General features: G+C 36.1%; 4 protein-coding genes and 10 non-coding genes across 24 annotated transcripts in view; 9 read left to right on the top strand and 5 right to left on the bottom strand.

Annotated features, from left to right (window-relative positions):
• Nucleotides 1-3,157, bottom strand: part of Med17 (mediator complex subunit 17) — a 22,713-nt gene extending 19,556 nt beyond the window's left edge. The window contains exon 1 of the mRNA XM_076846516.1: nt 2,583-3,157. Within this exon, the coding sequence (XP_076702631.1) occupies nt 2,583-2,832 (250 nt within the window). The 5' untranslated portion in view covers nt 2,833-3,157. The remainder of the gene's footprint in view (nt 1-2,582) is intronic.
• A 6,946-nt stretch (nt 3,158-10,103) lies between these two features.
• On the bottom strand, nt 10,104-26,486 carry Bkgd (beta-keto-L-gulonate decarboxylase). 4 transcript variants are annotated; one of them, XM_077108834.1, is made up of 10 exons: nt 26,403-26,486; nt 24,434-24,999; nt 23,487-23,640; nt 21,107-21,205; nt 18,327-18,400; nt 18,043-18,144; nt 16,664-16,840; nt 15,360-15,509; nt 13,023-13,139; nt 10,105-11,568 (listed from the first exon to the last, which is right to left on the bottom strand). In XM_077108834.1, exons 3-10 carry the CDS (start codon nt 23,539-23,541, stop codon nt 11,395-11,397), a joined length of 948 nt encoding a protein of 315 aa, XP_076964949.1. In that variant the 5' UTR covers nt 23,542-23,640; nt 24,434-24,999; nt 26,403-26,486; the 3' UTR covers nt 10,105-11,394. The 4 variants fall into 4 exon arrangements, with proteins under 4 accessions (XP_076702639.1, XP_076964949.1, XP_076702638.1 ...); XM_076846523.1 differs by lacking the exon at nt 24,434-24,999; XM_076846524.2 differs by lacking the exons at nt 23,487-23,640; nt 24,434-24,999 and having other exon boundaries at nt 10,104-11,568; nt 26,403-26,483.
• Nucleotides 23,728-37,082, top strand: Taf1d (TATA-box binding protein associated factor, RNA polymerase I subunit D). 5 transcript variants are annotated; one of them, XM_076846529.1, is made up of 13 exons: nt 26,568-26,654; nt 28,787-28,882; nt 29,817-30,195; nt 30,885-31,060; nt 31,839-31,890; nt 32,279-32,445; nt 33,204-33,250; nt 34,364-34,406; nt 34,635-35,427; nt 35,716-35,763; nt 36,073-36,095; nt 36,390-36,431; nt 36,670-37,082. In XM_076846529.1, the coding sequence occupies exons 2-6, from the start codon at nt 28,815-28,817 to the stop codon at nt 32,423-32,425; spliced, it is 822 nt and encodes a 273-aa protein (XP_076702644.1). In that variant the 5' UTR covers nt 26,568-26,654; nt 28,787-28,814; the 3' UTR covers nt 32,426-32,445; nt 33,204-33,250; nt 34,364-34,406; nt 34,635-35,427; nt 35,716-35,763; nt 36,073-36,095; nt 36,390-36,431; nt 36,670-37,082. The 5 variants fall into 5 exon arrangements, with proteins under 5 accessions (XP_076702643.1, XP_076702644.1, XP_076702642.1 ...); XM_076846527.1 differs by having other exon boundaries at nt 34,635-34,690; nt 35,335-35,763; XM_076846528.1 differs by lacking the exon at nt 26,568-26,654 and adding an exon at nt 23,728-23,757 and having other exon boundaries at nt 34,635-35,763.
• LOC143393279 (small nucleolar RNA SNORA40) lies at nt 32,938-33,064 on the top strand. Its single transcript, XR_013090575.1, has one exon. It is a non-coding gene; the product is annotated as a small nucleolar RNA SNORA40 (small nucleolar RNA).
• LOC143393271 (small nucleolar RNA SNORA18) lies at nt 34,194-34,325 on the top strand. Its single transcript, XR_013090568.1, has one exon. It is a non-coding gene; the product is annotated as a small nucleolar RNA SNORA18 (small nucleolar RNA).
• Nucleotides 34,453-34,524, top strand: LOC143393293 (small nucleolar RNA SNORD5). Its single transcript, XR_013090588.1, has one exon. It is a non-coding gene; the product is annotated as a small nucleolar RNA SNORD5 (small nucleolar RNA).
• LOC143393255 (small nucleolar RNA SNORA8) lies at nt 35,128-35,266 on the top strand. Its single transcript, XR_013090554.1, has one exon. It is a non-coding gene; the product is annotated as a small nucleolar RNA SNORA8 (small nucleolar RNA).
• Nucleotides 35,500-35,630, top strand: LOC143393267 (small nucleolar RNA SNORA1). The gene has a single exon (XR_013090564.1). It is a non-coding gene; the product is annotated as a small nucleolar RNA SNORA1 (small nucleolar RNA).
• Nucleotides 35,873-35,945, top strand: LOC143393254 (small nucleolar RNA Z40). The gene has a single exon (XR_013090553.1). It is a non-coding gene; the product is annotated as a small nucleolar RNA Z40 (small nucleolar RNA).
• Nucleotides 36,147-36,266, top strand: LOC143393270 (small nucleolar RNA SNORA32). The gene has a single exon (XR_013090567.1). It is a non-coding gene; the product is annotated as a small nucleolar RNA SNORA32 (small nucleolar RNA).
• On the top strand, nt 36,466-36,594 carry LOC143393262 (small nucleolar RNA SNORA25). The gene has a single exon (XR_013090560.1). It is a non-coding gene; the product is annotated as a small nucleolar RNA SNORA25 (small nucleolar RNA).
• On the bottom strand, nt 36,710-94,286 carry Cep295 (centrosomal protein 295). Of its 4 annotated transcripts, none has more exons than XM_076846518.1 (30): nt 94,183-94,286; nt 89,487-89,617; nt 88,471-88,671; nt 87,212-87,336; nt 86,403-86,496; nt 80,225-80,320; nt 68,592-68,732; nt 66,178-66,361; nt 65,588-65,755; nt 62,876-63,094; nt 60,201-60,293; nt 59,943-60,046; nt 58,333-58,470; nt 57,830-57,927; nt 54,115-57,562; nt 52,706-52,883; nt 52,425-52,568; nt 46,030-46,182; nt 44,891-44,994; nt 44,274-44,373; nt 43,124-43,372; nt 42,198-42,337; nt 41,101-41,275; nt 39,320-39,972; nt 38,568-38,702; nt 37,578-37,665; nt 37,303-37,467; nt 37,064-37,163; nt 36,881-36,980; nt 36,710-36,800 (listed from the first exon to the last, which is right to left on the bottom strand). In XM_076846518.1, the coding sequence occupies exons 2-30, from the start codon at nt 89,589-89,591 to the stop codon at nt 36,762-36,764; spliced, it is 7,737 nt and encodes a 2,578-aa protein (XP_076702633.1). In that variant the 5' UTR covers nt 89,592-89,617; nt 94,183-94,286; the 3' UTR covers nt 36,710-36,761. The 4 variants fall into 4 exon arrangements, with proteins under 4 accessions (XP_076702633.1, XP_076702632.1, XP_076702634.1 ...); XM_076846517.1 differs by having other exon boundaries at nt 62,873-63,094; XM_076846519.1 differs by lacking the exon at nt 58,333-58,470 and having other exon boundaries at nt 62,873-63,094.
• Nucleotides 44,456-44,525, bottom strand: LOC143393277 (small nucleolar RNA U2-30). The gene has a single exon (XR_013090573.1). It is a non-coding gene; the product is annotated as a small nucleolar RNA U2-30 (small nucleolar RNA).
• Nucleotides 44,699-44,778, bottom strand: LOC143393278 (small nucleolar RNA U2-19). The gene has a single exon (XR_013090574.1). It is a non-coding gene; the product is annotated as a small nucleolar RNA U2-19 (small nucleolar RNA).
• Nucleotides 94,287-144,179: the final 49,893 nt, after the last annotated feature.

The raw sequence follows: 144,179 nt of genomic DNA on the forward strand, positions 1-144,179 counted from the left end.
AAAAGAAATACAGAAGTGTTACATTGGATAGAAGATAGAAAACTCATTTAGAGTTTTAGAGTACTAATAGAAAAAATAAAATTGAAATAAAAAATGTATTTTACTTCAAATTACTTTTGTCAGCCTGCCCATTCCCTACATACTTTCTTGAATCTTTATTAACATTTAAATTAGCAATCCTACTATGACAAAACAAATATGATATTTAATTTCCACAGGTTGTATCTATCATTATAACATTATAGATTTTTAAAATTATGCTAGCCCGCCCCCCACCCCGCCCTTTTTGGTACTAGGGATTGAATCTAGGGGTGCTTTACCACTGAGCTACATCCCCAGTCCTTTTTAGTTTTCACTGTGAGACAGGGTTTTCTTGCAAAGTTGTGAGGCTGGCCTCAAACTTGAGTTCCTTTTGCTTCATCCTCACCAGCTACGGGGATTATAGGCATGTGCCACCATGCCTGGCTCTTATGCAAGGTTTTCAATGATCCTTTCCCTTCAAGCTTTTAATATCTGAATAAGTAATTTAGAGAATTTCCAAAGTACTGAAAAGTATGAACTAAAAAGTGGCCTATTGCAGGGCATGTTGGTGCTCGCTTGTAATCCCAGTGGCTCAGGGAGCTGAGATAGAAGGATGCGAGTTCAAAGCCAGACCCAGCAAAAAGCAAGAGGCTAAGCAACTCCCTGAGACCCTATCTCTAAAATACAAACTAGGGCTGGGGATGTGGCTCAGTGGTCAAGTGTCCTTGAGTTCAATCTCCAGTACACACCGCTCCCCCAAATGGACCGATAATGCCAGAACCAATTTTAGCTACTATTAGTACATGTTCCCTTTAATTAAACGCACACACATACACATATATTTTATTAAATACATACTTGCTATACAGAATTCTAACAAAGAATGAGAGTAAAAAGTGAAAGTATGCCAGGCATGGTAGGCTATTCCTGGAATCCCAGTTACTCCAGAGACTAAGGGAAGTTTGAAATCAGCCTCTGAAACTTAGGGGAGATCCTATACCAAAAGAAAAACAAAAATAAAAACCAAAAAAGATGAGGATGAAGCTCAGTTGTAAAGCCCTCCAAGGTTTAATTTCCAGTACTAAGGGGAGAAAAAATATTTTCCTATTCATTCATATACCTATATAAAGTCTGAAATGACTATAATATTTCTTATTATTATACTTAATCATTACAGCTGATAAATATACATATTCCCGTTTTTCTTACATGCTCCCCTTTTCCCTTTAATATGTTCTAGAGACAACTTCCATGTTAACCCAGATAGAACCACTTCATTCTTTAACATCATGATATTTGGAACTTGAATGCATAATACATTTAACTATTCCTCTTTAACAGATATGTAGATTACTTCCAACAATGCTAGCAGTTGTAAACATCTAGGACACATACTAGATGAATATACAACTTTTTTGTAGGGTTAACTATTTAGGCATGGTATTGGTGGATCAAAAAAATTGCACATTTAAAATTTTGCACATATTAAAATCCCAAAGTGTCTTTATTAATTCACATTTCCAACAATAGGTATTAATAATTTTTAAAAATTTTTGCCAATTTTATGCATCTTAACTATTTTCATTTCTCTCTACTAGTGAGACTGAGTTTACAATGTTTATTAGCATCTGAAGTCTCTCTTCTATGAGCTGACAGTTTATATATCTTTGGCCTAGTTTTCCAGTCATCTTTTTCTTTTCAGTTTGAAGGACTCTTTGAATATCAGGGATTATCAACCAATTATGTAATATGTACTACAAATACTTTTCCCAGACTGCCACTTATATTTTGCTTTATGGCATCTTTTTTAATTTTAAGTTTTATATAGTTATATTTTCCTTTATAAGGTCTATGTTTCCTATCTTAGGTCTCATATTTCCTAAGTTATATGATTTTTTTTTGTTATTTCTTCCAATATTTTGTTTTACTTTCTTCATTTAGGAGAATCCAAAAACACACTGATGTTGCTTCTTTAATTCTCTCCTAAGTAGCCTCCTCCATTCCAGTTAATTTTCCCTATAATTCATTTATTACAAAGCATTCGGAGTAATCTTTAAGAACACAATCTGTCTCCACTTAAAAACCTTCAAAAACTTGCAATTGTCTTTGTGTGTGTGTGTGTGTGGTGTTGGGGATAGAACCCAGGGTCTTGTGCATGCAAGGTACTCTACCAACTGAGCTATATCCCCAGCCTGCAATTGTCTTTCTAACTCACTCTAAGACCACACAGCTAATAAGCCATAAGAGGTACTGAGCTCTTAACCACTAGTGTGACACATTATAGGCGTCTGGTTTTTTTTGTTTGTTTGTTTTTGTTTTTTAAGTGATTATTGGAACACTTCACCAATGACATGGTCTCAACCACTCCCTCTCCGGGGGACCTGCACAAAGGGAGTCCTAAGAGTCCAGAAATGTCTGAAGTGTCCGGTTATAAAAGACGACGATGAGATTACTACTGAGCGAGAGTGACACTTTCAAAGTAGTCCCACGCAGGCAATCTCACCGAGCGCGGGAGAGGCAGAGTGACATCATGCCGGCGGGCACAGAGACCCCAGCCCTACCTTCCTCGTCGTCCTGGTCTGCACTGGACCCCGCGCCCGCCCAATCCTGCGCATCGCCCTCGGCCCCCGCCGCCTCCTCCTCCTCGGAACCAGAACCCTGGCTGAAGTCGATCCTCTGGGCCAGACGCGCCAGATTTTGCGACATGGACAGCGGCTGCAAGTAAGTCTCGGTGCCATCCAGGCCCACCTCCTGGACCTGCTTCTCGCAGGCCGACTCGATGCTGATCCGCACAGCGCGCACCCCTGACATGCTGGCAGCTTCAGTGGGCTGGAAGCCGGCGAATCCGTAACCCTACCGAAGCCAACAGAACCCCAAGGACTAAAACAGCTCTGGCACAGCGCCGTCCCCAGAATGCTTTGCGACGTTTCCGCCCCACAAGTCTCACGGAACGAAACTGGTGAAGCTCCGGAACTCCGGGAGCGTTTCCGGCTAAGGATCAGGTGTGTGAGGCGGAGCTTCCGGGTGTGTAGGAGGCGGAGCTTCCGGGTGTGTAGGGGCGTGCCACTGCTGCGGGAAAGGCGGGTTTTGACTCCCAAAGGCGGAGAGGCTGGTCTTTGGTGCGGGTCTGCAGTTAAGAGTTCTGTGAAAGGGAAGGGTGAACAAAGCTGAGGAAGAACGAACTTTGGCAAGGAAAAGGAAAGGAATAGTTCCCTGAATCTTGGAAATGAGAGTCCCGCTGAGAGTGATGGGATTTGGGGGCTTAAACCTACACTAGAAAAAAAAAAATCTCTGAACAGTTATATTTAAGGGCAGTTTGAGGAAAACAGTTGTGCGTCTCGCCAGTTTAAATTACCGGGTTTCCGTTGTTAAATATTCCGTGACAGCTAATATTTGCAGCAAACAAAATTGTCACTTAACATGTACTTAATATTTCATGCCTGAGTGAAAATATTCAAAACATTAAGAAACTGTTATAATTTCAGTATGAGTCCCCAATAAAGTGCTTCATTAGTGGAAATAATTATTGCATGGGGAAAGATGGATTATTTTACGTTACAGAACTATAATTACAGACTATGTATATCATTGATCGTGAATCTTTGCCAAATTTTGTTCTGATAGATATATCTAGATTTTTGAACTAGTTTCCTAAAATAGGAAAATAAGGTCACCGTGGTGCCATTCCAAGAATATGTGGGTGTGTTCAGAGGCGAGTGAATTTTCGAAAGAGAAGTCTGTTTGGGGTCAAACAAGTGAATCTGTTCACAATCTTGTTTGAGAAGCACTGTGTTTACTCTTCATTGCATACAATTAAAAAATTTTTTAGTTATAGATGGACACAATATCTTTATTTTATTATTTTTTAATTAATTAATTTGTTTATTTATGTGGTGCGTAGGATCGAACCTAATGCCTCACGCTTGCTACCCAAGTGCCCTACCACTGAGCCACAATCCCAGGCCCATTGCACACATTTTTAATTCCTAGTACTTTAGTTTTTATTGGAGGGGGATGATGAAGGAAGAAGGGATTGAACCCAGGAACACTTAACCACTGACCATGTCCCCAACCCTTTTTGAGGCAGGGTCTTGCTAAGTAACTGAGGCTGGCTTTGAACTCAGTCTTCCTCCCAAGTTGCTGGATTAAGGTGTGCCTCATCATGCCCTTGTACCCTTACCACTAATCTACATACCCAGTCTAGTCTTTACCTTAAATATATATATAGTTGTATATGGACACAATACCTTTATTTATTTTGATGTGGTGCTGATGATTGAACTCAGTGCCTCATACTTTCTGCCACTGAGCCACAATCCCAGCCCAAATCTTTACCTTTTAAAGGTACTCATATTTCTGTATTTGGCTGGCTGTCAGTTGGCTGGCTCACATACCTACTTAGGTTAGGCTCCACTTGTTGGTTCTCCTTCAAGTTATAGATCTACAGTAATTTTTATTCTTGTACCAGCTGGTTATTTAGGGCATATTCTTGTGCTGATAGCAATGGTATAAAATAAAAGCCTTGATTGCATTAAGTCTGTACTATCCAAAAATTGCATGGTCACACCCAAAAGTCAAAGGTGAGAGAGGAACTAGTCAAGGACTAGCCATATGGCAAGAGGTGTGGATAAAAGGATAAACAGGGCCAGTAAACTAGCACACTTGGAAAATAATTCAGTTATATTCATACTGTAGAGAAAAGTTACAAATGGATTAAAGATCTAAGTATAAAAAAGTTTCTTAAACAAGATATTTTAAGAAAATATATAAAAAATTAAATACAAAAGAACATATGAAAAAGAATGTCTTTAGAACATATCATAAAAAAGCTTGTCTTTATATGTAAGAGTTAAAAAGAAAGTAACAAACCTCTGTGTATTCACATCAACTTAAGAAATAAAAAATTACTGAAAAAAATTACTGGGCTATGGTTGTAGCTCAGTGGCAAGGCACTCACTTTGCATGCCTGAGGGGTTCAGTATTCAGCACCACATTTTAAAAAAATAGATAAAATTAAAACATTGTGTTTATCTACAACTAAAAAAAAAATTTAAAAATACTGAGATAAAGTAGTTAAAGCTTCTGTACTCATTCTAGTTCACATCTCCTTGCATTCTCCTACAGGTAGCTATGAATTATTATTTTATTTTTTAATTAAAAATTTTTATTTTGAAGTGCTAGAAATTGAATCCAGGACTTGGACACTCTAGGAAAGTGCTCTACCAGTGAGCTACATTCCCAGTCCTGGTGTATTTATTTGAAATCAGTCACCTATTGCTATATAACAAAACACCCCAAGGGGAAGGGAAGAGGGAATGGAAGGAGAAATACTGAAGAATGATTTTGCCAAATTATATTGTTTATTGCATGCATGTGTGAATGTAACAAAAAATCCATTATATACAACTATAATGCATCAATAAAAATATGGGAGAAGAAAACAAAGCATGTCAAAAATCACAGGCTTAAAACACAATCATGACAGGTGGTAGGAGAATTGCAAGTTTGAGGCTAGCCTAGGCAACTAAGCAAGAGCCTGTCTGAAAACAAAATTTTTAGTCATATGCAGTGGTACAGGCCTATTGCAATCCCACCCATTCAAGGAGAGTTCAAAGCCAGCTTCAGTAATTTAGTAAGGCTTCAAGCAACTTAGTGAGATCCTTTTTCAAAATAAAAAATAAAAAGGACTGGGGGGGTTCTGGAGTTGTGACTCAGCAGTAGAGCACTTGCCTTGCTCGCACACTGTGGCACTGGGTTTGATCCTCAGCACCACATACAAATAAATAAGCAAAATAAACGTATTGTGTCCATCTACAACTATATAAAATAAAAAAAAAATTTTTTTAAAGGACTGAGGATGTAGCTCAGTGGTTAAGTGCCCCTGGGTTCAATCCCTGGTGCCAATATATAAATAATTTAAAAAATAAAATTTTTATAGGGGTGTAGCTCTAGGCCAGAGCATTTTCCCTGGCATGTATGAGGCTCTGGGTTCAATCCCTAGTAGTACAAAAACAAAACATTACTGTAATAGTTCATACTCGCTGAAGCATCTGTAGATCCTGGCAGTATAGGATAAGCTCTCATTCTCTCCCTCATGCTGGTCTAGAAGCCCTTAACTATCTAGTGTACTCTCAAGTATCTTCAAGAGAGTACATTTTGCATTTTTTCAGCTTCTAAAAGTATTTATCATGAGATTATTCATTAGAATGAACTAATTCACAATTACTGGAAGTAAAAATTTTTAACATTGGCCATTGGTGTTTCTTCATCTGCCAATTGCCAGTTCATACTTTTTGCTGGTTTTTCCGTGTCTTTCCTTATATTGATTCAGATGTTTTTAATGCATTCTGAATACTAATTAAATTTTGGCACTTTTGAAAATATATTCTCTATGTTCTTTCTTTTTGAGCGAGTTCAACAACAAAAGTTTTACATTTTAATGCTGTCAGGTCAAATTTATCTTTTATAGTTTCTTTGGGAAATATTTTCATATTCAATGTTGTATTAATATCCTGTGTTTTCTTTTAAATCTTTTATTAAAGTGTTAGTATTCATATTTAATTTATCTGGTATTGGGTCCAAACCAATTTTATTTTTCATATGACTGTGCCAGCACCCTTTTAATGCATTTTTCTTTTCCTCATCTCATTGATCTGAATTCAGGGTCACTTTTTTTTTGGTACTGGGGATTGAATCAGGGGCACTTAACCACCAAGACACATCCCCAGTTGTTTGTATTTTATCTTTTGAGACAGGGCCTCGCTAAGTTGTTTAGAGCCTCACTAAGTTGCCAAGACTGACTTTGAACATGGGATCCTCATGCCCTAGTTTCATGAGCCATTGGAATTACAGGCATACACCACCATGCCTGGCTTGAATTCAGTAATTCAGTGTCATTTCTGTGAGACAAAAAAAAAAAATTATGTCTCCATATGGAAAGATTTTTTTTTTTTTTGGTTGGAGTGTCCATCACTACCAAAACCACACCTTACGAGTTTATAGTAAGTTTTGATATTTTTATATCAAATCCTCCCTGATCTTGTCTTCAAAATTAGTTTTGCTTATCTTGGCCCTTTGCTAGCTCATATATTTTAGAATCAACTGATGAGGTTCTATGGAAAACACTAGTGGGATTATACCAGCATTTAATTAAATTTATAGATTTAAGTATTGATACTTCTCTGAGACTGTTATCTTCCCAGATATGAATGTAACTATTTGAGTTTTCTGTAAATTTCCAGTAGCTTTATAATCTTCTTCATAAGAAGTTACCTAATACACAGCTTTTTTTTTTTTTTTTTGCATGCAGTAGGATCTTAACTGCATACATTCAGGTGATCCTGTTTTGTTCACAATGCCTCCTTGCTGTTTCTTGAACATACCAACTCCTCTCTTGCCACTGGGCCTTTGAATCTTCCAGGAAGGATACTTATCAAATAACTTCATAGATCATTCCAATTCTTTCAAGTTTTTGCTAAAATGTCTCTTGAGAGGTTTTTTTTTCCAGATCCTCCAATATGAAAACTTAATAAAGGGTTGGATTCCATTTTTGATGTTTGCTGACAGCTTTTAAACCTTATTCCCTGCCCTCTTTCTCTACTACCCACATTTTGGCAAGCTAAGATAGCCTGAATGTGCCCTTCTTTGACACCTTGTGGGAAATTCAAATGTCATGTAGGAACCATCACACTGGAATTATCCTCAGTCAGCAAAAACCCAAGCCAGTTTCTTTTCCCTTTGTGTCAGGTCAATTTTAGACCTGCTTAGAAGCTTCCCTGCTCTTTTTCTCTGAAAAACTTCATTTTGTGAGGAATAAACCCTTTCAACTTGACATCTAAAACAAATTAGGGTAGGGAGTCCATCCTGTTCAGAGGGCCACAAGTGTCCTCCTTTGTGGCACACGCCTGTAATCCCAGCAGCTCCGGAGGCTGAAGTAGCAGGATCACAGATTTGAAGCCAGCCTTAGCATCTTAGTGAGGCCGTAAGCAACCTAATGAGATCCTGTCTTGAAATTAAAAAATAAGAAGAGATGGGGATGTGGCTCAGTGGTTAAGCGCCCTTGGGTTTAATCCCTGGTACAAAAAAAAAAAAAAAAATCCTTCTTTACAATACACCCCCTTTTAATTTTCTTTGTAGCACTTAATACTACCTGGCATACATTTGTCTGTCTTCCCCGACTAGACAAATCCTCAATGTCTAGTGAAGTGTCTGGCATAATCATTCACTCACTCATTATTCAACAAATATTTATTGGCCAGTGTAATAGGTTTATGTGACCGTGACCAAAATATCCATCAAGAACAACCTAAGATGAAGGAAAGTTTATTTTGGCTCATAGTTTACAAAGGTTTAGTACATAGTCCCACTTCTCTGGACCCAAAGTCCAGAAGGAAATCGTGGCCAAAGGGTGTGGTAGAGGAGCACTGTTCTGTTCAAGGAGACCAGGAATCAGGGAGAGGGAAAGACAAGGCCCCCAAAGAAAGAACCACCCTTGCAGGTCACACAGCCAATGACCCACCTCCTCCAGCCACTCGCCAGCTGACTACATTTACCACTCATTAAGTTCATTCAAACTAGGATGAACTGATTAGGTTATTGCTGTCACAATCCAATCATTCCACTTTCAAACATTCCTGCATTAATAGAGGAGCTTTTGGAGGACATCTCACAACCAAACCATAACAACCAGGCACTGTTAAGGGCACTAGTGCTATAGTAGTAAACAAACATCTTAGGATCATGTAGTTTACATTCCAGAGTACAGAGTAAGTGTTCAATACAAATTTATTAAATAAAATATACTAATCAAAAGTACAAATAAATGCTGGCAAGGATATGGGGAAAATGGAATCCTATGTAACATGGACCTTGGTGGTCAGGTGGGTTTTTTTGTCTCATGAATTTGAAGAATGAAACCCAAAGACACAGGGTGAGAGTAAAGTAATAAGATTTATTAGAGTGATAGAAAGCAGAGCTTCTGAAGAGGGTGGGGTCCCAAGAGAGGGTTGCCAACAGGTGTCTATTGTCTGGGGGTTTTTAATAGGCTTGATCTATACCTAGAGGCGATTGGTGGGATGACAGAAAGAGGCCAATCAGCTCTATTTTGTCGTCTTCAGCAAATCTGGAGAAAAGTGATTTCTGAGTCTTTATTAGCAAAAGGATGGTGGTGAGGATTTGTTGGTTCAAGAGAAAGTGCTTTAGAGAACATTTTGCAGTTGGTCATTGCTAGGGGCTATTAAGGATCTGTGCTTGTGGCTAGGACCAGCTGGGGTAGCAAGCTTCCCAGTCCTTTCTTCCTCCTTTTCTTCTCTTATACACTTTTCCCAGCTATCTGTGGTGTGGGGGAAAGCTATCTTCCTGTCTCACTTATACTGTTGGTGGGAATATAATTACTACAGCCACTATGGAAATCAGTTTGGAGTTTTCTCAAAAAAACTAAATATGGAACTATTATATGATTCAGCTATAACCACTCCTTCATATTTATCCAAAAGGATTGAGGATAGCACACTTTAGACATACATGCATTCCCATGTTTACAGCAGCACAGTTCATAATAGTTAAGTAATGGAGTCAGCCTAGGTATCTGACACCATAAAAATGGTAAGAAAATATGATATTTATACATAATGGAGTTTTATTTATTTAGCCATAAAACAGATAAAATTGTGTCATTTACTAGAAAATGGATGAACCTAGACACCATCATGTTAAATGAAAGACAGATTTCATACCAGTGTCATATGTCATGTTTCTCTCATATGTGGAAGCTAGAAGGAATTAAGGAGGAGAAAAGGGGATCTTGTAAAAATAGAAAGGAGACCTTTAGATCCATTAGGGTAAGGGAACCAGAGAGAAAGAGGGGAGAGGAAAGTGTAGATACTGGAAAATTAAACTGATCAAATTATGGTTATATGCATGTAAAAATATACCACAATACATACAACCCACTATTCTGTATAATTAATATGCAACAGTAAAAAAAAAAAAAGAAGAGTTCATTGGTTTGATTGGGAATGCAAAAGCATGCAATAAAATACAGGTTGAAAACTAAAAAAATAGTATTTTTCAATGGAGGAAAGATTAAAAGGACATTATCAATACAAAATTTTTATTAATTTCTTTATTAATTTCATTGCTTCAAAATAGTGCTTATTTAAAAATAGCCCAAATTTATACTCACATGTTACAGCTAAAACTGAAAATAAACAGTCCAAAATATTATTTGAAGTATGCTTAGTACTAAATTAAAGCACTTACATTTGCACATTATTGGCATTAGCAAGAATGGAGAGTTGATTTTCTAGGTAATGATTATTATAGAAGAATATCAAAGGCAACCAAATAATCAGTAATTGAGTATAATTTTATATTTCATGAAGGACATTAGTCACTTTCAGCAGTAGCCTCATTGAAAATTAAAGTATGCTCACATAAATGTTGTATTTTGATGCTGTTTCTTTTCCTTTCTCTTACTGCAAATAACCAACAAACTGCTTCCACATGGCAATCAGAACAAGGGAAGAATCATGGCTAACCATTCTGTTGCTAACTAATGTTTGTGAAAGGCAAATTGCAAACTTCTGAGTATGGTTTAACTTCATGAAAAAGATGAAGGGCTTACTTTGTTTACTTTGTTCCATGAAAAAAAATTATACTCTGATTTCTGGAATGGATTTTTAAAATTCAATACAAAGATTCAACCATAAGCATTTCCTTCTTTCTTTTTTGGTACCAGGGTTAAACCCAGGAGTGCTTAACCACTGAGCCACATCCCCAGCCCTTTGTATTTTTTATTTTGAGACAGGGTTTTGTTAAGTTGCTCAAAGGCCTCTGTAAGTTGCTGAGGCTGGCTTTGAACTTGCGATCCTCCTACCTCAGCTTCCCAAGTCATTGGGATTACAGACATGTTCTACCATGCCTGGCTTTAACCATCAACATTTCTAAACTGATTTTGCTAATGCCTAGAAATAATCTATTTAGCAGTTTTAAGACTTAATTTGAAAAAATGAACATTATACAAATGTAAATTAATGTTATTAGTAGGAATAATCATGATTCCTAATCATATTTATATTTGAGGTATAAACATATGATAGACTTTGCTTGATATTATAGAATTTTAAAAAATGTGATTGGCTCAATAAATTTATGTGAGCATTAAAAAAAAAAAAAGACCATCTCAAATGTTTCTCTGTTCCCAGTAATCTCTCTCAGATATATACCTGTGAAATAATATAGAATACAGTGTCATTTCAAAGACAAAAAAAAAAAAAAAAAAGAGTTTTAAGTGATGAGATAATTTCTATTGGATTTTATATTAGTAATGAGTTAATTAATTAACTTATTTATTTTTGTTAAGCATAAGATGATTTAATCTCGTCCAACTGAATGGGTCTCTCTTGGTTGATCAATGCGATAGAGAAACTCTGCAGGTAAGAAGTATCCAAGATATTCCACTATATCTGGAGTCGTGTCATAATGATAGTGTCCACCTTCTCCATGATGACTAAAAAAATGAGTGTGTTCCAGTCGCAAATCAAATCCCTAGGGCAACAGAAAAGTTAGTATATACTCAAATTATTTTGATGAGAATTTGTTTAATGAGTGAGGATAAATTTTTTAATTTATATTACAAAGTTTTTATTTACTTATTTATGTATTTATTTTTTTGTAGTGCCAAGGAAACCCAGGACCTCCTGCATGCTGGGCAAGTGCTCTATCACCAAGCTATATACCTAGCTCATGTTTTTTTGTTGTTTTGTTTTTTCTTTCTAATTTTGTGGTAGTGACACTCTACCACTCAGCTACACCCCCAGCCCTTTTTATTTTTTTATTTTGAGACAAGGTCTCATTAAATTGTTGAGTCTCCATCTTGAATTTGTGCTCCTCCTCCCTTTGTTTCTCAAGGTGCTTGGACTGTAGTTTTTTCTGTTTTTGAGATGGAGTCTTGCTGTGTTGCTCAGGCTGACCTTAAACTCATGATCCCCCACCTTAGCCTCCTGAGTTGCTGGAATTATAGGCATGTGCCACAATACCCAGACCTTAGATAGGCATTACATTCACATGATTTCAAATCAAAGCATGCAAAAGGATATATTCAATTAAATGTGTCTTCTTCTCTCTTATCCTCACTGGTTATTTCCTTTCCTTACAGGCAAAAAATGGAAACAGATCCATGTGTATCCTTCCAGAAATATTTACTTTTACTTTTTTCACTCAAATTGTAGCTCTCTGTGCACCTTTCTGCTATTGCTTTTTTCACTTAACAATATAGCTTTGACATAATGTCTATCAGACCATAAGAGCTTCCTTATTCTTTTGTTGCTTTTCAACTGACATTTACATTATTTCCAAATCTTGTGCTATTATAACAATGTTGTTATTAATAACCTTTTAATTAACCATTTTACACAGTATATATTTAAAGATTAAATCCTAGATATGTAATCATATTGGATCAAAATATATGACCAATCAGTATTTTTATAGATACTTGGCTTTGAATCAGTCTATATTAATTTTTTCCAGTGTGTAGTATTAGAACACCAAAGAACATGATAGGAGACCTGAATCTTAGTTGTGATTCTTGCTACTCTATTTAATAGCAAGACTTTAGGTGCTATTAAAACACCTTTGCGAGGCATGGTGGCATACACCTACAATATCAGTGACTTGGGAGGCTGAGACAGGAGGATTGCAAGTTGGAGGCCAGTCTCAACAACTTAGTGATGCCCTAGGCAACTTTGTGAGACCCTGCCTCAAAATAAAAGGGGCTGGGATGTGGCTCAGTGTTTAAGCGCCCCTGGGTTCCATCCCTAGTAAAATCCTGCTCTGGCTAACATAGGGTGGTAAGCCACCTTCGCCCTTAATTTTCAGGATAATTTTAAAGACAACCTGGTTCTTAGATAACAAGAACCCAAAAGGTACATAAGTCTAAAGGAATATTCTAAAATTCAAGCTATTTATAATTGTAATATTAAAGATAGACAAGGACTTACTGGATCTCTGGAAACAAAGACTGGTAGACAAACCAAAGGAGCATTCATCTCATAAAAATGCAGCCATTTATTCACTTCTTCATCAGAGTTCAATGGGCAGGAAGAAAATTCTGCAGGCTACAATAAAAGACCATTAAACAGGTAAACATATTGAATATTATTTAGAATTTAAAAATTAAAAACATGATTAAGTTAAAATTTTTAAGCCTTCTTATAATTCCATTGCTTTTGGCATCAGTTAAATAAAATACTCTAGTTTTCCAAAGGGTAACCAGTTGTACAAACTAAAATTTAGGAATGAATAAAGGTTAAAAAAAGGATGAGAGTTGACCATTGACTATTTTTTTATTATTTGTTCTTTTTAGGTATACATGATAATAGAGTGTATTTTGACACATTATACATGTGGCTTATTTCACTTAGCATTTAGTATCTTTTTTTTTGTTGTTGTTAAAATCAGGGATCAAACCCAGAGACTTGCACATTCTAGACAAGTTAGGTAAGTGTTCTATCTATCATTGAGCCATACCTTCAACCTCCTAGTTTTATTTTTCAGTTTTCCTGAGTATATATTTCCGTGTGTGTGTGTGTGTGTGTGTGTGTGTGTGTGGTGCTGGGTGGGGATTGAGATTGATCCCAACAAGTACTCTATCACTGAGCTATAACCCCAGCTCCACCATCCTAATCTTAAATGCCATAATTATTAAGTAACAAGGGGTGAGGAAAGCAAGATCTAAAATTGTGTAGAAGCATCAAAAAAGAATAAAATACTTTGAAATAAACTTAACCAAGAAGGTAAAAGACTTGTATACTGAAAACTACAAATTTTTGCTGAATTAAAGAAGATTCCAATTAATAGAAGGGCATCCTGTGTTTAGGAATTGGATACTTAAAAGAAATCAATACTAGCCTGGTTCAGTGATACACGTGTATGCCTGTAATATTTCACCTACTGTGGAGCCAGAGGCAGGAATATGGCAAATTCAAAGCCACCCCACACAACATAAGCAAGACTGTTTACAAAAAAAAAAAACAAACCCATTTTTAAAAAACAATCTTGAAAAAAAAATTAGAGATCTCACATTCTTGGTTTCAAAAGTTACTCCAAGTTGCATATGGTGGCACCCACCTGTAGTCTCAGTAACTCTGGAGGCTGGGGCAGGAAGATTGAAAGTTCAAGACCAGCCCCTGCTTTTTAGCAAGGCTGTCTCAAAATAAAGAAGGGTTGGAAGCATGGCTCAGTGACAGAGGGACTTTAGGTTCAATTTCCAGTACTACAAACAAGCAAACTACAAAGCCTCAGTAATCAAAACTGCATTACTGCATAAAGACAGACAGCCAGATCAACGGACTAGAGAGGCCAGAAATAAATCCTTGAATATAGGGTCAAATGATTTAACAAGGATGCCAATAATATTCAATGAGAAAACAACAGTCTTTTCAACAAATGTTGCTGGGAAAACTACATATCCACATGTAAAAGAATGAAGTTGGTGGTGCATGCCTGTAATCCCAGCAGCTTGGGAGGCTGAGACAACAGGATTGTGAATTCAAAGCCAGCCTTAGGAACCTAGCAAGGCCTGAAGCAACTCAGTAAGACCCTGTTTCTAAATAAAATAATTTTTTTTTTAAATGGTGGGGAAATGGCTCAGTGGAAAAGTACCCCTGGTTTCAATCCCTGGTACAAAAAAAAAGAATGAAGTTTGACACTTACCTTATACCAGATATAAAAATTAATTCAAATGGATCAAAGATCTGCATGTAAGAGCTAAAACTTTTAGGAGAAAACAGTGGAAAATTTCATGACATTGGGTTTTGTCATGATTTCTTGGCTATGACACCAAAAGCATAGTCGACAACAGCAAAATAAATAGCTAAGTGTAGTTGTGCATGCCTGTAATCCCAGCAACTAAGGAGGTTGAAATAGCAGTATTCCAAGTTTAAGACCAGCCTAGGCAATTTTGCAAGACTCTGTTTCAAAAAAAATTTTTTTTTTTAAAGATCTGGGATGTCACTCAGTGGTAGAGCATCCCTGAGTTTAAATCCCCAGTACCTCAAAAAGAAGAAAAAAAAAATCTCGATCTTACAAATAAGCACATTGAAAAAAAAGTTCCAATACAGTAATGTGAAAAAAGAACTCTACCTCATCATTATTTAGTATTATGACTTACAGTATTGTCATTTAAACTTTTAAGTAATATACTCACAACAAAAGGATTTGTTTAGGGTGTATTTAAAGGTAGAATTCCCAACATATTTAAAAATTCTGAGATATTAATTTAAGCATGTGCACATGTATATATCCATACATATGAGTATACATACATAGGCCCTTACCATAATGTGAGCCTTTACTTTTCCCTTCTGAACTATAAAAGTACCTCCCATCCCTACAGGCTTGTCTCCATATTGTTTTTCCAGAGTTTGTCTCATACAAGTCACAAAGTTAAGTTGTCCAGTTCTTCGTTTGGCTTTTACCTCAATGACCTATAGAAGATATAAATATACATTATATTGGATAAGCTATAAAATTTTATTTAATTACTAAATATAACATGGTATAACTTAATACCATCAAGCAATATTCTATTTGCTTAGTATATCCAAATGTAAGCTGAGGTGTCTCAATCCCGAGTCTTCATCAACCATATGTATATTACACACACACACACACACACACACACACACACACACACACACATATAGTCCTGTATATACACACATACATTATTATATATAACTTTAATAAATAAATTAATAATAACAATATAAATAAATTCATATTTTCTTGAATTAAGTGCTACACCGAACTGTAGAGACTCTTAACATATATGTCAAGGGGATAAAAGGCTGAGAATTCCCTAGCTTGAAGGGTTTAACCTCTGGTAAATGGGGTAAAGGAAAAATGATTAAATTTTCTCACTTCCTGTAAAATACTGGACTTTGTTTTCTCTATTTTATTAGGTATTTTTACTTAACTACCTCATTTCTCAAAGTAATTGGGGTGTCTATATCTTACAAAATCTGAGAGTCCTCACAAATACCAACACTGAAATAATTTTTTTGTGCATTAATCAAAAGAAAATATGAAGTGAGGGGCTGGGATTGTGGCTCAGTGGTAGTGCGCTTGTCTAGCATGTGTGAGGCACTGGGTTAGATTCTCAGCACCACATATAAATAAATTAATAAATAAAATAAAGGGCTATCGACAATTTAAAAAATATTAGAAAAGAAAATATGAAGTGAGACATTAATTATCCTTATCCTTCTTTCACTCTAATGTTTTGCTACCCCCATTTCTATCTAACACAACATGTTACCAGTCAGGAAAACGCGAATTTCCTATTTAATACCTGTAAGTAGATATTATTTATTTAGCCACAAAGATCATATAAATGACTCACTTCTCAAATTAGTTAGAAAAAAGGTATTGCCTATTAAATATTTATTAACATTGATTTTAGATAAGACTTTTACTCTGCCTATACTATTCTGAATCTTTCATAACTGGGTTAAATAAAGACCTTTGACTGTAGTACCTCTGATTTTCTTAGAAAAACCATATTTAGGGCAATAAAAATTCTAATTTTTAGCTATCTGAGAACATTTAAAGACTGCTGTGTTTTTATAGACAAAATCACCTTGCCAGGTTGGCCCTCACTGGCAAAAAGATTAGCCAGTAATGCACATCCAAAATCATGGTATTTCTGGCTGTATTTCTGTAATAGGCATCCTCCATCTGCAGGGTTAATACGAGCAAAGTAACTTCCATTCACAGGAGGGTTGTGTTCACTTTCTGTTTGAATAACTGGCATAAACTGAAAAAAAAAATTAGTCAATCTTAGTATCTCTGTGCAGAGAGGGTATCTTGAGTCATGTAACAACATATTTTATCTCAGTTTAAGACATTCATTTCAAATTTTAATGAGAATACATGATTAGTCTCCAGAAACACACACACACACACACACACACACAAGAAAGAAACAGATAAAGAAACATACTTCCCTAAAATGTGGGGATATGAAGCATATAATTTTAAATACAAAATACTGGAAAAGATACTTTATAAAATGTCTACAATATTTGTTATATTGTTGATATAAATTGGAATATTCGCTTGAAAATGTTCAACTTAAAATTTTAACCCTTTTTTCTATCTTAAATACTAGAACTTGTATGACTACTAAGAGTCACATCTATTATGGACAGACGAAAGAGGTCATTTAGTCTTGTAGTCAGGATATATGAAGTAACAGTGATATTTTAAGATTACACAAACAAGTATTATATATTATATATTACTGGTAAATATCACCTATACTAAGTAATAATATATTATAATATTAATAGTATTAATAGTGATTAACATTATTCAGCATAAATGACATACACTAGTAACAGCTATTAACTTTGTTAAATAACCATCATACTATTTTAGTAGTTTCCTACTATTTGTAAAGAGGTGACTACATCATGAAATATTCCACTCTTCTAATGCAAAACTGCCTTTATATCAAAAGCAAAGATTTATAGAGAAGCATGGAATCCTACAATATATAATGATAAAAATCTAGGGCTGCGGTTGTAGCTCAGTAGTTGAGTGCTTGCCTTGCGTGCATGAGGCCCAACTGGGTTCAATCCTCAGCACCCATAAATAAATAAATCAAACAAAGATATTGTGTCTGTCTACAACCAAAAAAATGTTTAAAAATATATAATGATAAAAATCTTTTACATTTCAAGGCCTTCAGCAGGATACCTTAGGACTGTGGATTCATCTGAGGTTTAACCTAGTCCCTAAGAGAAAATGAAACTAAAGATTAGTGTTTATTTATAGCTAGATCAATTAGAACATGTGATATTGTCCAAATCCATATCAAGAAGTGCCAATCTGGAGAGATATGATATCTATGACCCACAACACTCAGAAAGTGGGCTTTTTTTGGTAGGGAATTAAATGGAAAAGGACAAACCAAAAGTCAAATCAATAAAATAAAATAATTATATATAAGCTTACCTCAGAATTGAACCCAAGAGTCTGAAATGGGCCTGCCCCTGCTCCAAGAATAAAGGCTCCAGGCAAGTTGATTTCTTTTGCAATTATATTCAGATCATAAACCTAAAAAGAAGAAGAAAATTATTTAAATCTTAACTTATAAAAATTTCCTGGTTTATTTTTTATTACTGAGTCCATTAGTATTTCTATCCCTGCCACATTGATCAACAGGTCTTCTGATAATAAATAGGAATCAACCAAGTTCTACAACCTTCATATGAATATGAAGAGTAAAATACACTTACTTTCTTTTTGTTTACAAGAGGAATTAAGTAAGGCACACCTCCTACTTCTGCAATTCTAGTTTTCCCACAGATGCCTAAAAAACACAAGCCATCTTAAAAATAGGCAAATATAATTTACATATAAAATGATGGAAGTCATCAAATTATTAAGAATAAATAATTTCTTCAGTCTCATAGTTTTGCAAATAGCAGGTTTAGAAGATGTAAGTAGCTAGGACTCCTGTTCTATTTTAAGTACCTGTGTCTCCAATACCATCATGACTAAGTATGGCTTGATAGAAGTGACAGCATAAAGGCAACTGAAAATTGATGATAGGGTGAGGGCTAGAATTGGAGTCAAAGTTTGGATTGGGTGAGGTTTCTCAAATTAGTCTTAAAGCTTTAAAAACTATTTTTTTAGTGGCTATTTGATTTCTTGTCTTTTTATTTTTATTTATGGTTAAAATCTTTTTTAAATTTAAAACATTTTTCTCTGGTAGAATATATGTTCTTTAGGTCCATATTGCAAGATCCTCTTATAAGTTACTTATTCCCAAGATTGTTTATACTCATGATAAGTAATTAAAGATAACTTTAGATGCTAGACATTTTCTACTTAGATTTTTTTTTTTCTTTTCTGGTGCTGAGGATTGAACCCAAGGCCTTATGCCTACTTAGAACACTCTACCAATGAACTACACCCCAGTCTTCCTACATTTTTTAATTATCATCAAAGTACAGGGCTGTGGATTCATCTGAGGTTTAACCTAGTCACTCAGGCAGTGATGGCCAAACTATGAAATATGTAGACACAATTTAGGAGAAGGCACTTTTCTTTTAAGTGAGGGTAGAAAATAAACTACCTTTTGTTTGAGAAAAAGTGGTCTTGACAGTTTCCTGCTCACATATTACATAGTAAAGTAGATATGATTGCTCTATTTCTTCAGCTATGCAGAGGGGTAGATGTAGAATTTTATAGGTCCCTTTTGTAGTTGGGGATATAGGAAATGTTTTTCACGAATAAGCAGAGCTTATGAATAGATAAGACTCTACTCGTAAGTGATAGTGAAGCTGAAGCCTAAAGGAACAATTAGGTGACTCTATTTATAATCCAGGGAAAAGACAAATAATAGCTCAAAATGGTGACTGTAGAGATAGAGAAAAGGAAAATATAGAAAGAAGAAAGGAAATAAGCATCTAGAGTGAAGTAATGAGTTAAATTTTAGATGTGTTGACTTGTCCTTAATATATATAGGAGGATATGTTCTACTGGCAGTAGAAATACTGATCTGTAGATATCTGGGTGGAACAGATTTTGTTGTATCTAGTCAGTAATTAAAACCACAAGTGAGTACACACACAAAAAAAAAAAAAAAAAAAGAAAAAAGAAAAAAAAAAACCTCAAGAGTGAGTACACAAAATAAGATGATAAGAAACAATTCTAGAAAATATCAACACTTAAGAGCCTGCTATAAAGAGAAAGGAGCTAGGAAAAAATAAGGACGGAGGTAGGAACCAAGGAAGAAGAGAAAAAATGTTGAGCAAAAGATGCCAGACACAACAAGAGAAACCAGAGAGAGAGGAGAGATCACTAAAGGGAAAATGTCAGGCAGTGATGGCCAAACTATGAAATATGTTGAGATGAAGTAATACTCATAAACGAACCAAGGCTATCAGTGACCTGAGTCAGACCAATTCACATAGAAAATGTCTAACCATGTTTGAGAAAGATATCTCTCTCTCTCTCTCTCTCTCTCTCTCACACACACACACACACACACACACACACACACACACACTCACTCACCCCTGGCTTCCAGTACTATCATTTCCTGACTCTCATATTATTGATCAGAAGTTTTTTCCAGGTATAGCCTTTGGAAGACACAATTAAGATTAACCATTTTTTTCTTCCCTGTATTCTTTTATGTTTTCTGATTTTTATTTTATTTTAATTAATTAACTAGTAAGGAGAATATACCACTCCTTCCTATAGAAGAAATATGGCTATCCAAAAGTATTGTGAATGATTTCACAGTGCTAAGAGAAATTGCCATTTGGAAACAAACCTGCTGGAGTTTACAGTTCTAGTTAAAGACTGCTTAAGGTGAAAAGACCCAACAAGAACATTCAACTAAAGTCCCCTTATGTTCAGGTATCTGAGGTTGAGATAAATTAAATGGTTTACTCAGGTTAATTAAATTCTTATGTAGTAGAGACAGAACTGGAGTTCAGGAATTCTATGGCAAACTATTTTTTTAACAAAGATATCAATTTCATAGTAAAACAACACTGTATTATCTCCAAATTCCTCATATAGTAGGTTATATTAGGAGAAGGTTAGATTTCTAAAGCATACAGACCTGCATTCAAATCCTGATTATGATTCACACAGAATTTACTCTCTCTCAATCTCAGTTTTCACATCTACTGGATCTAGTACTTGTACCAAACATTAAATAAGCCTTTTAAGATTATTTCTAGTCCTGAATAAATAAATAAAAACAAAAATTAAAGTACGTTTCCCTAACAGTAATTTGAACAAAACTCTCATGTGTTACCAATATTCTAGCCTATTGTATATTATATAACCAAGGAAGTTACAAAAATTACAAAATACAATCTTTTTCCACAAGGTTACAAAATGAAATTTGACCAATACCAAAAAACAAGAGCACAAAAATTACGCATAATTTAGCCTAAAAGCTATGAAAATATCCTTTATTCATAGATAAAAATAACACTGGTTTCACAAAATGATTACAAGTAAAAACCAGAAGCATATTGCAAAAACTGCTTACCTTTTACAGGAAAGGTAAATGGTTCCTTAGTCAAATCAGGGCAATCAACTACAGACACTTGGACATCAGCAAAGTTATCTTTTAGTCCCTTCTGCATAACTAATAAAGAGAAGAAAAGGGGTTATTTAACATTAGGGAAAAATTTGGCCATCATATATCAAATTTTCCTTCAAATTTTCTGCATCACACTCCTAACCTAAACTTGTGTAATAAAAAAAGAGTACAGAAATGGTCTTCTATTTTTATTTTTTCAGGTCCTAGGGATTGAACCCTGGGTCTCAGGCATGCTAAGCACAGGCTCTACCACTGGGCTATACCATCAACCAAGAAATAGTCTTACTTATGAACTTAGACTTTGACATAATCAGAAGTTATAATATAAGACACAAACATAATCTTATCCATGGTGATCATAAACTTCTGAAGATAAAAAGACTACACTCAGGTGAGGACCACCTTTCTTTAAGGGAGATTCCAAAAACTTATTAAAGTGTAAATATTTAAACTCTTTAAAAAGTAGGCAATCACATGCAACACAAGGAAGACTACAGACAAAATGTTGAGAAAAAGAAGCCAGACACAACAAGAATAAAGACTGTATGATTTAATTTTATGTATTTCAAATAGGCAACTGATCCATGGTGATAAAAGTCAAAAAAGTGGTTACCTCTCAGGATAAAGACATTGGGAAGCTCCATGAAGGAGTCTTTTGGGATATGAAAAACATTTTAGATTTTTGATTTGGACAGCAGTTACATGTAAACATTAAATAAGCTATACTTCAAGATAAGTGCACTTTCTTGTAGATATGTCATAGTACAAATGTAAAACAGAATAGGTGTCACAGTTATAAATCCAAAGAGCAATGTACTTTTTTTTTTTTTTTTTTTTTTTTTTTAGTACCAGGGATTGAACTCAGGGACACTCAACCACTGAACAGTGCCCTAGGCCTATTTTGTATTTTATTTAGACAGGGTCTCACTGAGTTGCTTAGCACTTTGCCTTTGGTGAGGCTGGCTTTGTACTCGCAATTCTCTTTTGAGCTGCTGGGATTACAGGTGTGCACCACTGTATTGGGAGCAATGTATTTTTAAGGATCAAAATGAAATACTGCAATTAAGGACTGCTCTGAAATTAAAGCAAGTTTCTAATGTATTTTTCTGCCTCTGTATTTCCTCAAACTGAGAGGAAAAGCTGGAGAGCTGTGCCCCCTGGCCTGGGGGATGCTAAGGAAGCTATGAGTGGAGATTGCCCCCCTGTCCTGGCCTGACACCCCTAACATGTTCTCTGTCTCACAGGATAACTAAATCTACACATGCATATTTTTTTTGCCTTTTGTTACCTCTTTTCTCTCTCTTGTTTTTAATACTGGATGGGGATCAAACCCAGGGGTGCTTTAACTGTTTATATCCCTAACCCTTTTTATTTTCTACTTTGAGACAGGATTTAGCTAAATTGCCAGGGTTGGCCTAAAATTTTAATACTCCTGCCTCAGCTCCCAAACTGCTGGAATTGTAGGCATGTGCCTCAGTGCCTGACCCACCTTTTTTCTTTTAAAAGCATTTCCGGATCCCAACATTGGCAACTTAGTTAGGTCCTAAACATCTTAGTGAAACCCTGTCTCAAAATAAAAATTAAAAAGGGCTGGAGATATGGCTCAGTGATTAAGTGCCCCTGGGTTCAATCCCCAAAACTAAAAAAAAAAAAAAAAAGTTTTGTAAAGATAGAAATTTGAAACCAAGTTTCTTTTATCTCCATTTAAAGCTGACTTTGAATAAAACCTATTTCCTAACAATTTGAATCCAAATATTTGTGCAACACAAGGAGCAGCAGAACCTAGCCTCTAACTAAGGTATTTTGGCCAGGTGTGTGTAATCCTGTTAACTTGGGAAGCTGAGGCAGGAGGATCACAAATTTCAAGATAGCCTCAGAAATTCAGCAAAGCCCCAAGCAACTTAGCAAGACCCTATCTCAAAATAAAAAATAAAACATGACGGGGATGTAGATTAGAGGTAAAATACTCTTTGGTTCAATATCCAGCACCGCCCCCGCACTCAAAAATTGTAACTGGTAAAAAGGTAATAAAGCAAAGTTGTACAACTCTGGACATAATATGTACTTAAATTTTGGGTTACTTTAGTCAATTTCATCATGTGAAGTTGGTGTCATCAAGAATCTACAAATGGTGAGTTTAATTTTGTTAGGGGACATAATTTAAGAGTTTCTCAATAAAAACAGTACAGAATAGATATTGAAATGGCAAATTCTGTATCAGAAGTACCATTTCAACAAGATAAACATTAGTAAGATACATATAAATCTTAGAATCTTTTTTCTCTTAAAATAGTTCTTAAAAATCCAAAGTTAATATTGTTTTTACCTTCAGCAAGTTCCTCTAGCCTTGGCACATGAAAAGAAAACTCAGAATGAGCCATTTTCTTTCTTCTTTAGGTATAAGGTTGTACAATCAAAGCTCCTGTTGGCCAGTTATCACAAGAGTTCACAGTGCAGCAGACTGAACAGTGCCTGCCGTTCTGAAAGTGAACATTAAGAGTTCAGTTATATAATGAGGGCAAAGGGCATTTAGGCTTTTCTGTCCTCACAGAAAGGAAACCACAGTTCTAGCATTTAATATTCCAAGTGAACAATGGGTAAGTGGCTTCTTTTAATACTGTTATTTTGTTTTTTTTTGCAGAGCTGGAGATTGAACTCAGGGCTTCATGCATGCTAGGCAAGAACTCTATGCTAAGACTGTCTATATTTTTAGCCCAATAGTTTTAAATAGTTGGCATTTAAAATAGACTAATAAGAGGAAACACCAATAAAAGAAGATATATATGACTCGTTTTATTGGTCATCTATCTGGGTTGAACATGTAATTTTCTAATGGTTGGTCAAAGGAATATGGATCTTGAAGCAAAAGGCATTTATTAAGAATTGTGAATAATTGTCTAAATGGCTGTAGATAACAGTACTGGAGTCTATATAACTACGTAACATATATATGATATATAGCTAGCATATAAAATACACATATAAATATTTCTATAATGTGTTTCTTACTCTATTTTGACATTTAAGCTAAAAATTAAATTTCTTAGGCTATCATTTTTACAAAAGAAGATTTAAATCACTAGTAGAATGGAAACAGACAATTAGATTCTGAAATTTAAATTTTAGTTTGTTCAAAAATAAACACTTTCTTGGTAAGTAGTTTTCATGTTCAATATTCTGATAACCTAGCTGATTATAATTTGATATTTTAAAATACATGCTTAGTATAATTTACAATAAATAGGTATACATTTACAGAGATTAGTATCTTACCTTACATGTTCAAGTGATGATGTGTGCAAGTAGAGGGAGATAAATAAAATGAAGGCAGAAAAGGAAAAAAAAAAAAAAGACGATGATGACAAAGTGGGTGGAGAATCCTACTCCAGACCAATCACAATAAGGATTAAGGACAAAACTCTTAAGCAAATTTCTATTTCTAAGAGCACTGCTGGAATTGTTTGTTTTATTCTTTTTCTTTTAGAATATTCTTCATTGCCATTTATTAGACAAATGTAAGGCCTGTTCACAAGGCTCTGAAGTTAAGGACAATACATTATTTCACTGGAAAGCTGTACTTCTCCTTTGTACCCTTTGCTACAAACTGACCCCTGTGTATTTTAGTTCTCAATAAACGGTTGGTCGAAAACCATGTCCTGTTAATAGAGCAGGACATGGCAGCACATGCCTGTAATCCCAGCGATTCAGGAAGCTGAGGCAGAAGGATTTTAAGTTTGAGGCCAGCCTTGGCAACTTAGGGAGACCCTATCTCAAAATAAAAAGAAAAAAGGGATGGGGATGTAGCTCCATGAAGAGTAACCTCGGTTCAATCCTCAGTACTGAAAAAAAAAAAAATGTTAATAGATCATCTCATTAACTGGAATGTCTCCGGTTTTAACATGCTTACTTAGCATATGAAAAGTCAGAATCATTTGAATTACTTTTCCAAAAATTTATTTTTAAAAATTTCCAAAGATTCATAGATTTCACAGAAACTAGCTGGTTTTCTAGTTTTGATGATACTTCTAAACATATGCTCTATAAACGTGCTATTGCATATATTTAAGACTTGAAATTTACTTTTTTTTAAAAAAGAGATGGGGGGGGCCTCATACTGGCCTGAAACTTCTGGGCTCCAGTCATCCTCCACCCTCAGTCGTCTGTAAAGCTGGGACAAGCTCCACCACTGTGCCTGAAGACATTTACTTTAGTACTTATCAAATACTAACTTTTACTGTCCTTTAGTTTTTTAATATAATCTGATCTCCCAAGTTAAATATACATAACTGTTGACAAGAAGTTCTAATAATCATACTTAAAATCTTAAACCTATTTTTGAGTTGAATAATCTATGATTATTTCAGAGTAAGATATTTTAATTTTTTCTTATTAAATAGATTGACAGATATTTTATGAAAATAATTACTGTGTAGTCTTCACTGATTTCCTAAATTTTATCACACTCTATCAGGCAATTAGCAGGTACTTATTTATAAACATCAAAATCTGTACAATGAGTAGCATATTCATTTATAATGAGGATAATAAAAGCATTTTATTATTATCATTTTTAGATTTTGGTACCAGAGGTGATTTATCACTGAACCACATCCCCAGCTCTTTTTATTTTTCAATTTATAGACAGGGTCTTACTAAGTTGCTTAGGACCTAAGTTGTTGAGGCTGCGTTGGTCCTGCCTCTGCCTCCCAAGTCGCTGGGATTATAGGTGTGCACCACCACGTCTGGCAATAAAAGCACTTTATATTCTTCTGCTTACAGTAGGAATAAGGACTCAAGTTAAATCCAAATAAATAATCCTAACTTTATATCCTTTACTATCTCAAAAGAAGATCTGTCATATTATTTCCCTACCGAATTAGAAACAGAAGTTTAACCCTGGGAAGCTACAGCCTGAATAACTTGTTTAAAAATATGGAACTTCTGGTAGGCGCAAAAAAGTACTGTGGTAGCAAGTGTACATGAGTGGGATGTTAACCGGGTGTACTAAGGGAATAATACTGGCTTTCAATACAAATGTTATACATTTGGAGTCAGATCAAAATATGAGCCTTTCCCAATATTTTAACACAGATGACATGTTTGAGGACAAAAGTAGACAATCTCATTTCAGCAAACGCAAGCTCACCGGAAACAAATCACCCACTTCCTCGTTGTTCACATGTATTCAGTTCATTTGACCTCACAACTTATTTGCTAAAATGTTCTTGGCTATTAAACTTACCAAAACTATTGGCGAAGCCCACGGACCGAGGTGATCTCTCCTCGGTCGACCCCGCCTCCCCTGGTTGAGTGGGTTTAGGCTCCGCCCGCTTCAATTGCTCCACCCCTCGCGGGAGTCGGAAGTGCGCCGATGCGTCTGTCTTCCCAGCACTCTCTTCGTCCCGAGAGCTAAGTAGTAACGCGAGAATTCAGCCCCACATTTAGGGAGCTCGCGAGAGTGTCGAGTTCTTTTTCTTCCATGCGGTTGGAGATGGTAAGCTGTTCATGTGTGCTGGAGTTTCCGGGCGGAGAAGCTGATGGGCGCGAACCGCCAGGGTTTCATGGCCCCAGTCAGTCGCGGTGTCCTGTTGCAGGCCTCGCATATGTGGCCCAAGGCCCCCACAGCGCGGCGCTTATGGATGCAGGGGGGCCTTGTTGATAAGTAGGGGAGAGGCGGTGGCTGTCTGGGCCTTGCCTGCGTGAAGGGCTGCAGGTGTAGTTTTCCCAGGAAAATTACACCTGTGGATCTAGCCTCAGAAGTCAGGCCTTGGGGTTGATTTCCCAGGAAAACTACACCTGTGGATCTAGCCTCAGAAATCAGGCCTGTGTTGCTGTGGATCTGGTCTCAGAAATCAGGCCTTGGGGTTGGATTGAGACCTACGTGAGCGCGATTATAGTGTCGGCGTAGTTCACCTAGTCAAAATATTGATGTTACCTCGTCTAGGCAAATCTTAGAGGGTGAAGTCACTATTGTGTGAATTAACCCTAGTGGACGCCATTTTTCTTGCCTGAGGTTGGGTGCTTCCTGGAGCTTCTCAGCCAGCACAAGGTACCAATGACAAGTTAGTTTCGTTAAGTGTCTTATTTGGCCACGTAGCCTCCAAAAAGTAATCCCACAATTGGAAGCGACAACTAAGTAGGGATGCTTTCTACATAGATTTTTAAAAGTGATTTTGGAGCTAGCTGTATTTTAGTAATATTTACAAAAAAAATTGAGCTGGCCCATTAATGCTGTTGCAGAGCTGGGGCATTTCAAGAAACTGAGGGAGCCAGAAGACCTACACTTCAAACTCCGACTGTTGCCATCAAGTCAAAGATTTCAGACATGTTTTCAGAATAATAGGCATGAGTTTATTGAAGGGATAGATAACCGGACCCCCAGAGGAGAGAGTTCTCAAGAGAGGAAAGGAGGGGACACTCCTCTCCTTCACGCATATCTTATTGGGGATCCCAGAGAAGTTGTCCTACCCAGGTCCACCTCTCCACTTTACAGCAGGGTGACATCAGACTTTCAACTACCTATTGCCGTGACAATTCTAGGTTCCCTTCCCCCAAGCTGAGCAGTTCTATTTAGAACTCAAATCAATTTTTAAAGGTTTATGATTAAAAGGAATTATTGTAAACCAATTTGGTTTGTGAAAAGGGTCAAAGTCTCTCCCTCCAGAACAACTTTGAATCCTCTTATCAATGATATTTCCTGCATGCCTTTCCTTGCAGATAACACTTTTCTGAGGAATGTGAAATTCTGTCCACTTAGGCCAGGCAAGGCTGCAGGTTAAATACTTTTGGGAAAAGGAAGCATGTGGTGGTCAGCACAGGAAAGTGGGCCCATTTTATAGAATTGTTCTCTTAATCTTACCTTCTCACCATCCTCATTTGTCTTTCCCCTAACAATATTATTGGAGCAAATGTTGATTTTTGAGTAGTTGATGTAATGACAGGATTTTGCATTTAGGAAAACTGTCACATGGATCTGTCTTATTTTCACAAATTTGAGATTTTATACCTGAAATAGTTTGCTGGTTTATCATTGTAGAACTTATTTATCACGGCTTACATGTCAGTTTTAAAGTAAACTAGATAATACAATGAAAAATGAAAGACGGGAGATGCAGTAAATAGACACATCTTAGTTTTAAGTCTTACAAAGATTTTATTGCTTATTGTATACTATTAGAAAATGGTGACAAGGCAGCTTCTGTGTAGTTTTTAGCTTGCTGAAAATTAGTTTCCATCAATTATAAGAGAATATCAAAGACGGCATCAAAGAAATGACAATATGAATGCAAAGATGAACATGAAAAGGCAGAGTAAATGAAAATTTCAGGCTTAAGAATTTTAAATTATATATTTGGCCATTGATTGTACATTAGTATTAGTAATTGCACATTAATTACCATGTAAAAACTGAAAGCACCGGTGAATGCAGTTTCTAGGTTTTTTAAAGAAATTGCTATGTTCCTAGAACTTAAAAAGCTTAGGAAGTTATTTTGCCTAAATTTACAGAGTTGCATGGTTCATCTAGAGTGACATGGCTTGACTGCTTAAACTTTCTATATCTTGCCTGTGTAAGCCTTTATTGCTTAGGGAATCTGCATCACATTTTCTGAATTTTCATAATTTCAGAAAACAGTTTTAAGTCAAAACAGAAGTGATGGATAAATCAGGAATGGATTCCCTTGACTATCTGTCTGATGCAGCTGTGGAAGTTGAAAACCAAAGGTAAATGAACTTTCTGGGGAGAATAGTAGTTTCAGTCAAAATGTTTAGTGTTTGAATTACTAAGAAAGTATAAATCATTGTATATAATTGGTTAAGATAATTTCAGGAATTGGAAAGGAAAACAGATGACACCTTTCAGGTCTATCGGATTATTGCAAGTACTTTGATTCAAAATCTATTATACTATAATATATTCTTGGCTTAGGAGGATGGTATTTTCTAGGTATCTCTTCCTGACTGAATTGTCCAGATTTTGTCTAATAGATTGTGTGCTTAGAGGAGACACTAGCAGCAAATCAGACAATTTTTATTGGTTCTTTTTAGTTATACAACAGCAGAATCCATGTTGATATAATTGTGCAAGCATGGATTTATATCTTATTCTATCTAGTTAAGAATCTCATTCCTATGGACTTAATGATGATGGGATTCACTGTTTTCATATATGTATCTGGGAAAATTATGTCAGATTCATTCCACTGTCTTTCCTTTGCCTATCCCCACCACTTTTCCCCATTGTCTAATCTATTGTATTCTTCCCCTCACCATTCCCCACCTCCATATTATGGGTTAGCTTACGCATATCAAAGAATATTTGGCCTTTGGTTTTGGGGACTGACTTATTTCACTTAGCAGATCCATCCATTCGCAGGCAAATGTCATTAAGTCATTCTTTATGGCTGAGTAATGCTCCTTTGTATATATTTGCCACATTTTCTTTATTCACTCCTTAGATAACATTTCTTTTTTAACAGTACTATGGCCATTTTAGATATGGTTGTCAGGACCTGTGACTAGCTGGTACTGCACCTTTCTGAAAATATTTAGGTATTCTGAGAGTGTTTTCCTGAGTTGATCCTAGAAGAAAAGAACATGTGTGATTGAGTATTAAGAGTAATTAGCATTATAACACAGAATTTTTTTATTTTCCTAGTGACGACTCCTCATCTGGTAGCAGCTTATTTAAAACCCAGTGTGTTACTTCCCCACCTAAAAGAAGGCAAAGAAACCCCACTAGAAAATTTGTTCATTCACCTGAAAGTGTTACAGATTCATCAAGTGATTCATCTATAGAACCAAAACCATTGACTTTAAAAGCTATTTTTGAAAGATTTAAGAAAAAGAAACGAAGAAAGAGGAAGAGAAAGTACAAGCCAAAATTAAGAACAAAGGAAAAGCCAGAAGGAAGAAGAAAAACCAAGAAGTCACAAATAGATAAGAAACAAATTAAAAACAAAGGATCTAGACTCCCATTTTTACAATCTGAGAATGAAAGAAAACCATTACCTTGGAGAAAAATTTTAGCCTTTGAGGTAAGTTAGTATTTTGTATGTAATGGATACACAAAAATAAAATGTCTGAAATGACCTGGCCATTTATAGAATTGTCTTAAGATATACCTGGACCAGTTTTCAGGTCCTTTGCAGTTTTCAGGATACTATTCTATATTTACTTCCACATAAAATCTACTCCATCATAAAGGACAAACTTCACTAGTGTTTCTGGGTATACTCTTCCTGGCATATTTCTTCTGTGAATTTAAGAACTAAATAATGGCAGGCCAAATCTGCTTAATATAAAATCCCTTGGTGTCATCAGGTCTTTAAACATAACCCTGAAGCAAATGACTCCCCAATTTTTGCATTAATACAAGTCGGACTGGTAGTAGACATTAAAGTTTAGCTGTTTCTGATGGAATTCCTTAATGAATAATCTAATACTTAGCAGTATATTTGATAATTGAATGCTGAATGAATGTATGATTAATATAAAGTGTCTCTTGCTAGAACCTTTAATTATTTGAGAGGATTAATTTTTTGTAATCTTTTGTTTAAGAATATTATAATAAACATTTGGTAAATTTGGTTCAGAAGTACAGAATGGTTAGGATTCAAGTGTGTGAGTGAGGATATGATTAATCGTTTTGAATATAAGTATCTGACTTTGTCATGAAGTAAGACACCTTAATTTTGTAAGACTAAGACAAAAATGTTTTTAACAGCAAGCTGTTGCAAGAGGATTTTTTAACTACATTGAAAAATTGAAGTATGAACACCACCTTAAGGAATCCTTGAAGCAAATGAATGTTAGTGAAGATTTGGAAAAAGAAGATCTTGATAGTCGTAGATACAAATATTTGGATGATGATGGATCAATTTCTCCTATTGAAGAGTCTGTGTAAGTAGAATCATGTAAAATAACTTTGGGCATAGATTATATGTAACTTAAGAGACACCCATGAGTTGATGGTAGGACTGCGGATTGGTACAGCAACTTAGAAAGCACTATGGAGATTCCTAAAATCTAGGAATTGACTACCATATGACACAGCTATACCACTTCTTGGTATTTATGTAAAAGAATTAGCATATTGTACTTAATTGTCATACCCATGCTTATTACAGTATAGTGCCCCATAGTCAAGTTATGGAACCAGCATAGATGTCATTCAGCAGATGAATGAAGAAATGTGGTATATATACACAGTGGAGTTTACTTGTCACAAAGAATGAAATTTGGATAGAAGTGGAGAGTATGTTAATTTTTTATTACGCTTTGGGGTTTTACCAAATTGTTGGGCTTTTGGGCTCTCCTGTCTCAACTCCCCAACTCTCTGGATTTATAAGCATGTGCCACCTCACTCAGCTACCATTAATACATAGATACCATCAAAACATAGACATATAGTAGGTTAATTAGGGTATTTTAGCTGAACTCACCACACAAAACATCCACTATTAAAACAAGATGTGACTAGTATTACTATTTGAATTATGTCAGCAGAATATATAACTAATTAGAATATTTTATCATTAAGTTGTGCCTTTTAAAAGTATGTTTATTTATTAATTCATATATAGTGCTAAGAATAAACCCAGTGCTGAACACACATTAGGCAAGTGCTTTTACCAGACATAACTCCACCTCCATTAACTTATGCATTTTAATATTACAGAGCAGATGAGGAGACGGCACATCTTGAACATGAATGTGATATCAAGTTGGTAGTAAGTGATTTATTTTTATCCTGTCGTGAGGAATGCTGAAGTTAGTATAGGAGGAATATTATGTCCAATAATTTTAGCAGGAAATAATAATTCAATTTATATAATTGATAATGAGAAAATGGGCTCTTCAATTTTTTGGTCTTTGTTGTCATGGGGAGTTAGATCAAGGAACTTTTGCATGCTAAATGAGTGATCTACCATTGCATTCCATGCCTACCCCTAATTTTGTGAACGTTTTAAAGCGTGGTGTTAGGCTATTAAATGAAAAATATGCAGATGCTAATTTAGATTTTTAAAATCTAGATGTAGTTTAGTTTATTCCAAGTAACCTAGTCTTTAAACATTTGTAATTGCTTTTAGTTATTGTTTAATATTCTTTTTAATGCAGGAGGATAGTTGTTTTATAGTAAGTTCTGACTTCCCAAAGAAGACGAACATATATCTTGAGCATGAGAATAATAATAAAGAAACTGCTTTTTCTAAAAAGCGAGCTTCTAATGCCAAAAGTATTGGACAGAATACAGAGTGCCCATAAAGGAGATGAAGTCAAAGCAGGTAAATAATATACAGAAAAAGTGACTTCATTGGAAGAAATGACTAAAGAAGTTTAATGTGCATAAATGTGGAAGCCTCATGATGAAATTCTAATGAAGAACTTCCCAAAGAGAAAATAACACGCAACTTGTGAATAACTTTGTAAAACAAAACTTTAGTAAGATTTTAATCCTGAATAGAAAGATAAAACCAAATATTCAATTTCCTTAGATTTCCTAAAACATTTCTTACTGACATATACCAAAGTGGCCTTTTTTTTCCCCTGTGGAGATTGAAACAAGTGGTGTTCTACCACTGAGCTATATCTCTAACTCTTAAAAAAATTTAAAACTGGGTGGGATTCAGAGCCTGGCCTCAAATCTCAGCCTCTTTCTTGTCACTGGGATTAGAGTTGGGTGCCTCTGTGCTCTGCTTTCAACTTCCATTTTTCTTACTACTGTAGTTAACATTGTACAGCTAGCTATTCTATTAAAATACACTGCATTGTACAGTAGCACTTGTGTATGTTTTTGTTTAACTTTTGGACAAAGACTTGTAGACAAGTGCAAAAATAAATCCTCTTTTGCAACCCAGAACTCATTGTTCAGTATGAGTTTTGATACATATAAGCAGGTATACTATTTAAGATAGCTTAAAATGATGTGATTTGATAAATGAAAAGGTTCTAAAACAAGAATCTCAGTTTTGTTGATTGCATGTTCTAATTTTCATATTGTGATTCAAGAGAAGGGCTTTCTTTTTTTTTTTTTTTTTTGAAGGCTGTCTTCAGAAAACAATGCATTAGTTTGAAGATATTTTAACTGGTGTAAGTATATTAGATTAATTCATTTTAATGAGATACTTGTGGCTTTATTTAATTTTGAATTATGACATTGATTGCCAGAAAGTAATCTTGGATTCAAATATTTTATAGTGCTGAAGTACTAGATTCATTTTACTTGAAAGTTTTCTTGAAGTCTTAAAACATGGTTTCCCAGTTCAAGTATACTCTATTTAAAAGGGAGGGTGAAATTCAATAGTTATCTATACAAGTTACAAGGTTTCATAAATAAGAATGATAAAAATTTATCAAATTTATTTTCTTATTTTGTCTGCTCACAGCATAGCCACATAAAAAAGGAGGAGATATCTTATGTATCTAAGAATCATTAAATTCATTAGACTGGTCTATTTAAGATGGAAAACATGTTAAGAACCAAATTTCTGCCAGGCACACTGGCACATGTCTGTAATCCCAGTGGCTCTGGAGGCTGAGACTGGAGGATTGCAAGTTCAGAGTCAGCTTAGCAATTACAAGGTGCCAAGCAACTCAGTGAGACCCTGTCTCTAAATTAAAAAATACAACATAATGCTGGGGGATGTTTAGTGCTCCTGAGTCAAATCCCCTGGTACTCCCCCCAATCCCCCTCAAAAAAAACTACTATAATTTATACTTACTCCTAAAAGTCACCTACTTGATGGTACTTTTAGCTCCTACATAGCTTGGTACAAATCCATGCCATGGGACTATAAAATTATTGCATTTGAGGTAATGGATAGATATGGGAATTCTAGGACTTGCACATGGTAGACAAGTGGCTGTACTCCTAAGCTATACCCTACACTCTTGAAATTAGTTCTTTTTTGTGATTACAGTGAAAGTAGCTTTTTTTTTTTTTTCTTTCATTTTTAACTATAGCTCTGTTGTGCATTAGAAATTCTTGCTAATCATTGTTTTCCTCTGGAGTCCTCCATTTATCTAAACACTGGTTGAGGTCTATCCCGATGGGGCTTCTCTTGTAGCCACTCGTCGTTGGAAATGCCTCATAGAGTAATTCTGTGGTTTTGCTTTCCTCATAGGACTGTTTGTTAGGCCTGTGGGAAGTAACTACAAGACAATTAAAAAGTATGAAAGATCTAATTTTTCTTTTTATCTTAGATATTGGCATATTCCACATCTGCACTACTGAGTGTGATAATAGGTAAGTTTTTGTAGGATTCAATATAATCCTTTGGAATGCCATTACAGTTCAAATGATGAATTTAACTGTTCAACTGCTGAATGACACAGATATGAACTAAAACTATATTCTGACAGAGCTGAATGAATATATGTGTCTGCACATGAAACTTCCCTTATGTTTTGGTTTTTATATTAGAATATTTATGGTGTCCCTCACTAAATTTTTCATTTGGTGATTTCTCTGTAGGAGTGAATATGATTTGAACTTGGTGATTTTTATGTTAGAGAAGTAAGTGAAAAGAAGTAAGTGAAATTTTTACTTATTTATTAAGGACTTGAAGACCTTGGGCATTCTAACATTACATGAAGTATTTCCTAACTTCCTCCTTTGTATCACATGACAGCTCTACATGATTTATTCTAATACCATGTTTGCCTGGATTTGTTGATTCAATAGGAAATGAAAGGCATTCTGACAAATGAAAGGCTTTGACAATTTGAGCAAGTGACATTGACATTTCTAGTGTGGGAATGGGACTCGGCCTTATACCCTACGCAGTATTTAGAGAAGCTGGATCATTTAAGAGTTTTTTGTCTTTATACATACATGTACTTTTTTTGCGTTACAATTCTTATTACACATATACACCAGATCATTAGAGTTTTTAAACATAGTTTCCTCATCACATTTCTTGGCAGCAGCACGACAGACTTGGGAATAGAGGGAACAGTTTAATCACTGCACTGCATGGTATCTGCACTCAGCAGTTTCTTCCTGCTGGCGTGTTCAAAGGACAGTGCAATAGAAATTCAGTATCTGGCATCGTTGGTTTTCTTGGCTTTGTGCATGTTAAACCTGGTATTTCTATTGATACAGCATTTTTATAGGTATTTGTTAGTTCAGTTTAATAGTCTTAAATGGTGAATAATGCTTTTCTTTTTGTAAGGTGTCAACACTTGAGAACCAAGCAGATCCATCTATATCCCAAAGTATAAGGCTTTGTTTATATTGCTCCTGGCTGTTTGTTTTCTCCTATTTGGTAAGCAGAAAAGAAATTTCATACAGATATAGAAGCCCTTTTGCATAGTGTTTGGGTAAGCTTGAGAGGAAAAGCCTCATTCTAGATGAGAATGGGCACTGTTGATCAGTGTTCAGAATTGGTCAATGTGGCTAAATTGACACAGGTTATGCTTCCATCACAGTATCTATCTTGCAGTGGTGACAATGAGACCTGTAACATTTTGCTTAAGTTCATAAGTGAAAATATTGAGAAAAATGTTAAAAATGATAAGAAATGATTAATGAAATTGTACAATTCAATTCCTAGGATCCTAAAGTCAAATTACTTGAAGAAATTAAATCCTGAATAACTTAGGTAAGGTTTTTACTTGTTACAAAGTCTAATGATCATATTGCACCCAAATCAGATTTTTCAGTATTAAAGAGGAAAAGAAAAAGATATAACTGTGCTCAACACTGATGAGCTATGTTATGATGATGGGCAATATGTTCAACTGCTCTGAATGGGCTGAATGAAAATAGCCTTTCTGAACATCCACATTTAAATATACTATGTATTTTCCAAAATGGTTGTCCTTATAATGGTTAGTGATCAGGGCATTTTGGGTTCTCAAAATGATTGGATGAAATGATGACCGCATTTTAAATATAAATTTTTTCACAGGTGGAGAATTGTGAAATCATCTGGCAAGTAACTTTTTTTTTTTTTTACCTTATAATGTATTTGCCAGGGTATAATGGTCATTACCAAGGCTTTTAGAATACAGTTTCTTATTTGCTGTGGACATGACCATAAAATAATTCCCTCTAGGTTTTCTATCTGCTACTTTGCTAGCATTCAACCTATTGGGAACATTCAAGTATACTTGTTTTTGTCTATGTTGCCTAGACTAATTAGCTTTCTGGGGCCAAACCACACACACTGTTTACACCAGTTTGGTGATATGGCTCCAGATCTAATTCTCTATATCCTTATTATAGGGCTCTTGAAACAAACAGATAAGAATCAGATCTTCTTAAAAGGTATGTATGTGTACTTGAGACCTATATAATACAATGGTCATTTCAAAGAGGGCTTTTGGGGCTGTGAAACCAGGAGCCCTTAACGCAGTGACCACAGATTGATGTTCTCCACAGGACCCCATAGTCACTCAGTAGTGCTGTATATTCCTGAGGAGAAAACATTTATTTAGCAACTTGTGATCATGATGATTGATAGATGTGGGAATGTTTAACCAACAATGTCTATGCTCTTTTTTAGGGTATTCTTGGAACGGACAACAAAGGAATCACAATGGAAATTCCTTAAATAAAAATTTATTGACTTAAAATTACACACTTTCTAAAGAAGAGTCAGCCTGTATTTTTGGCTCGAAGTTTCTCTAGTGTTCTCTGTGGAGAGAATAAATAAAAAATAAGCAGCAGTTCTATTGTGGTATGCCCTAAATATAAGAAGGGAGAGGCTTGTTTACCTTATGAAATTCTTTTGCCCTTTCTCTGTTCTGGGCATAAGCTTCTTGTTTTGCTTTCTCTACCTTTTGTTGTTTCACTTCAGCTAATTGATTATATAGTCTGAAAGTAATTTATATGGATTTAAATAACAATATTGAAGAAAAATGAGCTACTAAAAATAAAGCAAAAAAAAAAAAGGCTACCTTAGAGCCCTTTGGTGCATGAGGGTGTGTGCATTCTTTCTTTCTTCTGGAAAATTCATTTTGACTTTATTGATTCCCTTAAGGCGACTCACTGATGAACCTGGGAAAAGGGAAATAAAGGCCAGATTGTAGAGTCTCAATGCTTGCTAGGGCATAGGCAAGGCCCTGGTATGACAATTTCACACAATCATCCAGGAAAGTGGTTGAGTCGATGGATTTCAAATTCAAAGACAGCATACCTGTACACTGTTTCTCCTTAACTGTTTTGATTTGGGAATTTTCAGTGAGTTTACTCTTATTCCTTATTTCTTTCTGCCTCTGGTAGGATCTCTCCAAAAATGATTTTTTTCTCTTTACAAATGCTTCTTGTAAGCTTCCTGCCATGGTACACTTTGGCAGTGTTTCTATTTTAAGAAAGAGTTGGGGTCATGCTGAATTTAAGTATATAGTAGTTTATTCTGGGCTTAAAAGGTGTGATCCCTAGACTCACCATTTCAGATAACTCTAGACATACCTGTAGATTCTGTTGACTTCTGCATAGAAAACTCTGGTATGACTGGATGATCTGAATTTTCTGTTTTTGATGGAATAAATTCATTCACCTAAAGACAGGAAAATTCAGTCACCAAAATTAGGACTCCATTGTTCTGCCAACTATCTGTACAAGTCTTTGAACATCTTGAACATGTTCTTTATTAGTGTGTTAAGTGGGGGAACATAAATTTTGTGTTATTTGGGAACCCTTGGTTCCCACCCACATTTTGTTCTCCCACCACCTTAATTGTCTCAATTGTTTTTGGGGCAGCATTATAGGTATTCTGAGCCTGGCTTACAACTTGCCATCTCCTGCCTCAGTCTCTGATAGTAGGCAGTGGACTACCATGCCTGGCTTATATGGCATTGTTCTTAATAGTTCTTTCCCATCTGTTTATTCCTCTTAATACCTACAGTTTTCTAAAGATTTTTTTTTTTTTTTTTTTTTTTTTAGCACTGCTTTTAGACTACAAGAAAACGCTTTTCTGCATCATTTAGTAAGAAATGACCTAAAACCATAACTGGAATATTACAAAAGTGATCAAGAAACAATAGACAATGATAGACAATAGTACAGTTAGGGTTCACAATACAAAGTGTGTGAGGATCAGATGGTCTGCTTGTAGTGGAATAAAGAACATGCAGAAAGTTTACTATTCACTGTTTTTCAAACAGCAATATCTTTTCAGGTCTGCAAAGTTCAAAGTGCCTCAGACCTGGAATTCCTTACACCTGCTTCTCAAAAATTATGATAGAAAATATTGGTCATGGAAGGACAGGCATAAATTCCAACTCAGTCTTACCATCTACACCATCATGAATGTGTATATTGGGGACTGCAAAGCAATGCATTTAGGAGGCCTTTGAGGGCTTTAGCCATGTTGCATGCCTTGTAAAGTATCCTGTTCCCCAATTCAGTCAAGATTCCTGTATAAGGCATATTTAAATTAATGAGAGCTATAAAATTTACCTGAAGGTAGCCTTTTCCCTCATTCTTATCTTCTAGAGATAAGTTTGCAAATTCAGCTTCAATAATGCTAATATCACTGGTGCTTACTAAAGTAAGTTCTGGTTCTTCCATTATACCATGACCAGATTCTGTCTCCTGGTAAAACAAACGGGAAGTCATTTGAAAATAGCCCTTTAAATGTTCAAAATATACAATTTGTACTTTGAATCTTATGTGGACATAAATGCAAAAATACTGTACAGTAAGATCAACAGATAGATTCCCCCTTGGGACCTACCCCCACCACAGCATACTAAAATGCTAGAATGGACTTTGGGTATGGGGTAAAATAGTATGGTATTTGTATTGCAAGGATTACTAACCTAAATAAATGTTAATGTGGCTAGACAGATGGGGAATTATAGAACTGGAGAGGGTATATCCTAAAGACAGCAGTGGCTACTGAGTTCCAGCCAAATGTAGGCCACAAGACTAGATTATGTTCCAAAGGAAGTAACTAGTTTTACATAATGAAGAATGTAAAAGAGGGGAAAAAAAATAACCAACTAAAACACCTCTGTGGTTGTAGATGAAGCCCTTATTTTCAATCTTTTATCAGTGGAAAGTTAAGCTGCACCAAAAAAAAAAAAAAAAAGTAAAATTCTTAGACATAAGCTTTCAAAATTTGGGAATTTTCTCATTTCATCTCAGAAATACTAAGTAACCTTATTGCTTCGTTTATATTGAAAAATCTTTCCATAGATTTCACTTACCCAGATTGGAATGGAACTCTGTAATGAAAATGATCCGGAACTTTTAAGAGACTCTGATTGTGCTATTTGAGACAGGTTTATGACTTGTGGAGTTTCAGTTTTAATTGAATTCTCAAAATATTTTTCATTTTGTATACTTAATGAATGTGGTGTCTGAACTGAAGTTCCCATCTCCGCTGTTCTTACACATAACTGAGAATCAATTTCAACATGTGGATCTGTAGCTAAAACTCCACAAGTTTCATTTTCATCTTCAGTGACTCCTTGGCTGGGTAACACTGTAAGGACATCTTTTTTTGATAGTTCTTCAAAGTCCCATCTTTCTCTTCTGCTTTCTTGTTCATGTTTTATTAAGCACTCACTAGAGGAAGAACTACAAGGAGTACTATGCTGTACTTGTAATTGATGAAATACATTAGCCTCATCCGATGAACTGTGAGTAGAATTTAAATTTCCTCTAGAGACCTGGAAATGAACACTTTTTTTCTTATTTTGTAATATTTCAGTCTGTTCTTTAGAGGGATAGTTCTGATTTTCCATGCCTTGGGAAGTATCTCTTGCTTCAATGCTAAAAATACTTGGTAGGTCAGCATGCTGGCTCCCCTCCTGTGAAGAAAACTCTGGCAGAAGCTGTTGAAAAGATTGTTCAGATCCTGCATTTAAAAATTTTAAAAATCAGTCTTATATGTTATGAATTTTATCTCTCATAGTTTACTGCAAGTTAAGATTTTCCTACAGTTTTAAGAGTGAATACTGATGTGTAAACATATGACTAGAAAAATAAAAGATGGTCACAGTGATTTTTCAATCAACTCTACAGCTCCAAACACATATTGCCTCTTTTTCTAATGTTTAATAAACACAATTTGGTTATCAGACAAAATGATGATTTTCTTCTATGAAAGAACAATATTGATTTTGAACAAATAGAATCAAATGTACATCTATGTATGTCATGTGTATAGGTATATACATAGATATGTGTGTAAAAAAGTTCTATTAGGCTAGAACTAGAGGTAGAAGTAGAATTGAGGGTCAAGAGGTAACTCTTGCTTTTTATATTACAAAGTTCAATATTGTAAAAATGCAAACTAAACATTTTTTACTTCTGTTATTTTTAGTTTTATTGGCACATTATAATAACACATTATAGTGAGATCTGCTATTACATATTTGTATACATACAACAATATAATTTGGTCAGTTTTATTCTCCAGTATGAGACTATAAAGAACAGAAATTTATTTTTCTACTTCTGTTATTTAACTAAGTACAAAAATACATAAAACCTCTAATACTGAGGACAGGAATGAGGACAAATCTAGGGGGACCAGGTATAACTCCAAGGAAAGGGATGTAAGGAACCATAAAAAAAATCATTTAAGTTAACCTTTTTTATTCCAGTGTCCCAGATACTATTTTTGCCCAATGTCCTATGTGAAAGATCATATATTGTTCCAGTGTCCTATTTATAGGACATTTTAATTTTCATTCTTTTTTAAAAAATATATATTTATTTTTTTAGTTATAGGTGGACATAATATTTTATTTTTATGTGGTGCTGAGGATTGAACCCAGTGCCTCACGCATGCTAAGCAAGCACTCTACCACTAAGCCACAACGCCAGCCCCTGTATTTTCATTCCTAATGATCATAAAGGATATACAAGGTATAGATTTTGATTTCCAATACATTTAATGCACCAGTATGCATCTAAAATATGTGCAGAATTGAAAACTTGGGATTTAATGGATTAACATTTTTTATTTAGTCATACCTACCCTCAATATCATCTGTAGCAAAACTCTGAGCTGCACCTTGAGCCAGGTTAAGGTCTGGTGGCTGGTTTAGGCTAGTGTTAAAAAAAGGATGCAAGCTGGCCTTTCTCAGGGCTGTGAAAGAAACTGTACTTTTGGGTGCAGTGGCACTGTGTCTTTCAGATGAAAGATCTGAGGTCTGAGAGAAAAAAAACAAGGAAAGGCTGATTGTATATTATTAGTTGTATCAATAATCACTGTTTCTTTGATATTACTCTTCCTTAATTACTACTTTACTAACACAGTAATACTTTGCTGATTTATAAACCCAATTCTTTCTTTCAGTCAATGAGATGTAAGAAAAAGATTACTTAGGAAAAAAAACAGTGAACTAAACAAGTGGAAATTAATTTTCCGATTTATTCAAACAGTATGGGATGTCAAGATGTTGGGCTGTGGAAGTAGAAAGTCCCAGGTTTGAATCTCACTTCCTTCACTGTGTAAGAAAATATTTTTAAAACTTTTGCAAAGTCATATTTACTTATTTAAATATGTTAAAACTGTACCAATGAAGTAAATTTTAAAAAGCAAACCAAAACAATTATCAGGCCTATATGGGGTTATATGCACTAGCTAAAGATACTGCAGATAGGATAAAATTCTAATTTGCTCTCTTCAATCTTGGTTCCACATTTAAAAACAAACACTCACAGACATTCTGATTTAATTAATCTGGGGGATAGTCTGGGCATTGGGATTTTTTTTTTTTTTTTTTTTTTTTTGGTACCAGGGATTGAACTCAGGGGCACTCAACCACTGAGCCACATGCCCAGACCTATTTTGTATTTTATTTAGAGACAAGGTCTCACTGAGTTGCTTGGTGATTCGCCATTGCTGAAGCTGGCTTTGAACTCTCGATCCTCCTGTCTCAGACTTCCAAGCCGCTGGAATTACAGGCATGTGCCACCACACCCAGCAAGGCATTGGGATTTCTTAATAAAGTTTCCCTTTTATTTCTAAAAGGCAGTCAAGGTTGAGAACCATTGTTCAACAAAAGAAAAAAAGAATTAAAACTGTTCTTAAATATTCACTTGCAAAAAAGAGTATCTATTTTAATATACCTGGTAAAAGTTTCTGTCGTCTTGAGAAATCCCAGATGACAATGATGATAAATCAAAATCTGGATGCGGTTCTAAGGGTTTAAAGAGCTGACGATGCAGATTTGGAAAAATATGTTCCAATTCTGGAAAGTCAAGGTCAACTGTTGGAATTTTGAGGGGAATAAAAGGATAGTTATTTTTTTTTAAGATAGTTATTTTTTAAATTTAAAGTAAAGTCTAGAAAATGAGTACTAAAAATATTCATTAAAATCCTTTTTTGGTAACTCCAATGCAACATAATTATTTTTTTCATCAGTAGATGCTTTCAAATTAAGTCCTATGATGATTATTTCCAAGGCACTAAAAATATGGACCTAAAACATTTGAAGAACATCAGTTTCCATTTCTATCAGCTTCTGACTTCTAGGGTTAATTAGGAATAACAGGCCATATATGATCATTGCTTTGCTATAATCTTTGCTGTTCTCACCTCAGGATCAATGATTAAAAAGAAAAAGAAAAAAGAGGGAAGGTGCACTGTACTCAGTATTATCATGGGCCAAAATTGTGCTTCATGTACCATTTCCTTCAAACTCTAACATCCTCTTTTGGAGATGATAAAGGGGTATATTCAATTTTGCCCATAATTTCAGTTAGGAAATAGCCTATAATTCAAATTGACTTCTGAATTCTGAGCCCTACCTGGCCCCACCTGGAATAGGGAACATTTCAAAAGCAAAGGAAGATTTGCTCATTAATCTTTACTTGTTCTTCAGTCAAACTGGTTCCAGATACTTTCTCTAATTAAATGCCCTCTATATTTTCTATGGTATAACTGTGTTGCATCAGGCGATAAAAACACGAAGCTCAAACAGTAAATTGACACTAAGAAGGATAAAAGGTGAAAACTTAATTTATATGAAAGTATTCCTTTAAAACAATTTTACCCTGCAAGTCTGTTTTCTCGGGCCTCAAATCTGCTTCATTTATGTATTTGTTTGTGGTCTGCTGAAAGTGTGTATGACCAGATGTAAATTCTTCTACTGCAGGCAACAGAGATTTATGAACATCTGAAGAGTTCTGCTGATGATAAATAACTCGTGTTGAAGGAATTATAGAACTTAAAATATCCATTTCCTCCTCTTTACTGCTGGTAGATTTTTGTTCCCGGTAGTCCATGTGCTCTGAAAATGACTCTGAAAATTGAGTTTAATGAAAATATTTGACATTAACAACATATTCCTTTTAACACTTCCTTAAAGACATATTCTGATAGAGACATGGCAATATATAATGCTAAAGATCAAGAAAGAAAGTTGCTCAGATTTCCACTGAATGGTAAAATGTGGCATCAGTAAACATTTCTCAAAGAGTTGTTAGCGATCTACAGAGCATCCTTGTGACTTCTAGTCTTATTTATTTATTGTGGTACCTGGCAGAGGGAGTGGATTGAACCCAGGCGTGCTCTACTGCTAAGCTACACTTTCAGCCCTTTTAATTTTTTGAAACAGGATGTCAGTTGCTGAGGGACTTGCTAAGTTGCTGAGGCTAGCCTCCAACTTGGTATCCTCCTGCCTCAGCCTCTGGAGTCACTAGGATTACAGGTATGTGCAACTATACTCAGCTTTATTTTTTATTTTGAGACGGTCTCACTGAGTTGTCAAGGCTGGCTTTGAACTTGTTATCCTTCTGCCTCAGCCTCTCAAGTAGCAGAGATTACAAGCATATGTCACCACACCTATCTCTACTTTTAGAATGTCACACTGTCTAATACAGTTGGGTTTTTTTTTTGGTACCAACTGAGCCACATCCCCAGGCCTTTTTTGTACTGAGACATGGTCTCACTGAGTTGCTTACTGCCTTGCTTTTGCTGAGGCTGGCTTTGAACTCACAATCCTCCTGCCTCAGCCTCCCAAATTGCTGGGATTACAGGTGTGTGCCACCATGCCCAACCACTGTCTTATGTTTTATTTGGCATGAATACTTTGCTTTTGAGATTTAAAGAAACTATTCTCCCAGCTCTGCCCCACCAAGTACACTATGAAAAAGCAATGTTTCCTTCCACCACTATATTGCAACTAAACTGGATGTTATTACCTGGATCCGTAAGGCTCAAATCTGTGTTTTCATAACTTATAAAGCTCCCAGTAGAAAGAGTTACTGAAGATAATGGCTCATGAAAAATTCGTTTGTCAGTCTAAAAATTTAAGGGAAATATTATATCATGATGTAGCTTGAAAAACTCTATAAACTCTAAAAACCTCAGAAGTTGTTAATTCTGAGCTCAGGTCAAGTGTAGAAACCTTCATAGTTACAAAGGTCAGTAGTAAAATTTTTTCATCATTGCTCAGAAATGATTAGCCTTAGATAAATACACACTCTCTCTCTCCCCTCCCCAATCTCTCTCACCCATTAGCATGTCCTCAGTTATTCAGTTACCTTTGTGAACACACACACACACACACACACACACACCCAGACACAAGCCCCAACTGTTTTAAATGACTTTACAAAGTTTTGCTTCTCAGAACACTACAGATCATGCATCAGATTGACTAGGATGTCTTCTGATGTTCAGATTTGGCTATTTTCATCATTGATCCACTTTAATAAGAGCAGATCTCAGAGAATATAGACTTTATTTTTTCAACAAACTAAAGAGAATATGAAACCAAAAAGTTCTAAAATTTAGTATATACAGAGACATTACTAACCTGATCATCTGGTTTTACAGCTGGATCCAGATGTGTATGCTCTTCTTCCTCCAGAGCATAACTTAATATTGCATGATTCTCAACATCAGATTCTTTGACTTTAACTAAAATATGAATTTCGGAATTCAAAATGGGGAGGAAATGGTTTGAATTAGAAAAATTAAATTCTTAGCATCATAGAAAGCATTCTATGCTTTCCTACAATTTACTTTTTAAAATTGCCTTGACTTAGAGTAAAAAGAAAATCTAGTTTTTGTTTAAAACACTGAGTAGCATATTTTTTTTTTAACTGTAGTTGTCAGTATTATTTCATGAATAAAATCCTTTAAAAATACATGAATGTTAGGTCTAAAAGATGGAAAAGGGCTATTTTCAATCTTATATGTTCATTTATTATATTTTTTATAAGCATGTTATTATTTTCATACAGAAAAAGTTGAACAAGGGAAGTGAAATTTATTTAGAATATTAGTGATTTTGCTTTTAAATAGTTTCATTAAGTAAATACTAGTAGGAGGTCTATGAGGGTTGTAAGTTTTATATAGCTGGCAGTTCTACAAGTTTTGTGCTTAAAGCCTATTTGTAACAATTCACATTTTAAATGAAATACAGTACTATGAAATATTATCTTTAAAAAGTTCTATATTTGGCACTCTATATTTGAGCTGTTCAGTGATAAAGCCTCTGGGGTTATAGTTCAGTGGTAAAGCTTCTCTATATCTTTCTATCTCCAAATGTTTTATGTATAATATGCTTATTGACTATATAGAATACAGTTCTAATACTGCTTTATTAGCTGTAAACCACTTTTTAAATATTTACCCTTTATAACCAGGTTTTTTTTTGTTTTAGCTCCCCTTCATTACTTCTTTTTTATCATTGATCCACTTTAATAAGATAGTGCTGGGATTAAACCCAGGGCTTGTACATGCTAAGTACACACTTTACCACTGAGCTATACCCCCAGCCTTTGCCCTCATTATTTTTTAACAAGTGCACAGAACAAGAGTATGGGTGTACCATAATGATCTGATTACCAACAGTCACTGAGGTTATTCATCATCTTAGAAATCACCCTACAATAAATATCATTTAGTCCACATATCCCTGAGCACAACACCACCATATTCATCTCTCACCTGTTTCATCACCATCACTGCTGCAGACACTCTCTTGGACAGCTGGTTGAAGACAACCAACTGGAACACGGGCCACTGGGCTCCCAAAGAAAATTTGTTCTCGGCTTATTGAGACCCTCATGGGGTCTCTGTCTTGATAAAAATTTTGATTACCTGGGAGGAATTTAAAAAAAAAACAAAACAAGTCATTAAATTTTTGCTTAAGTTTCCAGAGCTAGCTAAAACTAAAATGACAATTTAGATTAACTAACGATACCCCCATATCCTAACATTGATGATACTTTATTATTGATCACAGGAAAAATGCCTGGAAAACTTATTAACATTAGTAGTGTTTTAAGGTGTAAAGTTCAAAAATAGCAACAACAAATAGAAAGACATCAAATGAGGGGCTCAGAAGAGAGGGGAAAGTAATCAGGATGGCAAAAGGTAAGGATTTATAGGATTCTCTCATGTGCTGGTTCTTGACATGGGTATAAGAAACATGGTTATTCAGTGACTTGTAAATCACTGAAATAAAGCCTTACAATTGGTGTATCTCTTTGTTATACTTTGACACAAAAGTAAAAACAAGAGGCCCATGAGATACCCTAAAGAAGCAAGCCAATCTACCGTGCAGAATCAGATAAAACTTGGGAATTAAACGGACTAGAATATTATGAAAGGAAGATGTGTCCAGGAAGAGAAAAAAGGGATCATGTTTAAAACTACACACTTGGAACAATTAGGTCTTCTGGTCTCCTGATCTCCCTATCTCTCAATATCATCCCGAGATGAGGCCTGTTTTCTAGATAAACAGTATTCAATACACTCTGAATTCAGGGGCATTAGGCACAGAAATGAGGCAAGGGTGGGAGTGACAGACACACTGAGGGAATCAGGCATCAAAGTCTGCACTGTCAACCCAGCTTCCTCAGGTCTGGTTCCAGTGCTAATAGAAAGGCTTATGCAGGTGTTACAGGATCTTCCTTTTAAGAAAAAGAACTACGGATATTAAGTTGAGAGTCTCTGATGAAAAAGGCATACCTTTCCCACCGGTCCTCCAGCAGGACATTTAGTATCCTACTCAAATACACAAAGCACTAGAGGAAATCCTCTAAAATGTCAGACAGAGAAAACAAAAGAACTCCAGATAAACAGAAAATACAGAATCCTAACAAAGAAATAAAAAAATCTGTAAATGTTTAGAATAGATACATTCTAGATCCATGAAACAGAATGAATATTATGAAAAGGCTGGGGTGGGTGGGGGGAACAGGGACAGAATGAAAAACCAACCTTTGGGAAACTACAATTTAATAGAATAAAAATTGAGATGAAAAGTTCAAGCAAGTTAAGGAAAGTTGTCTAGAAAGCAAAAAGAAAAGAAATAGAAATGAACGACAGAGGAAAAAGAAAAACATTTGGAAGATCAATATAAATCAGTGTATTCAACTTCATTTTTATTATCAGCCTCCAAAAGGAGTCTTTTAGGACTTTTTGCTAATTGCCCCTCCCGCATGACATTTTAATAATTGCTTTGTACATAACAAGAATACCTTTTTTTCATCTTCCTCCAAACCAGTTTTTGCCTCCTTAGGGAAAAATAACATTCTTGTTAAGAATGACCTTATTATATTGGCGTAGTGGTGCACACTTGTAATCTCAACATCTGAGGAGGCTGATGGAGGAGGATCTAGAGTTCAAAGCCAGTCTCAACAACTTAGCGAGACCCTGTCTCTAAGTAAAATATTAAAAAGGCACCTCTGGGTTCAATCTCTGGTACCAAAAAAAAGATTGACCTTGTTCAACTTCCAACTATAAGATACTCCACAAACAGAGAAAACAGTGTAAACTATGTAAAAAATTATATTAAGAAGTGTTAGGACAGACATTATACAGAAACCTATTTATCAGACAATGGTGCTTAAATCAAGAAGCAAGATCATGAAGGGCCTTGTAGATGAAGCCAGGGCCTTCAGCTAATTTAGACTCATTCCTCCAATCAACAGGAACCACTGCAGAGTTTTAAGTGGGGAAAAAGAGGGAGATTACTCTGAATATGCCATTGGAAAATGAACAGGAATAAAGCAAGAGTTGAAATAAGGAGACACTGCAAGTTTTAGCAGGTATTCAAGAAAAAAAAATGATAGTCTGAATTAAACGAGTGACAGCAGGAATGGAAAGAAGTGGGCAGATTCAAGAGTTCAGAGTAGAACTGAGACTTGGTAGTTTATTGGGTGTTGGGAGATATCAATAAGAGAAGTATTAAGACTTGAAATGTGGATGCTATTTAATGAAAAAAGAAGGCTGGAAGATAGAATGGAGATAAGGGATTATGTTAATTTCCCTTTTAGACAAGATGACATTTTTGCAATTTCAAACATGATTCATTAAATTATAAAAATCAAAGATGAGCTTCCTCATAATCTGAATTATAGAAAGCACTAATCAGTTCCTAAAGAGTTGTGGTTTGTCAAATAATGCAAAACAGGAAAAAAACTTCCAAAGCCTAGTAATAAAACCATTACTTTATAAGCTCCTTAAGAAAACAGAAAGGGAGCCGGGCATGGTGACACATGCCTGTAATCCCAAAGGATGGGGAGGCTGAGGCAGGAGGATTGTGAATTCAAAGCCAGCCTCAGCAACAGCGAGGTGTGAAGCAAGTGAGACCCTGTCTCTAAATAAAATACAAAATAGGGATGGGGATGTGGCTCAATGGTCCAGTGCCCCCTGAGTTCAATCTCTGGTACCCTTCCTCCCTCTTAAAAACAAAAAAAAAAAAACAAAAAAAAAAAAACCCAAAACAGAAAGGGGACTGGTTCTTAGGAGTTACTCTGAGTGATTCTGAAGGCATCATAATACCTGATCTTAAATTATACTATATAGCTATACTAACAAAAAGAACATGGTATTGGCATCAAAGTGGATGTGAAGACCAATGGAATAGAAGACACAGAGACAAACCCAATTGTTATATCTGACACTTGACAAAGGTGCCAAAAATATATGTTGGAAAAAATATAGCCTTTTTAAGAAATGGTGCTGGGGAAACTGGAAATCCACGTGAAGAATAAAAGTAGATTCTTTACCCTGCACAAAAGTCAGATCAATGTGGATCAAAAACTTATAAGACCAGAAAGAAACTTTGAAAATGCTAGAAGAAAAAACATAGGGTCAACACTCCAAATTCCTTAACAAGACCCCTAAAGCTCAAGAAATAAAACCAAGAATTAAAAAGTGGGACAGCATCAAATTTAAAAGCTTCTGCAGAGCAAAGGAAATGATTAAGAGTGTGAAAAGAGGGGCTGGGGTTGTGGCTCAGTGGTAGAGCGCTTGCCTCTCATGTGTGAGACCTGGGTTCGATCCTCAGCACCACATAAAAATAAATAAAGATATTGTGTTAATGAATAACTAAAAAAAAGAATGTGAAAAGAGAGCCTACAGAATGAGAGAAAATCTTTGCCAGATACTCCTGATAAGCAAATAATATCCAGAATATAAAGATCTCAAAGAGATCACACAAAAAAATCAAATTAGTTTTTTAGAGATTGGCTAGCTTCACTTAGCATAATCTGCTCTAATGCCATCCATTTCCCTGCAAATTCTATGATTTTATCATTTTTTAATGCAGAGTAATACTCCATTGTGTATAAATGCCACATTTTTTTTATCCATTCGTCTATTGAAGGGCATCTGAGTTGGTTCCACAGTCTTGCTATTGTGAATTGTGCTGCTATGAACATCGATGTAGCAGTGTCCCTGTAGCATGCTCTTTTTAGTTCTTTAGGGAATAGTCTGAGAAGGGCGATAGCTGGATCAAATGGTGGATCTATTCCCAGCTTTCCCAGGAATCTCCATACTGCTTTCCAAATTGGCCTCACCAATTTGCAGTCCCACCAGCAATGTACAAGTTTACCCTTTTCCCCACATCCTCGCCAGCACTTATTGTTGTTTGACTTCATAATGGCTGCCAATCTTACTGGAGTGAGATGGTATCTTAGGGTGGTTTTGATTTGCATTTCTCTGACTGCTAGAGATGGTGAGCATTTTTTCATGTACTTTTTTTTTTCATGTTGATTGATTGTATGTCCTCCTCTGAGAAGTGTCTGTTCAGGTCCTTGGCCCACTTGTTGATTGAGTTATTTGTTTTCTTATTTTTTAATTTTTTGAGTTCTTTGTATACTCTGGATATTAGGGCTCTATCTGATATGCCAAATGTTTTCTTTGATATAAGGAGAGTAACTAAGAACAGAGTTGGGAGGAAGAGCATGACAAGAAGATTAACATTAAACAGGGACGAGAGGTGGGAGGGAAAAGGAGAGAGAAGGGAAATTACATGGAAATGGAAGGAGACCCTCATGGTTATACAAAATTACATACAAGAGGAAGTGAGGGGAAAGGGGAAGAAAAAAACAAGGGGGAGAAATGAATCACAGTAGATGGGGTAGAGAGAGAAGATGGGAAGGGAGGGGAGGGGATGGGGGATAAAGGCAGCAGAATACAACAGACACTAGTATAGCAATATGTAAAACAGTGGAAGTGTAACCGATGTGATGCTGCAATCTGTATACGGGGTAAAAATGGGAGTTCATAACCCACTTGAATCAAAGTGTGAAATATGATATGTCAAGAACTATGTAATGTTTTGAACAACCAACAATAAAAATTAAAAAAAATAAAAATTAAAATTAAAAAAAATCAAATTAGTACGTTGCCAAAATAACTAAGCAAGCATTTCTCAAAAGAAGAAAATACAAATGGCCAACAAATTTATGAAAAATGTTCAATTCCCCTAGCAATCAGGGAAATGTCAATCAAAACTACGCTGAGATTTCATTTCACTCCAGTCATAATGGCAATCATCAAGAATACAAATAATAATAAATGCTGGTGGGGATGTGAGAAAAAGATAAGCTCATAATTGTTGGTAAGGACTGCAAATTAGTACAACCACTCTATAAACCGTAGAGATTCCTCAAAAGATTAGGAATGAAACCACATATGATCCAATCTTCCCACTCCTTGGTATTTATCCAAAAGAATTAAAATCAGTATACTATAGTGATACAGCCACTCAGAATTTATGGCAGTGAAATTCACAGTGGCCAAGTTATGAAATCAGTCCGAGTGCCCTTCAATAGATGAACGGATTAACAAAATGTCATTTATGTACACATGGAGTTTTACTCAGCGTAAAGAAGATTAAAAATATGGCAACTGCTGGTAAATATATGAAAATAGAAAATATCATGCTAAATGAATTAAGCCAGAATCAGAAAATAAGGATCAAATGTTTTTCTCATGGGGAAGCAGGGGGGTGGGGATCAATATCATAAGGATAGGAGATTGAGGAGGAGGAGGGACAGGAAATGGGAGAAATTCAGAATGAAATTTGACAACATTATGCTATGTGCATGTATAAATATGCCGTAGTGAATTCCACTTTTATGTGTATTTATAAAGCATCAATAATAAAAGTAAACAGACAAATAGAAGGAAGACCACTAGAGTAAAGAAAGGAGAATAGTGGGGAGAGAAAAGGGGAGGAAAGAGAAGGCACTGGGGACTAAATGGAGCAAATCAAATTTTATACATGTATGATTATGTCAAAATGAACCCTACTCTTATGTGTAATATACTAATAAAGCATTAAAAAAAAGGGTTACTCTGGCTTTCTACCTTCCTTAATTCTTCCAAACAATAAGAAATGAAGACACAATACTTTATAGCTGAAGACCAAAACAGCTAGTGTTAATTAATTTAATTATATTATTATTAAAAATAATATAATTTAATTATATTATCATTAAAGATGCCAATTTCCTCCTTAAAAGATTTGCTTTGATAAACGTGATCACAAAAATTATTTGGTGAGTCTGACATCTAAAAATAATTATGAAATTCAGATAGGACTGCTCACAAAATATTGCAGGAAGGAATATTTCCAGGTAAATGGATGTAGGAAGAAGTATGGTGAAGAAATACATCTGTTCTAATTGTCATTAAAGCCAGGATTTTAAGTGTTAATAATTATCCTGCAATAGACATAGGAAAAAAGTTGTGAAAGTACTGAAATAGAAAAGTGATAAGGGAAAAGAGAAAACAAACAAGAAACAAGTTTAGAATGCAGACAAGTTCAGAAGCAGAGAGAATAAAGAGCATCAGAAACAGAATATTAAAGAATTTTGTCTGCAGTAAATTCGTTTCCCTCACATGTCAGATATACTGGTTACCCAATGCCACATGTCTTTAAGTCCAAGAAATACTATTACATAAATACTACTTATGTAAATCAGTTTTTTCCTTTCAAAAGTACTCAACAACTAAGTCTCTAAATTTTAGCATCTTCAAAAAAGGTATAAAACTAACAAACCATGAAAATATCTTTTTATCTTATCAAACCATCTATTTACCTGGTATAGAAGTTCTGCCACTAGGTGGAGATTCTACTTCTTGTATAGCACTAAGTTCATGTTGGTTTAAGTCTAATCCAGATTTAACTCTGGCTACAGGTGGCTTTGAGGTTCTTCTACCTGGTTCTTTGTCCAGGTGCTCACCTATCACATCAAGGACAAAGTTAGGCACAATGAAAATCTATTAACATACTGTAAATTTTTCTACAACCAGGAAACTTCAGGGGATGAAAGCAAAGAATAATCAGCAGAATAATTACAATAAAATGCAATTATCTTACCACTTTGCTTGGCACTACCATCTTCAGAAAACAACCAATTATCATCAGAGTTACTCTTATCTGCATCTCTAATGCTTTGCTGATCATTTCTTGTTAGGTCTTGGATATGAGGAAGCCATTCTCTGAGCTGCTCCATCTTCTGAGTTTTTAAAACATTTTCGACTAAGAGCTTACTTGCCTAAAAAAGTGGGCAGATGGGGGTGGGGATGACAAAACTGGAGGAATTATGAGAAGAATTCCTTATATTTACATTTTCTTTCTAAATTAGAAACTCAAGTAAATAGTTCCAACACTTATACTATTATAATTTTCTCCAGATTAAAAAAAGAGATATGCTTCCAATATTAAAAGGGTAATAGTCCCTTTAAAAAATATAACCATGCTTAGCATCCAACTAAAACTAAGCCTTCACTGTTCCTTTAAATAAGAGATTATACTTGGGTATCCTCCTCTGTTTTTCTTTCCCATTTATTTTCCTCCAAATGACAAGTTGAGTCCCTAGGACTTAACTGCTCCTGGACTCACTCAACTCAAGCTTCTCCTGAACATCAAGGATTTGTAGAACTATTTATACTAAATAATAAGGTTTAAGAAGTAGCATTTTAAAATAAAATGGATACATTCATATTTAGGAAAGCACATTTTCATCTCCCATGTGGATAAACTATGAATTTGAGTGACTATGCCAGTCTTGTCAACAATTCAAACCCAAGTCACACAAGTCCAGTTCTCCATCAGCCTAAAATCATGACAGCTTAAAAGTCAGTCAATAGGTCCCTTAAGGAAGAAGACAGAACTGATTTTGATCCATATATAAATGTCAACAAAGTGCTATACATTAAGAGTACAAGGTGTGTTAATGCCTATGAAAAATTCTGCTAAACAGTTTATTTTTACAATTTTAATCTACGATGAGTTTAAAACCCACTATAACAAACGTTCAAATAAGAATCTATATTCTTTTGTGATAGTTGCATTTAAATTGGTTGAGTTTCAAATAATCTCATAATCACCACAGAAGATTGATCAATTTTTGTTTTAATTTCCAATGTGTAGGGTAGGAAATTACAGCACAGTTAAGATCAAAACTTATTCTCAGTAACTAAAAACTTGTTGGTATAGGATCAAAACTGAGTGAGGTTTTACCCTCCATTGTTTTTTTGTTTTGTTTTGGTACCTGGGATTGAACCAGGGGTGCTTAACCATTAAGCCACATACATTCCCAGCCCTTTTTACATATTTTTAATTTAGAGACAGGGTCTCACTGAGTTGCATAGGTCCTGACTAAGTTGCTGAGGCTGAACTCATGATCCTCCTGCCTTAGCCTCCTAAGCTGCTGGGATTACAGGTATGCGCCACCACTCCTGGCTCCAACGTTTAATTCTTAAGTATATAAGTTTAAAACATACCTGCCTGCCTTTAAAGAAATCCTTCAAAGTTTCCTGATGTTTCTGGATCTGCTGCTGCAATGCTGTTTGTCTCTGTAAAAGCAATTCTTCCTGGGCTTTTTGGCTATATTGTAGAACTTCTTTTTGTAGATCCATCTGCTTCTGAAGACCCATCTTATCTTGCTGTGCTAAGACAGGCTGTGAAAGTCTAGACTGAAATCTTGGAATTGTAGAATCACTTGAAGGAGCTGCGTGTCCATTTTTAGGTGAATACAATTCACAAATGCTTTCAGATTTAGCTTCTGCAAAAGGTAGTGGAATGAATGAATGCTCTAATTCCTTAGATTGAAACAAAGAAGAGAGGTCATGCTCAGCATATTCACTTTTGTTTAACTGACTTTGTTTGTTTAAAAGCAGTTCTTCCTGAGGTTTTTCATTAGAATTTACCATGCTCCTTTCTAGGTAAAACTGTGCTGTCAAATTATTTTGCTGAGGCAGAATAGGTTGTGAAAAACTCAAAAGCCTGTCTTGTGATCTTACGGTTTCAGTATCACCAATTTTGGTGGCAGAAGATTTTTGCATTCTTTCAGAGTTAGTAGCAGGCAATGTTTCCTGGGAAAGGAATGAAGAGGAACTAATTTGCTCAGATGATACCCTTTTCTCCAATTTACTTAATCTTTGCAAAAGCAGTTCTTCTTGGACTTCCTGGCCAGATCGAATGACTTTCCTTTGTGTATCTAACTGCTGCTGAAGCACCTTCATATCACCATGGTGAGGTTGGATAAAATCCTTCAAAGATACTTTTTCCTCAAATTTACGTTGTCTGGGCAACACAAACTCTTTCTGAGTTTTCTCAATAGAAGGAAGGGAAATTGTCTGTGCATTCAACTGTTCCTGAAGTGCAATCGAATTATCTTGTTGAGTTAAAACAGGTGGTGATAAACCCCAGAGCCTATCAGGCAATTTTTGCATCTCAGAATGACTTGAGGAAATTATACTATCACTGATAGTTGGACAAAGTTCTTGGGTTCTTTCAGATTCAGTAGGAGATAAAGATAGCAGTAGTGAGGAAGAGGTCCCCACCTGCTCAGGGGACATCCTTCCCTTCCACCTACCCTGTTTATCTAAAAGCATTTCTTTCTGAGCTTCCTGTCTAGATTGAAGGAAGGCTTCCCTCTGTGTAGCTAACTGTTCTTGAATTGCCTTCAAATTATCTTGTTGAGGCTGGATACATTGTGATATCTTCAAAAGTCTATCCTGCAATTCTGGAATCTGTAAATGCCTGGAGGGAACTTTACTATCACTATCTGTTGAAAGAGGTTCAGGGATTATAACAGAGTCAGCAGAGGGGAAGGAAGTAAATGAAAGTTGTCTTAATTGGGGTATGAAGGAAGACAAGCCAGTCTGGTCAGAAGATGTATTTTCTTGGGTTTTCTGGCTGAAATGAAAATCCTCTTTCTCTGTGTCTAGCCATTCTTGGTGCTCCTCCAAATTATCTTGTAGAGGTAGTATATGTTTTGAAATTCTCAAAAATCTTTCCTGAAATCTTGGGATCTTAGAATGGCTTAAGGGAAATGTATTGTCACTCTTAATTGACATAAACTCCTGTGATCTTTCAGATTCAGCTACCTGGGATACAGGTAAAGAGATACCAGTCTGTTCAGAAGAAATTTTTCTCTTCAATTCATTTTGTTCAGGTACAAATTCCTGAGTTTGTACTACTTGTCCAGCATCAAGTACTACCCTCTGTATGTGTGACTGTTCCTGGAATGTTGTCAAATTTTCTTGTCGTGGCAGGATATGGTATGGAAAACTGAGAGACTTATCCTGAAGAGCTGGGATCATCAAATCACTAGGAGGAGTTATATTCTCCTCCTCAGATAAATAAAGTTTCTGAACTCTCCTAGGCTCAGCTTTAGCAGAAACCTGCAAGTCATCTGAATGTGGAGCAACCATTGTTGAGTATGAAGAACTCACCTGCCCAGATTTATCATCCCCCAAATCCCTTTGTCTGTGGAAAAGTAAGTCCATCTGAGCATCATGTCTGGCCTGAAGAGTATCCCTCTGTGTAGTCAGCTGTTCTTGGAGCAACTTTAGACTATCATGCAGAGGTCGGAACTGTTGTAGAAAACTTGAAAACCCATCCTGAGATTCTGGGATTTCAGATTGGTTTGAGAGAAGTCCTTTTTCACTCTTGGAGAATTGCTGCTCCTGTATTTTCCCAGATTTTCTATCTGCAAAAGGTAGTGAAGAACGTGTATGCTCAGTTACCTGATGTGGCAGAGAAGAAGGCTCGGCCTGTGCATAACTTATTTTTCCATCTAACTCACTTTGCTTAGGTATGAATAAGACTTCCTGGGCTTCCCGTCTAGCCTGAAGGTTATCTCTTTGAACATTCAACTGTTCTTGGAGAAGTTTAGAGTTATTTTGCTGTGATAAGATAGGTTGTGAAAAACTCAAAAGCCTATCCTGAAGGCCTGAGATCACAGGATCACTTGAGGAAAGTGTAGTAGTATTCTTGGTTGGAGAAGATTCTTGGATTTTCCCTGATTCAGCTTTGGCAGAAGGCAGTGAAGTAAAAACATCTGGAGTTACCAGTGGGAGGAATACAGGGCGTCCAATTTGTTCTTCCAATTCTTTCTGTTTGGACAAAAGCAATTGCTCCTGAGCTTCCTGTCTTGCCTGAAGGACTTCCTTCTGTAGTTCTAATTGTTTCTGGAGAGACTTCAAATTATCTTGCTGGGCTGTGATAGTCTCTGGGGATGACAAAGGTCGATCATGCATTTGGCTGATTTCAGAATGACTTACAGAAACTGAACTTCTATTCACTGTTTCCTGAACTTTTCCAGATTCAACTTTAACAGGAGGAATACTAAAAGAGCCCTCGGGTAGGAATAAAGAAGTTTCAGTTAGCCTGGAAGATAAATTTTCACTGTTCTCTGATAATATTTGCTGGGAATCTAAAGTCTGAGAGGTTGTTGCCATAGATGTTTTAGATATTTTTCTAGTATCCTGTAATTCCACTGGCCTATCATGTGACAAAGCTCTTGAAAGTATGTGAGAAACTTCAGGAATCAATTCATAGTCACTCTGTTGTGTTTCAGTTTGAGAGGATTGTCTTAGATATTTTTGTGATTCCAAAGACTGCTTGGCTAAAACATCTGAAGTGCTTAATATTTCTGTTGTTTTCACCTGTCCTTGTGGAAAGTGATTTTGTCTCAGTACCTGAATATGATCTTGTTCTAATTTTGAGAACTGTATGGATTGCATAGGTTGATATTTGTTATGACTCTGACTTTGATCCCAGTGCTCTGATACAGCAGTGGGTTTTTCAGATTTCCATAGTGGTACTGATATAATAGGATCAGAAATCAATGATGACGCTGATGTGGATGGGTACCTTCTTTTTAATATAGTTTGATATTCAAGTAATTGTTTCCTGGCTGTTTCAACAGATTGCCTATGTAACCTACCAAAAACAAACAAACAAAAATTAATATTACTTTTTAGTTAAAAAAAAAAAAGCCCCACATTTTCAAGTGTTTTTATATTACATTTAAACAACAACAAAAAAATAGCAACCTAGGGTTGGTCATAATCATGGTGGAAAAGGAACAATATTATACTTCCCTGAGAAAAATGCTAAAGGAATTCCAATTAGATCTTCATATAAACCAAATAATAAATCCCAAAGATGGAGCTTACTGTCACATAGAAATGATACCCTAGCTAATACCTGTTTTGTTGTAAAAGCTGTTGTTGATAGTCGTGGATCATCTGCCTATGACTGTTGTCATCAGCAACCAAAGTGCATGGTGCAGAAGCAGTGCTAACCTAAGAAAAGACAGAGCTACTAATTAAAAGGCAAATTCAGGAACAAACACTAAAGTATCTTATATAAACTCAAATTCTATAGTTGTAGATTTCCATATAGCTTTTTATATTCTTTTTTAATAAAAAGACTGACACTTTTATAAGAAGTAAGAAATGAAGTAATCACCGTTCTGTTTCAAATCCAAAAGTTCCACAAATACATGACACACAAGTCATAGTCATGTCTATGCTGGCATCCCAGAGAAACTAAAAGCAGAGAGCCATTAGGTTGGTACACACTTTTTATATATACATTATTACAAGTATAACAATTAAACATTTTACTTTTCTGAATGCTAGGACTGTTCATATTTTCAATATTGCCCCCCAATGATTTATGCAGTGACAAGATTTCTGGCATCCTACCCCAGAGTGTTGAGCTTTTTTTCTTTTTTCTTCTTCTAGCTGAGCCCTGAAGCAATCAGTTTCTAATCTTAACTTCTGTTGTTCAATTTGTTCAAGTAATTCCAACTGCTTTTGTTTCTGCTCTTCTATTTCCATTATCTAGGTAATAAAAATACTATTGGTCTATTAACAACAAACTCATATAAAAGAAAAGTTAATATGTGTTACAGTAACAAGAAATAGTTCTCATCACCAAGAATACCTATTGACCACAACTGGTGCTTTATCTGTTAGTGGCACTGTCAAAGGAAGGGTGGAAGTATAAGATGGGAAAGGAGGAAAAAAAATGAAAAGAAGGGTAAAGCATAAGAAGGAGTAAACACATTAACTATTCTGTTTTATAGGAGTACAAGGAGAGCCTGATCGCCACTGAAGGACCTCCTCCAGAGAAGCAGCAAGCAGTGTGGTCAAATTCTATTTTACATCTTTAATTTTACATTGTTCCCAGTATAAATGACTGAAGAAATTAAATATTGAAACCCCCACAGCACTCTGATTTCTTAGGAATACCCATTAAGAGAGAAGTTATCTAGAAGCCAAAGGACTAGTCTGTTTTGTTGCCTGTCAAATGTACCACCTTGAAAAGTTCCTGATTCACAGAATACTGAATGAAAAAGTGGGAAAAGGCACAGATGTATTTTGCAAAGAGGAATGTTTTGACCTAATACTTTACTTATACCTAATCAGGCAATAGTGGCTATATGGAGTGGTGTTCCTGTCCTCGTCTTACTTTCCTTCACATAGGATCCACTGAATTTATATTGTTGACAGTTCCATAGCACCTCTAGAACTGTATTGTCAATACACATCATTGTTTACATTTACATGAATTAAAATTAAAATTAAAAATTTAATACTTCAGCTTGCACTAGCCACTTTAAGGACTCACAGCTCAAGGGGCTTGTAGCTACCACACTGGACAGATATGGAATATTTCCATCAAACAAAGTCCTACTGGACAATGCTGTTCTAGAATATCTGAGAATAAATACCAACTCAGAATTCTCACTCCCCAGCTATATTTCTGCGAAAAACTATACCTATAAACTGGCTTAGGAATAATTTAGCCTCCTTCAAGGTAATCTGTATTTAAAAAATCACTTATTAAAAGTAGAATAGAGACCAAATTTACAGTTAAGGAAGTTGAACTTAAAATTTTTCCTCTTAATACTACTTTTCAAAAGTTTTGGAGGGTTACAAAGCCCATCTAATGTCTAATATTATGACAAAGACTCATTAAATCAATAAATATTTATCAAGTACTTACTCTGTACAAAGGATTATATCAGAAATTATGTAGAATAAACTATTTTAAAGACAACAATTTCCCTTTTTAAAAACCTTATAGATTTCATAGGGAATATAAGATGTATACAAAGCACAAAATACAAAGAAGACACAGTAAGTGTCAAATGAATAGCACAAGTAAAGACAATGCATTTTATCAGTTGAGTGTTTATCACAAGGTAGAAAACATGACATCAAAACCAGCCAGATACTAAGACAAATTACATGGGTCAAACAAAGCTGAGTACCTAGGAGAAGAAAAACTGTAAAATATTTTCAATTACCTGTTTCTGCCTTGCTGACATTCTAACTCTGACCGCTTCTTCTTGAGGATGAAGTAGAACTGAACTCTGAGCTAGAGTTGTGACAGATGGAACTGCACTTGTTTCTATGAGAATCCCCAAAACAAAAATAAGTTTTAAAAATTTAGAATTTTGACTCTGCTATTAATACCCTTCCATTTATTTATTACATGTAATTTTACTGGGAAAAGATGTGAAGAGTTAAACAAGTTTAATCTAAATTGTGGGGAAAAAAAATACCTTCTTCCTTTTTGGCATCTGTTTGGCATGAAAGTGATTTGTCTTCACTACTAAGTGGTCCAGACTCAATTGTCAGTATGTCACTTCCAACAACTGTAATAGACAGTATCATTGATATTATGACTATATCATCAGATCAAGCTTAAAGAGGGCAAACTAACACAAATCTACACTCAGATTAAGCATTCAATTTTGGTCTACCTGAACGTCTTACTTAAAGATCTGATCATCATCTTTTTTGGGGGCACTAGGGATTGAACCCAGGGATGCTCTATCACTAAGCTACATCCCCAACCCTTTTTATTTTGAGACAGGGTCTTGATAAGTTGCTCAGGCTGCCCTCCAATTTGCAATCCTCCTGTTTCAGCCTCCCAAGTCACTGGGATTACAAGCATGTCCCACCCCACCTGGCTAAGATCCAGTCACTTTTTGACGACTATATATGTATCCACTTGTATTATTCAAAGTTAATATAACAAGACAAATGAAAGACTAAATGTAAGAAAAAGGAAAAAGTGAAGAACTGTTTGAAAAGGTATGCTGGCAAGATTTTCAAATACAATGGAAAAGCATAAAAGGTAGCAGAATAATGAGCATGATAGCAACATTAAAAAAGAGAAGATAAAGAAATATCAGGATCTTTGATGCATTTCAAACTAGAATTTTTTTATTATCTGTAAAACCAAAGCAGAGAAGAAATTTAAAACAGTGTATTTTTATCATATAAGGGTAGCCAACACTCTGCATGGAGCACCCATTTACTTTCTCATTTTTTCATTAGGCATCCACACACATGCTTGAAGCTGGAGACATGGTGAATGAGAAAAGACCTCAATGAAGTTTTTCAGGTTGAGTGAGGGATTAGAAACATAATTATCACAGAAAAAATTATAAAGGTAGAAATTATGATTGGCACTGTCAGGAAAATGAGGGGCTATATAATAAAGATAATATTAAATTAATGGATCAGATATGATTTATCTGAGGAAATGGCCTTTAAGCATAAATTTGAAAGGTGAGGAAAAATCAGGCAGGTAAAGTATGTCGGGAGGTAAGAGAGCTATCCAAACAGATCAGCAGGTATAAAAGGCCCTGTGAGGATAAAAACAACTTGGCTCATTCAAGGAACTGAAAGAGACCCATGTGCCTGGGGTGTAGTCAGGCAAGTGGAGGAATGAAGCAAGGTAAGAACAGAGAAAGCCTACCCAAACAGGGCCCCCTTTGAAATAACTTTGCTATGGACTGAATATTAGGGTTCCTTTGCTTTAGATTCCAAAACCCCATTCTCTTCTATTTCTCTGGTCACTCCCCTTTAATAACTTTACAGTCTGTCCTTTCTCTAGCCATCTTCTAGATGCCAAAATCCCTCAGGTGACCTTATAAGCCCTCTTTTCTCACTGAATTCTTTCATATGTCAGATATGATCAAAGGAAACCAGAATAACATTAGCTTTCTGGCTGTATCAAAGGAATTAAAATATTACAAGTTATCAAACTGTGAAAGATTATATGAAAAACAGGTATAGGGTAAGGGAGGATATGAGAGTTCGGTTTGGAACAAATTTAAGATGTTATTAGATATGTAAGGGAAGATGTCAAATAGTCAAATAAATGAGTTGAATTCAAAGGGAGGCCAAGCTTAGAAACATGCTCTCTGGATCACATTAATATATAGATGATCAACTAAGGAGTTCTGTTTTATTTTTTGATCCTGGGAATTGAGCACAGGTCCTTGCACGTGCTAGGCAAGCACTCTACCACCAAGCTACATTCCCAGTCCATTTAAAAATTTTACTGAGACCAAGTTTCCCAGAATGGTCTTGAACCTGAGATTTTTCTACCTCAGCCTCCCAAGTAGGGAGTTTTGATACAGAGAAAATATTTAAGAAAGAGCTCTGGAGATAAGGACTAGTGGTTATTTAAATGGATAAATAGTGAAGGAAATGATAAAGGAGGAACCAGTAAGAAATGAAAACCAAGAGAAGGTGGAGTGAAGAGGCCAACCAAAGGACACATTTCAAGGTTTCCTGATAGCCTGCTAGCAAAACATTTTCATACAATTTAATCACATCTCATTTGCTCATACATAATTGAAGAAGATATAGTTAGTATGATCTTTGTAATTTCTAAAAACATACTAAATCTTACTTCCTACTATCATCTCAGTTTTCAACATACTAAATAAGTAGCCTATCTATTATAAAAAAAAAAAATCTTTAAAAGGAAACAAATCTCTGATGGGAATGTAAAAGAAAGCCACAACACATTCAAAAGTATTTAACATAGTCTTATCTTTTCATTAAGAACTACTTCTTTCAAAAGCTCTTCCTAAGGAAATAAAAAGACTTCACTAGAAATACCCCCCCACACACAATGAGAGACAGCCTCAATATCTCAGCAAAGGGGACTGGTTAATTTTGGTTCATCAGTTACGCTGGAATTTATAAATGCAAACATAAATACATATATGTAAATAAATAAATAAGCAAAATAATACAATAAAAGTGGTCTAAGAGATTCACTAAGGTTTTCAACATTTGATTGTTGCCCTCAAGTACTGGGATATGTTTCTTAATTTTGACCTCTAGTCTGAGTTTTCAAGTTTGAGCATAATTTTGAACAACTTAAGAAGGGTTTATGTGTTATACAAAGAAGAAATCTAGTAGAGACAACCACCTTGTTCCTGCTCAGAAGATTTTCTTTCTTCACAGGCAACTGTTCCTGATTCAATTGTTGGTGCTCTACTCTCAATTTCACTTATAGTCGTAATCATTTCACTTTCATCCTCAGACATGGATTTAATTGTCCAGAGAGATTTTTGGCTTCGAATCCTATTTAACAATTTTTTAAAAAGAATTCTTGAAGGGACCTGTTGGGTCTTCATTGCCAAGGTGACTAAAAGGAAAAACAAGAACAAAAACTCAAAGATAAAAAACAACTTATTCAGTATCTACCATATGCAGTCAAATTGTTCTATCTTTATGTTCATTTACTGCTATAACCTCTACTTAAAAGCACAACATTATTTACAATTTGCAGTAATACAACAATGCTACTTGATTCCAATCATAATTCTATAACCAAGAATGATTTTTTTTCCAACTTAATAAAGGTACCAAAATTCAACTATTTTCCAACAATATGCATGTAACACAAATTCTAAGCTAAGAGTATTTATTATGCTTGTTAAATGATGACAGACTGAATATCTCCTAATTAACCTGTGGGTAAGGTTAGTTTTTGAAATACATGCTGTAAGGTTCTATATACTCTGCACTACAGTATGGTCACAAACATAGGCTACAGAAGAAAACATCACTTTATAACCTTAAGAGAAAATCAATTCCTCCCAAGTTATTCTTGTTACTATCTGGGGAAACTTTCTCTTCCATCTACCTTCATAAAGAGATCCTGTTGGTTATCAAAAAACAAGGTAATAATAATTTAAACATTTGTCCACATAGACTGATAGTAAAATGCTAAAACTCAATACTAAATTAACAATTCTCTATGGAAATTGTGGTACAAATACATATTTCTTTGGCTTAATAAGGAATAAAATTTAAGAATATCTACAAAGGTTGAAAACTAGCCAACTATATTTCTGTATGACCCACATTTAAAGAACATTTTTTTCTGAGTTATAACTTATTAACAATAAAATGCACAAAACCTAAGTGTGCATACAATTTAATGAGTTTTCAGATATTAACACCATCCAGATCATGACATAAAACATTTCCAGAGCCTAGAAGTGTCTTCATATCCATTCCAGTCAACATGCTGTGAAAATAACCACTATTTTAACCTCAAAGCCACAGATTAGTTTTGCCTATTGTTTGTTTTTCAACTTCATAAAACATGGAAATCATATACTTGAGTAATCTTTTCTGGCTATCTTCTTTGAATCACCATCAGTCTGTGATCCATTCATTTTGAAAAATATGGATTAGTTGCTAAAATTTAAAAATAAAGATTTAATAAACAATGAAATTCCTAGATGACTTTTTTTTTCTTTTAAAGAGACAGGGTCTATGTTGCCCAGAATGGCTCTGAATTCCTGGGCTCAAGCCCCTCCTGCCTCAGTCTCCCAGCAGCTAGGAATACAGATGTATACCATAATGTCCAGTTCCCTTGCTTTTATGAAAAATGAAAGGATCTGATAACATGAAGTCAGCATCCTAAAATGGAATCTGTAGGAACTGAAGAGTGACTATTCCTTCAGAACTTCCAATTCTGACAAACTAGAAATGTAAATGACACCTCCAATGAAAATAAGTAAAAAAGCTAGATGAAATGGTAAAAATATCTTTTTAAAGAACTTGCTGATCTGGCAGAAGCCAGAAATGAAATTTAAGTGGGAACCCTAGAAAGTCAAATGAGCCCTGAAACCATCTTCCACCAAATTTATGCCAAAGCCAAAATACAGCAACCTTATACTTGTTTGAATAGCAATGTTGACAGAGAAGAAGAGAAGGATAAAACCTAGAGACCCTACCTGAAGAGTTCAATAGGAGACCTATGTAAAGAGTTACATCCACAGTATAGGGTGCAAATGACAAGAAAAGCCTCAATGGCTTTAAACAAGGGTAATACCAGGAGAGTTGGGGGGTGGGGGTGGGGGTGGAGAAGGCCATTTAATGAAAAGAATTTGGCCTTTAAAGAGATATGGAAAATGGGAGTTCATATCCCACTTGAATCAAAGTGTGAAATATGATATATCAAGAACTATGTAATGTTTTGAACAACCAACAATAAAAATTAATTAAAAAAAATAAAAATAAAATTAAAAAAAATTAAAAATTAAAAAAAAGAGATATGGAAGTAGAAAAGGGAAGTGTTAAACGTAACTCCCACTGGTTTGACTTCGTAACTGCAAACTGTGGTACCATTACTAACTAATATAAGAAAGGTAGGAAGATAAGATGTAGGCAGGAGATAATGATAAATTTATTGCTAGACACTGAGTTTTAAGCCAAACTAAAATAAAGTTCACGATGTTGGAGATAAGATAAAATTCAGAAGATGAAATGTTGTGCTATTCATCACTATACATGAAGTACCCAGTAGTAATTAAACAAAGGATGATTTTCTAAAATCTAAAAACAAAAGAAATCTGACTCCAGTGACTTCAGAATTGAGCATTTCACTCAATAACCTAAAGAACTCCAAAATACCTACACATATGAATACAATAGCTTTCGTACCAGGTACATGAAGCAGATCTCTAATGAAAAATATACGAAAACATCATTTCATCTTGCCAACATTCCCATTAGTATTAGAAATTATTTGCATTTAAATTACACCAGATTTTCCTATTGATAAATGATTCACATTTTTTTTTCTGTGAAATATTGTAATAGTCAGCTCAGAAGGTGCTTTTACCGTCTATTTCACTAGGAGATATTATTTCAGCTTCTTTTCCTTGAAGGTTCTCAGTTTCACCTGCATTATCTTGTTCCATTGAAAGGTCTAGTTCTTCATCTTGGATCTGATCAGTCACAGCAGGCAAAGGCTCTGGTTCAAGGTGCAAAATCAGGTTTCCTTTCACCTCTTTAAAGAAAAATAGACACATGCTTCCATTCCAACATGATTAAAAAGAATTTGAACATAAAATTTTACCTTATTTATTTAGGTATGAGGGATTGAACCCAGGGGTACTTAATCACATTCCCAGCCCTTTTTATATTGTATTTTGAGACAGGGTCTCACTAAGCTGTTTAGAGCCTCCCTAAGTTGCTGAGGCTGGCTTTGAACTCTTGATCCTCCTGCCTCAGATTCTTTGAGTTGCTGGGATTATAGCACGAACTACTGCACCTGGATGATCATAAAATTTTAAAGGCCATCATAGTTTTTAAATCTAAAATATGAAGTCCTCTTTCAAACTGAGAACATTTCCAAACAAAAACTGCTTTATCATCACAAATGTTATTTTTGCACCAAAACATTTAAAAGCACTGCTGAAAATATCTTACTCCTGTCTGCATTGTACATATCTTCAAAGGCAAATTCCAGCTCTCTCTGCCAGTCTTCTTTCATTTCATTGCGCTTGTATGGAAGTTCAACTAGTTGTGGTGGCATCTGTGCTACAGTCTGTCTCCTACGTGCCAGGTCCTCTTGTTGTAGCTGTTTGAGTTCTTTCATTAATTTCTCTTGATTCTTTAAGAATGAGGATTAAAACAGCTGAGTCAAACTTTAGATAGTTACATTAACAGTGAGAGAAAAGTGAGGAAACTGGGAGAAAGAGGGCCTGGGGTCTATCCTCTCCCCTACTATTCAACAAATATTTGCTGAATGTCAGTTACTATGAAAAATGCTAGGGGAAAAAAAAACAAAACAACTCAACCTTTGCTTAGTAGTGAGACAACAAACAACTAGCATTATGTTAATACTATGAGAAGGTAGTACTGGTTAGGTCATAAAGTTTCTGCCAGTTAGAGTTTCCCTTCTGGGGGAAGTCATGAAGTTATTTCTATTTAATTTGTCACAACTCCTGCAATGTACTATGGTCCAATTCTCAATATACCTGTCTCAAGGAAGCACTAAGATCCAGAGTTACTGTGGAATGTGGCTTCTTACTCCACATGCTTATCACTTCTCATGATTAAAGGAGTCTGCATGTATCTATGGGGTGTGGCTAATATTAAAGTTTAAGTACAGCATTTTAGTGAGGTTATCTAACTGAATACTGGTGTTATCAGGTAAAGAGAGAGAGAGAATGAAGACAGAAGTCTCAGTCCTTGGGATGAGAACTTAGATAAAAGTGAGTAAAGGAGAATTACAAGTAAGAGGACACAACTGCAGCACACAGGTGTGGAGATGAAGGCAGGGAGTATTCAGGAACAGTGAACAGCTCACTATAGCAAGGGCGAGTAAAGGCAAAAAAGATTAAACTGAGAGGCAGACAGAGGCCAAATACTAGTTCCCACAGACTCCAGCAGGAAATAAGGCCCCAGAACACAACAGAGTTTGCAGCAAAAAGGGTCAGACAGGGAAAAGGAAATCTCTTATTAGCAGTGACATTACACAGCTTTAACCATTCGTATGAAAGAAACATGTTTACAATAAGTAGAGAAGGCCTGCTGCTTAGGTGGTTGTCCAATGATGATATATACATATTCCTTATTCTTTTGAAAGTTTTAAATATTATGTCATTAAGAGATGACTTTTTTTTTTTGCTAAATCTGAAAAGTAATCAAATTATTAACAAATTCTCTTCATTTATGATTCAAATCATCGCACTAATTCAAAACTTTTTGATTAAGTGTAATATTCTGGTTCCTTGAAATCTTTACATTATTCTTCTTATATTAATTTATAATGACAATTACCATGATCACTACCATTTACTGTGAGCTTATGAAATTCCATGCACATTTCTAAGGGCTTTACTAAACTCATTTAATCTTCATTACAGAGATGATGACACAGAGTTCAGAGAGGTTAAGTAACTTGCCGAGATCAAACAGTCAAGGAGTAAAGAAGAGAGGTAAATTCAGGCAAACTTATTGTGGGGACCACTTTCCTAACCACTAAACACTATTGCTCTTATTGAAGAATGTGTTTAATTTATGATTACTTTTCATGCTTTTTTCTATAGATTTAAGCCTTAGAAGTATAATAATAATAATTTAGACATTAAGTTATTTTCGTCATAATACACTTTCAATTGGCAAAAGTCTAAAATTTAAGGGAAAAGATCATAATTTAGTCCAAACCATACAAATAAAACTTTCATAAGATAAGTGTTTAATTTCTACATAAGTGCTTAAAAATTCATCCCCAAGGTAGGTATTTAAAATATCCAAACACATTAATCAAATTCAAGAAATAAAATGAGGCTTTTAACAGGACAATTTTTATACTATTTCAGAAATAAGCACTAACTGAACAATAAGTATGACAGAAGAGAAGCTAAAATGATACTATTTCGCAGGTCTACAACAGTCACTTTTTCAAAACTTCTTCAGAGCAAGGATCATGACTTTACCTTTCAATCAATACCAGGCAACGTCATTAAGTGCTTAGCTCAATAAATATTTAATGAATTGAATCCTCAATAAAGCACAAATGCAATTCAAATTATTAAATTAAGAAAATGATTTAATTTCTTCTCAGGCTATTTCCGGACTGAACTTAAAAGTAAATTATAAGTAAAATATTTACAGCAATATGTTGAAAGTGAAAATAGCCTAGTCCAACCTGATGTCAAAGTAGGTTAGGAAGCAAATCACATGAATCAGAACTATATTTAACACCTTCACACCCCTTACTTTAAGCTCATTCACCAATCAGTTCTGCAATGCTATTATAAGCCTATCAGTAATAGTAGTACCATTAGTAGTAGCAGTAGTAGTAGTAATTATTACAGGTACAATTTAATTCTTACTTGGGCCAAATGGATCTTTTTCATGGCTTGGAAACCCCGTACATGTGCCTTTTCAAACTGCTCCATTCTCTCTTGTGCTGCCTGCTTTTGCAGTTCTTCCAATCGTTTAGCTTCTTCTTCAGCGGCCAAGTGAGCATCTGGCTAGCAGTCAATCAGTAACATTTTAGATTGACTTTAGATAATTTTTTATAAAAGTGTGAAACAAAATAATTTAACAGCAAAAAATTTATAATCATGTTTTTTACTTACATAAAATTACACTGTTAAGAAGAGCTGTTTTTAAATGCCCACAAGAATCAATAGCATGTATTTATTGTTTATTTATCCAAGCATATTTTTTCCATCATATTTATTTATTTTTTGGTAGTGCTGGGGATTGAACCCAGGGCCTTGTGCATGCAAGACAAGCACTTTACCAACTGAGCTATATCCCCAGCCCATCATTTTTAAGTTAAAAAATTACATTAAAATGACAATGTTGAAAGGTCTCACAAATATGATAAAGAAACCAAATGACAAACATCCAAAGTCATGTAAGTAATATAAAGAAAGGGATTTTTCTGTTTTTGTTTTTTTTAGCAAACACCTGCTACTTAGCTTTGGTCTAGGAAAAACTAAAAACTAACTTTAATATAAATTCTGGCTTCCTAGATCTTCTGTATAGCAATTATTATGCCACTGTATAGCCAATCACCATCTCATTAACATAAAAATAGTAATATAACCTGGATTTACTTGTATTATCTGAAAACCATGATCAATATATGTAATCATTTTAAATGTACCAGGTCAAAGGAGGAATTGAACCCAGGGCACTGAACTATTATCTCCAGTCCTTTTCTAATTTTTTATATCGAGACAGGGTCTTGCTAAGTTGCTCAGGCTTCCCTGAAACTTGTGATCCTCCTGCCTCAGTCTCCCGTGTTTCTGGAATTACAGGTGTGAACCAACATGCCTACTAGCTCAGGGCTAACATCTTTATGTTTATATGTTGAAATTCTATCAATAAATCAAAACAATAACAAAATTATATATATAACTAAAAACTCTCATATAGTGGGAAAAACAGATTTAAAAAACTGATGACTAGGAAGAAAGAATATACTGGACAAACAAGTTTAATAAAAATATCATTCACCTTTGAGTAAATATTTATGCAAACCTAAATAATATAAGGCAGAACAAAAACGAATAAAAAGTATAATCTCCATAGAATTATTTAGTATAATAACATGCAAAACATTGAACAAAAATAACCTTTAAGAACATATTTTTCCTTTGAGATCAGGAAGTTTTCAAGAAAAAAATTGCTTAGGAATTCTTCAGACTCTTGAGAAAGAATTAAAAGCAGAATGTCAATTTTGGTAAACCAAAATTTTAAGAACGAAAACCTTACAAATAGCATATAACATGAACAATAAATATACTTGATCTAAAGAGAAAATAATTAGGGAGGCTAGTTATAGCATTCCTTGGTATATATCCTAAAGAATTAAAGTCAGCATACTCAAGCAACACAGGCACAGACATATTTACAGCAACAGAATTCACAATAGCCAAATTATGGGAACCAGCCTAGGTGTCTGTCAATGAATGAATGGATTCAGAAAATGTGGCATACAGAATGGAGTTTTATTCACCAATAAATGAAATTATGTGATCTACAGGAAAATGGTGGAACTTGAGAGCTTTATATCAAGCAAGCAAATAAGCCAAACTCAGAAGGTCATGGGTCATGTTTTCTCTTATATGTAGAAGTTAGAGAAAAAAGGAAAAAAAAAAAAATGGGTAGGAGGGACTCTCAAGAAAATAGAGACTAGCAGAGTTGAAGGGGACCAGGAGAAGAGGAGAGGGAAAGGGGAGATTCTGGGAAATGAAATTAACCAAATTATGTTATGTACATGTTTAAATATGTCACAATAAATCCCACTATTACATATAATTATAATGCAACAATATATATATTTTTTTTAATTAAGGAGGTTGTGGGTCTAGGTTAGTGGTAGAATGCTTGCCTACCATGCACAAGGCCCTAGGTTCAAACCCCAGCACCAAAAAAAATAAAATTTATGATCCCCAAACAAATTTTATTCTTTATTCACCAAATTTCAAAACAAGGCTTTACAAGAATACTTTAGGAAGACAGACCCCTATAGAAAATTTAAACAAAAATCTGAATGAAATTATTGTTAGATTTCATTTTTAGTGGATGCAGGTGAAAAATGTGAAATTTGCTAAACTATGAAAACCACTCAAAAAGATATTTCTGAGAAATTTTTTCATGAGTTATAATCTGTAGTGCAAAAAAAAGTAAAGCAGTTTAATAAATACATTTTTTCATCTTGTCCATCAGTTATTTGGACAGAAGTCTTTTTCAGTATGATAGCATGGCAAACTATCATACTTAAATCTGATAAATTAAATACGATATTGTACTTAAACACAGAAAACAGCTGTTTTTGCTTCCTTTCTCCACAGACATTTCTATGTCACAGGAAACAAAATAATGGATGAGGCTGGAAAAGTACTTTTGGACTCATATTTTTAAAAAGTGTACACAATTTTCATTGACAAAGAGAAAAATATAAAGGCCAACATATTATATTTTGTTAATTGGTGTGTATTGAAAATGAATAAGTAAACATAACAGAGAATTACTGACTTGAATTAGGAGCATGGCAGGCTAATGTCATTATTCTTTTTCAGCAAAAGACAAATTTAATGATACAAAGGTTTGGAATTGCTGTTTCAGAATATCAAAAAAATTTCACAATATCAACTCTTATAAGTTAAAAAGGCATACTGAACAAACAAAAGCAGTTTATTTATTTAAAAAAATTCCAGAAGAAAAATACTCAAACATCTATGAGAATAATACACAATTTTTTTATTATACTTGCTGTTAAGATCAGAACATTCTATTCCAGAGCAGATGCTAAATTATTATACATGTGAGGTACAGATGAAAATTCAGAGATGATTTTATCTTGAAAGCAAAGCTCATTGCTTGTTGTTACTTTTTAAATCCAAGATTTAAGAGCAGATTTTTACCTACGTGAGGGAGTAAAGCAGCAATAAAATATCAGAATAAAAACTGTAAAATCATCAATCTATTCTGAAAATATTCAGAGAGCATCTTCTTTAATCAGTACAAAATGCTCTGGCTGGGGTACTACTGTTATGAAACTCTTTTAACTTCTGATCCAATCTTTAAAAAGTCCAGAAATTGAAGAGGAAAGAGGTCTAGCTAATATCAAAAAGGAAAGCTTAATGACTTAATCTAACATTATCACCTATGTTGATGGAGACAGGAGAAAAATCTTTCGTCATCAATCTCAGCTAAAAGGAAACATCTATTTAAAACTGCAAAAAAGCAGTATAGAAACAAAGAGGGCAAGTTAGCAACAGACTAGTTATTACTCCTGTATTACAAAGACATTGAAAACATAATTATATTTTGTATAATTTTTAAATAAATCTCATATTTAGTCTCAATTCTCAGGGATTCATTTATGATGATGATATTCATGCTAGGTATTAACTGAGTATGGTTAACACTTGCTATTAAGCAGTCAACCAAAATGTATATTTGTTGTATTTTAAACTCCACACAAATACTCTACTGATAGCTTATTTTCCTAGTGACCAAAAGTATTCAGCAGAAATATTAAAATCCACTGTTACGAAGAATTAATAATTATAAAAATATATCATTTATCACTCTTAAGATTGGCAACTATTTTTAAACCATAGTATTCTATGCAGGCAATGGTATGGTAAGACAACCATTTTCATGTTACTGATATTTTTAAAAAAGACAATTTACTATCAAAAGTTCTTCATGATTATGTTACAAGAACATGGCAAGTGAGCTTCAGAGGACATACAGGGTCTGACCATTTCCCTTTTGGAAACTGTATAACCACAAAATAATTTGGAGAGGCAAGATGGTGGAGATGAGCTAAGCAACAGTTCCAGATTTCCTCACAGCACAAATGGGAGGCACAGAAGGAAAAGCAAAATTAAGAGAATTTTTACCATAGGTATATACCTGAACTTGAGGAACAGCAGTGATCAACTACAATAACTTTTATTCTTATAAGGTTGAATATATTGAGGCCTTGGCCAGAAGCAACTATAGCAAATAGGCTCAGAGGCATTGTTTAAAGCTGGGCTGATATTGGGATCAGCAGAAATCACACAGTGAATTAAAATACCATTTTCTGGATATTCACCCAATCCAGGGATCTTAAGAAGTTCAAAAAGTAGTCCTTCACTTAAAAAAAGGAGTCATAACCATACTGATAATGTGTAGAAATACAAACAATATGAAAATAAAAGGGAACAAAACACCCCAAACTACCCAAAGGCCTCAACAACAGAGTTTACTGACACCACAATGGAAGAAATGTCAGAAGGAATTTAGAAAAGTTCATAGTTAAACTGTACTATGAGGTAAAAGATGATTTGGGAGTGAAATCAAGAAAAATACAAGAAGTGAAAGATCACTTCACTAAGAAAATAGAGATTCTGAAAAACAACCAATCAGAAATCCTTAAGATGAAGGAATCAATAAACCAAATTAAAAATTCAATGAAAAGCATCACAAATAGACTAGACCACTCTGAAGATATATTTTCAGACCTTGAAAACAAAGTATATAATCTAGAAAATAAAGCTGACCACAGAGAAAAGATTGTTAAGAGACATGAACAGAATATTCAAAAATATGGGATAATATTAAAAGGTCAAATTTAAGATTCGTCAGGATAGATGAGGGCTTTGAAATACAAACTGAAAGAACACAATAATATCAGGAAACTTCCCAAACCTTAAGAATGCAATGAAAATTCAAATGAAGGAGGCATAGGACTCCAAATATCAAAATTATATCAGATCTGCTCCAAGGCACATTATGATGAAAATGCCTAACATACAAAATAAGGATAGAATTTTAAAATTCCTAGATAAAAAAGACTGGCACATTTAGAGGGAAACCAATCCAGATTTCAACTAATTTCTCAACCTAGACCCTAAAAGCTAGGTGGTCTTGGAATAATATACCAAGCTCTGAAAGAATATGGATGCCAACCAAGAATACTACACCTTAGCAAAAGTAAGCTTTAGAATTGAAAATGAAATAAAAACCTTCAATGATAAACAAAAGGTAAAAGAATTTACAACTAAAAAGCCTACACTACAAAACATATTCAATAAACTAGTCCATGAAGAAGCAATCAAAAATAAAAGTGAAAAGCACAACAGGGAAGAAATACACTAGGAGAACAGTCAATTAAAAGAGAATCAAATTCAATTTAAGCATTACAAATAAACCAAAATGACAGGAAATAAAAACCATAACTCAATAATAACACTGAATGTAAACGGTCTGAACTCTTCAATTAAGACACAGGTTGGCAGTTTGGATTTAAAAAAAAAAAAGAAAGAAAAAGAAAAACCAATAATAAGCTGTCTCCAAAGGGACTCATCTCAAAGGCAAAGACATCCACATACTGAAAATGAAAGATGGAGGAAAAAAACATACCATTCACATTGATCTTGTAAATAAGCAGGGTCATTAGTCTCATATCGGATAAAGTGGGCTTCAAGCCAAAATTAATCAGAAGAAACAAAGAAGGTCATTTCATTCTGCTTAAGGGAATCACACAAGAAGGTCATTTCATTCTCCTTAAGGAAATCACACAAGACATAATGATTGTAAATACTTATGCCCCAAACAACAGAGCTTCTATATATATCAAACAAATCCTTCTAAATGTTAAAAATCAAATAGACCACAACACAATAATACTGGGTGTCTTCAACACATCTATATCATCACTGGATTGATCATACAAACTAAATAAAGATGCTACAAAACTAAAATTTTTACAATGAATTTTAACAGACATATATAGAATATTTTATCCATCAATGACTGAATACACCTTCTTCTCAGCAGCTCATGGATTCTTCTCTTAAATAGACCATATTGAGGCCACAAAGCAAATCTCAGCAAATACAAAAAAATAGAGATGATACCCTGCATTCTATCAGATCATTATGGAATGAAATTAGAAATCAATAATAAGATAAAAAGTAGAAATCACACTAACATGTGGATACTAAATAGTACACTTTTGAATGATGGATAGTAGAAGAAATCAGGAGAAAAATAAAATAAATGAGAATAATGATACAACATATCAAAATGTCTATGACACTATAAAAGCAGTTCTAAGAGGAAAGTTCATAGCACTAAGTTCAGACATTAAAACAGAAAGATATCAAACAATCTAACATTACATCTCAAGGCTCTAGAAAAAGAACAAATGGACACCAAAATTAATCAGAAGAAACAAATAAAATCAGCGAAATAATTAAAATCAGAGCTGGGGCTAGGCTCAAGTGGTAGAGCGTTCACCTAGCACATGTGAGACAGTAGGTTTGATCCTCAGCACCACACAGAGACAAAATAAAGATTAAAAAAAAAAAAATCAGAGCTAAAAATCAATGAAATTGAGATTGAAAAAAACAAAACTCAAAATATCAATAAAACAAAAGATGGTTTTTGGAAAGAGTAAACAAAACACATAAACCCTTAGCTAAGCTAACCAAAAGAAAGACTGAAAAACTCAAGTTATTAAAATCCATGATGAAATGGAAACATCACCATAGACACTACTGAAATCCATAGGATTATCAGAAACTATTTTGAAAAAATTTACACTCCAACAAGCCACAAAATCTTGAAGACACTGACAAATTCCTAGAGACATTTGATCCACCCAAATCAAACCTAGAGAATGCAGACAATTCAAACAGATCAATGTCAAGTAATGAAACTGAAGAATCATCAAAAGACTACCAACAAAGGAAAACTCAGGACTAGATGGATTCTCAGCTGAATTCTACTAGATCTTTAAAGAAGAACTAATAGCAATCCTCCTCAAATTATTCCATGAAATAGAAAAGGAGGGAATTCTTCCAAACTCATTCTATAAAGTCAATATCACCCTGATGCCAAAATAGACAAAGTCACACCAAAGAAAGAAAGCTTTGCATCAATACTCTTGATGAACACAGATGCAAAAATTCTTAATACTGGCAAATTGCATACAAAAACACATAAAAAGATAGAGCACCATGATCAAGTGGGGTTCATCCAAGTGGTGCAAGATTGGCTCAACATACAGAAATCAGTAACTGTATTCCACCACATAAATAAACACAAAAATCACATTATTGTCTCACCAGATGCAGAAAATGCATTTGACAAAATACAGCATCCATTCATGTATAAAACACTAGAAAAACTAGAGACAAAAGAAACAAAAGTTGTAAAGGATACATAAGACAAACTCAGGGCCAACATTATTCTGAGGGAGAAAAATTGAAAGCATTCCTTCTAAAAACAGGAACAAGACAGAGATGCTCACTTTCACCACCTCTATTCAACACAGTCCTTGAAACTCTAGCCACAGCAATTAGGCAAGAAAAGAAAATTAAAAGGATATGAATAGGAAAAGAAGAGCTTGAACAATCTCCAAGGACATGATCCTATTATTCAGAAGATCCAAAACGCTCTAAAAGAAAACTTCTAGAACTCATAAGTGAATTCAGCAAAGTAGCAGATACAAAATCAACACATAAATCAACCACTTTCCTATACCCTAATCGTGAATCTCCTGAGAAAGAAATTAGAAAACCATCCTAATCACAATAACCTCAAAAAAGAAAAACAACTTGGGAATCAATCTAACAAAAGAGGTAAAGGACCTCTACAATAAAAACTATAGAACTCTAAGAAAGAAAATGAAGACGACTATAGAAGATGGATAGAACTCCCATGTTCTTGGATAGATAGAATTAGTATTATAAAAATGGCCATAGTATGGTAATGGTTTGGATATAAGATGTCCCCCAAAAGTTCCTGTGTGAGACATGCAAGAAGGTTTAGAGGAGAAATGATTGGATCTTGACAGCCTTAACCCCAGCACTAATTCAATCCCATGATGGGATTAACCAAGTGGTAACTTAAGATGGATAAGGTGTGCCTAGAGGAGATGGTCACTGGGGGTGAGACTTTAGGGTATATATTTTTTATGTGCCAAGTGGTCTCCCTCTGCTTTCTGATCATCATGTGAGCCACTTCCCTCCATCTCACATTCTTTTATCATGATGCCTTACTTCAAGTCCCAAGGAATGAACCCAGCTGTTTATGCACTGAGACCTCTGAAACCTTATGCCCTAAAATTCACTTTTCCTCCTCTAAAATTGTTCTTCAGGTCCTTTAGTCACAGCAGTGAAAAAGCTGACTAAAACGACTACCAAAAGCACTATACAGATTCAAGGCAGTTCCCATCAAAATTCCAGTGATGTTCTTCATAGAAATAGAAAAAGCAGTCATGAAATTCATTTGGAAACATAAGAGGCCCAGAATAGCCAAAGCAATCCTCAGCAAGGAAAAAGAAGTAAGAGGCATCAAAATATCAGACTGTAAATTATAAAACAGAGCTATAGTAACAAAAAAGAGCATGTTATTGGCACCAGAACAGGCATTAAGACCAACGGAATAGAAGACACAGAGACAAACCCACATAAATACAGTTATCTCATACTTGATAAAGGTGCTATAAACATACATAGAAGAAAAAGCCTTTTTAGGAAATGGTGCTGGGAAAACTGAAAATACATAATGAAATTTACCCTGCATAAAACTCAACTCAAGGTAGATCAAAGACCTAGGAATTAGACCAGACATACTGCACCTGCTAAAAGAAAACATAGGACCAACACTCCAATATATCAGCTCAGGAACTGACCTCCTTAACAAGACTCCTAAAGGGCAAGAAGTAAAATAAAAACTCAATAAATGAGACAGCATCAAATTAAAAATCTTCTTCATAGCAAAGGAAACAAGAGCACGAAGAAAACAGCCTACAGGATGAGAGGAAATCTTGCAGTTTCTTCTCAGAGAGTGTTTTAATATCCAGGATATACAAAGAAACAGACTTCTCAAAAGAAGAAATACAAGGCCGGGTGCAATGGCACACACCTATAATCCCAGCAGCTCAGGTGGCTGAAGCAGGAGGATCACAAGTTCAAAGTCAGCCTCAGCAATTCAGCAAGACCCTGTCTCTAAACAAAATATAAAAAAATGCTGGGGATGTGACTCAGTGGTTAAGTGCCCCTAGTACCAAAAAAAAAAAAAAAAAAAGAAGAAGAAATACAGTCAACAAATCTATGAAAAAATGTTCAATATCCCTAGCTTTTAGAGAAACTCAAATTAAAACAATACTGAGATTTCATTTCACTCTAGCCAGAATGGCAATTATCAAGAATACAAATAATAAACACAGGCAAGGATGTGGGGAAAAGGGCACCCTCGTACATTATTGGTGGGACTGCAAATTGTTGCAACTACTATGGAAAGCAGTATGGATATACCTCAAAAAACTAGGAATGGAACTACCATTTGACCTGGTTATACCACTCCTCAGTATATATGTGAAGGAGTTAAAGTCAACATACTACAGGGATGCAGCCACATCAGTGTTTACAGCAGCACAATTCACAATAGCTAAACTATTAAGTCAACCTAGGTGCCCTTAAATAGATGAATAGAAAAAAAAAAAAAAAAAAGGTGGAGGTGGGGTTGTGGCTCAGGGATAGAGCTCTAGCCTAGAATTCAAGAGGCACTGGGTTCAATCCTCAGCACCACATAAAAATAAAGAAATGTGGTATACATACACGATGGAAATTATGATGTTTGCCAGTAAATAGATGGATCTGGAGACTATTATGCTAAGTGAAATAAGTCAACCCCCAAACAACAAAAGTCAAATGTTTTTTGTTTGTTTGTTTTAAAGTTTTAATTCCAACTCAATCAGAATTTATTCAGCAGGAGTTTCATTTTTTAGGATTTTTTTTTTTTTTTTTTTTGTACTGGGGATTGAACCTAGGGCTTTGTGCAAAAGCTCGACAAGTGCACTGTCACTGAGCTACATCCACAGCCACAGCTCCAGAGTTGTTTCACTTTTTTTTTTTTAATATTTATTTTTTAGGTGTAGATGGACACAACACAATGCCTTTATTTTTATGTGGTGCTGAGGATCGAACCCGGGTCCCACCCGTGGAGGCGAGAGCTCTACCACTGAGCCACAATCCCAGCACCCAATTTTTTTTTTTTTTTCTGATATGTGGAAGCTAATCTACAATAAACAGGTGAGGGTTTAGGATAAAAGTCCAGTGAAATAGAAAAGGGAAATAAAGAGAAGGGAGGGGATATGGGAAAAAGAAAGACAGCAGAATGAATCTGACGTAACTTTCCCGTGCATATATGAGTATACCACAGGGAATTTCACCAATGTGTCCAAACACAAGAAATTGATTTAAAAAAAATAATAACTATGGGTAAATAGCAGAAAGATCAGTAGAGGGAAGGAAGCAGGGGTTGGGGGAGAGAAGAGGAAGGAGAAGTGCTGAGGATTGAATTAGAATAAGATATATTCCATGCTTGTATAATTATGTTGAAATGGATTCTTCTGTCATGTACAGCAAAAAAGAATCAATAAAATAAAATAAAAATAAAAGGCAATTTAATTACCTATATCAACTGTTATACAGTTTGAAAATAATTACTCTTCTAGGGATCTATTTGCAATATACAATCAGATGTGGATATAAATAGTATAAGATAATTATGTTTACATCATTTATAGAAGTAAACCAAAATAACATAGGAATGATTTTTAAAATTCTATAATAAACTATTAAATGGCTATTATAAATCATGTTTTTAGCCAGATGTGATGCACCCATGACTAGTGAAGCAGAGGCAGGATTCCAAGTTTGAGACCAGTCTCAACAACTTAGTAAGATCCATTTCAAAATAAATAGTAACAGGACTAGGGATACAGATTAGTGACAAAGTACCCAATCCCCAGAATTGCAAAAACAATATTTTTAAAAGTGTGTGTAAGTCAGCTACAATGGCACACGCCTCTAATCCCAGCTGTTTGGGAGGCTAATGCAGGAGAACCATAAATTCAAAGACAGCCTCAGCAATTTAGCGAGGCCCTGAGCAACTTACCAAGACCCTGTTTCAAAATTAGAAATAAAAAGGACTGGGGATATGGCTCAGTGGTAAAGTGACCTTAGTTCAAATCCCATGGGGGGACATATGTATATGTTTATAAAGACAAATTAATGAATTAAATATATTAACCATACCACCCTTTGGTCATGGAATCATTGGTACTTTCCCTAATTAACACTTACGTGCATAGTTCCAAATTTTTTCACAGAGAGCATATATTTATTATTTTACATAAAATAAGTTTTAAAAATCCACTATTTTAAAAGATAGCCATTTAAATAGCTATCTACTTTCTTTTATTCATATAAGAACACTGCATATCTGACATGATTTTGATCATTATTGTCCTAGTATGATTAGTAGAATTATTCTTACATACTTACATGATTTTGATCATTATTGTCCTAGTATGATTAGTAGAATTATTCAAATTTTTTAAATCTGGCAAAACCAGACACAGAACCAAAATAGAAATGAATTCAGTGAACACAAATAATAAAGTGAGAGTAAGAATAAACAATAAGTCAATCACCTGTTTTGTGACCATCTCTCTATTCACAAGAGTAGAAATATGATGGTAGGTAGAACTACTAGTTTTCGTTGAAGAAATTCTTTTTACTTCAATGTTCTGAAACACACAAACATAAAAAAGAGAGCTTAGGTTAAAAGCATTAATTTTCACTTAACGCTGGATCCAGTGTAAAAACAAACACAAAAACAACTCGCATTTTAATCAGTGCTATAATTTGGGTTTGAATATGGTTTGTCTTCTCTAAAATTTATATTGCAATTTAATCCCCATTATGATATTAAGAGGTGGGATCACCAGGAAGTGATCTCTAAGGAATGCTCTCCTCTAAGGAATGGATAAACCCTTTCAAATCATCAATGAATTTTTTTTCAAAATGAATCTGCTATAAAAGTCATTTTGGTTTCTTGCATACTACCTATCTGGTGCCATATGAGGCCCCAAACATTAACTTGGTATTCTTTTTTTTTTTTTTGCGGGGAGGGTGGGAGGGAAGGTACCAGGGATTGAATTCAGGGATACTCAACCACTAAGCCACATCCCCAGCCCTATTTTGTATTTTATTTAGAGACAGGGTCTCACTGAGTTGCTTAACGCCTTGCTATTGCTGAGGCTGGCTTTGAACTCACAATCCTCCTGCCTCGGCCTCCTGAGCCACTGGGATTACAGGCATGTAGCACTGCACCTGGCTTTCAATTTGTGATTCTGCCAGCAAGAAGACCCTCAGCAGATGCAGTCCTTCCACCATGCACCAGAACCATAGGGCCAAATAAACCTTTCTTTATATAATACCCAGTCTGTGGTACTATCTCATTAGCAATAGAAAATGAACTAGTACAATCAGTAAACCTCATTTGACATTAGCTAAAACTCACAATGAAATAAATCACAATTTCCAAAGTTAAATTATTATGAATTTTAACAAAAGTACCAGGTCCACTAGTACTTCAAAACATTTTCCAAGTGTCTTTAATATAATCAATATCTTTTACTTCAGTTTAGAAGTTCACTTCAACTTCCAAGTAATTTAGAGACATATTCCATTTTAAAACATCTGAGTAAAAGTGTTTACAAGACTGGTCAAATCAAATTACAAGAACTTAATTCATAGGAACAAACACACACTATTATATCCTATTCCATATGTAATTACAAAAATTCCACTATAGTTCAATATTTAATGATATATATTAACTTTTGGTCCCGAACCATTAGCCAACATTTAATTATACTTATTCCACAACAAAACAACTCTCAAAAAGATGAAGACACTATTTCTTTCACTCCTTTTCTCATATTTCTGCCTTTCTCGCCAAAGCAGATTCAAATATAATTTATTATGTACTGATATCTAATTAAACCAACTAAAGTAACCAGGAATTTCCTAAGTACCTACTATACGTGAAACAGGTAGGCACAGTAAATGATGTTGAAATGTAAAATAAAATAATGGCTCCTGCCTTGAAGGAGTTCAAAGTAACAGTCCTAATCATTAGAAGTTCTAATCATTTTGTATATAACATAACAAAACGAATGTTCACAAAGAAATAACATTTCTGTTGAGTCTCTTCTTTCTACACAATATACTAGTATGAAACCATAGCAATATACTATAACTTCTCTGTCCCTTGGTTTTTTCAAGAAAATTAGGTAGCAAAATACAGAATTAAAATACAAAAATCATAACTTTCCTAAACACCAATAATGAATTTGCTAAAAAAAGACATCAGGAACAATTCCATTTATAGTCTCACAAAAAAAGAAACAAAATAGAAAACTAGGGACCAATCTTACCAAGATCATGAAAGATCTCTACAATGAAAAATTGTAGAGCACTGAATGAAGAAATTAAAGAAAGAAGAAAGACCTCCTTGGTTCATGAATAGGCAGAATTAATATTGTTAAAATGGCTATACTACCAAAAAGCAATCTATAGATTCAATAAATTCTCCATCAATATGCTAATGACTTTCTTCACAGAACTAGAAAAAATAGACTAACATTTGTATATTTTCTCTCATATATGGAAGCTAATAAGAAAACAGGGGAAAAGGCTGGTGGGGAGGGATCTCATGAAAATAGAAGGGAAACAAGTACAACTGAGGAAGGAGGAAGGGAGAGAAAAGGGAGGTACTGGGGAACAAAACTAGCCAAACTATACTGTTATATTGTGTGCACATGTGAATATGTAACAACGAATCCTACTATTATATATAATTATAATGCACCAATTGTGACAATTGTTGTAGGAATCAAATAATGTATGAAAAAATACTTCTAAAACTATAAAGCACTGAAATAAAAAATTCAACACAAGCTCAGAAGGGAAAAAGCATAAGATTGAGAATTAATCAAAGATTTGCTTTTTAACTTGAGATTGGCTAAAAAAGCAATAAAAAAAGGGCACCCACTAAAGGAAGAAGTCCCATGACTACAGATAAAAGGAACTGACTTTCTCCCACAGCTGGTACACTTCCTCTGAAAGCCATGCAAAAAAGAAAAGTAATATGCTTTTTTTTGGGGGTGGGGTGGGGTGGGGGGGAGGTGGGTACCAGGGGTTGAATTCAAGGGCACTCAGCCACTAAGCCACATCCCCAGCCTTATTTTTATTTTATGTAGGGACAGGGTCTCACTGAGTTGCTTAGCACCTCGCTGTTGCTTAGCCTGGCTTTGAACTTTCGATCCTCCTATCTCAGCCTCCCAAGCCACTGGGATTATAGGTATGTACCACCGCACCTGGAAGTAATATGCTTTAAAAATATATATGGTATAAGATATCAGAGATATGAGCCTTTATAACATCTCAGGGGTTTCAATACAAACTATTCTTTAGCAGTTCTATAAAGATTATGGTTGTTTACATTTCAGAATTTAGAGTCTATAATAGTTTAACAGAAAAGAGTGAAAACAGAGAAGGTATATTCATGGAAAGCTAAATATCACAATAGAAAGATCATAAGCTTTACAGAATTAGACAGACCTTGACATAAACTCCGATTCTTTCCCTTAACTATTAAATTACTTTGCTCAGATTTTTCAGTCCTTGATCTTCAATGTTCCTTACTTGTGAAACAGAGATAACTTCTACCCTGACGAAGTACTATAGTGATTAAATGAGATACAAATAAGAAATCCAAGACAACTAAAATCTATAAGTACATGAAAAGAGACAATTCTTTTCACTATAGAAACAGTTTTCTCATAAGATTTTATTTCATACACACATACACACACACAAAAACACATTGTTTTCTTGAAATAATTAAGGAAAGACCTTCTATAGTTTGAGAAGATTAAACAGTCCCATTTCCCCAGACTTCTCAGCATTCATATTTGTATTTGTTTGAGTGAACAGAGATACAAATGTACCTATATTCTGTGTATATGACACTGCTCCTTCACAGGGTACACCTCCAGGGTCCGCAGATACTCACTGCACAACCTAAACCAAAATCCTTTCCCTCCTTTCAATACACATATTCATAACCAATTCAAAACATACTCAAAGACACTGTTCTTTCCCAATGCCTTTAGAAGCTTCGGTAATGGATCTCTTTCTAAAATAATGTTTTCTAATTAAATTAAAAATATAATCACCCAGATCTTGGTCTACAAGAAAAATTCATCACTAAAAACAATCTGAGCTCTTTGGAGACTCCAGATGTGGAAACAGGGAGGTCACAGTGAGCCTGGGTCATAGGCTGGGCTAAAGAACAAAGATGTGCTCAAGAAGCAATGAGAAAATAGAGCCAGCTTGAAGTCTGCTGTTGATAAAAATTTCAGATACTGCAAACATCAGAAGAAAAAGAATAATGACAATAATTGACTAAGACTGAATAAATAAAAATCCACTAGTCTACAATTATAGTCACAAAGGGAAAGGAAAAAAAGATTTTCCAGCACTGTGAGAAGCACAATAAAACTTTACTCCGAAATTTGGTAAAGGGAAAGACAAATTTACATTTGTATTCTTAAAAGGAGCTCAAGTTCATGCCCATTGATAAGAGAAATATTTCTTTTTTGAAATAGAATAAATGCAGGATGACAATACCAGCCAGGCTCCGAAGTGTTACCTCACAGAATAAGTGGTAACTGAAAAGGGAAAATTATACCTTTTAGATAGACATCCTTCATAGTCACCACTATAACCTATTGATCAAACTTAGAATCATTAATAGGAAAGCAACTGCCATTCTGTACTGCCTGAAGTGACATCATAAACTACACAACATCACCTATACAGTATTCTTGCAAAATATAATCAAGCTTTTAAGCCTACCTCCAGTTTAATGGAAATACAGTGCATAAACCTATGTGGAAATAAGACAAGGGCAGAATATGTGAAACTAGTTTAGTCTCTTCAAAAGTCTAAAACAAATAAGTTAACAAGAGCTGGGGTAGATAATGCTGTAGAACAAGAGAAACAAAAAAAGCAGAAGCAATGTGAGAACCAAGATAGACCCTAATTTTAAAAAGAAAAAGTTAAGACTAGAGAATTTAGGGCCAATCAAAAAATAGTGATTATGGATTGCATATTAAATGATATTAAGGAATTAATGCTAATTTTCTTAGAGTGATAATGTTATTGTGATTATATAAGAGAATATTCTTATAAGAAGCATATTCAAATATTTAGGGTAAAATATCACCCCTGTATTTTACATTAAATGTGCAAATAGATACAATTATCTACTTAAAACCTGTATATAAAAGGTATTAATTGCACTCTAAACTTCTATGTATTTGAAAAATTTTCATAATAATTTGGAAAAAAGAACAACCACATATTTACATATAATTCATACCTACCAAAGCACTTACACAGATAATATTGTTTGATTTTTATAAATTTTTGATCTTGGCATTTTATGAACATTAGAAATTATGACAAAAGTCATCAAAAGGCATCATGGCTAAAACACTGCTTGCATTTTTAGCAGCATACATGGTACTGAGGGAGTGGCTGAAACATGACTCTTCCATCTGAACCATATTGGATCAAATGTTTACATGGCAGATGGCTCATCATAAAAGCATGAAAATAGGACTGGAGTTTTGGCTCAGCAGCAGAGCATTTGCCTTGCATGTGAGGGCCCTGGGTTCAATCCTCTGCATCACATAAAAATAAATAAATGAAATAGTTATTGTGTCCAACTATAATTTTATATATATATATAAGGGATATATATATAAAAGATAAATAAATAAGTAAAAGCATGAAAGTAACAAAATTAAAGACCTAAGAGAATACCTTGTACTATGCTGATGATATGCACATAAAATATACTTGAATATACAACTAAATTAGACATCCCTAAATTTCTTTTTTTCCTTCTACTTATATTTTCAGACAAAAATAACTATGTATATCAAAGTAGCCAATTCAATAATCACAATAAGCTAATATAAACAAGGGAAGAAATTCTTTAAAAAATTAATTTCTTCTTTGCTCAATAAACTTATGTGGAAACATCTATATGACAACTTACGCTGTTTCTTTTTCATTAAATAAAGCACATTAAAAATAAAAATGATGCCCTTGGGTTCAATTCCTGAAACCAAAAAACAAATAAATAAATAACTGAAAATCCAAATAAAATAAATAAATAATTAATTAAAAGGTGCTGTGCACAGTGGCTTGTGCCTATATTCCAGTACTCAGGAGGCCAAGGCAGAAGGATTCCAAGTCTGAGGGCAACCTGGGCAGCTCAGTGAGACCTTGCCTCAAAATAAAATTTAAAAAGGATTGGGGATGTAGATCAGTGATAACAGCACTTGCCTAGCAACTGCAAGGCTTTGAATTCAATCTTCAATTACCATTCAAAACATACCAGAACTATTAATAACTTTTTGAAAACCAAAACCATTATAATTTTTCAAATAAACAAAAAACTTTGAGACCATTGAGGAAAACTGAACATACAAAATATTACAAAATATTAGGGAAAATAGCAATATTATGCTGTTTTTTTAAAAAATAAAGTCCTTATATATCAGAAATATATACTGAAGTGTTTATGGGTGAAATGGTATCTACGGTTATTTTAAAATACTCCAGCTATACTTATGCATTACTTGTACAATTAAGTTTAAACAAATGAAAATTATTTTGAACTCCACTGAGTTTTAACAGCAAAGTATTATCATAACCTAGTTCCCCCCAAAACTCAAAGTAATTCACCTCGAAAAGAGTTGGAGGAGGTGGTGGCCGACTTGTAATTTTAGCAGATCTCTTTTTTTCCACAAGCAAAGCTTCCTTTCGAGCTTTTATATGCCTTAAAAAAAAAAAAAGAGAGAGAGAGAGATCAATTAATTAATCATCAATTAATCTCTAAGGTAATATCTCAGGGTTAAAAATTAAAAAGTCAGAGGATCTCTACAAGTTTTACAATCTGATACCACAGGCTCAGCATGCTGTTTATACACATTGGATGTGTATGACAACATTTACCAATAAAAGAGGACTATCTAAAAACATAAGCTCCATAGTGTAGACCAACCCAACAAACATCAAATGTTTTTTAGAACAGTTTAGAGTTAAAGCTAGAAATGTTGTATAAAATGACCACTGCTGACCAGTAATAGGTTCCTTCTTACGGCATACAAAAAGTACTAATGACTTTCAGAATCTATAGTCTCTACCTCTTTCAATATTTTTTCTCCCCCTAGTACCATGGATGAAGCCCAGAATATCACACATTAGACAAGCACTCTACCACTACATCTCTAGCCTTCTTTTAACGTTCTTAATTTACACTGATTTTTATTCCTCTTTTACATCAGTCAAATAGATTTTGACGTACATTCTGAACCAGTTATATATTTTTCCAGAAACTTCGCAACCACTACAACACTCAAAATGTTCAGATTACAAATTAGAAGAGAAAGCTCATTCATTATTAAGTTTATCTCAGTAAACCACTCTCCATTGTATCACACTAGTTAGCACCCATTTCTAGCCATGCTAGTTTTTGAAAATTAATACATTACCAGGTTTTTTGTTTCATTAATATTTCTTTTTGATTTTTCTGTATTTTCAGGGCCTCTTGATGCCTTATGTCTGCTTTTCTTTTCCTTTCTGCTGCCCGACGTGCCAGAGCATCTAAATCAGGTTCCTAAAAGTATGCAATACTTAAAATGTCATGTTAAACAAGATTAGTAGAAATGCAACTGTTTGATTTCAGAATAAAAATGACTTTTCAATTTTGGCATACTTCCTTACACACTACAGCAAAATATTCAGTGGTACCACTGACAATATGCTGTATCAGGAAGGACTAAATATAGAAACAACTGAATTTAAAGCTAACATAAGCATTTAACTTATATTACAAAAAAAGACTGTCAAAGTACTAGGACAAGGGTTAAATTAAATAATAAAAGAATCCTTTTAAATTAAAATGCCAAGCTGTGGTAACAAAAGTGGTTACTAGCCAGAGCAAAAATCATGAGATGCCACACAAATGTCTAAGGTTGGGGGAAAACTGCACTAAAGCACAAAGTTAATGATGGCAAACATAGAGCTACAAAAATATGATCTCTGAACTTAATGCTAAAAACACAGACCAAAACTAGGACCAAGAATCAGACTGCCTGCCACGTTATTTAAAGATATTTCTTTTTCTCATTAATCTTTATCAAAGATTTATCTTCTTTGGAACCAGACTGTTTATTGTAGGACTGATTCTGAAATGGAAAAGTAATATTTTCTAACCACAAACGACAGTAAACAAATCAAAATAAATTTAGGAGGTAGCATTAAATACTGAATAAGATCTACCTTTCCTTTCTGCAAGTCATCAAAAAATTGTTATTATTTGTGAATGAAATCCAAGGATATGTAATACACCCAACCATACATGTTTAGAGGTATAAGGAATGACATTGAAATTAGAAATCTAAATTTATCCACTGAATCTGTCCAAAATGCTTGAGATAAACAACTTCTGATACATAAGGTGATTATTTAATTTATACACGAAAGAAAGAACTGGAAGAAAATACTGCTAATTTAAACATCCCAGAAAGATATATTTTACTTGACCATAACTTATTAGGGGAAAGACAGTACTATTTTCAAATTAAATTAAATTGATTAAAAAAAAAAAAAAAAAAACAACAGCAAGCTCAAGCTGCCCAAAACAAATCGTATACGTGAAAATATTTTTATAACCCAAGCATTCAACAAATATAATTTACTTTTAACTGACATTACTGCCACAATCCGATAGTCAAAGAAGCTCACTCACATTTTCTTTGGCCTGTCGATGTCCCTCTCCCATATTTCTTAAGCTTGCCAAATACAATTTTTCCAAGTTTCGTATTTTCTGAGTTTGTGATTCTTTCCATTCTGTCCTTAGCTCCTCTGCCAAACGAGAAAAGTGCTGATTTCTCCTCTGCTTTACATCTTCTCTTATCTGTAGGGCGATATCCTTTTCTTGTTCTCGAACCTAAAGAATGAACATTTAATGAATTATGTGAAGGAGGCTTATTGATACTCTTTTGAAAAGCTATCTGGAAACAGGAACTCAAATGAATTCTCTTCAGGTCCATCAATTCTTCTGAAGACTCATCTTAAGTTCTTTGTAGAAGAGAAAATCCTAACAACGTCGAAAAAATAAGAATCTCAAGACTACTTCAAAGGCCTTTATTTGTATTGTTTTTCTCCCCTACACTCTATTGGAACTGCTACTATCACTCTAATAAATTATAAAAGGTTAAAATGGTAAATATGATTTAATGAAATTCACAGCCCAAAGCAGAGATAGAGCCAGATGAGAACTCCATTTCTGTGGTACATCATTACCAATTCTAGACAGAATAGCATGCTTCACAAAGACTTACCTATTCTAGACAGCTAAAAAAGAACAATCTACAATTTCTATTAAATTTGTCTCAAAAACAAATAATTGTTTCAACAAGTCTTCTGGGAAATCATTCTATGTTCTGTTCTCATCTGCAGACAATAGATCATTTAAAAATATTAAAGACCTATTTTCTAATGTTTATTTAATCAAATAATACCTATCTTCCAACTATCCCCCAAAATATTTATCATCTCACCATATTTTTCAAATGTTTCAAAACTAGTTAATATGAAAGAACCAGGGCTCTTTTTTTTTTTTTTTTTTTTTTTTTTAACTGCCAGAAGAGGCTCTTAAGTGCAATTAGGACATTCTGATGCAAAATCAAAACAAAACTAAAAACCTAAACAGTTTGGAGAGACAAAGAAAGACTTTAAAGCTTTATTCAGAAGAAATCATACCTGTAGCAATCTTAGTTTTCGTCTTCTTTCATAATCTTCCTTCAAAATTAAGGCTTCCTCATTGGGACTCAATCTCAGCTTGCCAGCATTTACCTTTCTTTTCATTTCTGTATACTTCAAATATAAAGGATCTGAATTTTTTAAAAAGAAAAATGTCTATAAGGATATAGGCCATTGAAATAGAGCAGCAAGGATTAAAATAATTTTAAAAATTCATATTTATAGAGGGCTGTATATAGGCAAATAAAATAAATTTTCCAACTTGTTTGCAAATAGCAATTATAAACCCAGCACTTAGATCAGTGCTTCTCGGAGGTGAGGGAAAAGACCTGACTTATCCTTGATGAGTATTTTCCAGAGTTAACTTAGTTTAAATGTAAAATAGCAGAAGATTTAAAAAGATGTGTTGGCAGAGAACAAATGTTTCCATAATATAGTTTAATACTTTAGAACTCTTGACAACCTGCTGAAAACAGTGAGACTGGTATACCATAGTAAAGAGCTGCTGGTCACTTGATTCAGCTCCCAGTTTCTTGTTTATCTCAATTACAAAGCATCACTGTATGTGATGGGATCACATCAATTCCATGGGCCATACAATCCGATAAACAATTCATCAATAATACAATGGTGTGGTTTTAAATGGATGACTATTTTTAAAAATCCTTTCTAGAATAATTGAATGTGTCAGTGTTTCAATTTCTGGGTGTATTTTTTTAAAATATTTATCTTATCTATTTATTTTAGTTGTTGATGGACCTTTATTTTTTATTTCTATGCTGTGCTAAGAATCAAACCCAGTGCCTAGCACATTCCAGGCAAGCACTCTACCACGAAACCACAAACCCAACCCCATTTCCTGGTATATTCTTCTAAAGCTATTTTTATACTCAGGCAAGTAATCTCCCACTCTTCCCCAGTTTTTAATATACCTCTATATATTATGGGGGGGGGGGGAGTTAAGAATCTGTAGACTGTAGAATCTGAAAACCCTTAAGTAATTCTGATATCAACTTGTTCATGTTACCACCACTTCAAAAAATTATACACTTAACATCAATGCAAAACCATGATTTCATCTGAGACACGTCAACACTTCTCAAGTCTCTTCACAATAATCAGGGAGGTAAACTGTGTTACTGGATAGAACATCTTTCTAAAGATGGCATAAGACTAGCTTCCTTCATGAAGCTGCCCTCTAATAATTCCTGCTCCGCTCATTCACTCATCCCTAACTTGCCCATTGGTAATATATATTATCTATAGATTTATATGGGACTGAATTCTATATTGTTTAGGTATGACCTACTCCAGTTTTCTGTTAATTACAGTCTGCCACTTTATGGATCAAGATTCCAACAATTAAAGGATGGTGTTGTGATCTAAAATGTGCTAATATTCAAATAAATATGAAAAATAAAAACTGTTTCACGAGCTATAAATGATAGTCTTCTCAATCAGATACAAACAGAATAGGGGCTGGCAAACTATGGGTTTAACACTTTTTCTGTGAATTCTCCATCAGAATGTAAGCTCAGTGAAGACATATAGTATTATTTACTGTTTCATATCCATAGTCTAAAAACAGTGTCTTGAACCTACATAGGAACTTCAGTAAGTATACTGACTGAATGACATTCAGCGAATAAATTCTTGAATTTATTTTGACAGGACTCTGTCAAAAGGAATAACTGCTTGCACCTAAAAAATTTTTCCAATGCATCTTAGTGATTTGATACTCCCAAGTGTTTGGTAATGATAAAAAGCTAACTATCTCATCTTATACATGTTTTAATCAGCTTTTTTGCTGCTGTGACTAAAAGACCCAATCAGAAAAACTATAGAGGAGGAAAGGTTTACTTAGGGATTCAGAACATAAGTGGCTGGCTCCATTACTTGGGGATCTAGGTGAGGCAGTACATCATGGCAGAACAGTATGGCAGAGGGAAGCAGCTCACTTGAGAGACAACACTCTGCAGATACAAAATATGTACCCCATAGCCATGCCCCTCAATGAACCACTTCCTCTAGCCACACCTCACCACCTCCAGCCAACACCCAGTTAATCCCATTAGGGATTAATTATCTGATTAGGTTAATGTTACAGTTCAATCATTTCTCCTCCAAATCTTCTTGCATTATCTCACACATGAGCTTTTGAGTGACACCACATCTAAACCATAACAATACCCAAAGAAATAAAGTCCTCTGGGTTAAAGGACTTGCCTAAGTGACAATATCTAGTGGCAAAGCTAAGAAAATCTGGTTTCCTTATTCCATTTGGCTTGACTTTCTGATATGTGGACTGAAGAAGGTTTTATTTAAGTTGTTGTTTTTTTATGAGTGAGGATGAAAAATAAGTATGGAGAAAAAATGAGTAAGACTAAATTTAGTCTTCTACATGAGTCTTTTTTAATTTGTCTGAAAAATTCACTCATATCCAAACTATTATAATTAATAATTAGTAAATCTCAAAATATGACTGGATGGAGAAAAACAAAGTGTGTGTGTGTGTGTGTGTATAAAAATAATTTTAAAATGTCACTGAATGGAAAAAAAAGCCAGATACAAAAAAGAGCATATACAATTCCATTCATATGAAGTTCAAAAACAATGGATTCAAGACAAATCCATAAGGACAGAGGTTAAAACAGGGATTACCTTTGCGGAAATTAATGACTAGGAGTGGGACACAAAGTAGCCTGCCTGTAGTATTCTATATTTTGATCTGTATGATGGTTAAACAGGTATACAAATATGTAAAAATTCCTCAAATGGAATGCTTAGATCTGGGTATTTTATTCTAAATTACACTCTAATATAAAAGGATAAAACTAATTTTTCATATTCTTTTTGAGTATTCATCATCATTTGTCAGAGGATTATAGTTCTTTTTTATCTAGAATCACTTTTTTCATGCATAATTTAAAACTGTTAAAATTTATTTGAAAATAATTTTAATTACCATACACCTTTCCTCAGTTTCTACAAATATCAACATCTTACATAACCACAACACAATGACCAAAATCAGGTAATGAACCCTGGCCCAATACTTTTAACTAACCTACAGACCTTATTCAAATTTTGTCAATTATCCTACTACCATCTACTTTCTGGATCAGAACCCAATCTTAGGCATTTGGTGTTGTGTACCTGGATGCTCCAGAAAGCAGAAGATGGGATTAAATTTAGGGGAGATGCCTCTGGGAGAGAGAAAAGGGAAGGAGCTAGAAAAGGCTAGAAGCACTCAGACTACAATGAAAGTCTGACACTGAGTGAAGGAGAGTGGATGCTAAGGCAGGCTCAGAGACCTCGGTGGAGTTTTCTCAGCAATAGACCTCTCTTAGGTCTATTGACACTGCCATTGACACTGGCTGAGAGCATGGCCTCCATGTAAATAGAGCTCAGAATGCAAGAAATGAATGTCTGTGGGTTACATTCTCATGATTGCCAGGTATCATCTAATATGGGACAGTTCCTTACTCTTTTCAAAACCCCAATATTTAAATTAAAAAAAAAAAAAAAAGAACACCAGCCGGTTTTTTAGTTCAGCATCCTCAATTTAAATTCATCTAATCTTTACTTGTGACTAGGCAGAGGTTGTGCATTTCTGGCAAAAACACTACATAATTAAGTTCATCCTGATAGGTCAGGATGATATGCCTTACTACTTGTGATGCAATTTTGACCACTTGGTTAAGATGGTGCTTATCAGATTTCTCCACTCTATTTATTATATTTTTTATAAGTGTCTGATATAGTAGAGGTTATATAAAAAAAAAAAAGATATGTTTTTCACCATACTTCTGCCTACTTAACTTTAATAGCCATTGACAATTATTGTCCGAATGAATTACTATAGTGTTTATGTTATTTTCTATTTACATTTTTCCTTCTATGCCTACCAAATGGAATTCTACTTTGGACGTTTTCCCTGTGCTGCCCTATTTCTACTTGTCTTGTAAGATCTCAGACTGAGAATAAAACGGTACCTGGCACATGGTAAACACAAAATACTAGACTTTCACGACGCGGGTTCAAGATCCACCGCTGCCACTTATTAGAAGACGACACAGGACAAATCACTTAAATCTTTTTGGTCTCATTTTCTTAACTTGTTTAAGGGAAGTAATATCTTCCCCAACAGGTTGTTCTAGTAATTATGTGACCTACTCAATGCGAAGCCTCCAAATACATTTTGTATTAAAGACTCAAAACTGTCATTGTTTAAAAGTTGACTCTGTGACAGAATACCAGAGAAAATTAAGGGTGGCAGAACCCAAAAGAGATCTGCTCTGCAGAATACGACTCCAAACGGCTACCAGGATTCAGACCACGTCCACAAGTGAAGTGGCAGCAGCAAACACCCCCAGCCTCCCACCCCGCGGCTTGGAAGCTCAGGGGCGGGGGAGGCAGCAGGGGAACCCCTCGAGAACCCGCCCGGGGAAGGCGCGCAACGCCACTCGTGCAACAGGGCCGGGAGCAGCCCGGGCCGCACGCGTCTCCTATCCCGTGCGCTCAGTACAGCCGCAGCCCGACGGAGACGAGGCCCGCTGACTGCCGAGACCCGAGACCCGCGGGCCGGGCTGCAATCGCGGACTCCCTTCCTTGGGTGCACACCCCCCAGCATCTGGGCTTCCGGGCGTCGTGCATACCCAGGGCGGCGGGGAGACAAGTGCAAACCCTCACTCACCTGTAAACCGGGGGCCCGAAGCCTGCAGCCGCGGCTCAGAAGAAGCCGACTCCACCAGCGGCGGCCGACCAGCTTCCCAACAGCCGTTTGTGCGCCTGCGGAGCGGCCATCGCCAAGCCCTCGTCACTTCCGTCATTCAAACCGCCCGCCAATGGCGGGACCAAACCGCGGAATCCCGCCCGCTCCTGCCCCTCCTGGGGCCGCCGAAAGGCCGCGCCTGTTGGAGCCCCGCGCAAGCGCGCCAGCACGCGCGGTCCTACGTAGAGGCCTATTATTTCTCAGACCTACTAGGACTTGAGGGCTTACTTTCCTTCTCCGGACTCGCTCCTTTCACAGGTCCCGAAACGGAAGTCCCGAAGGGAAAGCTATTTGCCCAGAGCTATGGGAGTGACTTTGGTGTTAAGATTCCATCTTGAAGGTGGGCTATCTGGACAAAGGGATGCATTCCAGAAATATTTAGGAAACAAAATTAGCAGTACTGGACAAACGATTACATGTGAGGTTGAGGGACAGTGAAGTTCTCTCACAGGCCACTAGCTTGTGTAGCATTGTTGATTACTGATTGTCAAGGAAGCAATCAGAAATGGTAGTTAAGTGGACACGGTGATGAGCTCAGGTCTGCACATTTTGGAATTCATGTGCCTTTGGAATATCTAGTAGATAAATGCGTTCAGAGAGCGTCTACAGAAATAACTGGTTTAAGCATATACGAGTTTTATTTTGTGAGTAAAACCAAAAGCTAGAGGAGTGGATGGAGCGGATCACTTCAGAAGAATCTGCAGCATGAGAAGGCATTGACCTAAGAACCAAACTAAAGAATACCAAACTTAAAGACAGGAATTGAAGAGAGGAACTCTCAAGTACATAAAGAAGAAATAGTGTGATCCCATCTCAGATTTATTGACTAGGAAGCTGAGAGTTTCAATGACTCGGCCAAAAGAACATATAAGTGAAGAGTGGAACTAGGACTAGAATTCATGTTTCTTCCCAAATACTTGGGTTTTTCTTCCCTGCCCTCCATCTGTCACATTTATCTTGATGAATAATTATATTGATTCAGACTTACCCTTGCACACCCTAGAAGATGTGCCTATTATTTCATGCTTTGGGCTAGGTTTAGTGCAGGGCCATGATTTCCAAAAGCACTCTGCAGTTTCCCCATCAGGGTATTTGTGAGTTCCTATTGAAATCAGCTGTTATCAAGGCTCTCCAATGAGTAAACTTTGAGTCCCTTGAGAACTGGGAGTAGATTTTGTTCAGGTGCCTGGCATATAGACCTTCTCAAATGTTTGTCGACCAACTGAATGAATGAACAAATGATATGCTCCACTTCCCTGCTGGCATCCTGGGAAGAAATTCCACAAATGGAGATATGAATGGAGACTTGTTCTGTTTTAAATAGGAGGCAATGAGGAATCAATGACCAGTGGACTTAGAGTCAGAATGTCTGGCTTAGCAGCAAAACCCATACTTTCTAGCAGTGGGACCTTAAACAAATGACTCTTATTTTCTGTTTTGGTTCTCTTCTCCTCCCCTGCCCTCTTTTCCTCCTTTTCTTTTTCTTTTTGTTTGTTTGATGCCCACTGAGCTCCATCCCCAGTCCTTATTAAATTTTGAGACAGGTTCTTGCTAAATTGCTGAGTCTCAAATTTGCTATCCTTCTGCCTCAGCCTCCTGAGTTGCTGGGATTACAGGCATGGACCACCATGCTCTGCATCTGTTTGGGTTGTTTATTGCTGCAACCAAACTACCCTGGAATGTCCAAAATGATTCACTCATGTCAGATGACCATTGACATTAGCTATTACCTGAGAACTCAGCTGGAACTAGTGTGTGTGTGTGTGTATGTGTGTGTAGTTGTAGATAAATACAATACCTTTATTTTATTTATTTTTGTGAGGGGCTGAGGATCCAATCCAGTGCCTCACATGGGCTAGGCAAGCACTCTACCACTGGGCTACAACCCCAGCCTTCAGCTGGAACTCTTGACCAGAGCATCTATGTGTGCCCTCTCCATTGGATTGGACAACTCACTGTCTAGTTTTCACAGGGAGTATGCTAAGATTGGGCATTTTCAAAGAAAGTAGAAGCTACAGATGCTCCTGAAGGTGATGCTGAGGAGAAGTTGTAATAAGTTCTATCACATTTTATTTGCTAAGTATCATAGGGCCAGCCCAGATTCAAGTGAAGGGGAAATGAACTCCATCTCTTAATGGAAATAGTGACAAAGATCTTGTGGTTATTTTAACCCACCACTGTTCTCTTAGTAATACTTGAATTTCCCTCTTCATAGGGTAGTTTTGTGACTCAAAAAGCAAGAAACATATGAGAACATTTTGCAGACTCTGCAGGGCTATATGTGTTAGGTAAGCAGCTATTTTATATATATATATATATTTCCATCCAGCATCTTTCTCTCCTCCTCTGATACAGATCTAGCCCTTTAGGCATGTGACACAGACTGGAAAAATTGCAATTCTCTGTCTGTCTTGATATTGTGACTGATCTAAGGATGGGTATATGACCTAGAGTGGGTAAACAGAGTCATAGGAATTGTTTCTGGAACCAGCAGAAATGAATATATTCTTCTTGGGCTTATATTAATATATGAAACTAGAGCTTCTCAATATGGTTTGACTATGAGTTCTCCCCAAAGCTCCTATTTAATTCAGAAATGTTTGGTGATGAAATTTAGAGATTATGAGAGTTGTAATTGAATCAGTGGATAAATCCATTTGATGGATTAATAATTTGAAAGGAGTACTGTTTGGGGTGGTAACTATAGGCAAGTAGAACACGGCTGGAGGAGGTGTGTCACTGGGAGCATATCCTTGGGGATTTTATTTTGTTCCCATGGCTTCTCCTCTCTACTTTCTGGCTTCCATGAGCATAGCAGCGCTCCTCTTCCATGCCCCTTGACCACGATGTTCTGCCTCACTTGCGCCCAGAGCCCACCACAAACTGAATTTCTGAAACTGTAAGCCAAAATAAACTTTTCTTCCTCTAAGTTGTTCTTATCATGTATTTTGGTCACAATGATGCAAAACTGACCAACCCAGATTCCCTACAAGCTGGTCTAAAAGAATGAGTCTGACACCCAGCAATGAGTATGGAAAGAGAATCCTGACAGTGTTCAAATTCCCAGATCCAGCTATTCCTGAGGTTGGTGATATGCCTGCTCATTCTGTATTTTAATGACAGAAACTATTTAAAAGAAGCTCTAGATTTATGTGTAAACCTATATAACATATGAGCATCTTGGGAGATAGAACAGAATATTGCTTAAGATCTTGGGCCTAGAGTTCAACTGCTTAGATTTAAATTTCTGACTGACCTACTCTATAACTTTGAGCTAGTGACTAAACCTCCCTAAAAGTCAGTTTCCTTACCTGTGAAAAAGATGTAGTAAAAGTATCTAAAGGTTGTTGTGAGGTTTAAAGCTAAGACAGTGCCTAGCACAAAGTGTTCAATAGTTTGCTATCCTTTGGGGGGTGATTATATTTTAATACATTTGTTTCTGATTATAAGATGAAATAAAACTTTTAAAAGTGTTTATTGGTGTTTTGGGTTTGATTTTAATTAGATCCTTGTACATTAGATACCTAGGGAGAAGTAGGTATGTTTAGCTTCTAGTGTTGTTAACCCATTTTAAATTAATGAACAATTAATAACTAGAATCAAGAGGAAGAATTGCCCCTTGGCAGTAATGTCATTAGTGTGACTGATTTCCACCTAATGCTGCAACCAAAGCTGTTTAGGGTGGAGCAGTTTGTTTATCTGATGGTAATGTTTTCACTGTTCTGATTTCACTTTAATCCTAGTTCACATCAAGTATGAGAAATTAATATTTAAGTGGGGAGTAACCTCAACAATTCTTACATATAAAATCCAAAAGGAAGAGGATCCCAGAAAGAACAGAAGAACTTCACCTATCTGTCAACTACCCACTTTCTCCCTGGCATAAACACAAGAGCTTTACAAGAGACAATATCTAGATAGGAGTGAGCTTAATTTAAAGTACATGAGAGGAAAGATGGGCTGAATAAGACGCTTAAAAACTTATTTGTAAAGAGTGGAGCAGGTATTGAACAAAAAAATTGAGTCATTTTCTGAGAGGAAAAAATGAAAGGAAAGATTAGGGAAATTTATTATCTTGTTTCATTTTTTAAATCTTTTGTGGCATATTATATCTCAAAATCACTAATATATTTAAATCAAAAGTATATAGACTGTGATCTACATGCTTAAAAAGACAGGGAAGTCTAGATAAAAGGAGGTAATTTATAACCCAGAAAGGCATATAGCAGTCAAGGGTTTGATAGGGTGGGAAGATTTGCAGGTTAGTCAGAAGGTATGGGTTTGAACTTCTGCTTGACTAATAGTTAACCTCTCTAAAGCTCAGTTTCTCTCTATAAAATTGGATAAAGATACACATTTATTGGTACTCCATGTGCTAGAAATGTTAATATCCATTTCATACTATATAGCAGATGTAAAGATTACATTTTAAAAACTTAAGTTATAATTAGGCACAGTGGTACACACCTGTAATCCTAAGGTTCAGAAGGCTGAGGCAGAAAGATTGTAAGTTCAAAGCCAGCCTCAGAAACTTAGCAAGGCCCTAATGAGACTTGATGAGACTGGGTCTCAAGAAATAAAAAGGACTGGGGATGTAGCTCAGTGGTTAAGTACCCCTGGGCTCAACCCCCAACACAGGGGGCAGAGGAAACCATTAAGTTTTAAAAACAAATTAGGAAAATAGAAGCTTAGAAGTGTATGAGATCATATTATGGTTTGGCTATCAGAACAGACTTAGGGCATTAACTTTCATGCTACCATTCATTTGTTACTACCACTTGACCTGCTTTAATTTACCCAGTACAAGAATCATTACTATTTGTGTGGTGTTCTCTTCATCCAACATATTTCCAATTATCTACAAACATAATGGTAATTAGCACATTTTCTACCCAAAGTGTGGCCCAAGGACCAGGAGCATTGGCACCAACTGGGATCTTGTTAGAAATGAAGACTCTTAGGCCCTGCCCAAACCTTGATCAGGATCTGTATTATTGCATTTTAATTAATTAATTTTTTATGGCTCTGGGGATTTAACTCAGGGCCCCACACATGACAGACAAGTATTCTACCAGTAAGCTATACCTCCAGCCTCTAGAATCTATATTTTAACTAGATTTAAACTGTGCAGCCACAGTTCGTGCTCCCTTTAATAGTTGAGAAGTGCCACTGATCACAGAGTCCTGTGAGAAGGAAGGAAGCTCAGTGCTTTGCTATTTGGGGATCAAATGATGACACTATATTTCCTAGCTATAATTTTAGTTTTCTGATTGGATCATGGCAGACCCCTCAGCATGAATCTCCTCTTTCCAACACTTATTTCCTAGAGTCAGTACGACCTGTTGCTATTCAAAGTCATTCTTTTTAGGAAATTTTATCTCTGTGTCATCCACCCAATCAGTGTCATCTGTACCTTTGCTCCAGGCCTCAGACACTGTGTGTGATTTTCTTCACCCATCTCTCTATGTTTTTGTTACCAGCCATTTTGCCTTCCCTTCCTCCTACTCTTACTTCTACCCCAAACATTATTTATTCCCCTTTCTCAAAAGCCTTAAAGTCTTCCTATGTAAATTTTCTAGGGTTGCTCTAACAAAGTTCCACAAACCCAGTGGGTTCAAATGGGAGATATTTGTTGCCTCATACTTCTGGAGGCTGGGAGTCCAACAATCAAGATCTGTTGGCAAGGCCATGTTTCTTCTGAAGGCATGAGGGAAGGGTCTGCTCCAAGCCTCCTAGCTTCTGGTGGTTCTTGAGTTATAGATGTATCACCCTGATCTCTGCATTTTGTCTCACATAGCACTCTCCCTGTGGGTGCCTGAGTGCCTGGATCTCCCCCTTTTAATAAGGACTTCAATCATAATGGATTTGAGGTCTCTTCTTACTCTAGAATGATTTCAACTAATTATATCTACAGTGACCCTACTTCTAAATAAAGTACTTTATTCATATTATTTATTCATATTCTTCATATTCTGAGGTCCTGGGGCTCAGGCCTCTACCTATCAGTTCTCAAGAGACAAAATTCAATCCATAATGCTTCCTCTAGAAGCAAGTGCAAAGATTGTAAAGTACATGACAAAACTCCATTTGTTCACATAGTCACAACTCAGAATTTCATGGTACAAGATCATAATACTGTGGATGTGCAAATTATGTCATATTCTTTGCGCCTTGTTAGTGTGGGATCAGTGTGGTGTGGATCCAAGTGTTGTTCTCTTCCTCTTAGCATACCTGCCGTTCTGCTTGCCTAATATGTGACCATCAAGCCAAGTATGTGTTGCTAAGTGGTAGGATAAAATGCCCTTCTTTCATGTCCACAAATCCAAAACGTATTCATCTTTCAAGGCTGAGGTAGTCTTTCAAATTCTAATATCTACTATTGAACTGAGCCCTTATGTTGCCTGGTGTTGCATAGTTCAAGTGGCAGAGCCAGGTTTTCTACTCAGATATTTCTGACACTTGAGTATATAGTCTTTGCATTTCTCTCTGCTTGCTCTATTGTATTCCACCCCACCCCAGTAACTCAATAAATATTTACTGTATAAATATTGAACAATTCTCTGTGATTTGTGTTCCTCTTCCAGCCAGCTGAGATCTGTCCATGTCCCAAGCTTTCTCTTAACATTAATGATGCCTTTTATCTTGAAAGAAACCACCATGTCTAATTTATCCTTTATTTCTTCAGTGCTAGGAAGAGCGTAGTGTTTGAATCACAGGTAGCCTTCAGTAATTATCTGATGAACAAATGAAAATATGTATGTACCCACAAATATTAGACATCAGACTTATCTTTTATATTGTATTATGACCTGATCTCAAAAATAACTCTGGGCTTTAATTTGTTGGCCAGCAGGAGATCTTGTTTCCTATATGTTTAATGTGATAAAACTTTGGCTGAAGAGTGTCCCTGGTGTAACACTTGACTTGTTCCTAAAGGAATGGCATTTGATAACCCTATTTTCAAGTTAAATCATTGAGAATGATCTTACCACCATTTCCTTCCTGTACTACCCTTCCTAGAACCACCTTTTATAGAAGACCTAGAGTCCCATCCAGCTTGTTCCATCTCTCTCAAACCGTCTCCATAGGTTCTACATTTGGGCTCATGTTGACCTTTCTTCTTTAGATAAAGCCCATATTCTAGTATTATGAGTTGAATAGCTCATCTCCCACAGTACTTCTCAGGTTACAAGTACTAATTTCCCCCTCAATTTCTTCCCAAATCCTAAGGCTTCACTATTGGGATTCCACTTTTGGAATTTTTACCAAGTCCTCCAATAGGGACCTATCTATCCTGTGCATTCTCTTCTCTGCTTTACTAAAGAGCTTAGGACTTCATAGCCTGTTCCGATCTCATCAAGCCACCAGGCCCAGAAGATGGGTGTTCCTTTTCTGCACATGCCCTTCAATACTAATTACAGGACACCACTCTTAGGGAGACCTAATAGAAAAAACAAAACCATTACATGTTCTGTGACTTCCCAAGTATTTAATTGAGAGCAGAATTATCATCATCTTGTTTATTCTACAGATGAGAAAGCTTATGCTTAGAAAGGCCAAATTGTTTGCCTGGTACTACACATCTTGCTAATAGCAAGAGTGGCATTCAACCCCTGTGGTATCATTTGTTTGTTTGTTGTTTGTTTCTTATTTTGGTGGGAGTGGGATTGAACTCAGGGGCACTCAAATACTGAGTCACATCCCCAGCCCTATTTTGTATTTTATTAAGAGACAGGATCTTACTGAGTTGCTGAGCACCTCGCAGTTGCCTGAGGCTGGCTTTGAACTCAAGATCCTCCTGCCTCCGCCTCCCTAGCTGCTGGGATTACAGGCGTTTGCCACCATGTCCCTGGCCACTTGTTTCTTTTTTGACCCCAAATCTGAGATTCTTTATGTCAGCATGTTAAAGAGGGCACCTTTTGGACTAGAACATTTTATATATTTCCATTCAAGACCTATGTTCCAGTTTTACTGTATCCACCTAGAAGGTAATACGCCTAGATAGACAACTGTGATTTTTGAGTGCAAAGGAAGCATTATTGGCACTCATGCCTCCTTATTTTCACCCTTGGAGCAGTGAGGAGCACCCTTTATGGCTCACCATTTTGGCTAACTTCCCATCAACTTTCCTGACCCTTCTCCTGCTGAAAAAGTAGTCTATACTATGTCTCATTGCTCAGTCTGGCTTAATTCAAACTAAAGGATTCACATACTACTCTTTTTAGACACATTTGCATTTTAAGAATGACCTTCTAAGACTTAGAATAAGGAAGAGGGCAATAGGCCAGATATAGATGCTCTCACATGTATATGATGGTGGCAGGACCAATAGTAGAAGGTGAAGGAGAACTTCAGATGGCCCTCTGGACAAAAATTTCTTCAATTTATGCTGAGAAAATGGGTGAAAATTAAAAAGTCTGCCACTAGAGGACAGAAGAGCCAAACTTTGGAATATTTTCTGTGCATGGGAAGCCATGGAAATTTTTACTTTTCCTGCTCTCACAAATTGCCCTAGGTTATATACAAAAGGGATTGGTGTCACTAGAAATAAGAAAAAGCCAAGGCAGCATCATTGCCATTGATAAGAGGGTGCACAGCATACCAGACCTGCCCCAGGAAGCAAACAGACAGCAGTCTCACATAAAAACAACCTAGCCATAAGTAGCTATTATGTGCCAGGCAATGGACTGGGCATTTTACCTATCTTGTCTTTTTGATCTTCAGAATAGTTTTCTGAATCAGATTTTTAAATTTTTTAAATTAATAATTTAATGTGAGTTATTAGTAAAATTGCAGTTTCTCATAGATGAAAGAACAGGCCTATAAAAGTTAAATATATTGCTCAAAGGCAAGCAACTTAAGTGGCAGATTTGGTCTTTGAATTGATGTTTGAGGGGTAGACACCATAAGGGGGGAGTCTTGAAAGGATTTGAAATTAAGTGATAAATGATTTAATGTCTCCAAAAGGGCTTCAGGGAGGGACCTGTCTTCAGGTAGTAGCTCTAAATTAAGAAAATAGTTTTAAGTATTTATTTATTATAAAAAATAATCTACATTGAATATTGTAAAGAAAACAAAAACTTCTAAATCTCATGTAGATAAAGCACTTTAAACAATTTTTTGTTTAAAAATTCTACTACACCATTTTTTGTTTGTTTGTCTTGCTTTTTATTTCAGATATAATATCATGTAGATAAGTACAGAATTTTCACCTTAAATTTTAATTACTTGTTTTAATTTGTTGTACTTACACCCATACTTTCTTAGGCATGTATCAAGTACCTACAAATAAATTTTTCATAATTTTCATGGTTTTCACCATTATAAATAATTGTGTAATAAATTATTTGTATCTACTTCTATCTAATATATAAGCTCTTTTATTAATTGGATTCTATTTCATCTGCCTTAGTCTAACAGTTGTCCTTTACTTTTCCCTTGCCATCTTTCCCCTTTTAGTCATACCATTTCTTAGAAAACTAATGTGAGATAATAACTCCCGTCTTTAAAAAAAAAAAAAAAAGTCCTTGAGATCATTCCACCTCTAGTGATAGTCCTTTTTCTTTGTTTCCTTAGACAGTTAGAATGTTCGGAAGAGTTTCATTTTTGTCTATCTCACTTTCTCTCTTACATCTCTAGAACACACTCAACTCATTTCCCTCATGGATTTCTCCAAACAGTTTGTGATGAGTTACCAGTGGTAACTGACCTCCCTGTTGTCAAACCCAGGGCTCTGTCCTTACTCATCTTTCTGGACCTGTGATCAGCCTTGCACTCATCAATTATTCCTTTATTTCTTGAACTTCATTATTTGCCTTCCAAGAAACCTCTCTCTCAATAATTTCTCCTGTTTATTGGCTACTGCTTATTTATCTATTTTTTTAGTTATACATGACAGTAAAATGTATTTTGGCAGAATATACATATATAAAGTATAACTAACTCTATTGGGTTTCCACTCTTGTGATCATACATAATGTAGAATTACCTTGGTCATGTATACAAACAATAAGGCTAGGAAAGTTATGGCCAATTAATTCTACTGTCCTTCCTATTCCCATCCATTACCCTCTGTTCTGTCCAATCTTTTCCCATCATTCCCTCCTCTTGGCTACAGCTCTTCATTCTCTTTTGCTGGTTTCCCCATCATCGTTCTAACTCCCAAGTTTTAGAATATCCCAGGGTTCAGTTCTCAGGCCTTTTTTCTTCCCTTTCTACATTCATTCCTTAGGCAATCCCATGGAGTCTCAGGACTAAATTCTATGGATATCATCCCAAATGCATATCTTCACCCTAAACTTCAGATCTATAACCCAGATTCTAACCTGACATCTCTACTAATATCCAAATTCAACAGGTTGGAAGCCTCTTGATTTCTTTGACCTTACCTCACCTGACTCCTCCTCCTATGAGCTTCCCCATATCAATAAATATGCTTCCCAGCCATAAATCTCAGAGTCATTCTTGACCCCTTTCTCTCTCTTAAAACTCACAGCTTCTCTGTCATGAAATCCTAAAGATACTATCTTCAAAACATATCTGAAATTCAACTGCTTTCCACTGCCTTCTCTGCCCTCCCCCCATCACATCTTACCTGGATTATTATCCCTTCCCAAAGTGGTCTTTCTGCCTAGACTTCTGCTGTCCACCCATCCAGCAGCCAGAGAAGTCTTTACAAATAGAATCATAGCTCATTGCTGCTCTGCTCAAAGCCTTCCAATTCTGCTTGTCTTATTGACAGTAAAATCCCATTGGCCCTACCAAGACAAACATGGCCCTACGTGATTGCAGGCTGTCATCCCCACCCCACCCCACCCCACATTCAGCCAGCCCCAGCTTCTACCTCTTTATCCCTCCCTCTCACTGCTCTGGAATCACTGGCCTCCTGGATGACCCTTATACACACTAATATGTCCCTTCCATTGTATCTCCTCTTCCCTTGGCTTGTAGTCATCTCTCCACTGACATCTCCATGCTCTGATTCTCTACTTTGTTCACATCTCTGTTCAGTTGCATCCTCATCAGAGAGAACTTTCCTAATCATGTTGTAGGAACAGCCCATTCCATCTTCTATTGCCCTAACCCTGCTTTATTTTTGCCTATTTCATTCCCAGCTGTGTTTCTAATTCCTAATTTAATGCCTCATATACCTAAAGACTCAAGACAAAGGAGCAGGAGATGGGGAGTAAGGGGAAAGTGCTGAGGAGTAATATTTGCCAAATTATATCATGACATTGTGTATTCTGTACATGTATGTATACATAGCAACTCCCATCAGTATAATACAATTATAATGCACCAATAAAAAGTATGGAAAAAATAAGAAAAACAATGGAATTTAGCCTTATATGAGGTGTAGGAAGGAAAGAAGGGCTGGGAATTAGCAATTAATCAACCTTTTATTAAATCTAGTAACTCTCGTTGTTTCTTATTATAACACTGTTAATTTTAATCTTACATACAATTCATGGAAATTTCCTTAGTCCTTTATGTCATGACAAGACTTTCCATTTCATGATGAGTAACTAATCAAGGAATGCAATTAGTTTAATAGGAAATGTAAAATAAAAATATGTTATTAGCTTATAAAAAGAGGTTATCATCATAAATAAAATTCTGTACTTATTTTAAACATTCCTAATATTTTTATCATAATTCACTTTGAAAAAACAAGACATTTTTAACTTACTGTAAACCCCAAATGGAATCAGACTGGAAATGAAATATCCAATTTTTAAACAAGCATTATTGGGCCCTTCTATGTGCTAGATGTTACATTATTCTATCCCCATGCTATCCCTGTGAGATAACTATGTCTATTTTTAGGTAAAAAATTCTGATATGACTGCCAATGTTTTGAAACATTTAATTTACAAATAGGTATATAAGAGTTAGTACTTAACTGTGATTCTAAAATGCATGTTTCTTTTACTAAACTAGATTGCTTTAGTGAAGAAATATTTTATAAGTATTCAAGCATATTAGTTTATACTTATTCACATAATGTACTATTTTATTAAGATACAATGTCCATGATTTTATTATATATAGGAATCTCAGTTTTCAAGCCACGCATGGTGGTACGTGCCTGTAATCCCAGCTACTTGGTAGGCTGAAGCAGGAGGATCACATGTTTAAGGTCACTAGCCTCAGCCAATTTAGTGAGACCCTGTCTCAAAACATACAAAGGACTGGGGATGTAACTTAGTGGTAGAGCACCCTTGGATTCAATCTCCAACACTGAGAAAAAAAGAAAAATAAAAAAATGTCTGTTGAATGAATGAATGTTCATCTTCTGTGCAAATGTCTCCCTAGGATAGATTTCTGTGAGTGAGATTATTGATTCCAAGGTATGAATCTTTTTTTTTTTTGAGATAAGGATCTCCCTATGTTGCCAGCCTTAAACTCGTGGGCTCCAGTGATCCTCCTGGCTCAGCCTCCTAGTTAGGACTATAGCTTTGAACCACTCCAAGGTATGAATCTTCAAGGTATATTCCCATTAACAGTTCACATTGTGGTTCTGCTGGCCCATACCTCACCAAAAAGGATTTTGTCAATATTTTCACCTGTAGTGAAATTATTATTTTTTTTAGTTGTAGGTGGACACAATACCCTCATTTTATTTTTATGTGGTGCTGAGGATTGAACTCAGTGCCTCACGCATGCTAGGCAAGCGCTATACCTCTGAGCCACAACCCCAGCCCCCTCACCTTTAGTATTCTGATAGGCAAACTATTTTTAATTAAATTTTAAAATTATTTGCATATTTTTATGGATATGTTTATCATCCATTTGTGTATGCATTGTTTGTGTGTATTCCTATATTGTATCCTTTATTCATCCTTCTATTATGATCATTTACCTTATTGATTTGTTCATTGTATATTAGATCTTGAAGTGACTAATATTTTCTTCCAGGTTGCCATTTGTCTTTACCCTTGTTTTTTAGTGTTTGTCAAAAAAGAAGTTACAATTTTTTATGCATTAATTTTCCCTTGAGCTTTTAAAAATTTCTTCATTAAGAATATAGGTATGTGGGGCTGGGGATGTGGCTCGAGTGGTAGAGTGCTCGCCTGGCATGCATGAGGCACTGGGTTCGATCCTCAGTACCACATTAAAAAAAAGTAAATAAGTGAAATAAAGATATTGTGTTCAACTACAACTAAAAAATAAATATTAAAAAAAAGAATATAGGGGGCTGGGGATGTGGCTCAAGCGGTAGCGCGCTCGCCTGGCATGCGTGCGGCCCGGGTTCGATTCTCACCACCACATACAAACAAAGATGTTGTGTCTGCTGAGAACTAAAAAATAAATATTAAAAAAATTCTCTCTCTCTCTCCCCATCTCTCACTCTCTCTTTAAAAAAAAAAAAAGAATATAGGTATGTAAATGAATATGTGAATATTGAGCCCACTCAGGCTTTCTTGGTAGTGTTTGTTAAGCATATTCTTTCTTGTAGATAAATGTCTCACTACCTTACTACATCATGAGTTAAGGTAGAAGGGGATGGTATAGTATTATTTGGCTCATCAAACATACAATCCCTGAGGGGCTGGGGTTGTGGCTCAGTGGTAGAGCGCTTGCCTAGCATGTGTGAGGCACTGGGTTTGATTCTTTTTTTTTTTATTATTGGTTGTTCAAAACATTACAAAGCTCTTGACATATCATATTTCATACATTAGATTCAAGTGGATTATGAACTCCCATTTTTACCCCAAATACAGATTGCAGATTCACATCGGTTACACATCCACATTTTTACATAATGCCCTATTAGTAACTGTTGTATTCTGCTACCTTTCCTATCCTCTACTATCCTCCCTCGCCTCCCCTCCCCTCCTATCTTCTCTCTCTACCCCATCTACTGTAATTCATTTCCCTCCTAGTTTATTTTCCCCTTCCCCTCACAACCTCTTATATGTAATTTTGTATAACATTGAGGGTCTCCCTCCATTTCCATGCAATTTCCCTTTTCTCTCCCTTTCCCTCCCACCTCATGTCTCTGTTTAATGTTAATCTTTTCTTCCTGCTCTTCCTCCCTGCTCTGTTCTTAGTTGCTCTCATTATATCAAAGAAGACATTTGGTATTTATTTTTTAGGGATTGGCTAGCTTCACTAAGCATAACACCACATACAAATAAATAAAATAAAGGTTCATCAACAACTAAAAAAATATACACAAAAAAACCTCACATACAATTCCTTGAATCTGAGAAGTAGGAATGCTATGACAAGGCAGATTGTCATAAAACAAATTACTTGGGGAGTTCAGGGAGGGGTGAGCTGAGATAGTCGACAAACACCTATGCACAAAGCAGATACCAGCAGGAGAGCATTATGTAGTTCCTGGGAGCTGTGCACTCACATAATTCTGCTCCAAGGAGAGACATGTAAATGAACACCATTATACAGTTCTAGAAAAGTGGAAAAGTTTACCTTGACAGGGTTCTTAGCTTGCCAAGCCATATATCCACCAGACTTGATATTTCCCTTCCCCTTTTGGCAGTATTAGCTGACACCATGAAGTGCTGCCATATGTATGCACAGGGAAGGCAGGTGTCTTCTTATCCGCCCATTTGCATGTGTGTCAGTTACTAAAGATATCCTCTGGTACAGGAGCAACATTTTCTGGACCCATCTGAATGGCATAAGCTAGGATAGTGCTTCCCATTTGTTGTGGCACAGATGGGTTAAGGTGTACTAAAAATATTTCTCTTGAACAGTCAAGGCCTCTGGCATAGGGCTGGTGGTCTGAATTCCCAACCGTAACTCTTTATACTACTGTTTGTGCAGTATGGGCATCTTCTGGAAGTCTGTAGAAATGCAGACTCTGAGACTTCTTTTTTATTAAATTATTTATTTATTCTAATTTGTTATATATGATGGCAGAATGCAGTTCATTTCACATTACACCTATAGAGTACAATTTTTCAAGTCACTGATTATACACAAAATATTAGCACACCATTCATGTCTTCATTCATGTACTTAGGGTAATGCTGTCTAACTCATTCCACCATCTTTCCTAACCCCATGCTCTCTCCCTTCTCCTTCCTCCCCTTTGTCCTATCTAAAGTTCTCCATTCCTCCCCTGCTACCCTACCATCACCATTATGAGTCAATATCCTCATATCAAAGAAAACATTCAGCCTTTGGTTTTTTGGGATTTCCTTACTTCACTTAACATTATGTTCTCCAACTCAATCCATTTACCTGCAAATGCCATGATTTTATTCTCTTTTAATGCTGTGTAATATTCCATTGTGTACATATACCAAGGTTTCCCTATCCATTCATCTACTGAATGGCATCATTCCACAATTTAGCTATTGTGAATTGTGCTGTTATAAACATTGATGTGGCTGTGTCCCTCTAGTATGCTGTTTTTAAATCCTTTGGGTATAAAACAAAGAATGGGATGGCTGGGTCAAATGGTGGTTTCATTTCAAGTTTTTCAAGGAATCTCCATACTGCTTTCCAGATTGACTGCACCAATTTGCAGTCCCACCAGCAATGTATGAGTGTGACTTTTTCCCCACATCTTTGCCAACACTATTGTTGTTTGTATTCTTGATAGCTGCCATACTGACTGGAGTGAGATGAAATCTTAGTTTTGATTTGCATTTCTCTAATTGCTAGAGATGTTGAACATTTTTTTTATTTGTTTGTTGATTGATTGTATATCCTCTTCTTAGAAGTGTCTCTTCAGTTCCTTGGCCTGTTTTTTGATTGGGTTATTTATTTTTCTTTTGTTAAGGTTTTTGAGGGCTTTATATATCCTAGAGAATAGTGTTCTAGCTGATATGTGTGTGGTAAAAATTTGTTCCCAAGATGTAGGCTGTATATTTACCTCACTGATTGTTTCTTTTGCTGAGAAGAAACTTTTTAGTTTGAATCCATCCCATTTATTGATTCTTGATTTTAATTCTTGTGCTATGGGAATCTTATTAGGGAAGTTGGGGTCTAATCTGACATGATGGATATTTGGGCCTACTTTTTCTGCCATTAGGCGCAAGGTCTCTGGTTTAATTCCTGGGTCCTTAATCCACTTTGAGTTGAATTTTGTGCATGGTCAGAGATAGAGGTTGTTTTTTTTTTTTTTTTTTATTGGTTATTCAAAACATTACAAAGATTTCAGAATCACATCGGTTACACATCCACATTTTTACATAATACCATAATAGTAACTGTTGTATTCTGCTACCTTTCCTATCCTCTACTATACCCCCTCCCCTCCCCTCCCATCTTCTCTCTCTACCCCATCTACTGTAATTCATTTCTCTCCTTATTTTTTTCCCATTCCCCTCACAAACTCTTATATGTAATTTTGTATAACAATGAGGGTCTCCTTCCATTTCCAAGCAATTTCCCTTTTCTCTCCCTTTCCCTCCCACTTCATGACTCTGCTTAATGTTAATCTTTTCCTCCTGCTCTTCCTCCCTGCTCTGTTCTTGGTTGCTCTCATTATATCAAAGAAGACATTTGGCATTTGTTTTTTAGGGATTGGCTAGCTTCACTTAGCATAATCTGCTCTAGTGCCATCCATTTCCTTGCAAATTCCATGATTTTGTCATTTCTTAGTGCTGCGTAGTACTCCATTGTGTATAAATGCCACATTTTTTTTATCCATTCATCTATTGAGGGGCATCGGGGTTGGTTCCACAGTTTAGCTATTGTGAATTGTGCTGCTATGAACATCGATGTGGCAGTATCCCTGTAGTACGCTCTTTTGAGGTCTTCAGGGAATAGTCCGAGAAGGGCCATAGCTGGGTCAAATGGTGGTTCCATTCCCAGCTTTCCCAGGAATCTCCATACTGCTTTCCATATTGGCCTCACCATTTTGCAGTCCCACCAGCAATGTACAAGAGTACCCTTTTCCCCACATCCTCGCCAGCACTTGTTATTGTTCGACTTCATAATGGCTGCCAATCTTACTGGAGTGAGATGGTATCTTAGGGTGGTTTTGATTTGCATTTCTCTGACTGCTATACATGGTGAGCATTTATTCATGTACTTGTTGATTGATTGTATGTCCTCCTCTGAGAAGTGTCTGTTCAGGTCTTTGGCCCATTTGTTGATTGGGTTATTTGTTTTCTTATTGTTTAATTTTTTGAGTTCTTTGTATACTCTGGATATTAGGGCTCTATCTGAAGTGTGAGGAGTAAAAATTTGTTCCCATGATGTAGGCTCCCTATTTACCTCTCTTATTGTTTCTCTTGCTGAGAAAAAACTTTTTAGTTTAAGTAAGTCCCATTTGTTGATTCTTGTTTTTAACTCTTGTGCTATAGGTGTCCTATTAAGGAATTTGGAGCCTGACCCCACAATATGTAGATCGGAGCCAACCTTTTCATCTATCAGACGCATAGTCTCTGATTTGATATCAAGGTCCTTGATCCATTTTGAGTTAACTTTTGTGCATGGCGAGAGGAGGGGATTCAGTTTCATTTTATTGCATATGGATTTCCAGTTTTCCCAGCACCATTTGTTGAAGATGCTATCCTTCCTCCATTGCATGATTTTAGCCCCTTTATCGAATATAAGATAGTTGTAATTTTGTGGATTGGTTTCTGTGTCCTCTATTCTATACCATTGGTCCACCCGCCTGTTTTGGTACCAGTACCATGCTGTTTTTGTTACTATTGCTTTGTAGTACAGTTTGAAATCTGGTATCGCTACACCTCCTGATTCACACTTCCTGCTTAGAATTGCTTTTGCTATTCTGGGTCTTTTATTTTTCCATATGAATTTCATGATTGCTTTATCTATTTCTACAAGAAATGCCATTGGGATTTTGATTGGCATTGCATTGAACCTATAGAGAACTTTTGGTAATATTGCCATTTTGATGATGTTAGTTCTGCCTATCCATGAACAGGGTATATTTTTCCATCTTCTGAGATCTTCTTCTATTTCTCTCTTTAGGGTTCTGTAGTTTTCATTGTATAAATCTTTCACCTCTTTTGTTAGGTTGATTCCCAAGTATTTTATTTTTTTTGAGGATATTGTGAATGGGGTAGATGTCCTCATTTCCAGTTCAGAAGATTTGTCGCTGATATACAGGAATGCCTTTGATTTATGCGTGTTGATTTTATATCCAGCCACTTTGCTGAATTCATTTATTAGCTCTAGTAGTTTCTTTGTAGACCCTTTTGTGTCTTCTAGGTATAGGATCATATCATCCGCAAATAGTGATAATTTAAGTTCTTCTTTTCCTATTTTTATGCCTTTAATTTCTTTCGTCTGTCTAATTGCTCTGGCCAGTGTTTCGAGAACTATATTGAATAGAAGTGGTGAGAGAGGGCATCCCTGTCTTGTTCCAGATTTTAGAGGGAATGCCTTCAGTTTTTTTCCATTTAGAATGATGCTAGCCTGAGGCTTAGCATATATAGCTTTTATAATTTTGAGGTAAGTTCCTGTTATCCCTAGTTTTTCTAATGTTTTGAACATAAAGTGATGCTGTACTTTGTCGAATGCTTTTTCTGCGTCCACCGAGATGATCATATGGTTCTTATCTTTAAGTCTATTGATGTGGTGAATAACGTTTATTGATTTCCGTATATTGAACCAGCCTTGCATCCCAGGGATGAATCCTACTTGATCATGGTGCACAATCTTTTTGATATGTTTTTGTATACGATTTGCCAGAATTTTATTGAGGATTTTTGCATCTAAATTCATTAGGGATATTGGTCTGTAGTTTTCTTTCTTTGAGGTGTCCTCATCTGGTTTGGGAATCAGGGTGATATTGGCCTCATAGAATGAATTTGGGAGTTCTCCCTCTTTTTCTATCTCCTGAAATAGATTATGGAGTATTGGTATTAGTTCCTCTTTAAATGTTTTGTAAAACTCTGCTGTATATCCATCCGGTCCTGGGCTTTTCTTGGTTGGTAGTCTTTTGATGGCTTCTTCTATTTCCTCCCTTGATATTGATCTGTTTAGGTTGTTTATATCTTCCTGATTCAATCTGGGTAGTTCATATGTCTCAAGGAATTTATCTATGCCTTCACTATCTTCTATTTTATTAGAGTATAGGGTTTCAAAATAATTTCTAATTATCGTCTGTATTTCTGAATTGTCTGTTGTGATGTTGCCTTTTTCAACCCGTAAGCTAGTAATTTGGGTTCTCTCTCTTCTTCTCTTTGTTAGTGTGGCTAGTGGTCTATCAATCTTATTTATTTTTTCAAAGAACCAACTTTTAGTTTTGTCAATTTTTTCGATTGTTTCTTTTGTTTCGATTTCATTGATTTCTGCTCTAATTTTAATTATTTCTTGCCTTCTACTGTATTTGCTGCTGATTTGTTCTTCTTTTTCTAAGGCTTTGAGGTGTAGTATGAGGTCATTTATTTGTTGGCTTTTCCTTCTTTTAAGGAATGAACTCCATGAAATGAATTTTCCTCTTAGTACTGCTTTCATAGTGTCCCAAAGATTTCGATATGTTGTTTCTGAGTTTTCGTTTACCTCTAAGAATTTTTTAATTTCCTCTTTGATGTCTTCTGTAACCCTTTGTTCATTCAGTAGCATATTGTTTAATCTCCATGTGATGTAGGGTTTTTCCTTTCTCATTTTATTATTGATTTCCAATTTCATTCCATTATGATCAGATAAAATGCATGGTAGTATCTCAACTTCTTTGTAATTGCTAAGCTTTGCCCTGTGACATAATATATGGTCTATTTTTGAGAAGGATCCATGTGCTGCTGAGAAGAAAGTGTATCCACTTGATGTTGGGTGGTATATTCTGTATATATCAATTAAGTCTAAGTTATTTATTGTATTATTGAGCTCTATAGTTTCTTTATTCAATTTTTGTTTGGAAGATCTGTCCATTGGTGAGAGAGGTGTATTAAAATCTCCCATGATTATTGTGTTGTGGTCTATTAGACTCTTGAACCTGAGAAGAGTTTGTTTGATGAACGTAGCTGCACCATTATTTGGGGCATATATATTAATGATCGTCAAGTCTTGTTGGTGTATGGTTCCCTTGAGCAGTATGTATTGTCCTTGTTTATCCCTTTTGATTAACTTTGGCTTGAAGTCTATTTTATTTGATGCAAGTATGGACACCCCTGCTTGCTTCCGGGGTCCGTATGAGTGAAATGATTTTTCCCAACCTTTCACCTTCAGTCTGTGTATGTCTTTTCCTATCAGATGAGTCTCCTGTAGGCAGCATATTGTTGGATCTTTTTTTTTAATCCATTCTACTAGCCTATGTCTTTTGATTGGTGCATTTAAGCCATTAACATTTAGGGTTACTATTGAGATATGGTTTGTATTTCCAGCCATATTTGGTTATGTATGATACTTAACATGATTAGTTTTTCCTCTATGCTTAGTTTTTCCTTTATTGTACTACCTCCCGTTGTTGGTTTTCATTGTTATTTTTCATTTCCTCTTCCTGTAATGTTTTGCCAAGGATGTTTTGAAGAGCTGGTTTTCTAGCTGCAAATTCTTTTAACTTTTGCTTATCGTGGAAGATTTTTATTTCATCTTCAATCCTGAAGCTTAATTTCGCTGGATACATGATTCTTGGTTGGAACCCTTTTTCTTTCAGCGTTTGAAATATGTTGTTCCAGGATCTTCTAGCTTTCAGAGTCTGTGTTGAAAGATCAGCAGTTATCCTGATTGGTTTACCCTTAAATGTAATCTGCTTCCTCTCTCTTGTGGCTTTTAAGATTCTCTCCTTATTCTGTATGTTGGGCATCTTCATTATTATATGTCTTGGTGTGGATCTCTTATGATTTTGTATATTCGGTGTCCTGTAGGCTTCTAGTATTTGGATTTCTTTTTCATACTTTAAGTCTGGGAAGTTTTCTAGTATTATTTCACTGAATAGATTACTCATTCCCTTGGTTTGGACCTCTGTACCCTCTTGTATCCCAATAACTCTTAGGTTTGGTTTCTTGATGTTATCCCATAATTCTTGGATGTTCTGCTCATGATTTCTTAACATTCTCGCTGAGCTGTCTATGTTCTTTTCAAGTTGAAAAACTTTGTCTTCGTTGTCTGAAGTTCTATCTTCCAAGTGTTCTACTCTGCTGGTAATACTCTCATTTGAGTTTTTAATTTGGTTTATTGTTTCCTGCATTTCCAGGATTTCTGTTTGTTTGTTTTTTATATCCTCTATCTCCCTATAGAGTTGATCTTTTGCTTCTTGGATTTGTTTATGTAATTCATTGTCAAAGTGATTTTTCATTGTCTGAATTTGATGAATAATGTCTTCCTTGAGACTTCAGATCATCTGAAGCATGTATATCCTGAACTCTTTGTCTGACATTCCATCAGCTGCAGATATTACCTCATCTAATGTTGAATTGACCTGTATTGTTTGTGGTCCTTTCTTTCCTTGTCTTTTCATACTGCTCATGATTCTTTCTAGCTTTGTGAAACTGTTGAGCTAATGTTTTTCCCCTTATATATTTGTATTGTTCTTGAATAGCTCCAATATCCCTCTTTTTCGGAGAAAGACAATGTTAACAGATCCCAATATCAACAGTACATTATCAAAGGACAAGTTTTCATTATTAATACATTTATAGTTAGATTCTAAGATTATAGATATTGGATTTAATTATTACTTAAGAATATATTCCTTAGTTTCATAAAAGGCGTACCATATCTGGTGGCATATAGAAAACTTAATTTCAGACGAAGGATGTTATACTTAAAGAGAAAGGAGTGAGGGAATGAGGTTAAACTAACTTAGCACCTTTGGAGAACTCTAACCACTCGACTGGTAATTTATGGAAGAATGTATAGACTCAACCTCATATTTAGATAGTTACCCTATGTATAGATAGCAAAAGTTAGGAGATTGAAAGTGGTATAGAGAGAATATGAATTAAAAAAAAAAGAAAAGAAAAGAAATAACAAGGAAGAAAAGAGAAATAAGAGAAGGGAAAGGGAAGTAAGATAGAAATACAGAAAAAAAATGGGGGGGAGGTGGGGTATATGCAATTCCTCTATATTATATTACTTTGGTAATTCAGTTGTTCATGCTCAGTTCTTGGTTTCACATATGCTGAAGTTGTGGAAGAGAGAGAAGAAAAGAGAAAGAGAGGAAAAAAAAAAAAAGTCTCTCAGAACACTGTTTTCCTTGCTTCCAGTAGGTGGCGTTGTCTATTCCTAGTTTGAGCCTCTGTATTCAGGGTGGTGGGTATAGCCAGTGTGAAGGGAAATGAGCTTCCACCTGTATCTTCCCTACTCTAGTCTCTGAGGTAGCAACCAGGTGCCTCTACAGTTGTTGTTTTGTGTTGATAGCTACAATCCCCAAAAGCTTGTGGGAAATATTTTGAGTTATCGCAGCTAAGGGTGGGGGAGTTGGAAACCGGGTACCTGGATCAGCCGCAACTGTGCTGGTAGCCACACCCACTTTGATGGGTTTTAAGGGTTGATGGGCTTCCTGGAGACTAGCGCTCGGGGCGGGACCAGACTTCCTCCTCCGGTCTGGCTGAGCGGCTGTCGCGGCTTCTTGCTCCGGTCTGGCTGGGCGGCTGTCGCGGCTTCCTGCTCCGGTCTAGCTCAGAGATAGAGGTTTAATTTCATTTTGTTACATGTGGATTTTCAGTTTTCCCAGCACCATTTGTTGAAGTGGCTCTCTTTTCTCCAATATATGTTTTGGCACCTTTGTCTAATAAGAGATAACTGTAATTATGTGGGTTTGTCTCTGTGTCTCCTATTCTGTACCATTATTTTACAGGTCTATTTTGGTGCCAATACCATGCTGTTTTTGTTACTATTTCACTGTAGTATAGTTTAAGGTCTGGTATAGTGACGACACCTGCTTCACTCTTCTTGGTAAAGATTGCTTTAGCTATTCTGGATCTCTTATTTTTCCAGATGAATTTCATGATTGCGTTTTCTATTTCCATGAGGAATGTCATTGGGATTTTGATTAAAATTGCATTGAATCTGTATAGACCTTTTGGTAGTATGGTATTTTGACAATATTAATTCTATCTATCCAAAACCAAGGGAGATTTTTCCATCTTCTGAGGTCTTCTTTAATTTCTTTCTTTAGCATTCTGTAGTTCACCTCTTTTGTTAAGTTGATTCCCAAGTATTTTTTTTTTTTTTTGAGGCTATTGTAAAATGGGTGGTTTTCCTCGTTTCTCTTTCTGAGGAATTGTCACTGATGCACAGAAATGCCTTTGATTTATGGGTGTTGATTTGATATCCTGCTATTTTGCTGAATTCATTTATTAGTTCTAGAAGATTTCTGGTGGAATTTTTTTGAGTCTTCTAGGTATAGAATCATATTGTTGGCAAATAGTGCTAATTTGAATTCTTCTTTTCCTATCTGTATCCTTTAATTTCTTTCACCTGTGTACTTGCTCTGGCTAGAGTTTCAAGAACTATGTTAAATAGAAGTGGTGAAAGAGGGCATCCCTGTATTTTTCCAGTTTTTAGAGGGAATGCTTTTCAATTTTTCTCTATTTAGAATGATGTTGGCCTGGGGCTTAGTATAGATAGCTTTTATGATGTTGAGATATGTTCCTGTTATCTCTAGTTTTTCTAGTGTTTTGAACGTGAAGAGGTGTTGTATTATGTCAAATGCTTTCTTTGCATCTATTGAGATGATCATATGATTTTTATATTTGAGTCTATTGATGTGGTGAATTACACTTATTGATTTCTGTATGTTGAACCAACCTTGCATGCCTGGGATGACCCTTTTGATGTGTCTTTGTTTGGTTTTGAAATCAGGGTGATATTGGCCTCATAGAATGAGTTTGGAAGTGTTCCCTCTCTTTCTATTTCATGAAATAGTTTGAGGAGTATTGGTGTTAGTTCTTCTTTGCCGCAGTCTGGCTGGGCACAATTCAGGAGCCACTTGTCAAAAGAAACTAACTTTATTTTTAGAACCACACAAGATAAACAAAACAGCTCCTCAGGAAAAAACCCTCAGAGCCCAACTGCCACCACCGGCTTCCCACAAGCATACACCCCAACAACCTCTTTCTCCCACAATCCTCCTGCTCTTGAGGCCGATTGGCTGGGTCGCATGGGCGGAGCCAAAAAAGTCCCCCAATGAGCAGCTCCGTGGTCTGAAAGGGCAGGGAAACAGCCCAATGAGCATCACCGCAGAGGAGCCAATCAGCTAGTTGTTGCTGGGGCCGCTGTGAGCCAATCATCAGCTGGTAGTCTGAAAGGGCAGGGAAACAGCTCAATGAGCATCTCCACAGAGGAGCCAATCAGCTAGGTGTTGCTGGGGCCGCTGTGAGCCAATCATCAGCTGGCAGTCTGAAAGTTTGCTGGAGCCCCTTCGGCTGTGGCTCTCAACACTTCTTTAAGGTCTTGTAGAACTCAGCTTGTATCCATCCGGTTCTGGGCTTTTCTTGGTTGGTAAGCTTCTAATGGAGTCCTCTATTTCCTTACTTGAAATTGATCTGTTTAAATTGTGTATATCATCCTGATTTAGTTTGGGCATATCATATGCCCCTAGAAATTTGTCAATGCCTTCGATATTTTCTATTTTATTGGAGTACAAGTTTTCAAAATAATTTCTCATTGTCTTCCGTATTAATGTGGTGTCCATTGTGATATTTCCTTTTTCATCACATGTTAGTAATTTGAGTTTTCTCTCTCCTTCTCTTCATTAGCATAGCTAAGGGTCTGTCAATTTTATTTATTTTTTCAAAGAACCAACTTTTTGTTTTGTCAATCTTTTCAATTATTTTGTTTTGATTTCATGGATATCAGCTCTGATTTTAATTATTTCCTGTCTTCTACTGCTTTTGGTGTTGATTTGTTCTTCATTTTCTAGGGCTTTGAGATGCAATGTTAGTTCCTTTATTTGTTGAACTTTTCTTCTTTGAAAGAATGAACTCCATGCAATGAACTTTACTCTTGGAACTGCTGTCATAGGGTCCCAGAGATTTTGAGATGTATCAGTGCTCTCATTTACTTCTAAGAATCCTTTAATCTCCTCCTTAATATCTTTTGCAACCCATTGTTCATTTTATAGGATATTATTTTGTCTCCAGGTGTTGGAGTAGCTTTTTTTTTTCATTTTATCATTGATTTATAATTTCATTCCATTGTGGTCTGATAGAATGCAGGGTAGTATCTCTACTTTTTTGTATTTTCTAAGATTGCTTTATGGCATAATATATGGTCTGTTTTAGAGATGGATCCATGTGCTGCTGAGAAGAAAGTGTACTCACTCATTGATGGATAATATATTCTATATATTTCAGTTAAGTCTAAGTTATTGATTGTATTATTGAGTTGTATAGTTTCTTTGTTTAGCTTTTGTTTGGAAGATATATCCAGTGGTGAAAGAGGTGTGTTAAAGTCACCCAGTATTATTGTGTTGTGGTCTATTTGACTCTTTAACTTGGAGAAGAGTTTGATTGATGAATGTAGATACTCCACTGTTTGGGGCATATATATTTATACATATGTTATGTCTTGTTGATGTATGGTTTCCTTAAGCAGTATGAAATGTCCTTCTTCATCCCTTTTGATTAACTTTGGCTTGAAGTCTATTTTATATGAGGATAGAAACTCCTACTTGTTTATGCAGATGTAAATGGTATATTTTATCCCAACCTTTCACCTTCCATCTGTGGATGTCTTTTCCTATGAGACAGTCTCTTGAATGCAGCATGTTGTTGGGTCTTTTTTTTTTTTTTTTTTTTAATTCACTCTACCAGTCTATGTCTTTTGATTGGTGAGTTTAGGCCATTAACATTCAGGGTCATTATTGAGACATGATTTGAATTTCCAGTCATTTTTGTTTATTTTTGGTATTTAACTTGACTTAGTTTTTCTTTTGGTTGGCTTTTCCTTTATTGTAGTTCTTCCCTTTGCAGATTTTCATTGTTGTTTTTTTTTTTTTCATTTCCTCCTCATGGAATATTTTGCCAAGAATGTTCTGTAGTTCAGACTTTGTTGTTGTAAATTGTTTTAGCTTTTGTTTATCATGGAAGGTTTTATTTCATCATCAAATTTAATTTGAAACTTAATTTCTGTATATAAAATTTTTGGTTGGCATCCATTGTCTTTCAGAGCTTGGTATATGTTGTTCCAGGATCTCTTGGTTTTAAGAGTCTGGGTGAAAAATCTGCTGAGATACAAATTGGTCTTCCCTTATATATAATCTGATTTTTCTCTCTTGTGGCCTTTAAAAAATTGTCCTTATTCTGTATGCTAGGCATTTTCATTATAATGTGTCTTGATGTAGATCTGTTGTAATTTTGTACATTTGGTGTTCTATAGGACTCTTGTATTTGATTTTCTAATTCATTCTTCATACGTGGGAAATTTTCTGATATTATTTCATTGAAGAGACTGTGTATTCCTTTGGTTTGAATCTCTGAACCTTCCTCTATCACAATAAATCTTAAATTTGGTCTTTTGATGGTAGCCCATAATTCTTGGATATTCCGTTCATGGTTTCTTACCCTCTTCACTGTGAGGTCAACTTTATTTTCAAGAATGTATACTTTGTCTTCATTGTTTGAGGTGTTGTCTTCTGAGTGATCTAGACTGTTGTTGATGTTCTCTACTGAGTTTTTTACTTGGCTTATTGTTTTTTTCATTTCAAGAATTTCTATTTTTTTTAAATCTCTATCTCTTTCTTGAAGTAATCTCTTGCTACCTATATTTGCTCTCTTATCTCTTTGTTGGTGTAATTGATTTTTGCTGGTATCTGCTCAGTTATGTCATTCTTTAATTCCCAGATCATTTTAGTCATGTATATTCTGAACTCCTTCTCTGACATTTCACCTACTGTCCTATCTATGGATTCTATTGTTGTAGTGTCTTGGTTTGTTTGGGGCACTTTCTTCCCTTGTTTTTTCATGATGTCTATGTGTCTTCCTCTCTTGCAGTGCAGATCCGAGGTATTATAGCTTCTGCCCTATTGTCTTATAGTATCCCTACAGGTTATCAATACATCAACTTGAAGGGGGAAATCAATATTACAGCACTCAATGTACCCAATGTGCAGCCATAGATCAGTTAGCTTCTGTTTTTACATTTACAGTTTTGTCACTATAATCAGAAATGATGAGTTTTATTATCTTCTACCATATAGTCAATAGATTTGTGTAATGGTTTACAGTTTCTAATGGTAGAAGGGGGGCCTGGGGATTGGCTGAGATGTTTATGAAGTAGGATGTGAGAATATAAAGGTATTAAATTTTATGACTAGTGAAACATTAATCATAAAATGTTGGCTGTTATTAGGAGAAACAAGAGATAGGCAAACCATGCAAGACTCCCTGTTACCTCTGCAACAGGATAACTGTTAGCACCCCTAATAGAGATACCTCTGGTGCAGCCAGGCCCACAGAGACCTTAATGACATTATACTAGGTCCTTATTGTTGTCCCTTGATAGAAGTGGCGATATCCCAGTTTCCTGATGATGGAAGCCTTAAGCCTATGTGTACCCTGATATTGGGCTGTGGAGCCATGCCTTGGTGAATAAGGAAACCCAGCATGCGGGTGCCGCTTCTCTGTGGTTGTGAGGTGTGGGGTGCTGGGGTGGGCCTCTTCTCGGGTCATTGGGCTGCACTCTGAGACTTTATCTTAAAGTCTGCATTTTCACAAAAGGCTCAGATGATTGTCTGCCAGAAGTTATGACTGCCGCAGTCTGGCTGGGCACAATTCAGGAGCCACTTGTCAAAAGAAACGAACTTTATTTTTAGAAAACACACACCGCACCACATAGCTCCTCAGGAAAACCCTCAGAGCCCAACTGCCACAACTGGCTTCCCACAAGCCTCTCAACCTCCCCCACCCCTCCTGCTCTTGAGGCCGATTGGCTGGGTCACGTGGGCGGAGCCAAAAAAGTCCCCCAATGAGCAGCTCCGTGGTCTGAAAGGGTGGGGAAACAGCCCAATGAGCATCACTGCAGAGGAGTCAATCAGTTGGCAGCTAGAAGTTTGCTGGGGCCGCTGTGAGTCAATCATCAGCTGGCAGCTGGAAGTTTGCTGGCAGCTGGAAGTTTGCTGGGGCCCCTTCGGCTGTGGCTCTCAACAATGACCAAGACAACTGAATACAATTGACTCTGGTCTTAAATAACCCCATTCTTTCATTTTACTACTGAGGTAAAAATATTATCATCCTCTTATGTCATAATCATGAAAACCTTTGGAGAGAATTGATTAATCAGAGCTAGAAAGAGTGTCAAATAATGTAGTTGTTGCTGCTTTTTCTTTTAAGAGTTCTAGTTTCTAGAAAAGTATGGACATTATTTAGCACCCTGATTTGTTGACTTTGTATACATCTCCAATTCTTCATTGTAATATGCGTTGCTCCTTTCCAACAAGACTGAGAGAACTTAAAGAATGAGAATGATTTTATCTTATAACCCTTCCAATAATTTTTTAAATATCATAAAGCAGTGTTTTAATTTTGCATAGCAATTACCATGTTTGTTAATCTGCAGATTCTTATTCAGTAGTTTTGAGATTCTGCATTTCAAGCTCTCTTGGTGGTAGTATTAGTGGTACTGATACTGATTGTCTATGGACCACAATTTGAGTTGCAAGGTTAAAGAGTATTTTTGTTTTTTTTACTTTCATAATATGTTTGTGAGGTAGGTGAGATAGATATTGCCTAAGCATATACAGGTATCTGAGGATCAAGAAATTAAAGTACCATGCCCAAGATCCCACAGCTAGCAGGTGATGGAGTTGGATCCCCGTGGTTCCAGAACAATTTAGGGTCTATGGCCAAAATTTTCTCTCTCCTCTTCAATGGTCATGATTCAGGCAGTACACTTTAGACTGGAATTTTGATGAATAAGATTTTTTTCCAGGAAGACATTGGACAGTCTCTAAGTGGCTATCAAATAAACTTTGCCCAAGATACTTATTGCTTTAGATCCTATAGTTTTCTATCCTGCATCACTTTTGTAGCACTTTAGGAATATTAGGGGACAGATAGATGTGAATGGTGGGAACATGAAGTTAAGGAAATAATTCTGTAAAATGGGCCTACTGTGCTGAACCCCACATACTTTCTTTTCCAAAAAGCAATTTGCCTACAGCAATGCCTGGCTTAAGTGGACAGGCTATGTCACATTCCTCAGCAAACTATTATCAGCAGGAGATATGCAGACCCAAAACAATGTTGGTAAGAGGAGCCTAAGTTACCCAGGAGGGAGAGACTTTTGCGGTTCTTTTCATAGACCAGATCCCAAAACTTAGGGAGATAAGGATAATTCCTCCTAATCATAAAATTAAGAATTTATGGTTAAGAATTCAATTAGAACTGGTGGGCATGGGTCAAGGTGACCTAGAATTTTCATGGTAGTGGGGACTTGAAAGTCTGATGTTATTCTGCTGGCAGTCAAAAGTCAAGAGTTGGACCTTGGTGCAACTCTCTGGAAACTTTCTTGGGCCCCAATAAAACTATAGTGTAGAAGAGGCATACTTTCCCTCTCCTCTCTGAGAGGACCCACTTTCTCCTTTGAGAGGGTCCCCTTTCCCTTTTCCTATCTCTTCAATAAACTCATTTATGTTACTCAGAGTGACATGTCTGAAATCTTTCTGAATTAATGGCAAGAATTGGGGCTTGAAGGGAGTTCTTCACAATGCCCAGGAGGCCCCAACTCTGTAACAAGAATAATGAACTCTGGTCTCAATCATAAAGATATCTACCAAGGTTGTCTTCTTCTTCTTCTTTTTTAAATATAATTTATTTTTTATAGTTGGACACAATACTTTTATTTTATTTATTTATTTTTATGTGGTGTTGAGGATTGAACCCAGTGCCTCGCATGTGCTAGGCAAGTGCTGTACCACTGAGCCACTGAGTCACAACCCCGGCCCCTCTACCAGTGTCTTCTGAAATGCATGCCCAGGGACCTGCATTTTTCAAAATGCTACATATGATTTTAATGAGTGATGAGCATTCAAGAAGGCCATTGCCTGCCTGGACGCAATGGCACTAGCCTGTAATCTCAGCAGCTTGGGAGGCTGAGACCAGAGGATCGTGAGTTCAAAGCCAGCCTCAGCAAAAGAGGGGTGCTAAGCAACTCAGTGAGAACCTGTCTCTAAAAAAAATACAAAATTGGGTTGGAGATGTGGCTCAGTGGTGGAGTTCAATCCCCAGAACCAAAAAAAAAAAAAAAAAGAAAAAAGAAAAAAAGAAAAAAATAAATTAAAAAAAGGCTATTACCTACTTGCTTTTTATCTTCACCTGCCAAATCTTGGAAAAATGAACATTATTAAGAATTTCCTGAGTGCCCAGTAATTACTCAAAGTTGAGATGGGGGACCAGCAGCATGGACTTTACTAGGGAGCTTGCTACAAAAAGTCAGAACCTCACAACCACTGAATCAGAATTTGCATTTTAACAAGATCCCCAGGTGATTGTTATGCACATAGAGTTTGAGAAGCACTGCTTTATATGCATAATTTCTTTTCTTTTAATTTTTGTGTGTGTGGTGCTGGGGATTGAATCCAGGGTCTTGTGCATGCTAGGCAAGCACTCATGGATAATCTTTTCAATCTTTTTATCTTTCCAACTGTTGTGTGACAGACAGATGTGAATGGTGGGAACACAAGGTTAAGAGAATAATTCTGTAAAATAGGCCCACTGTGCTTTTCCAAGATGTAATGTGCCTGCGGCCCTGCCTGAGTGGACAGGATATGTCACATTTCTCAGCAAATACATGTTAACTGAAGGAGAAATTCAGGCCCACAATAATGTTGATAAGAGGAACCCAGTTACCCTGAAGGAGGAGACTTTTGTTACCAGATCCCGAAACTCTCAGAGATAAGGATCGTTCCTCCTAACCATAAATTTTGTAAGAATCCAATATGAACTGATCAACCTGGGCCAATGTGACCTAGAGTTGCCAAGACAGTGGGGACTTAAAAGTCTGATATCATTCTGCAGTCATTCAAAAGTCAAGAGGTGTACCTCATGGGACTCTCTGGAAACTTCTGTGGGATCCCCATTAAAACTGGAGTACAGGAGAGGCACATTGTCCACTCTCCTCTCTGAGAGGTCCCACTCTCCCCCTTGAGAGTGTCCCCTTTTCCTGTTCCCTATCCTTTAAGTAAACTCATTTCTGTTACTCTGAGCAACATGTCTGAAATCTTTCTGACTTGATAACAAGAAATCAGGGTTTGAAGAGGGGGTCTTTGCATTGCCTCAGTTTCTTGAAAGGCCCCAGCTCCATGACACAATTATAGGGTAGTTTTTCAGATGTGTTGATGTTGAGGTCCAGCAAAGTTAAGTAACTTGTCTGAGATCACATAGCTAGTAAGAATTTCAGTTTGGTTTCACCTGACTCTAGAACTCATATTAACAAGTATACTAGTGATTCTCACAATTTAGTATATGGAAGATACACCTAGAGAGCTTGTTAAAAATATTGTTTCCTGAAATTCTCTTCCAACCATTTGAGGCAGAGCCTATAAATCAGCATTTTAACCCATCTATCCCAGGCACTTTGAAGCAAGTGGCCACAGAACACAATTTTCAAAGCACTATATTTTATTATACTTACTAAACATGCTTTTGGAGAACTACCTTGTATTTCTAGAGCACTTCAAAATGAGACCTTGGCTGAGAATAACAAAGATTTTCCATCAGACTAAGATTCCAAAGAAATTTCTGGGTCCATTTCCAAGCTTTGGAAGATGCATGGAGTCCTGCTACAGCTGAACACATACATTAAAGAAGGGATTTGGTTGGATAGTGGAGAGATACTGAGTTTAGATAAGGGAAGATCTAATATTGTTTGAGAACAAACCCCAAAGGTTGTTATTCTTCACACTAGAAACTGAACACAGGCAGAAATGTTGGTCACCCTTTAAAATTTTTATTATTACTTTATGTATAATTTACTAGATATAGGATAATTACTAGATGGCTGTAACTCCTGCTTATAAATCGTGTATAAACTGCAGACAATAAATATCAACTACCAAGGCAGAATCAATCTGTTCTTTGCCGAACATTTTGGGACATTGTTAAAGAACTATGAGCAGTAATTAGCCATGGATGTACATGATCTCTTCTCTAGTTTTATATATATATATATTTATATACACACACATATACATATAGACATACATTCTTCTTCTGAAGAACTCAGGGTGCTTCACACACATATGCATTCATGTTCTCTTAATTGCCACAAGTGAGTGCAGGACCTATGCATGAACAGAAAGAGAACTAAGAGTGGAAAAGTGGAAAGAATAACTAGTTGTAAATCATATTGAAAGAATCACCATTCTGAGTCATTCATTCATTATTTTGTTTAAAAACCCTCAAGGTACCATGGTCTTCTGGAGAGGTGGAAGATAGGGAAAAAAAACATACATACACAATTTGAACACATTAGCTTAATGAAGCAAAGTGTCCCCAAAATACATCTGCCTGGAATTTTCTATTATCCATAAAAAGATAGTCTGGGGCTTTGAGGAATGTATTATCCATAAAAAGATAGTCTGGGGCTTTGAGGAATGTGACAACAGTGTTCAGCCATCATTTTTGGAATGCCTACTTAGTGCCAGAGACACCTCACGTGACTGGCGATCTCTGAAAAGTTATCCTAGACTTACAGATGAGGTGGAGCCCAGAGAGGGTAGAAAATGCTCCAAGGGTACACTGGAGGAATGCACTGTAATTAGATCCTATGTTTCTTAGAGTCCCAAGAAGCATTATTTTGACCTTGCCACATTATTTCCATGGTTGAAAAGGCAATGAAGAGAAGAAATGAAAATCCATATGTGAAGAAAATTTGACATAGAAAGTAACACCTCTAATGACTACTGCTGGATCCTAGAAATTCAATTTTGTAGTATTAGAGTTTGGCAATTTATTAGATGAATAGACGGGCTGGGTAAGGCCAGATTGGTGATTTCCTTTTATGAAATCTAAAAGAGATCCATATAATGAAAGTCCACCATGGCCTTCTCATATGATAATGCTTAGTTTACCCACAGGGGACCCTGGTATCAAGTAGGATGCTACATTCTGAGATGAGATTTTGTTAACAGCTTAACCCAGAAAGACAGATGAAACCAGGGGACTCAGTACAGCCCTACTCACTTATAGGATCATCACAGAACACATTGCTTCTCCCCACTGGTGGGTTAATTCCTTTGCTTCAAAGGTCATGGTATGTTGGAGCTGGAGTCAAATCTGGCAGTCTGTCTGTCTGATTGAAGTTGCTGTAAAAAGTAAGAATCCAAGGATATGTGAATCAGTTATACTAGAGTGACAAATAAGACTCCCAAATCTCCGTGTTTATAATAACAAAGATTTATTTCTCACTCTTATGTCCAACATGGGCCAGCTACCATTCTGTTCCATATCTTTTTGCTGGGCTTTTTCTGGAATATTCTTGTCATTGATAAGGGAGATGTTAAACCATTGTCTAGTTCTTGGTATCTCTTCTGACCACTTTCTATGGCCAAGTGAGTCCAAAACTACTCCAGAGTTCAGTAGGACAGGCTTTTAAAATCTAATCACAGGACACAGAATCATAATATTTAGAGACAAGTAAATCTAAATTATTATGATGAGCTAAAGAGGTCTGAGTTACATTGGGGTTCTAAATTCTGGGGTCAAGTACAATGCATGAAAATAGGCCAGAAATGAAAGCTAAGATTGGAAACCACCAGAACTGGAGGAACACAGGGATTCAGAGCAAAGTTGGGATCAAGGGTAACTGCAGAGATATCTGCGTGGTTTGTAGCCATGGATCAGTGGCTAGCTGGGGAATGGAAGAACTGGATGTGTTAAAGGTTCATGAAGTGCAGCCTTGGGGAGAAAAACTTGTCAGGATTCACCTGGGTGCTGTGAGCTATGATTTTGTGTTCAGCCGAATGTTGTGCAGTCATTGTCTTATCTTTAGATCATCCTGGAGAAATTGAGGCAGCTTGTTACACCAATAAAGGGTTCTGTAGATTTCCCAGGTCTATGACCTTAAAGAGTCATTTTTAAGATCTTGAATGCTTTTACCCTAAAATAGGTATAACTTACATTGGAGAAACTCTGGCCTTCCAACTTACTTTAAAAGATTTTGATAAAAAAAGATAGTAGAATTAAGAGAACCTCGTAGGTAGCTGCTTCTCTGGGATAAATGATGGTTTATGAAGAATAATAGTCAAGAAAATTAGCTTTGTTTTTCCATTTTCTGGAGCAATGTGAAGCTAAACTCTTAAGGAGGAGAAATGACCAAGAATTTACCAAAACAAGGACTTGGATCATGTAAAAGAACATAGGATCCAATACTTCTCCTTTTAAATTTTGTTAAAAAGGAAAAGGGAGTTTGGTTCAGCAAAGTCTACCACCCTTATTTGGTATTCTCTCTGTAGTTTGGAACTCTTACCTCTTATGGGGCACCCTGAGTACCTGATATCTTACTTCAACACGGTACCCAGATTTGCCTCTCCAGGCAGGATCTCAGTCTCCAAAATTCTCTCTCTTTTCTCTACTATCAAAATTACCACATAATTCCCTTGTTTGAAGCCCTTGGTCAGGACATTTGTTTAGACAGTAGTACCTGAGGAATCTGTGGATAGATTAATTCAGACTAAAGTGTAAGTAGTAACCAGCCAATATATTATTTTCCTAAGAAAATTTGCATTTCAAAACTTCACAAAGACAGTTTCAACCAAGCAAATATTACCATAGTGATAGAACGTGAGGCAATGTAGTTTGAAAGCAGTAGTTGTTTTATTAGGGGGCCTCCCCCAGTTTATTTCTCTATTTGTGAGCATCTAGCTTGACACACAACTTAGCCCAGCAGCAGATGGCTTCTGTACTGTACCAGCCACTTTCAGTATGATAATGTGGATCTGGGTCTCAGATGTTTGTGCCTGCAAGACCAGGAAAAAACTAGCAATTAATAAGACTATAATTTATCACTAGCTTTCATGATTTTTCAAATACTTTCATGTGGAATAACCTAGTATTCAAAAAGTCCATGATGGAGTCAGGTGCAGTGGCGCATGCTTGTAATCCCAGCAATTAGGGAGACTGAGACAGGAGGATTGCAAGTTCAAAGCCAGCCTCAGCAAAAGTGAGGCACTAAGCAACTCAGTGAGACCCTGTCTCTAAATAAAATACAAAAAAGGGCTGGTATGTGGCTCAGTGGTTGAGGACTCTTGAGCCCAATCTCTGGTTACCCCCTTCCACCCCCCAAAAAAAATCCATGATGGAATAGGGCAGGTTTATTATCTCCCATTGTAGGGATGTGAAAACAGATTCAGAGAAGTTAGGTAATTTTTCTAAGGTTACACTGTTAATTTGTTTATCCATACTCATCCCATGATGTAGTCCTACTCCTTCAACTTCTGGCACAGTTTGGACTGCTGGTGTATAGAATTTGGATAAGGTAGGGCAAGAATGCAAGATGGTAGGGGTAATGCCATAAGTCGAAATGTCTCATGTTTAGCTCTGCCCAGGACTTGGCCATAGTGTTTTGCCAGAGGACATCACTTCGGTGGGGGAGGGTTCTTATATTGGTATTCTGTATGTTTGTGGGTATTGATTTATTTCTCAAAGGGTTCCATCTGCCTTCTATTTAATTATGTTACTAATCTTCATCTCAGTCCTTTGAGGCTTTTTATCCCTGTGCTGCAGAGGTGCAGGTTTCCAGGGTTACCAGAAATCCATAGATTGAAGTCTTTCTCTGGCTATCTGGTAAAAGTCCTTACCTGGAAATCTTACATTACATCATCTTGCTTTTACTGGGTGGCATGTCTCTCACAACTTTTTTCTTTTACTTCTGCTTTCATTTAACTTATTTAAGAATAATCCTCGAGCAGCTTCTTTTGTGCAGAAGATACAAAATAATTTATAGACACAGTGTCCTCAATGATCATTTAAAAAGACCCTTACAGTCCTACATCTGGACCAATGCTATAAAGTAAAAAGTACTCTTCTTTTAGAATCAGTAGATCTGGGACCAGTTTTAGCTTGTCAGTAACTAGCTGTGTGTTCTTGACTTAGTCACATAATCACTCCTGTTAGAGTCTCAGTTGCCACATCTGTGAGATAGAGTCATAACTATGATATTAGATTGGAAGGCTTTGATGTGATGATTTTGTCAGATAGGCATTCTCAAACTTTAATGTGTGTAGGAATTGCCTGTGCAGGTTAAAATGCAGATTCTGAATCAGCAAGTCTGGGATGGGGCCTGAGATCTGGATTTCTCTCAAACTATAAAGGTTGAGAATCACTGATTAAGGAAATATTAGAATGGCTTGTTACTGCAGTCTGTAATGAATGTCTGAACACTGAGGGGAGTGGGGAGTCACAGCAGCATTTAGAAAACTTCACCAATTCATTTTTCTTTATATTTATGACCTGCCACAAAGTAGGGTTTAAATGCAACATTTATTGTTTTGTTTTTCCTCATTACAGAAATAATGAATGGCATTTGAAGACACAAGGCTAACTCACATCTCGATACTTTCCTTGGCTGACATTCAGACTGATTTACAGTGCCAAGGGCTAAAGGCTTGAAAATAACCCAGCATCCTCCTGCACAGGCAGCTAAATTAAACCTGATACCCAGGACCTGCGTGATTAGAATAATGAACTGTTCCAGTCTACCTCAAAGACCTGTCAGTGGAGGAGTATTGTAGAAACAGGAGGGAGCCAAATTTGGGAAGTAAACACTATATTGCAGAAATAAGAAGTTCCAGCAACTATTTACATATCAGATAAATTGTTGTTTGGGATGGTAAGGAATTTTCTATTTCAATTTGCTTTGAAGTTTGATGATTTTTTGACCCAGAGAAAAACCCTTCTTTTTTCCCTAGAGGAAGTGAGTAAAGTCTTGTTATGGTCAACATCATGATTTTCAGGGCTGGGGTTGTGGCTCAGCGGTAGAGTGCTCACCCAGCATGCAAGAGGCCCTGGGTTTGAGCCTCAGCACCACGGACAAAATAAACATGTTGTGTACCACTAAATTAAAAATATTTTTAAAAATCATGATTTTCAGAAATGTTCTTAAGTTCAACCCCTCCATCCTACTTCAGGTACTGGAAACCTTAGAAGCTCTGTAGACCTATCATGCCACTAAGTTGAAACATTGTCATCTCAAAATGATAAGTACTAAAATTCCCAAGTGGTTTGAAAAACACTTTCACTTACATTATCTCATTTGATCTAATGACTATCCTTTAAGTCAAATAATATAATCTCCATTTTCAGTTTTGCAGAGCTAGAAGGCAAATTCATCTTTTGACCACTTATTTGTTGTGGTCTCCAAAATAATACATGTCCTTGTTCTGGAGAAGTTATCTTTTCAATCCTGGACTTAAATTAGAAATTTTTAAGGAATACTGATACCCAGGTCCTATCCTAATGCAACTAAAACACCAACTTTAGGGTGGAATTTTTTTATTTTCCTTTCTCCGCCCTCCCCACATCTCTTTCTCTCTCTCTCCACCATGGATTGAACCAAGGGGTATTCAACCACTGAACCACATCCCAGCCAATTTTTATTTATTATTTTGAGACAGGATCTCACTAAGTTGCTAAGGGCCTTGCTAAGTTGCTGAAGCTGGCTTTGAACTTGTGATCCTTCTGCCTCAGCCTCCAGAACCACCGGAATTAGACGTGATGTGTGCCACCATGCCCAGCTCTCTTTTTTCTTCTTTCTTTTGGTTGTTGTGTTAAACTCAGGGTGATTCAAATGTGTATCCAGGGTCTGGAGGATGTAACTCAGTGGTACAGTGCTTGCCTAGCATGCATAAGGGCTGGGTTCAATCCCCAGCACCCCAATTAATACTTTAATAAGTAAATAAATAAATAAATAAATAAATACATCCAGAGATGAGAAATCTCTGCTTGGGGGAAGGTTTTTGGATAGCCAAAGGAAATTTTTATTTTCTTCAAAAGGACATTATCTGTTTATGCTGACAAGGCATTGTCAAGGAACTTGATTTTTTTGTATTTGTCATTTCTGGCAACCAGCTCAAATCCCTGGTGGACTGCAGAAAAAGAAATCAAAATTACTTGGCCTCTACAGTGAGTTAGGTGTCCTGCATGCAATGTAACTGCTGTATACTACAGTAAGATTAGTATCACCTCCTCATTTTACAAGTGGAGACACTAAAACATGTCAGTGTTAAGTAATTTATTCAAAATTGTGCTTCTTGTAAGTATCAGAGCTAGAATTTGAATCCCTGTCTTCTTCCAATACTAAAACTCAGTGTGTTCCACCATGCCGGTGATTCTAAGCCATGGATTAGAGTCTAGTTACTGGGCTAGAGTAAAGGCCAGACATTGGTAGTTTCAAAAGTTTCCTCAGTGATCCTAAGGTAAGCTTGACACAGCACCCTTCCAAAATGCTTAGAATACATCTGTTGAATTTGAAGGGCATTGGACAAAGCCATAAGCATTTGCATATGTACATATGTACACACACATCAACGTACACACACCTCTTTCCTACCCCACCCCAAATGAGAAGAAACAAAGATTTTCATTATACAAGAACACTTTTTACAATAGGAAATCCAGTCACTTGAATTCATGTGTTGAGCCTTTCCTGTGAGCTAAGAAAGGAGAGCATTCACCTATAGGTCTGGGGTAACTAAAAGATGGCTACGCCGAGGGAGGTGGCCCAGACGGGTAAGGGAATATATAGGGCATCAAGTCAAGTCACAAACATGAACCGGACATATTTACAGTATTGTCTGAAGTAACTCTGCCCTGGGAAGCTTAGTCTTAGTGAGCAGATGTGATCATTTAGACCAAATGCTACAGAGAATGGCCTTGTGACTGGGAGATCATTAAGAGGTTTAGAAGATGCCTTATTAACTCTCTGCAGCCTGGCATGATCTCTAGGAGAATAGATTAGCAAGTTAAAGAAAATGAAAGACATTTCCCAGTGGATTGAGTCCTGCTCCACTGAGCCCCACTTGGTCTTCTATGTAAGTGTAGCATTGTCTGAAGTAGCAGACATGAGGAGTAATACAGTCAATTTCTTGGAGTGGTCCTCAGCACTGTCACTGCTTCAAAAGCCATATCCAAGTCATCATTGTTATTCAAGATTCCAATTAAGTGCTTCAGTATTATGAGAGTGAGTGAGAGAGAGAGGCTTACATCCTCTATCCATTTGTATTCTTGCCATTTTGAAGAAAACACAATATAATTTTTAGATGAGTATTTAAAATTTGTCCAAATGAAAAACTCTTAGTCAATTCCATTCAATTGGTTGCTCTCAACCTTAGCTGAATCTGAGATTCTGACTTGTAAATCCCAGACTGTATATCTAAATGTTCCAACTCAGTGACATCAACCTTAAGAAAGAAATCCCTAGCATCCAGATTTGGTTGAATCCAAATTAAAGTATTTTGGGCCAAAGATTATGTGCTGCATAAACAGAAGGAGAATCATTGTTTTAGCTAAAAATTTTATGTCTTCTGAGCCAACATTTCATAAAAGAACTCCTAACCTCTTTTAATAATGAACTGAATTTAAAAAGTATTCATTGAAGGAATCCTTAATTGGAAGATTCAAAGTTAAGCAGATTCAAAGTTAAGATTCAGAGTTAAGCAGAGTCCTATTTATTCGCTCTTCAAACATTAACCAAGCTGTTACTATGTGAAAGATTCTGCTCCAGCATAAGGCATATAAAGATAAATGATCTGTTTTCTCCATTTTACAGGCTTTTAGTCCAATGGGGAAGAACTCACAAGCCCCTTGCAAAGTAGGAACAGTCTTTTTACTTCTGGTGCACAGGTCAGGAAAAAGATAAAGAATGAAGCTAGCATGGATTGTCCATGTTGTTAGCTCTTCCTCACTCCTTCTTCATACAGACTCAAGATACACCAGGACCAGACTGAATAAGATGGACATCTCATGAACATTTAGAGGGTTTAGTTGCAGTACCTTTTAGAGCTCTTGAATGTTGTGATGATACTTGCTGAATTTCTCTATGAGGTTAATTCATTCTATTACTTAGGAAGAGGATGAAGATTACTATGACATGGTATCCCACTGGTTGGTCTCTTAATGCCATGAAAAACCATTTTTGGATTCCAAACCTTACAAGAAGTGGTTGGTAACTTCAAAAAGCCAAGGATAACCTATAGCAAGAGCAAATACTACTCTTTTTTACATTCTTTTATTATTGTAATGTAACTTACTTAACTGAGGCAAGAATGTTGTCTTCACCTTCCAATCAATACGACATAGTGTGGAACTCCCTTCAGCTAAGGGGAGGATAAAGTGGGAAGTAAAGGGGAGGATAAAGCAGCAAGTAATGCCTAATCACTACCTCAGAGTTTAGCCGAAGACCCAGGAGAGTGGGGTATCAGTGGATAGGAACAGTCAGATATCAGGTCTCCAAAAGTCTAGGCAGGGGCTAAGGAGAGGATGGTTAGTTCAAGTGGAAAATAGGCTAAAAGTGAGGAGCTTGGGGAACCATCAAGGACCAAGGGACTTCTGGCTTCCAGGGTCAGGTCAGACTAGAGGTTCTCAGAGGTGAAGAGTCTTTGCCTGCAGCTGTCTGGTAGGAACAATATCAGCATTGGTGGCCCATGGCTGTAGATGGGAGAGGAGAGGTAAGAAGCTGGTTATGTCAGAAGACAGCAAGGCTACAGGTTGTTGGGAAAACTGTTTCTACTCATTAGCACAGATTCTTAGACTAATTGTTGCATTTGATTTAGTCTATCACTTTATTCTTTACATGTTACTTCCCCAGCAGACCTAGGACTTGCCAGGCAGGAATCACAGGTTCCTTTAGCATGGGTTCCACAACAGATGTTGTTTGCTTTGCCTGATTTCTATTCCAGGCTTCTTTACCTTCCCCCCAGGTTTCCATGTAGATGCTTATACTCATGACATCTCTAAAAGTTACCTAGGTTATTTTTACTATATCCTTGTCTCTGATAGAGTCAGAGTAGCTCTCAAACCAGCAGCACAATATTAGACATCTTGCTTATGTCTCCTGCCAAGGTTTCCTACTGTAAAAATATTTATAGAGAGCTGTTGCAGGTTTGGTCCTGTGCTTAGGGAGTTAACCTCAGCAAAATTACTCGAGTATCTGTTCTCATCAACCCAGAGAATGAAGTAACCTTCCTGTGAACACGTAGCTCTTCTCATCTCTGGGATTCTCATCTCTCATCTCTGAGCTGCTGTGTGGTAGCTCCAGGTATGCTATTCTTACATCTCTTACCTGGATCTTTTCTGAAGGCTGACAGTCTCCTAATGAGCTATGACATTTATTTTTCCTAATTCTCCAAACACTGTGTTACGGTTGGAACAATGGCTACTATGTCTGATAGTTTTTGTAAAAAAGAAGGAAAGAAGAAATAATGGGAAAAGGAGCTAATCAGGGACACAGCAAGGGAGAATGAAGGAGGAAATAGAAAGATGAGGGGAAATAAGAAAAAAACAACATGAACCTTCTCCACAGCTTGAGTTTTGCCTTATTCAGAAAACAGTTTATATCTTTCAGTTTCTCTTCCAAGCCAGACCCCTGTCAGAGCTTGAAATAATATCTTTTCTGCCTGGGATACAAGGTGTAGGAAATTCAAAAGACACAAGGACACTTATCCAGATAATTCTGCTACTTTGTTTCTGTGTGCATCCAGGTGAGCTACTTCCTTAGTAAGGCTGTGGCAACTACTTCTGAGTCTGAAAACTGAGGTGATCTATTTTTTTCCCCAGTACACAGACTCTGCCTATAGCTTTTTTTTTTTTTTTTTTTCATTGTGGAATGGCTTATTGTGGGTAGCTGAGAGAAGGAAAGTGATTCAGTTATTTATTTTCAGGCCACTGATTAACCAGGGGAAGGGGAAGGAGGTGATTAACCTTTTTGTTCCTATGATTGCTTTGTAAAAGTTAAAGTAAAACAATTTCTTCTATGGACCGAATGTTTGGGCACTCCAAACTCCATTTGTTGAAATCCTAACCTCCAATGTGATAGTATTGGAGGACGGGGTCCTTGGAAAGTAATTATGGTTAACTAAGATCATGAAGGGAGAGTCCTTATGATGAGATTAATACCCTTGTAAGAAACACAAAAAAGTTTGCTGTTTCTCTGCTCTCTGCTTGTGAGCACACAGCTGTTGCAAACTAGGAAATTACCCATTTCCTGACATCTGATCTGCCTATGCCTTGATTTTGGATTCTTAGTCTCCAGAACTGTGGGAAATAAAATTTTATTATTTAAACCACCCAGTCTATGGCATTTTGTTATAGCTTTCTGCTATAGTTTGGGTCAGAAATGTCCCCCAAAGGCTCATGTGTTAAAGGCTTAGTCCCTGGTATTACTGGGAGATAGTGGGAACTTTAAGTGGTGGATCCCAGTTAGAGGTCTTAGATCACTGGAAGCATACCACAAAGGGGACTGTGGGACATGGGCCTCTTCCTCTTTTCTCTTTCCTTTATTACTACCTTGAGGAAAGCAGTTTCTTCTACCACATGGTCTCCAACATGATAGACTGCCTTGCCACTGGCCCAAAAGCAACAGGGCCAATCAATCACAGATTAGAACCTCAAAATCTATAAGCCAAAACAAACCTTTTCTCTTTATAAACTGATTTACTGAAGATATGTGTTACTATAACAGAAGGCTGACACATATTTTAAGCAGACTAAGACTGTCCCTTTGCTCCTTCAGTCCTCCTGAGCATCCCTGGTCCCAGTTCCTCTCCTCTATCCTGTTTCAGTCTGTTGCTACAGCCTTTGTTCCCATTCTCTTGTTCCGGATTGAAGTGTGTCCATCCCAATTCCATACAGCCTTCCCATGTGAGAAAGCATTCTTTTCTATTAAGCAAGCACCAACCATACAGGTCTTCTTCTTCTTTTTTTTTTTCAGTGAAACTTTTAGTGATTATCCTAATAAAAGATAAAGTAAAAAGCCAAAGTACAAGATCTTAGAAAGAAGTGGAACAAAACTCTCAAGAATGGGTCATATAGTTATTGGGACTTTAGTATGGGTGTTTACATATATGAATGTGTGTGTGTAGGTGTATGCACTGGAGGAGTGGTGTGTGTGTGTGTGTGTGTGTGTGTGTGTGTGTAGGGTGTGTGCACTGTGGTGAGTAGAGATAAAGAGTGAAGAAGATATAGAGCTGAATGATCCTTATGGTTGTTTTTTCCTAGAAACCTTAATTCTTTTTTTTTTTTTTTTAGTTGTAGATGAACACACAATACCTTTATTTTGTTGTATGTAGTGCTGGGGATCAAACCCAGGGCATCACACATGCTGGGCAAGCGCTCTTGACCTTAATTCTCTTTCCTCCATCTTCCCTAGATGCCCTTCCATGGTCCTTCCCCCAACCTAGGATAAGGATGCTAGAGGGAGAGTATAGAAATACCAATTCACATGGGAAACCCTTCAGTGAATGTAGGGGTGACAGGAGGTAATAGAAATGAGCACCAGAGAGGGAGAGAGGATTGTGTTGGAACTGAGAGTACAGGCTTAAATCTCAATTCAAATCCCAGTGTTCATGTAGTCACCGACTTGTCTTAATTTCAGCTTTCACATCTGTAAATGGCAATAAATCAGATTGTATATTTAGAGCATGCTATGGCTTGAAGCCTGAATGTATCCCTTGAGATTCATATTCTGGAAAATATCCTCAATGTAACAGTGTTGAGAGGTAGGAACTTCAAGAGTTGACTAGAGCCCTCCTGAATAGATGAATGCCCTTATTGTAAGAGGAGGTTAGTTGTTAAGAGCCTAGTTTTCTTAAAAGAAGATAAGTTTAACTCCCTTCCTCTCTGTCTCTTGTATGATCTCTCTTGTGCTTGGCCTTCCACCATGATGCAGCAAGAAGGCTCTTAGAAGGCCCCTTGACCTTGGACTTTCCAGCTTGCAGAACTGTAAGAAATAAATTTCGTTTCCCTATATATTACCCAGTCTGTGGTGTTTTATGATAGCTGCACAAAACAGAAGATGTTAAATAACAAATCTCAATGAGTGTAGATGATACTAAGCATGGACCTGGAGGGTAAGAGCGTTGAAGACCCAGTGTTTATATGAAGGTGCATGAACAATGTGTCGGAAGCAGCATGAAGAGCATTAACACAGTTGCCCTGAACTCATGTGCCAATTTGTGAGCAAACATGAGGAATAGGCATATGGATTGCTTCCATTTGAGAGGACTTCTGGGAGGTCTAGGAGAGAGGCAGATGGACAGTTGTTAAGGATTCCATTTTAGAAAAATTATTCCTCATATTTCAACTTCAACTGGATGAACTGCTAGTTCTGTTAAAGTCTAATTTAAAAATTACAAATGATAAAAAATAAAAAAAATATGAAACTGGATTTAAGTACAGCAAAACTTAAGTCACGCATCCACCCCATCCTAGTTGCCTCTTCCCAGAGACAAATAACTATAACTAGTTTCTTAAACATTTGCATTCTAAATGTTCTCGTCTATAAAACCTTTCTCCAAAATAGCTCATTCCCCTTTAAGCTTGCATTTAAAATTTACCTTTATATGTTCTTTATACCTCATTAGAACTTCCACAGCTGCCAAATCTGGAATTGCGACCCACCAGCAGCTCATGAGTACATTGTGCTGTGTTCTGGGGAACATCTAACATGAGAATATGGAGTAGATAGGAACACAGAATGTGGAGGGGCCTGGGCTGCAGCTGAGGGTCCTGCTCACCTGTCAGAGTGACCCTCTCTACCTGATCTCCCACTGGAGACATTTGCTTTCTGCCCTTAGGTCCCAGGCCCCAGTGAAGCAAGGTAATACTGGAATAGACAAGTACAGCATTAGGAGAAATGGGGAGAGAAGAGCACACATGCCTGGGGGTCAGTGGGCAGAAGACAGGAAGAGGATTCTTCCTTTCCAAAGAGCCTGGAGGAAGAGCTCAACTGGAGCAGGGCTGTTGACTACATCGGTGACTGAAAAACTGAAAAGCGTGAGTGTTTTTGTCTCTCTTTTTGCTGCAACACTATCTAATTATATATTCTTGCCAAAGGCAACTTCACTCCTTCTGCCATTTCACATGGCACTGTCCCCTTCCAATAATACAGTATGTGTTGATTGTTGATTATACTGAGAAGCCCTTATGGGGCCACTCAGTCCCTGCTTTTCCAGCAGAGTCTGATTTCAGTAATTTTATAAGGCCAACTCATTAGCGCCAAGTTGAGAGGCCCCAGAGCAGATAAACAAATAGTCTGCTAAGCCATCCATCTAAAATGATGATAATAAAAATGTTGATAAACATCAATATTTGCACCGTGGTTTATGATTGCTTTTAACAAGCAATTCTGCCATGATCTTGAATGATTTTCTTTAATAGATGACTTGCCTATTGTCAAATCTGATTTTGACTCAGTGCAATTATGCCATTCCATCACGTTATGCCTGAGTTAAGAAAGCCTCTTGGCCAAGTTACACAGCTGAACTTGAGTTAAACTTGTCAGGGATTCTTATCAGTTGTTGTCACCTTGATGTATGATTTCTGATGGAAGTTATTCCTGGTTTAAATTGTAAAATTAAATCCTACTCATCCCAAATCCATTTTTGAGGCAGAACGTTTTGGACTAGATGTTTGGACAGCTACTAAATTGTTACAGATTTACTTTCAACTTTCTTTTCTGGTCTTTAGACATGGCCTTACTAGGCCACCAACAGTTCTTAAAAAACAGACTGAGTTGTGTAATCAAAAGGCTTTATTCACTCTTTGACTCAGTCTCTTTTTCTGTGAAATGGGTGTGATAATAATCTCCACTTGTCATAGTTATGCACAAGATGTATACATGTGTCTTGTTTAAATAAGTTATTACATACCAGGTGCTTAACATGGTTCCTGGTGTAACTATCATTGCCATTAGTATGCGGTGGCCCCCTCTAGGATTTTCCCAGTTTCTCATTCTGCTGTGTTAAAACAGTAGGCTCAGGGTTAGCACATCTTTTACATCATTTTACATGTATACTCAGGTCATACATGCAAGAAATGATCAGACTGTCTGCCAAAAGATGTTTTTCCATGGTTGTTTATTTTCTCTCAGTTCTTTTACTTTCCTACTGACATGAATCTTTTTTTTTTTTTTTTTTTTGGTGGGGGAAGTGGGGATTGAACCCAGAGGCACTTTACCACTGAGCTATATCACCAGTCCTTTTCATTTTTTATTTTATTTTATTTATTCTTTACATGTTTTTTATTGAATAAATGGAATCCTAGCAAGATAGTTCTATAGCATTCAAACAACTCTATTCCATGGTATGTACATAAAAACAATACCCAAGTTGCAGGTATCACATTTTCTTCCATTTCCCTGGTATTTCTGCTGAAGTTTGAATGAGAATAGGAAAAGTGATGAATATCACTTTATACAGAATACTATTACAAAGTCAGCAAAATAGTGTCTTAGGGCCTTGCTAAGTTGCTGAGGTTGGCCTGGAACTTGCAATCCTCCTGTCTCAGACTCCCTAGCAGCTGGGATTGTAGACATGTGCCAGTGTGTCTAGCCTGCTCTGAATCTTTTATAGTAAGGGCTTTTAGATAGGAAACTGAGTGTCCTGTTTATTGAAAGGTTAGCTTAAAATGAACTCAAAAATCTCTTTGGTCCAGACCTTGGTGAAAATATTTCCAAATAAACAAGTCATTTTCCACCCTCAGATAGTTTTATGAAATATAAATTCATTTTTCTGTAGTGATAGAAGATCCTGGGCTGCCAGGATCGTTAATCTGAACACTAGCTTTCATCACATAGGCCTAGAGTCTAAAAGATGAAGAGAAGGTGTTAGCAACCATTAGCCAAAGTTGACACTGAGGCTGAAGTTTCACTGGGCTTACTATTAATATGTCCTATGTAGTTTTGTATTATAGGCACTGAATCAATGTTTATTAAATAAATGATAATCATATCTTTGCTCCCTAGCATCCACAGCCCCTCCTACTACTTCCCCTGCTACTCCTGCATCTTTTTCCAGAAAATATTTAAGATAGCTTATAAGGACTCCTCCCAAAATATAAAGAATACAGGAGACATTAATACAGATAAACCAGTCTTAGCTAGTTGTTCCCTTTGCCACTTCTGTGTGGCCAACTTTGTACTTTGGTGGGCCTGTTGCTGCTGCCACTGAGGATTGGACTAGGAACTGGGGGGATGAGCATTGGCTGGACAGAACTGGACAAAGCATTGGCTGGACAGATGACTCAGCTTCTGTCTCCTGGGAGAGAGAGTTCTCAATGTCATGTAATGCTATTTTCTTCCAGAAACCTCCCTTCTTGGTTTAATTAGCTTGTGTGAATTCTGTTTGTTCTAAGTAAACAATCCCTGAATAAAGAAAGCTGGACCCTGATTTGACTGTATATAGGATATATAAAGTCTGGAAATGTGGGGCAAGCTTATTATTTTACAGTATGCGAATTACATTTGCAAATAATACACTCTTGACATCCTTGCAAGTGAAGTACCTCTAAATTTTAAGCAAGTGAAGTACCTCTAAATTTTAAGCAGTGGGTACAACTGTTAATATGAAAAAATATAACAAACATGTAACAGAGTGGCTTCAAAACACAGGGCAGATAGTATATTTATTATACATTTTTTCAGATTAACAATTTAATATCCCACAGTGCATTTATTTTGAACAAGGATCTATGTTAGTTATCATGCTGTTTGAAAAAGTAACTAATGTATTGTTTAAAAATAAGTTTTTCCTATGTTTCCAGGTTTTTCAGATGCCCTATAAGTATGCCAATGTGAACATAAAAGTTTCATCTTTGCATAGCTGACAGTGTCATGAGATAATATGGAACATAACTACTCAAATAGTTACATTCTACTCTAAAATAGAAAATTATTCTGCATACCCTCATAAAGCTATTTGACATGTTGAGCAACATCCTCAACTACATCCTCATAACAGCACTTACACAAATTCTATAGTTTGTTTCTTGCAATATCTTCCAATACATACAGGTGTTACCCCAAGTGCAGTTCAGGAAAAATTCATTTTTGGGGATGAGGCAGATAAAGGCACTCACTGTGTTAGTCATCTTAGCATAGCAGTGATCAAAATATCTGACAAGAACAATTTAAAGAATGAAAAGTTTATTTTGGCTCACAGTTTCAGAGGCCTCAGTCCATGGGTTGCCGACTCAATTGCTCTGGGCCTAACGTGAGGAAGGACATCATGGCAGGAGAGTATGGCAGAGAAAATAGCTCCCTCAACAAGGGAGGAGAGAGAGAGAGAGAGAGAGAGAGAGAGAGAGAGAGAGAGAGAGAGAGAGAGAGACAGACCAGGGACAAAATATAAATGCTCAAGGCATGTCCCCTGTGACCTACTACCTTCAGCCACACCCTCCCTGCCTACAGCTACCAACTAGTACAGTGAACTTTTTAGATTATTAATCTAGCAAATGAATCACCCCACTGCTTAGGTTACAGCTCTCATGATCTAATTTCATCTCTGAACACTCCTGCATTGTCTTATACATGAACTTTCAGAAGACACCTTATATCCAAATGATAACAGATGACAGGCTCTAATCACTGCTTGTTGACTTTGCTTCTATCCAGTTTGCCATCTTTTATTAATTCCTCTACAGAGTGCCCACTAGGTATACTGTACCAACTGCTAGGAATTCATGTGTGAATAAAATAGAGTTCTTACTCTCGGAGCTTATAATCCAGCAGGTTTTGGAGACATTTGCTCAGAGCCATAGCCAAGTAGAAATGATGCATGGCATTTTGGGTTGAAAGGTGACCCTGCTCAGGGATTAGGGTGGCTCCGGATTTAGGGTGGATCCTGCTGGGAATGGGGTGGCTCCAGGTTTAAGGTGGATCCTGCTGGGAATAGGGCGGCTCTAAGATTAGGGCGTACCCTGCTGCCTCAGGCACCCACTCCTTTGGAATTCCCGTTGAGTTCTCACAGGGTTCTGAGAGAATTGGTGCGCGGAGCCGGGTAGAGGCAGTATTTCCCAGGTAGTGTGTGTAGAGTGTCAGTGAGAGTTCGAGAATATTTGTTTGGATTTACAAGGTTTTTGTGGTGGCTCGGTTATTTTGTGCCCAGCCAGACTGCGGCATTTGGCAGCCCGTGCAGGGAACGTCTGAAGCTTGGAGGTAAGTGAAATTGATTGCCCTTGAGAGAAGGTGAGAGAATGGGTGACCATTTCAAAAAACAATGTGTTCTTGTTTTGATTTATTTTGTTTTTGTTTCAAGCTGCCATTCCCTAGAACTTTCTCAGGCAAACTGGGAAAATGGTTGGCTCAAGGTTTGAAGTTGTTTGCCCCTGAGGAAGAGAAATTGTTAGAGGAAGGAAGTACCCCAGTAAGACCAAGAACAGTTAGGACATATGTTGATACAATACAAAAATGTAGCCCATGGCTTTTTAAAGATGAGTTATTAAGTATATCAATGGGTCCATCATGGTATCCTGTAGAAGGATTTTTCTTCAACAAGAAAGAGATGGCTAGTTCTGTTTACTACATTTGTCTAAGATCTTGGTTTTTATAGACATCTGATTAATTTACAAAGCTAAAGTGTTAAAATATCAACCACTAAATATAAAATCAAGTACTCTTACTTATTAAGTTACATAAGGTAATATATTTAAACATTATGTGTGTTTTCATAAATTGGTAAATGAAAAAAAAAGTTTAATATTGCTTTGTGTCTGTGTCTTTGCTGAAACAAGGTTACTAAGAGTTAAGATTTTATCAGGTGTAATTTATATACAAAGAGTATAAGAAGTTTCAGTTGGGTTTCAATTATAGTATTATAGTGCCATAAAAACATAAAAATATTTCATCTTGTGGATAATTTGTCTAAATTCAAAAATTTTATAAGGGTCGTTTCAGAATATGAATTTTTTTAAAAAAAGTGTTAATGGCTAGAAAAGAGATATAAAAAGATTCAAGATGTGGAAATATATTTTAATATGGAAGGTTAAAAGAAAAAGAAATGTTTCTAGATGATATAATCTTTGTGTGGTAAAGTAAAAAGTTGTAAAATGTCTAAGTAAGTTGCAAAAGGCTTTAAAAGGTTAAATTGA

Source organism: Callospermophilus lateralis, chromosome 2 (assembly GCF_048772815.1).
Source record: "Callospermophilus lateralis isolate mCalLat2 chromosome 2, mCalLat2.hap1, whole genome shotgun sequence".
Lineage (NCBI taxonomy): Eukaryota > Metazoa > Chordata > Mammalia > Rodentia > Sciuridae > Callospermophilus > Callospermophilus lateralis.

Coding starts and splice junctions, on each gene's coding strand:
- Cep295 (XM_076846517.1), bottom strand. CDS start 89,591: ATGAAAAGAAAGGTAAATGCTGGCAAGCTGAGATTGAGTCCCAATGAG. Junction 58,471..59,942: donor TGTCAGCAAGGCAGAAACAG/GTAATTGAAAAT, acceptor TTTATTACCTAG/ATAATGGAAATAGAAGAGCA. Junction 52,884..54,114: donor ATTTCTTTAAAGGCAGGCAG/GTATGTTTTAAA, acceptor CCACTTTTTTAG/GCAAGTAAGCTCTTAGTCGA.
- Bkgd (XM_076846523.1), bottom strand. CDS start 23,541: ATGGCTCATTCTGAGTTTTCTTTTCATGTGCCAAGGCTAGAGGAACTT. Junction 21,206..23,486: donor GCTAGAGGAACTTGCTGAAG/GTAAAAACAATA, acceptor TCTCTTTATTAG/TTATGCAGAAGGGACTAAAA. Junction 16,841..18,042: donor CTCTTGGGTTCAATTCTGAG/GTAAGCTTATAT, acceptor TTTTTTTTTCAG/TTTATGCCAGTTATTCAAAC.
- Taf1d (XM_076846528.1), top strand. CDS start 28,815: ATGGATAAATCAGGAATGGATTCCCTTGACTATCTGTCTGATGCAGCT. Junction 28,883..29,816: donor GTGGAAGTTGAAAACCAAAG/GTAAATGAACTT, acceptor TTATTTTCCTAG/TGACGACTCCTCATCTGGTA. Junction 31,891..32,278: donor AATGTGATATCAAGTTGGTA/GTAAGTGATTTA, acceptor TTTTTAATGCAG/GAGGATAGTTGTTTTATAGT.